We start from the raw sequence: 127,254 nt of genomic DNA on the forward strand, positions 1-127,254 counted from the left end.
ACACAATGGATGGACCTAACCTCCCCTTCAGTCCCATTGCCCCAAATCTGTCGTTTTGCTTGAGAAAATGAAGGGAAAGCAAATAAGAGTCATAAAGCGCTACCAAGATTTTTCTTCAAGAGCTCTATGAGATTTGGATCTTTGCCCCAGGAGAGAAGAAAATCTCTCCTCAGCCACCCAGTACCAGGGACCTGCTAGCCTGTATTCAACCAAATGGCAGCAGTGACCTGATATATGCCGAATGAAAGAAGAGATACAGGAACAGGTTCAAATCCCAAGCCACTCCATGGAACACACAAAGCAAATTATTTATTTGGCTGGTAGAGGAGCAGGTAGGAACTGTGCCCTGACACAGAAAGAGAGACAGATTTTGGGGTCTGACATACCATTTGGGCCCCAGCCATGCGTAAGGGGTGGATGCAATCCCTGCAGTCTGTTGGGAACATCCCCTTTGTGTTTCTCAAACCAGGGGTTATACCGGGAGCACAGGGAGCAACGCACACAATGGCAGGCTCTTCTCTGAGCATCTTGCAGTCCTTAAGAAACTACCAAACCCTTGAGCTCTGACCTCCAGCATGTTCCCCATGCAGGAACGGGGGTGGATTGTCAGGGTGGGGAGGAAGAAGGGTTCAGTGGGATGATGGGAATGGGCTGTTGAGAGAAAAATGACAAATATGTCTTCACCTAAATTTCATCTAAAATTACAAATATTACCACACATTCAAATACCTGAAAAGTGGCAGCGAACTTTATGGTTTTATGTCTTTAGTTTCTTCTGGAACCACATTTTCATGGCTCTCCCTAGAATTAATCATATCCATTTTGTCTCTGATGGACATTTTTGTCTTTTATGGGCAAAATATTTCACTGAAATATAAATTTCATTTACAGAAGTTTTTTTGCACTGCCTGCATGCCTCTGGGCAACAAGCAATCTCCTGAGACTCACCACATCTAACTTCCAACGGTCTAAAACTTCAGTGTCCAGTCCAAACCAGTTGTCCAGGCTCCCTGTCCAGTCAGTGGAGAGAGACAGATGCCTCCAGATGGCTCACATTATAATGTAGGTGGGTAGGAAAGGTGAAACGAGACATCTTTTAGCAGTGCCTACATCTCGACTGACTAAGGAGGGAGCCTGGACAGCTGCCTTAAGGGAGGCAATTCTTATTCCAACCTTCTACTGGACAAGCAGAGCTGGTGAGATGAATCCCATCCAGTGGGAATTCAGTATGGGAGGAGAAAGCAATCATTTTGCACCAGTTCAGGGGACCAGACTTCATCATTATCACCTACTGAGCAAAAGCAGTGAGATTTGTTGGTGTTCCTATAAAAAGAAGAAAAACTAGTGCATATGCTCATGAGTGCACCCAAAACCGGTGCATCAAAGGCAGGTTTTCCCAAAGCCTCACTGCAAATTTAGAATGCAAGTCAACTCGAAAGGTCTTCCAGTAGGAGCTGCTGTCTAGCTTACCTTTGAAAGAATCCCTTCCTAAACTATCATGTATAATTGCCAGCACATGAGACATTTAGCAAAGGATGTTGCCCAGGACAAGCTGCAGAAATCCTAGATTGTGTTTCTGAGTAAAGCAGACATCAGTGATCAAGCACAGCCCTTGCTCGTATTTAGCTGCTATTAGTTTGTCCGCATGACTGACCTTCAGCTGCCTGTTTCTAGGTGGGTCCAGCGCTGTTTCCAACCCCCATGCTAAGCTCTGTACAAGCCCAATGTGAAGAGAAAAGCAAGTATTTAAGTGGAGCGGTGACTGGTCAGGTGTAACTGTGAAGGGTTTGTATGCGATTCTGAAGTGCTAATATAACTGGCATTAGTGTTTCCAACTGGTGTGTTGCAGCCCCAGGAGAGCCAGGAAAGGCAATCTCTCTGCTCTGATCTGCATGTCCTCTCCACTCAAGTGGTCGCTGTTAACCTGCAGAGGGTGCAACTCTTCATACAGTTCTTATAAAAAACAGGAATGAGTTCCGGTACTTTTTCTTTCAAATAGACCTGTCAACCCAAAAAGGTACAACTGTACTCATTTAGATGGTCCTCTGCATTTAGATGTAAGCTGTTTAGTGACAATATAAGGGAGTGAATAATCTCTGCCAATATTTAATGATAAAATTGTTGCAGCATGCTAATCAAACAGTTTTCCCTTTGGAGGAACATTTCTATGAGGTACAAAAAGGAGTTAATGACAGCCACACAGAGCTAGGGCAGGCAATAATGTGATTTTGTTGCAAGTTTTCTTCCTACCAGTCTTGCTGTAGTGGAAAATACTACATAATGTGTGTGAGGGAGCTGGTGAGTGGGAAAAAAACGACCATGCTTTTCTTAATCTTACATAGACCTAGCTTTAGAAAGGATGCCAGAAGTCGGATAGAAGTCAGTATGCAAGCAGTCAAGCTAGAAGGGCAGGCTCACTAGGGAGCCAGCATTATCAGTTTTGGCTTGTGAGCTGCTAAGCACTTACTAAAAGCTCTCCCTAGAAATGAACACAGAGCATCTATTTCTTTCTCTTTAAGGGAAGAGTGCTTTCGTTAGAAGCCTAGTTTCCCATTCCTTAAACATATGCATGCCACCCAGCGCAGTGCCATGGTCAGGAGCTCCAAACCTTTCTACTATGTCTGACCTGGGATGCTGATGGAGGAAGGAGCAACTGATTATAACTGCAGTTACACTCATTTTTCTCTGCGCTCAACCCCCACGAAACACCACGGAAAGCACTAAAGTAGTGATTTCTGCCGAGTTTTGAATGCTGTTGATATCTTGCTAAACTTTGTAATGGATGGGAGGAGGTGAGGCCATGTTATCAGTGCCATTTGCACACCACGCTTAACTGTGGTTGGGGCTGCAGGGCTAACGCAATGGGAGGGCTGACATAAGAGAAGGCAGATGTTATATCCTTTTTTTATTAGATGAATAAGTGTTTCTTGTTAAAAGCAAAGAGAACACTTGAAAACCCCTCTTTGAGGATAGTTCATAGCAAGAAAGAAGCCAGTTAGCAGGAGGGTTGCTACATGCTGAGCACCTTTGAAAATCAGGCCATGTATTAAGAAGTTTAAATATAGATCTAGGAGCCTAACTTTCAGCAAGTGTATTGAAAAAAAAAAACCATACACACAACCTTGGCTTGCTTTTCTTTTAAAGAGAGATCAGCATGTCCCTAGAGAACTCTGCGAATCCCCACGTCTCCCAAACAGCCATCAGCTGCCCAGCTGGGAACAGGTGAGCTACCCTCTGCATCCCAGCAGCTTGGCTTCTTAAAGAGTGAGGGGCTAAGCCTGTCCTGGTGTAAGTCATCATAGCTCTCCCTTCCCTCGCCCCTGCAACTCTTGCTTGATGAATGGTCAACCCCTGTACCACAAGTTTTGCCTCAGGTGGTCCCCACTCTCGCTTACAATAGTTTTTGTCCCACAGGGACTGTGGTTGCAAAGTTGCTGAACACCGGAGCCAGGGAGAGGGTGATCACAGAGGGGACAAGTTGTGGAGGTGACATTTCTAGTTTTCTATCTAAAAATAAATCTTTGCCCCACTGTTTTTAAGGCACAGTCCTCTGTTTTATTGCTGGCCTTTGGGATTCTTTTTCCACTCCAACATCTCCTTCCTCCCTATTTTAGAGGGATGGGGCGACTTTTATTTCCTGGCTTATAGCAATCCACAGTCAGATTTACTATTCAGCTGTATACTGGAAAAGTTAAATATCCACTCTCCTCATACAAAGGCTGATATTTATTTTATCTAAAGAATTTATATAATACCAACAGTCTGCCTTGGTGCAGCCAAAGAGGCTTAAAAAATTACTAGCAATCCCTTTTTTCCACCTCAGAGCCCACATCCTAAGCACTGAACAAATCCCATCAGTGTTTAGGGCACATAACATCATTGTTGTCAAATCAATGGTGAATTTACGTGCTGTTAATCCTTGGCATTTATTCAAACAAGCTCAGCAAGTTTTAGCAGCACAATGCATTTTATGTTTTCATCAATGGATTTACATAGGGAATGAGAGATGCTCTTTGCTTCCCAGTCTGCAGCGGCACGCCCAGAGAGTGGGAGATGCGAAGAGAGCGTCTAGCATGCCCAGAGAGCGGGAGAACGGGAACAGGAGCAGGTTTGGAAATTTACAGCTGCTAAGCAATGATGCTTCTCCCCATCTGTAGATCTCAGGGCACTTTCTAGAGGAGGTAAGTATCATCATGGTGACTGGGAACAAGTAAAATGACTTCTCACCCAGAAAGGCAGAGGTACAGTTTGAGCCCTTTTCACTCCCCTTGTCTTTTCTGTGAATAAAACCACCTCTCTTGCAACTCCACAGAGCTTGCTGCTGAGAGTCCCTCTGCCTTGCAACCAGATCTCATCTCCGTGAGCTTTCCATGGCCCCTCTTCCTGCAGTATCAAATATTCCCTTTGCTCTGGAAATTACACCCATTTTTTTCAGACCAGAGAATTTGAGAGTGTAGGGTTGTTTTGCAACATGATGTTTACTCATCTAAAGCAAATAATTATGCTAAGTGATGTAACAGTTTGAGGAATTAAAACCTTGACTATTTTTCAGAGGAAAGGAGAAATTATGTCCATTGTTTTTTTGGTATGAACCTCTACCAACTAACTAACTAATTAACTAAACAAGATATATCTTCAGATCGAGAACTCTTTTTTTTAAAAAAAAAAAAAAATCAAAACTTGCTATACGGTTCTTTGATTTTATAAAATAATTTTGTTTCTTCCAGTACTCTTGACAGTTTAGATGTGAGTTATTTCTGCATATTTCTGCATGGTCAACATGAACATTCTTGCATTGAGCAGATCATCTTACAGAGCCTATAGCAGAGCCATCCTATAGATTTTTTTCTCGAAAGGATCAATACCCAACCTTTGCACTGGGAAGGTATGGCATACAGGGACGAGCAGGGGTATCACAGGGAATGCTCTACCACGGATATTCACTCGACAAATAGGCAATGTGGAAGGCTTGGGAAGCAGATGAGACTAAGGGCAGTGTCTGGAGAGGGGGATAAAAGAGATTGTAGGAGGGGTTAGCCAGGAAGAAAAGTAGCTTTAGCTGCTGGTCCAGGGAAAGAGGGAAAATGAGCAGATGAAGCTGATGTAATGGGGAAGGAGAGGCAGGAGGAGGAGGTCTGGAGGACCACTGGAAGAAGACTGGAAGAGAAGAGATGATATCATGGAAGGAGGGTGGTCTGAGCAGGACAAACCAGTCCATAAAGGGCGTTCTGCAAACCCTGCAGCCACTTGGTAATACTGCAGTGAATCACACAGTCCTGGTTTGAGTCCACCTCTCACTGACTGAGCAGGGCTTGGAGGGAAAACACTAGAAACCAAAGCATGAATTGTTAAACCACCCAGGAAAGCTCTAAAAATTGCCTCATCACAGATGATGCTGCAGCAAACTCCTCACGTGCAGGTCTGAGAGTAGATGTAACCTGCACTGGGAATTAAGCTGTTTGTCCGTGCTAGAGGGACCATGGAGACTGACTCACAGAGAAGACGGGAGGTGGGCAGGTGTCAGATCTAAAAGGGACACTGATGAAAGTGCGTTTCGGCAGGCAAGTCATGTTATTTATTCAGGTTAGAGAGTGAGAGGCATTGAGAGACCTGTTGGTACTACAGAGGCTGAAACCAACACGATTCTCCACCAGGTACTGTGTGTACACAGGCTACCTGTATAATTAGGTTATTTAAACTAGATAACTTACTGCGATTGCACAATACAAACAGCATCCAGCTTCCACTGCAGGGAGCACGTCCTTTACCAGGCAACCACCGGGGTCAACCTCTCTGAACCTCCACCGGGTTCAGAAGTACCTGTGCCGCACCATAGGACCTGCAAATCTCCCTGTGCTGAGGAGAAACACAAAATAATCACAGCTTTCATCTGCCTTTCATCCAGCAGCCTAACCGAGAGCAAAAAAGCTAACTCTTGATGGGGTAACGATCCCCATTCCTTACGCCTGGATGCCAGACGAGTCTGTTACGGTGGCAGCGGTCTGGTGACTTGGAGAATTTATTTTTACAGTAGGTCGGTGATGGGAACCTTAGGAAAAAACATCACTTGGCAGAGAAACACCCTAATGAACCGTTTGCCTAAGCTGTTCCCAAATCCTCTTGCTGGGTTTATGTGCACTCATGTGAGGATGAGCATTAGTATGAGAGTGATGGAGGTGAGCGGCAAAAAGATTAGCGCGATAGGCTGGCGAACAAAATGCTGAGACCGGCTCTGCGTGCGTCACTGTGTGCACGCACTAACGACGCCAAGGTCCGCTATCAGCAGTTCTTCTCAGCTGTTACGCGCTGCAGGTTTATGGCTGCTTTGCATCACCGGAGGAGGGGAAGGAGTTGGTATGAGCCAGCGATCCCCTTGATGTCTCTTACGATCTTGCAAAGTAAATAGAGCACACAGGCCGGGGACTGGAGCATACTCCTGGGGAGAAGACCGCAAACTAAGGGATAATCAAGCTGAAGAGTTTCACATTTCGCAGACTTTAACCCATAGGAAAGCGTTACACTCAGGCACAGCAGATGGCAAGAGACTTCAGATAGTTGATGCAACACCAACAACCATGGCTCTGCTGTGTATAATTAAGGTTAAATGATAAAGATCATGGCAGCATCTCCAGTCTAAAACAACCCCTCTTTTCCCTTTCTTTTTTTTTTCTCTCCAGATGCTTTATGCATTTTGTCAAAAGGTCATAGGCGGGGGACCAAATATGGTGAGGGAAAACAAGCAAACAGAAAAATTCTCACTGCAGCTGTTGAGTAAAAGAAATAAAGGAATTTTGTATGTTACAGCTGGGAAGAGTGGTGCAGAGGAGGGGAGTTGCAGCTGCGGGTGCAAGAACAGGAGGGAAATTTAGAGCAATCATTTTTAAATGCAGAGCCCCAAATCTAAACTCACAGCATGTAAACACAAAAGTCCTTGCATAACATTGCTCACTTATGAGGGTGACACAACGACCCGTAGATCACAGAGGAGCTTTTCAGTGACCCACTGAGGATGCTCTCAGTTATAAAGGTTTAAGTAATGCACTTTATGAGCAGCTGTGGATGTAGGAGAGCAGTTCTGGAGGCTTCTAATAGCATTCGGGCAGAAGAGCAAATAAAAATTTGCACTAAGTTCTGTTGCCCTCTGCTTGGTGTTCTTTCTCCACCTACTGCATGACAAGAGGAATGCTCTACAGCCTCACTGAGCTACCTGAGAGTGATCCTCTTGTAGTGCTACGCACTGTTTTGCCGCTGACTGAGTGCATCCAATCTTCCTTTCTCACTCCAAAGTCTTGTCCGGCTCTGCCCTCTGACTCCCCAGTTCTATTCACTGGGATACCTCTGTGTATTTCTGTGCTGCTGAGTGATTAAAATCTTCTGTCAATGCTGTTCAGTCTTCCTCTGGTCCTGTGTTGCTTTACAGTCCTGTTCCATGGTACCTAAAAAGGTTGTTACTTCTAAAGAGCTGCTTGCTCTTCACAACACCCCAGCAAAAAGCAGGCCATCATCCTCTGAAGGGCATGAAGTTTTGACTGCTTTTATGGCCCTGTTGTGGCCATCCTCTTTCAGTGTCCCAGCCTATGCTGGAAGCTGGCTCCCACCCCAGGGATGACCTGAGGGTAAGAGGGATGAGAGAAAGAGGGCAGACACTAAATCTTCCCTCTGGTAACAAAATGTTGTCATGGGGGCTCCATCAGCTCTGCTCCTGTCTAGGATGGGCAGTACTTCCCAGCTAGGAAGGTCTTATCTGCAAGGAGGCATTCAGACATTGGTACTAATTACCCTGGAAGGGGAAAAAGGGGAACCAGGCACGACTGCGTTGGCTATAGTACTGGACCTGCTTACTGCCTACTGTGCTCCCCCCAGAAGAAGTGTAAAGAAAGCATTCACAGAGGTCAAAAGGATGTTTCCTGATGGGAAAAGCATTCCCAAGAGCCTCATAACTCAGCCTGGCACACAGCACCCTTCCCCCTGCTCTTCCAACCCACACCGCTAACACCAGTCATCACGCCAGTCCCTCTGCACTCTGCTCCTCCTCTCTTGCACTACCTTCTTCTGGAATTTGGGGGTTTCTTTTTTTTTTTCTGAAGACAAGAGTTTTAAGAGGCTGCAGCTGTGAATGGGACAGTCCTTAGCCACTGTGCACTGCTGCGGCTGTGCCACTTCATTTCAACCCCCTGCCCTCATCCAGGGGACTAGATTAGCTTGACCTGCAAGGATCCAGCTTGGTTGAATAAGCAAACAATCAGCAAAGAGAATACCTGCTGTAATCAACAAAAGCATGAAAAAAGATTGGTGTGTATCTTTGAGAAAATGAAGACAGCCTTCCTAAAAACCGCTCCCCTCCCTTTGGTTGTCCCAGAGCCTGAGAATTTCAGGCCATGTAAGTAAAAGTGCAGCCCTTGTAATGCCACGTAATGAATGTCTTCATACAAAGCAGAGGAGATGTTGCCCTGAAAAAAACTGCCCTTCTTCAGTTAATGTTATTGCAAGGGTTTTGATGTGGCCGCTCCATGACTTACTGCAGTTGGCAAGTGCTTTTTATCTCCATAAACTGTAATGCAGGCAATTTTTCCAGTGTGTTCACAGCATATCAGAAGCAATGTGCAGTCTTCAGTTGAGATCACAATGTGCTCTACATCCATTTAGCATCTATTCCCATAGGTTTCCACACTGCCAAGCTGGCTTTTCCTTTACAAAGCACTTGGGCAAAACATGCACTAGGGTCTGAAAATTTGCACAGCCCTGGAAGGGACTGAGCAGGGTCGTTGCTACCAATCCCAGTCACATGTAAAAGACATTTTCAAACCTCTGAAAAGCACCAACACCCAAACTGCCTACAAGATGACCTGAGTTAGCCAGGAATCTTATCCATCCCATCAGCTTGCTCCATCAACATTATTCTCTACATCAGGGACAGATGTAGGTGCTTGTTTTCAAATGAGCTTAGCTTTCATTTTCACCCTTAAACCAGGATCTGATTTTCAAAGTGTTCACCTTCCAGCTCATTCTGGGCCACAGACAACTAGATTTTCCCAAGCAGCCCCCAGGCAATGTGCCATATTCTTCTAATACCTGGCCTATTCTTCTAATACCTTGCACAGATAGGGAAGAGGAGGGAAGCGGTGTTATCAGCCAAACAAAAGAAGGTGCAAAGGAAAGAGCTGAGGTGTCACAGGTGCTGCTGCCCAGTTTCACACCTCTTTAGCTTACTATCATCCAGACAACAGTAGTCTTTGGAAGTAAACACTGTTTTTAACTTGCCCCTGCATGCTTACTTCTCAAGCTGAGTACATTTTCCTGGTCCAAACAGCAAAGCTAAACCCTTCCAACTGCAAAGGGAAGCTTGACTCCAGAGCAAAGCCATGTTATGTGACCCTCAGTCTAAAGGCCCTATGTTGTACAAAATCCAGAGCTGAAATGTGTAGCTTGAGCCCTCCTCGGCTCTCCAAGCACGGCTGCTGTATCCACGGCCAGGGAGGCTCCTGTTCTCCCGCATGTGGCATCTCCTGACCTTCACACCAAGTCCTCCGCTAGCCCAGAAGTGGCACACACGCCCCGTGCTACATCCAGCATCATGCCTTTGCATTGAGGGGCAGAGACGGGAGGGGACCTCGCTGCAGCCCTTCAGCTCTTCGTTGCTGCACGGACTTCTGCTGTGTGCAGGCAAGGAGTGCGCTCCAGGGCAATGCCCCAGGGACTCGGTGCTGGAAGAGGGACTGGCACACCATCGGCCCCCTAATCAGAGAGCCATATTTGCAAGCCTGCTCCACCCCCACCCAGTGATACGTGCTGGAGATGGCGCTCTGTGCTCGACGGGTCGCAGTTAGCGACAGACTGAGGACGGGGAATCACCAGGAAAAATGAACTGAGCAGCAATTTCTTTTTCTTCCCCAACCTTTAGCTGGACTGTAGGAGTGCTCAGGACCAGACACACAGTATCTACCACATCAAAACAGCGTGAAGAATGACAGCTGTATGATTTGACCTTGTTAATCCAGCTATTTAGCAGAATGTGTAAGTCAACAGCAGTTGTTAATGAGCCTGCATCAGTATACCTGCTCGATAACCAAGCACTGCTAACAGGACATTTTTTGCAGCTGTGACTTTAAAACCACTTTTGGTCTAGAAACACAGTATAGCAAAATTCCCATGACATTCCAGTGAAGACAACTGCTTAGGAAAGCAGTTTATATGGGGAAAAAACCAAGCAGGCTCTTTTGTAGGCATTGGCATACTGATTAAAGTGCCACGGATCTTGCCTTAGGGTGCTCATTGTAGCTGCCAATTTGTTGAGAGAGACAAAGGGCAGAGAGAGCATATGTGGAAAAGTGCACAGAAACAGGCTTAGATGGGTATCTGCTGCCGGTCAGCCATTGCAAAGATGGAAGTGGTCCATTTTAATGACTGTTACAAAGGTAGACCAGCAATCCCTCTTCGTGTTGTGCAGATGCCTCCCTCAACATCCATTTCAAGGTGGCGAACTCCCCGATTACACACCACAAATGTCACTTGCTTCAAAAGAACTTTTTTCACACCGTTCTTTCAAAACTGTAGCAAGTGCATGCACTTCTTGGGCCAACAATTCAGCCATTTTCAAATACTTTCAAATGTCCCATGTCAGTTCAGGTTACAGCCCGCCACTTTCAACCTTTGGATAATAAACTCTTCCGTAGAGGTGTGTCAGGCCCACGGAGGAGTCCCAGGCAGAGCCAAGGAGTCAGGCGGAGCCTGGGAGACCCCTGTTGCAGGCTCCCTCCAATCTAAGAGCACCTTCAAGTATGAGCAGTAATTTTATCTCTTGTTAAGGAGAGTAAAGGAATACAATTCAGGCCTATTTTTTTGTGATAGACGAGACCTGGAAAATGACTGGGACCTGTGAGACCAGCTCATTGAGACGGCAATGCCATGGCTGGAAAGTCTCGTGATGGCTGCAGCGTGCTCCCGGCCCACCCTTGCAGTCTCTCGGAGATCAGGTGCCTGCAGGCTGGGAGCTGGGGGGGAGCGAGGCGTGGGTGGCTGAGGCGAGGGACCCCCAGGTCCCTTTGCAGCTGCCAGCCCACTGCCAGCAGCTGCCCGGGCTCCTCCGCTGGGTCCACAGGGAGGCTTTTAGCCGTTCAATCCAACAAGAGGCAATATGGGCTAGAGAAGTGAAATTGGCAGCATACATCTGAGCCTGATGAGTGCCAGGGGCTACAGGAAAGCTGTTCCAAGTGACAGGAGGTGCAATGGTAAAAAACCTTTCAGCAGCACTGGTGAAGGGACAGGGGAGGCTCTTTAATTTAGGATCAGCTAAATGCCTGAGTAGCCTCCTGCCAGTTGCTGAGCTACTGAGCTATGCTGTGGCTTCAGCTGCCCTGTCCTAGCAGAGCTCAGGGTCCCTCTTCATGACACTGTCACCTTCCAGCTCTCTCGCTACCTCATACCAACAAAGTTAGCAGAAACTAATGCTCCCGGTGGGGTTGTTTTAAACAGATTTTACTCTTGTGGGAAAATAGTTGTCTAGTATTACTCCAGTATTCAGTATTGCTCAGCTCTGAAAACTAACTCTAAAACGGAGCTCCTGAGAAACTCCCTTTGTCTTTTGCTAATCCAGATGAGGAAGGTAGGTCCTTTCCAGGACCCTGGTTGTGCTACACCCAAAGGACATTTCAACAGCCATCCAGTGTTGCGTAGGTTTCCTGCAGCAGATTTACACCCCTAATGTTATTTACTGAGCTAGTGTTATTTCAGCTAGAGCTGCTTTACAGTGCTAAAACTAGCACTGCAAATACTATCGATCTTGGCCCTTGCTTTGAAAAAAAAACAGTTCTGCTGGATGTCGTGAAAGTGAACATTTATTTCTTGCTAAGCTCCAGGGAAATGCTTTAAGATAGCAAATAATTTAGCAGTAACAATACTGTCCTTTTTTTCTAAGCCTTATCAGTTCCTTAGTCAGGTGGTAGCAAAGAAGTCTGTTGTTGCAGTTACTGCCCTGAAATTAAGGGCTAAAACAACAACGAGAAGAATTCACACGAGGCAACACAGCTCTTCAGCTGCGTCAAAGCCAGCAGCTTTGATGCTTGTGCTTTCACAGGACTAACTAAACAGATCGATTAGATCTGCATCAGCCATTCTGCAAGTCATAATTCGAAAATAATATTTTCACAGGATTTGAGCTTCTTGCTTTGAAAATAAGCAGCTTGGCTTTGGGTAAAATTTTCCAAGGCACCTATGTGATGCAGAGAACAGAGCCTGATTCCAGCATGGGTCAGCAAACCCGTGGCAGCTTACCTGGCCTCTGAAGGGCAACAGCAGCAGTGGAGAAATGATAGCTTGGGCTTGGGCTTGGGCTTCACCTCACGCTACCCGCAGAGCCTGCTTGCTGGCAGGTTTCTACTGCAATTGCTTTTGCAGAGTGAATCTCCTCCTTGGCCTCTTTACCTGTGGCAACTAAGGCTCTCTGACAAAGGCCAGAAATGCAGTCCCACGTGCAGGTTTATCTGCTGTCCATGTTATGTACCTGTGCGTTCACACTGCACAGGGACAGCCTGACCGGGGCTGGCCCCCACCTCTTGCCCATCTTGGGGAACGATTTGTGTGAAGGCAGGATGAGCACAGCACCCCACAATGCGGACACCTGGACAGTGCAGCTGTGCAGGGCAGAGCAAACCCCTGTGAGCTGAGCAAAACCCGGTGGCAAAACCGCAGCCTCCCTTGCCCAGCTCTGGCCCCCTGGGGAAGTGAGAGGGGTTGCAAGCAGGCTCCATTGCAGCCCACTGGCCTCCAGAGGGGCTGTCTGCTGCCACAGGACTCTGCAGGGAGCCGGGAAAGCAGAGCTCACATGCCACAGCCTCCTTAGGCCAGGTGCACCGCAGAAGGCAAGGGGCTCCTGTTTTCCTCCCATGAGCTCCTGAGGCATCACGTACCCATCCCCTCTCATGGCCTCCCTGCAACCGTCCTGCTCCTCTCTCTGCACCAGGAGTCTCCCCAGAAATGTCACCTCACAACTCCAGCTGGTCTGGTAACCCTTTCCTAAGTGCTCCCATGCCAGTATAAGGACAGGCAGCCTTTCCCAAGTTATACCCCCCGCTCCCCCAAAGCGGATCCCACATCGAAGTGCCCTCACAGGCATCTTCTGTACCCCCAAGATCTCCACGCCTCCCAAATGATACGTCAGGCTCCCCTAACATCACCCAGCATCTATGTACTCAGGTAAGCGCAGGCGGCACAACCCATGGCGCCTTGTTTCACAGGCCAGCAGAGAGCTCCCCCGTGGAGAGCACATTGCCGGGGGCTCCCTGCTGCTCAGAGAGGGTCCCCGGGGAGGACAGGGCAGCAGCACCCGTGCGGCAGCCACATCAGGGAGAGGCCACGCTGCAGAAAAGGGAAAGGCAGACTCCAAAGGAGCGAACTGCATGCTTAACGTGCCAATACTGGGGCAGCTCTGGTCTCCTGCCCAGGCTGCTGGGGCTCACAGGAGGGGAACCGGGGCCCACCACGTTGTTGAAGTGACTCTCCTGCTTCTGGAGCACAGGGATCACTTGCCACCCGGCGCTGGGCCTTGCGACGTGCTCTGCTGGCCTCCTGACGCCCATCCCAAGCGCCTCATGCTGTCAGCAGGGTCACCGTGGGAAACACTGCCCTGGATTACGTCCAGCTCAATTTCTGCCAACGATTTGTAGCAATGCGTTGGGTGAGCCCTTCTAGCTGAAGGCCACCGGAGGGAGCCCCAGCAAAGCAAATGAAGGCTCACAGGAGCTTCTGCATCCATCATTTAGAGCAGTGGCTTTCACCCGGTCATCCCCAGGCCCTTTGGCGTCAGGGGATTATTTCGTGGGGGGGGTCATGGAAAGCAAACCGAGAACGGCACGTCTGCTGTCAGGAGGTGCCCATCACTGCACGTCAGTCTGCTTCTTTACTGGACCACAGGGCATGGTGATGCAGAAAAGCTCTAGAGCCCCCACTGAGTACGTGTGCCACAAGGTAATGGGAACACTCTGTTCACCTGCGCTTCTTACCCACATCTGGCCCAGGAGAACTCCTGACAGATTTGGTAGGAGGTTTGCCTGACACAAGGAAGCAGCAAGAAGCTTGTTGTAGGTGTACTGTGCCTTGCCTTTCTGTAGGCTGTTATGACTGGGTTCTTTTCCTAAACAAAACATCTTCTGTAAATGTATTTCAGGATAAATCTGGCACGTTCCCTTTTTTGTGAACGTGGAGCTGTGAGCAGAGTTCAACTGCAGACAGCAAAGGGAATGTGCAGGAAGTTCCCCCCCACCTACAACAGCTTGCTCTGATATTCCTGCTCCAGTTCACTGGCAGAAATACCTGCTATTTTTAGGTCTAATATTTGCTGATAAAAAAGCTCCACTGTAAGGGTACAGTCCCATGACAGGCTTGAGCTGAACAACTTTGCTGCTACAGAAAGGGAGAAACCTTACGCTCTGTCTTCCTCCTTCTACCCTGCTTTCCCTCCCGCCTTGTGCTCCCATCTGTGCAATGCAGCCTCATTTCCCCATGCAAATTCTGATTGCAAGATAAAATGATTCAGCTTATTAACCCAGCCATTTGAGCAAGTTCAATCCACTTACCATGCATTTAAGCAAGTATGCAGGTGGAACAAAATAAGCACTGGGAGGGATGGAGGGAAACCTGCCCCTTACACCGTGGCTGAGCTAATGTTAGCTAAGCTCCTGCTGTATCAGGAAACCATAACCAAATGAAGCCAGCTGGAGCCAGGCTGAAAACAAACAAAATGATGCAATAGGGACAGCAGATCTGCAAGCTGCTTTCGGGAGGACAGCATATGCAAAGAACTCGCATGGGCTCAAGGGGCACCTAGACAAGTCCTTGGAGGAGAGATATAATAAGGGGTACTAAACTGATGAACCACTAAAGGCTCAGGAGGTTCCCTGAGCTGAAAAACGTTGGAGGCTGGGAGCATACCTGGGGAGACAGGGCAGCTTATTTATGCATACCCTGCTCTTCCTCTCTCTCAGAGATATGCCTTTTCTTTCGCCAGGCACACACCCACCCACGAGCTATCTGCTGCCTCCTGCCAGAAGGCACCGCGTCCTCCTCCAGACAGGGAAGGGATTCTCAACGTTTCCAATGCAGACTGACCCATCCCTCCTGATAACCACGCAGCCACAGAAGAGCCTGCACCAGCCTGTGCGCCACCACCACGCTGTGACAGCTGCCGGCAGGAGGACCTGCAGATGTTTCACCGCTGCCTGCTGGCACCTCTGTGCACGCAGTCACCCGCACTGAGCTGGAAGCAGCCTCTGAACACGTGTGAATCAGTCCCCGTAGCCTTATCAGCAAGCTCCTGCTGCAACACCCAGCGCCTCACCCCGGGGGACTGCTTCCAACTGCCAGGCCGCTGGGAGGGCCCCGGTGCTCCAGCCAAGGCCAGATCGGACAACTGTTGGGTTGGCCTCCCCACCACAAAACACAGCAGTGTGACTGTCGGGGGTCCCTCCAAATTTGCCAAGGTTTCCACCAAACTCTCCTTTCGCTGCCTTGCTGTCCTGTCAGTCCTCTGACTGCCGCAAAGTACCTGGGGGCAGCAAGCAAGGAATACCTGGAGAAGTTTTCCAAGAGTACTCAGAGGGGTCCAGAGAGATCAGCTTTTCCCACAAAATGCTCTATCCATACTGCCCAGGACAGCACAGAGAGGAATGTCCCTCAAAGGAGCAACTGGATTTGCTCATCAGATGGACTTTGATTACCTTCCAGTCAATCCTTTTGGCCCTTGGGGCATGCGACAGGGGCGAGGTAGATCATGGACAGTCCTGGGGCAGCACTTCACAAGGCTGAGAAAAGAAGTCTGAGACAGGAGAGCCAGGATTACACTCACAGGGACAGGCACTGAGAGTGGAAGAAAAAAGGCTTTTCTCCTCCTTTTTCTGGGGAACAACAGGGATGCCATCCCCCCACAGGCTAGCACACATCATGAACAAAACTTGAATCCCTGCCTAGCAAGGAGGGCTAGAGGGCTATGGCAAAAGAAAACAAGGAGAAATCAAGTAATTTGCCCCCAAATAAGGAGAGTGTAAACAATGGGGTGCAAAAAATCAAGCCTCAAAAAGTGGTCCTGGAGGAGCCAGAAGTGAGGCTGCAGCCTCGGGCACTGGGCATGCCTGCATGCTGAGGTCTCCCTCTTGGCATGAATGAGGGGGGGCCACAAACACACCAGTGCCCACCACTGCATGCAAAATGTTCCCCCTTCTGCCCCCCGGCCCGTGGGACCAGGTCTGCGCCCCTTGCCGGGGTGCTTCACTCTCTCTGCCAGCTGAGAGGTCCCACCACTTTGTGTGCAAGCGAGGAGACGGAGTGAGTGCAGCGTGAGTGTGGAGAGATGCCTTCACACCGCCATTTGGAGGTGGAGGGGCTGGATGTGAGACCTCCCTCCCTGTGAGCCTGGGCTTGGTGAACCTTCTGTTGGAACCACCAAGGCTGTTCCTAAATTCTCATCCTGACTCCAAACGTCTCCTGTCCATCTTGCTGTTGGGAAAATTACCCGATTTCTATGCCTCCTCTGTAAAGGGGGGAGGATGGCATTTTTGTCTAGCTGGTAAGCTCCTCTGGGCAGGGAGAGAGGGTCCTTTATATAAAGGAACCAGCAAATGAGGATCTTGACCTCAGACCGCACAGCAGCTTGCCAGACCAAAGTGCTAAACACAAGATCAAATAATGCGTTGAACTTAAAAATCCTGCAGCTTTATTAATTTTCCTGTTTTTCAATTGTAAGGCACTCTCTAAGAGCAACAGTTAACAAATCAGCAGTGCTCCTAATCACGGCTTGGATCTCAAAAACTCTCCAAGGAAAAGTTTCCATAAGACACCCAAGTCTCTCATCCATGCTCTGCAGTCTCTGCACCATTGCTTCTCCAATACTGTTCTTCGGCTCAGTATTTCCTCTCCTCTTCCTTGCCATTCATCCTACCTACCCCACTGACTGCCCCTCAGACCAGACTAGTGAAATTTACCCTAACCCACAGCATCAAAGCAATGCCCTTCCACCACTGATGGTGATTAGCACTCAGCTGTGAGTGACCTGGAGGACTCAGAGAGGGTCCGTCCCCACACGCTCCGTGGCACGGTCCCTCATGCCCGCGTATGTGGCCCCAACGCGTGAAACAAAGCCACGGCTGGTTTGCACCAGACACGCTCCTCCCCCAGACCCATATGGCAACTATGCCTACGAAGACCTCACCCTTCTCGTGCTGTGCTGTGCAGCGTTCATTGGCGTTGCTATAGTTAAGGATCTTTGATAAGATCTGCTTATATAACCATGGTGATTAGCAAAGTATAGGCATGGAAGTAGATTAGATGAGATTACTAGCTACAGCTCTGTTCTAATGTACACGAGTTGCCTTCTCCGATTAATTTTTTGATGTTACATCTTGAATTGATTCTCTTTCCTCACACCTGTGCCTTGTTCCAAGAGCCGTCAAGCAGAGAGCTGGTAAAATTGTTCAAAGGGCTTGCTGGCTGTGGGTTACTCATTATCCCTACATACGCACTTTTAGCAAAATCCCTTTAACCTGAGAAACCAAGTCCTGTGCACTGGCCTGGAACTCCAGTACCTCTTTAATTAACACAGAGTTCTGGACACTGGCAAGAAGAAGGTGCTGTTTTCCCGTGAATGCATTAAGTGCTTTATGTACTGACCCCCGGGATGTGTTTCTGTGTTTGTTTTAATCTCTTTTTTCTATATCTAAGCATTGCAGCCTTTTGTTTCACAACCATTTTTTCTTCCCCTTTCCTCCTTGCTCTGCCTCTCTTAAAACCGGCTGCTTCCTTACTGCCTTATTTTTTTTTCCCCACCTCTTTATCTCCAAAGCAAATCTGGGTGGCACCATTTTCTCCTCACCATGTGTTAGTTGGTGTCCATTGATGACACTGGGCTTAAGAAGGCAGGCCAAAACAGAGGTGGGTTTGTGGCAGCATTTCACCCATTAGATCTAAGCAGGTTGGGGGCAGGGAGTAACCTGCAGTAAGTCACTAACCCGAACAACCCCATAGCAGTGCAGAGTATGTGGAAAGCCAGGGAACGCATCCAAGCTGTGTTTCCCTCTCCCAAGTCCTGCAAAAGTCCTTGTTTGGATTTGGGCAAAATAAAATATGCAATAACGAGTAGTTACATGGACTTCTGCCTTTGATTCCTGCTTTTCTCTGGAGGCCCTTTCCTTCATGTTTCCTTCACTTTTCCGGCTCCTGTCCTCCCTCCCACCTTTCTATCTGTGCTGTCAACATTAACTTCAAAGGGTCTTCTTCCCTCTCCTTCTCTTCTCACACTCCCTAGTTTATGTCCCAGATCCCCTTCTTTCTTCTAAGTGTGGCCCTGTATGCCAGGTGAAGCCACTTGAGGAAACTGAGAATATGGTTGCTAAGAAGGAGCCTTTTATCCTAACTGTGATGCATCCACGCGATGTTGCCTGCGGTGTCCGTAGGCTCTGTCCACGCCGCTGCTGCCCTTCCGTTAGGCAGATGCACTGCCGCATCTCTTTCCTCCAACAACGGTTCGGCTACATTGACGCGAGGGGAAGACATCCCACTTCTCAGATAATCAGTTGCAATACTGCTAACACCTCTAACGCAGATGAAATTCCGGCTCTTTGACACCGGATTAATTACAAGCTCATTGACATCTCATGAACTCACACACGAGAAGACATTTTGTTTCATGTCTCGATTCATTCTTAGATACCTACAGAAGGAAGAAACATGTGAAAAGACTGGCTGCTATTACTATGCAAAGCACAGATACCCTCCCCCTGACACACCACGGGTACCGTGCAGGCGCAGCACCCTCCCGCTCTGGCGTGTTGCGGTGCCGGTCTTGTCAGCACGTGCACGGCCAGGCTGAGCACAGGAGGGAAATGGGACGCCGAAAGAGGCAGAGGGTTATAAAGTTCTGGTGGGGATGGACTCCGCTGTCCCCAGTCTAAGGGGCACCCCTGGTACAGAGGACTGCTGAGAAAATGAAGAGCAAGATAGGAGTGGGTTTATTTTCAATAGTGCCATGACATGTAAGGCATAGTCCTGGTTCTAGCACTACTGTCTCACAAGACCGAGAAAAGATATTACAAGTCAAGCACTCTCTACCCAGCCAACCACTACCAGCGCTGCACCGATTCCACAAGCCACAAAGCAGAACTCCATGCAATTTTCTCTTTCAGCTTGTAGTCTTAATGATTTATTTTAGGTATCTACTTTTGCTGGAGGCCTCATAAGATTTCTGCTTGTCAGGTATAAAAGGCGTATTTCCAACATGGGAGCAGCTGTTTCATTTTGTTTTCTAATAGCATCTCCAGGTCAAGTTACTTGTCTGTGAAACATGGATCCCAGGGTCAGCAGGCTTCAGCCCAACAACTGACTTACAGAGTGTCTAAGTTAAAACCATGCTCTGGAAAATGTTTCTTGCTCTCAGCAGCACACCACACACCATAAGCTAAAGCAAAGGGAAATCTAAAGCGAATGGGGTCTTTACAAGATAAGGAGTGAGAATCCAGTGCATTTCAAATAGTGAAAACAGATTTTAATTCCTTGGGAAAAACATATCTCAACATATTTTAGCTGAAGGCTTTAACAAAAACATTAAAGCAAAAATCAATGCCATTTTGTTCTGCTTATTATGTAAAGCATATACTCTGTGAACACACATTACAGGCTGCTTTCAGCGATGAATGAAAACCACCAGGAACTTCTACTTCGTCAGAGCTCACTGCAGGCCACAGCAGCTTTAGTTCCCTTGACGACTGGGGCTCGGTCAAGACTCACAGCAGGTTCCCATCAGGTGACTGAGCTGATGTAGCAGCAGGCTGCTGTTGAAAGGGGCTGTCCCGCTCTTTCATCACCCTCGCTCCAAGCTACAGCTGCAGCAGTCCCGATCTTCCCTCATGCTAGCTCTGGCACTGCTGAACTGCTCAGTGAGCCAGTTCCGTTCACTACGTGAGCAGGAAATCACTCTTTCATTTGCAGGGTTTGGCGTCTGCTGGTTTAGCGAGTTTAAACTGCAGTGGTAAGCCTAGGTGGGAGGCAGACCAACAGTGAGCAACTGAGGCAAAGAAAGTACATCCTCTAACACACGAGCCTTACTGGGCACATACGCTGCAAGGCGAAGCTAAGCAGCAGTACCTGTTCTCCGGTAACAAGATCTTCGCAGGCTTTGCCAGGGATTTCTGCTTCTAGCACCTGGATCACAATTGTGAATTCGAAGGGAAGTTGGGGAGTGCAGGAGGAAGGAGCGAAGGGAAGTTCATCTGTCTGTACGTGGCAGAAGTTCTAGGAGAAAGCTTTTGTCATCTCAGTAAGGAGCAGTGGAGAGCAGGTGAGCTTTACATCCCAAGAGTACGTACAGAAAGAAGATGGCAGGACATACAGTGGTGCCAAGAGGACTGTCCTTGTCCTGTGATGGGTCACATTGTCTTTGAATCAGCTCAAACCATCTGAAGAATTCCAGGGGGTGACATCGAAAGCAACTAGACTCCCTTCATTGGGTGTAACTATTGTCAAAGTAGTGAAACGTTACTAAAATTACCATCCCATTTTTAAAGTAGATGCATTTTAAAAAACTTTTGGAGTCAGACAGAAAAACATTCAGCTTACTTCCTCAGAACTGGACTTGCTGTTAAGTTTCAAATGTAGTGTGCTAGGGCACAATGCAGTGAGCACTTGTGCCTGCAAATAGTCCTATTGTCAGCAGAACTGCTACCTTGGACTTCCCGAGGGCAGACGTTGGCCTGTTCAGGAGCCTGGTTGACTGAGTCCCTTGGGAGGCAGTCCTGAAGAGCAGAGGAGTCCAGGAAGGCTGGACATTCTTCAAGAAGGAAATCTTGAAGGCACAGGAGCAGGCCATCCCCATGTGCCGGAATACAAGCCGTCAGGGGAGAAGACCGGCGTGGCTGAACAGAGAGCTTTGGCTGGAACTCAGGGAAAAAAGGAGAGTTTATGACCTTTGGAAGAAGGGGCAGGCCACTCAGGAGGACTACAAGGATGTCATGAGGTTATGCTGGGAGAAAATTAGAAGGGCCAAAGCCCAGCTGGAACTTAATCTGGCTACTGCTGTAAAAGACAATAAAAAGTGTTTCTACAAATACATTAGCAACAAAAGGAGGGCTAAGAGAATCTGTGCGGGGGGAAACATAGTGACAAAGGACGAGGAGAAGGCTGAGGTACTTAATGCCTTCTTTGCCTCAGTCTTTAATAGTCAGACCAGTTGTTCTCGGGGTACCCAGCCCCCTGAGCTGGAAGACAGGGAGAGGGAGCAGAATGAAGCCCCCGTAATCCAAGGGGAAATGGTCAGCGACCTGATACACCACATAGACACAGACAAGTCTACGGGGCCGGATGGGATCCACCCAAGGGTACTGAGGGAGCTGGCAGAGGTCCTCACTGAGCCACTTTTTCCATCATTTACCAGCAGTCCTGGCTAACCGGGGGGGTCCCAGTCGACTGGAGGTTAGCAAATGTGACGCCCATCTACAAGAAGGGCTAGAAGGAGGATCCAGGGAACTACAGGCCTGTCAGCCTGGCCTCGGTGCTGGGGAAGGTTATGGAGCAGATCATCCTGAGTGCCATCACGTGGCACGTATGGGACAACCAGGGGATCAGGCCCAGTCAGCAGGGGTTTATGAAAGGCAGGTCCTGCTTGACCAACCTGATCTCCTTCTATGACAAGGTGACAGGGGATGAGAGAAAGGCTGTGGATGTTGTCTACCTGGACTTTAGTAAAGCATTTTACACCATTTCCCACAGCGTTCTCCTGGAGAAACTGGCTGCTCGTGGCTTGGACAGCGTACTCTTTGCTGGGTAAAAAACTGGCTGGATGGCCGGGCCCAAAGAGTTGTGGTGAATGGAGTTAAACCCAGTTGGCGGCCGGTCACGAGTGGTGTTCCCCAGGGCTCAGTGTTGGGGCCAGTTCTGTTTAATACCTTTACCAATGATCTGGACGAGGGGATGGAGTGCACCCTCAGTTAAGTTTGCAGATGACACCAAGTTGGGTGGAAGTGTCAATCTGCTGGAGGGTAGGAAGGCCCTGCAGAGTGATCTGGCCAAGTGTTTGAGGTTCAACAAGGCCAAGTGCCAGGTCCTGCCCTTGGGTCACAACAACCCCATGCAACACTACAGGCTTGGGGAGGAGTGGCTGGAGAGCTCCCTGGCGGAAAAGGACCTGGGGGTGTTGGTTGACAGCCGGCTGAACGTGAGCCAGCAGTGTGCCCAGGTGGCCAAGAAGGCCAATGGCATCCTGGCTTGTATCAGAAATAACCTGGCCAGCAGGACCAGGGAGGTGATAGTGCCCCTGTACTCGGCACTGGTGAGGCCACACCTTGAGTACTGTGTTCAGTTTTGGGCCCCTCACTACAAGAAGGACATCGAGGTGCTGGAGCGTGTCCAGAGAAGGGCAACGAAGCTGGTGAAGGGTCTGGAGCACAAGTCTTATGAGGAGCTGCTGAGGGAGCTGGGGTTGTTTAGCCTGGAGAAGAGGAGGCTGAGGGGAGACCTTATTGCTCTCTACAGCTACCTGAAAGGAGGCTGTAGCGAGGTGGGGGTCGGTCTCTTCTCCCTAGTAACGAGTGATAGGATGAGAGGAAACGGCCTCAAGTTGTGCCAGGGGAAGTTTAGGTTGGATATTAGAAAAAACTTCTTCACCAAAAGGGCAGTCAGGCACTGGAACAGGCTGCCCAGGGAAGTGGTTGAGTCCCCATCCCTGGAGGTATTTAAAAGATGGGTAGAGGTGGTGCTTGAGGACATGGTTTAGTGGTGGACTTGGCAGTGCTAGGTTAACGGTTGGACTTGATGATCTCAAAGGCCTTTTCCAACCTAAATGGTTCTGTGATTCTATGATTCTGTGACTACTACTGGGGCTGTGAACACTATGTGAAATAAAGCCTATTTGTAAATGTTTCAGGGAATTCCAAAATATCTAAGAGACAAATTTTACTTGTAATACACTGAGTGCTCAGTCTTTGTTTTCTGCACTGACAAAATGAGCAAGTTCACTTTCCTGCAATGATTTTCAGACTGGAACACCACTTTTGTTGCAAATGCTGATCAGGCTGTATAGTACCAGAGTACCATGTACATTACTATTCCAGTTCAAAAATTTCAATTCGCTTGGTTCAAATTTGCAGCTTTTGGCCCGTAATTCCATGAAACTTCCCAGAATGACCAGAAAGAATTTGGTCCTACCCTCCACTCTGCTTTTAATTAAAATGCACATTTTTCTTAGCGGTTCATCCAACTTTTATTTAGACTCCTTCAGAACCTGCACCTTCCTGCTTTTAGTGCAATTACTTTATTCCAACACTTGATGTCACGATAACAAAGGTCTAATTCGGATTTCTTGTCAGTGTCCTTTGTACCAATGACTAATTGCAGTAAGACCCTTTAGCTTCTAAGCAGCACCCTTATCTTCTCTATAATCGTATAAGCTTCTGTTAATGCTGTGCCCCAGCAAGCCCTTCTTTTGTGTCTGCCTTCAGTCATTTTTTTTTCAGACTGCCATGTTTTGAGTAGCCACGTGCTCCAATATAGAATCATAGAATCATTAAGGTTGGAAAAGACCCTTAAGATCATCAAGTCCAACCGTTAACCTAGCACTGCCAAGTCCACCACTAAACCATGTCGTCGAGCGCCACGTCTACCCGTCTTGTAAATACCTCCAGGGATGGAGACTCAACCACTTCCCTGGGCAGCCTGTTCCAGTGCCTGACTGCCCTTTCAGTGAAGAAGTTTTTCCTAATATCCAACCTAAGCTTAACCTGGCGCAGCTTGAGGCCCTCTCATCCTATCGCCTGTCACAGGGAGAAGAGACCGACCATCCATCAGAGGCCTGTCCATTTCCTCAAACCGCTGGCTAAACTGGCTTTCTTCTGCTCTGAGCTTACTCTGGCAACATTGAGATTGGTTCAGAAGTTCAGGCACAACACCCTTATGACCACAGAAAACTGCAGAACGGGAGAAGGGCGTAATTCGGAAACTTGGGCGTACATCTGGACATGGAGGCACGGTGTGCTTCAGTAATTCCCCCAGTTGAACCACTGGCAGAGCACAACGTGCACGACGACTTATGCAACACTCCCGGCGAGATACGGGCACCAGAGAGGCCCCCAGTGCCCACAGGGCGGTCTCCATTCCGCCACAGGCCGCTTCGTCGCTGGCGAATCACCACCCCCCGGGCTCCTGCGGCGAGGAGCACCGCTCTTCCCCCCGCTCCGGCGGAGGCACGGCTGCAGCCCTGGGGGCCACCGGACACCGGCCCGGGGCGGGGAAAGGGAGGCGGCCGGGTCCCCCCAGCCACAGCGCGGCGGCCCCGCCGCCCCCCCTGCGCATGCGCGGCAACGGCACCGCGTGGCGCGAGCGGGGCCCGCGGCGGTGGAGGAGGGGCGGCCCCCGCCGCTCCCCCAATGAGGGGCGGGCGGCCCGCGCGCATGCGCACAGAGCCCCCCCCGCCCGGCGGCGGGGCCCGGTAGAAGTGTTTCCGGCGCGGCGGCTGTGACGCGCGCGGTCGGCGCCGGGCTGTCCGGCGGGCGGGCGGTGGGAGATGGCGGAGTATCTGGCCTCCATCTTCGGAACAGAGAAGGACAAGTGAGTGGCCCATCCCCCCTCCCCGCGCCGCTCCCCGCCGCTCCGGCGCCCCGGGGGGGAGGTCGAGGGAGGCCGGAGGCCGGTGGCGGGTTCCGCGGGGCGCGGGGACGCGCAGCGTCCGCCTGGGCGGCCTGTACCGGTGGTGGCGGTCAGCCCCCCCCTTCCCTTCCTCCCGCTTTCCCCGCGGCGCGGCCCGGCCCGTTTCTTCCACTCCCGCCTTAGGGGCCTGCGGCGTCCCCGCCACCGGGGGTTCCTCCGCCCCCCCCCCCCCCGCCGCGCGCTGGAATGTGGCGGCGCGCGGCCGCGGAGGGAAGAGGAAGCGAGGCGGGCGCGCGCTCCCTCCCCGTTCCCTCCCCCCTCCGCTGGGGCTCGCGGCGCGGCGGCATTCTTCCCCTCCCCCCCCTCCGCTGGAGCGCGCGTGCGCGCGCGCCGCCAGGGACAGGGCGGGAGGGGGCGCGCGCGCCCCCCCCTTTTTCGCCGCGTGGGGCCTGCGCGTGCCCGCGCCGCGCGCCGCCGGCCCCGCCCATGCGCTTCCCTCTCCCCTCCCGGGCTGGGCTGGGTCTGTTCTCCTCGGGGACTTCCTCCCCCTCCCCCCCCGTCCCTCCCCCCCTCCCGCCGGCCGCCATGCGGGTGTGCCCGCGCCTCGTGGCGCCTTGCCGTCCCCCGCCTCCTCCCCGCCCCCCCCCCCCCCCCCCCGGCGGCTGCGCCTCTCCGGCGGCGGGCGGGAGCGGCCGGGGCCGCTGGGTGCCGGGCTTCCCGCCGCCTCCCGCCAGAAAGGGCCGCCTCTTCCCCTTTTGTTCGTGTGTCTGCGCCTCGCAGCAGCCCGAGAGCTTCCGCTCTGCTGCAAGGACAGCGACTGGTTATTTCTCCCCCCTCCCCAGGGTGCGGAGGATTTCCCCGACTGCTGCATCCTGATCCTCAGGCTTCTGCCTGCAGCCTTCCACGCGTCGGGAGCGCCTCTAGTTTCTCTGGTTGTTGGAAGCATACTTACAAAACCCTCCTAACGAAAATTTGGTCACCGTCGGCCTGACCAAACCAACGTGTTTTTCCACTCGTAAAAATGAAAGGGGGCATCGATGTGCTGCTGGACTAAATTACTCTTGTCAGCCTCTGGCCGCGAGGCTTCTGTTTTCCTTCTGCTCTGTAGTGCTACATGCCAGTTCCAATTCGCTCGTCTGTCAGAAAAGCAGTATCGGCAGCCTCTCTTGAGCTCTGTTACTGCGGCGTCCTTTCTGATGTAATGCATTACAGTGTAACAGTATTAGCATATGCCCGTACAGCAGGCATGAAATTCCTGTACCGGTCTTATTTTCTATGCAAAAAGCAAGCAGAACTCTCCAGAAAGTGTTGAAGTTGAAGGCACTGTTGGAAATTTTATAGTTAGATATCTTTTTTGTTTCAGGATAGAGTTCAGAAAAGACAGTAAGTATATTGTAATGCTAAGTATGTATTGTCAAAAACGTAATGAAGAGTAAGCATGTTGCAATTTTACAGTAGAATGTTTTGCTAGAGATCAGATATGCTTTAGTACTTTAATATTTCTCCCTTCCGTGAGTTGATGTTGCTTACACAGGATTGTGGAAAGAATTGGTGTTAACTGTGAGCACGGGAATAATAATCTTTCTTCCAGGAGAGTTTTTATATTTCACTTACACATATATAGCCTATAATAGTTTTCTTGCCCTTCAGAATTTTGCATTCAGTTTTCCCAGTCAAGGTAACTAAACTCCTTATGGTTTTCTTTCATCATTCCATGTGAATTACACTTATATGTGAGAGTTTTACTGGCATTCCTAAACTAGCGTAGTTTTGAAGGTGTCATTAGCTGACAGTTAATTCAAGAAAAGCTTGTGGTTTAAAAAAAATATAAATAAATGCTTCCTTTTAAAATTATTAACTACATTCATGGAAATGGCTTAATTAAACGAATTTATTTTGCTTATGTGTATTCTCTCTGTAACATGATTTTTCTCTATCTGAATTATTTCAAATACTGTGTTGGCAGCAGTCTGAGTTACTGTCAGAGTATAACTTTAAACAGGTGGTTTATAAAACATTAGGTAGGTGCAACTATATAGGCTTTAAAGCAGATTATATTGCCTAGTCTAGGGGGTTGCATGAACTGAGACACAACCATATAGCTCGTAGTGTAACTTTTCAGACTGTTTTTCACCTTATTTCCCATTACCCAGTGAAACCGATACAAAGACAAGAATGGAGAACCAGAAGGGTAAAACAGTAGTGATCGCTTCTGTCTGTGGTGGTGTCATGAATGCACTTTGGGTTTGAGTAGCAAGGGAAATTGATTAGATGACGTGCTGTAAATTAGGGGTAAAGAGGAATGAATATGAGCAGGTTTGCTGTAATGCTTTCCTATAGCATTTTGATTTTTTTTTTTTTCCTGTGTTACTTCTCCACATGAAGATAAAGGCATTTAGGGCATATGTTCTATAGGAATTGCATATTAATGTCTTTCTATTCCAATATGTAACTACTTTGATTTTTTTACTTGCAGAGTCAACTGTTCATTTTATTTCAAAATCGGAGCTTGTCGTCATGGAGACAGATGTTCTCGGTTGCACAACAAACCAACATTTAGCCAGGTTTGTTTTCCCTTTGTTTTCTTTCTTGTGGAAGTATATTCTTGCTTCTTTAAAACGTAGATTCTCAGATACAAGTGAATAATTCCTGAGCTCCAGATTAACTAGTTCACTTTTGGCCCCAGTTTATATGGGTTTTTGCTTTTTTGGGGGTATTCCATTTACTTCTCCCAGCATTTCTAATTATCTCCTGTCACCCTTAATGGCTGCAGGAAGCGATGCTGTTGTAAGCTTGCCTGTAGTAGAGACCAACCAGTGCTAACTTTCAGGTGAGTGTGCCTTCTCAGTGGTGTTTAGGCACTTAAACCATCCCAGATTTTTTTTTAATCACAAACAATGGCAGCATATTCCACCTATCTCAAAGGTGTGAACTTAAGTCCTTTATGCATATAATCGAATAGAAGAAAACTAATTAATAAGTAAAAGCAACTCTTCTGTCGTTATATTTGCTCTCTGACCCAGGCTCTTAAGTTTCGTGAGTAACTTGCATACTTGCTTTGAATGTGAAAGAGGTGTTTCTTGAAAACAACTTGCCTGGTTGCTGAGGGTGTATACGTCAGTTGACTTGACGGATTATTTAATCTGTGGCTGTGAATATTGTTAGAGACGTGATGTGTGACTGCATGCCTGCCCAAAAAAAAAAAAAAAAGGTGCAGTGGGTGATAGAGTTTTTATTATGTAGTTTTCAGAAGTTACGTTCCTGGAGAACTGTATGCTTTGTCTTTTTCTATCACTGCTGATTGTCAAGGTATACAGGTAAATAGATTTCTTTGGGAGTATCGTATATGATAAGTAGTGCCTATGGAAGTTGTTGCATCATCAGCAGTTTTACCTACAAAGGTAAAGTTTACATAGCAGTGGAGTCCTCTGCAAGTTCATTTTAGCTGACTTGGAGCAGGATTGATCAGAATGGTGGACTGGTGTTGGCTTGGGGAGAATTAGGGAGGCAAGTACTACCCACCTGATGGGAGTTCAGAGGGATGGTGCTCATGAAGTTAGGCTTTGTGAGTGCATGAGTGGGCAGGGTAGCTCTAGGGGGGACTGTCTAGGTTTCTGATCGATAGGGACCGCTGCTGGTACGTCATCTACAGAAACACGTTTCCACTTCTGGGAATTTAATAATTTTTAATGTAAATATTGTATCTCAAAAAGAATATTGTCAATTTTCAAAACTACTCCATGTTGCTGACCTATATGGAGAGCGTGCTGAAATGTGATTGGTTATTCAGAGACCTGAATTTAGGTCATTGGCTACTAGAAAATATTTCTAAATTAAACAACTTTCACAGTAGCTGTCTTTAAGTTAAAAACAAAACAAAACAAAAAACACCAAAACCAAAAAACCCAAACTACTTCCCCCCCCCCCCCCCCCCCCCCCGAAAAACTGTGTGTGCAACAGTGGTTTCCTCTGTCAGTGCAGTCTTTAGCTTTGCTTTAGAAACTGCCATTAGCAATGCCAGCTGAGGTGGGTCAGCAGGGCATGTCAGATTCATCCAGTGGTGTCTGGGAGTGCTACAGCATCGCACCTGGTGGACATGCTGTGTTGTAACATCCCAAATGTACCTGGCAGATGTGTAGGCTTCACTACAGAAATCTTTATTTGTATGCGGATTGATAATCAGCTGTGATAGAAAATAGAAGAACAGATATCTTACTAATGGGAAGTTACTGGCACAATATTTTTATCTTGCGTTGCTATTGCTGGTGCAGCTACTTTATAGAAGAGCTGTGTTAGGAAAGGTCGTGCAATCCAGGGTGATCAAATTACCGCCAATCAGCAGAAACACTGTAACTATATGCATGTTTCTGGCTCTCTCCAATTGTAGGCTAAAACATAGTTATTTTAAACCTGGGCCATGGAATCACAAAGCTTTGGTTGGTATGACCATATCTGTTATAAAACAAGTGTGTGATTTTAAATGTGATGTTACAGATTTTTTTACGTGTTAAGTGGGCAGCATATGTAGGTATGACATTGCTGGTCCTGTGACTTCTTTAAGCTCTGAATTCCTACTGTGACTAATAATAATGTGTAAGCTAAAATTATTTGGGGATTGCAATTCATACTAACTAACATTGAGCTTGTATTTTAAGTAATCAAATCTCAATTTTTGAGCTGCTTACAGTGATATGGACGTTTGGAATTTTTTTGTAATATTAGTTTACTAACTTAAACATGGTTTGTTTTTTCAGACAACTTGATTTTAAGAAGAACGGTACAAATGTAAGGTTTCAAGTCTGCCTGGGCTAATTCTTCAAGTAAAAAGCAGAAGGGCTAAAAGGATATTGTCCTTATTTGAAGGATCGGAAACATGTGAACCTATGATGCTATTATATTATTTAAACAGAAATTCCACCAAGAAATTCCTGATGCACAAAATGAGATGTAGCTCTTGCCTAAAAACCGTACTGTCTGGTGTAACATTTTAGACTCTGTGGCATTATGTATTATATGCTGTGCACATAACACTACTTTTTCCCCTACACTTACAATAATGAATCTGGTCTCTAAAGCTAGGCATCTCCATAATATCATGTAGTTCGACGTTTTAGGTTACTGTGCCTCACAACTCCCATATTGAGGATAGCTGTTGAGACAAATGCAGCTCTTTCTTGGTGGTTAATTAAAACTGTTTTCATAATATGATGGTCTGGATGCAATTTTGGAAGATATTCTGCAAATACAAAAGGAAGTCTTAAGAATAAAATATTACTTTTAGCTGTTTGCAAACAAGTTGTCTCTTTGCAATTGTCTATTATATGCACAGCAGCCAGTAGAATTCCCCTTTTTATTTTTTTTCCCCGCAGACCATCTTGATTCAAAACATCTATCGTAACCCCCAAAACAGTGCACAGACGGCTGACGGCTCACACTGTAAGTCCCACAGTTGGAGAAATTTTTTTAAAGAATGGTGTTAAAGAGCCCACTCCTAATTATGAGAAAATAATGTTGGCTTCTGAGCTGCTGACATAAAGCTGTTGCAAACAGGACAAGTGACGGAACTCTTCTTGCGCATAGATCAAGAACTTGTCAAATGTGTGCAATTCAGAATGCAGAATTGACTGCATAAATTGGACTTGATGCAGATCCTTGTTTGCACTGCAAAGTGAAACTTGATTGCTTAGTAACACTGCATTCTTTTTAAAGGGTTAAACTGCAGACATTTCTCAAATTCTTGATTTAACAAAAAAAAAAAAAATAGGTATATATGTGATGTACGGTAAGTGTCCCAAAACTGTGGGTTTTCTTTCATCTTAACTTTTTTAGGAAAATGGAGATTTCATGTTATGCTGTAATTATTGTATTACTTCCTCGAATGGGGTTTTGCTACTAAGAAACCATTCAGTAAAACCAAATTCAAACAAATTATTATGCTTGTAATTTGAATACCATGTTTGGATGCCATCTATTACATATCTGCCTGAAATCATGCAAAACCCCTCTATGGTAATATTGGTGAATAAAACTTTAAAAAATACAATAATGGAGTATCATGAGATCTCTATTACTTTACAGTGTTAGGTTGGTTCAGAAAGGTCACCAGATAAGTGAAAGTTCTCCTTCTTGGGAGAGAATAACCACCTCTCTTTCAGCACAGACTCGGCTAAAGCGACCCTAAAGGAAACCGGTTTCTTGTTAAAATTATTTTCCATAATATAAAGTTGTTGCGTTTTGTATTTCAGACCATTGCCCTCTTGAACATTTACCGTAACCCTCAAAACTCTTCCCAGTCTGCTGACGGTTTGCGCTGTAAGTTCATACAAGTTCCTTCACTGGTTCCCTGGGCTTGATTGTCAGAGCTCAGTGTCGACTTAAGCTGGTCTGCCATTTTAGTTTAACAGATCAAACTGACCACATTTCATTAAATGTGTCCAAAACAAACACACACAAAAAAACCCAAAACCTTTTTTGTCCCACTCACCTTCCTCCCTGCTCCCAAAACCATGAGGGGAATCTGAATACCATCTGTTAAATCAAAAAGGGTTGAAATTGTACTTCCCCTGTAAAGCAGTCTTGGTTGCACTGCTTTCTTCCCTCCGCCTTTTTCCCTGCTAGTTGCCTGCATCCTAGGAATGCTTTTCTGTGTGTTTTATGCTATCCATTAGGTTCCACTGTCTAAAAGAGCAGGGCAATGACACGTTGACTTCATCCCGAACAAATTTCCTGCTCTGTAAATGTTAAGAGAACTTGAATTTGGAACTTTTCAGACTCCATGCAGAAATCTGTCCTAGGTTTAATGCAGCTTCCATGTAGAGTCTACTTTGGAAGAACAGACTTTGACTGACAAACGCTTCCCTTCTGGCAGCTGTCCTTTTTGGATAGGTGCATGCCTAAAATTCCTTCCATGCTTTGAAAATTCAAATTACAAAACCAAGTTGCATATTTGCTTAGGAAAATATATCTTTAAAAGTACTTTTGAGGAGGGGAAGGCATTTGGGTATGGTCATGAACTAATTTAATGACTCCTCATGAGGTAGGAATGGGCATAAGTAAGCATACCTACTGTGAGACTGGCAGAGGTTAATGACCAGGATTGTTGATCTGCGATTACTGATTGAATCATCAATATTAGAATAAGATTTAAAAAAAAAAAAAAAAAAAAAAGTTTTAGGACCAAAAAGGATCGGTGTTATTTTCTAACTAATATTTCTTGTTGAAGTGAATATTGACTGTGTGGTAATAAAGCTTTGTTTGGCTATTCCTTTTTTTTGACTGTTGGATTATAGACTAGTTCAGATTAGTTACCAGCATTTGATTAGACATGCTTTGTGAAATCAGCCACTAACTTAAAAGTCAACACCGTCTCTTCTGCTTCTAAAAGTAATAATGATCCAATTAAGTAATTTGAGTTTTTTGTCACACAATCAAGCTAGATACATAACAAGCTATGTAAGTTTGTGTAGATGCTTAAAGAGTTCTATTGGTTTGTAGGCTTTCTTATTGCAGATGCTTAGTAGTTAATGCTGTTTCAGTAAACCAAAAAATGTACAGTTGGGTATTTCCACTCTGTCCCTAAATTCTCAATGCGCTGGTAACTAATTTGCACAGAGCTACAGCAGTGTGGTCTGTGGAGCTGTTTAGCTTTTACAGCTGCAAGAGTCTCGAACAGATTCTCTAGTGTTCTAAATGCTGGTATCCAACTCTAGTTTGTCGTGGCAAGCGGGTAGCTATTTAACAGAGCCTCACTGTACCTTCTCTGGTAGAGCTGGAGCTCTGTTATCAGTAGGTTTGCTGAAACTCCTGGCTCCCTGTTTTTTCGATATTTGTCCCGACTTAAGTACTGCATGTATTTTAAAATGGATAACTTGGGTAGCTATTTAATGCTTTTGTTGTTGTTGCTTAACTGTCTTCCTTTCTATTGCCGTCGTAGAGGATTAACCTTAGTTTTGAACAGTAGTAGTTTTCCTGAGTATTTTAATTAGTGATTGGGCTTCTCAAGGTTCAGATACCGGTAGCCCTGGAATATGAATGTTTGCAAAGCCTGTGCATATGTATGCTTCCCACTTTAGAAGGACATTCAAGTAGTCATTAACTAACTGTTGCTTATGATCTCCTAATTTGACAATGGAATCTCCTTATAAGTTTTTAGCACTTGTCCATCTGGTAAAAAGTAGTTATTCCCAGTGTGGCTCACAGAGCCCCTGTCTGATATCTTTTAAAAAAAAAAAAAAATCCTTAGGTATTAGTAAGCTGTTATCAGTGGTGTTGGCAGAACCTTGGGAATATAGTTAAGTATTAAACTGTCTAGAAATACTGGTTTAATGTTTGATATTCCTTAATTTGCTATATAACCGTGGGGAAGAAGAAAGTTCTTAAAAGCAAACGTGTTTCAAATGCAGAAACATTGTTAGCCTAAACTATATAAGAGATGCCCCTTAGCCTTCTTCAGGAGGTGAGCTGGGTGAAAGAAAAGTGATTACAGTTCCAGAGAGTGTGGCTGGTTAATATTAGAGCCTTTGAAGAAAAACGTAAAGTTTGTCCAAATGGTAATATTAGCCAAAAAATGGCTGAGCCCAAAGCATCTCTGTTTTTCATAGCAGCTTGAAGTGAATAAACTCAGCTTTGTTGGCTCAGCTTCTCGTCTTTCACGTTCTGTGAACTAAAACAGTAGTGTTTGTAATTTAAAGGCTAGAATATTTTTCTAGCATAAAATGCAGGGTTCATTTTAAAACTGCTCCGCTTGATCTTAATAAACCACTTAACTGCTGAAGAGCTAATACATTAGGCTTTAATGTATACAGCTTAATGTAGTTTAAAATGCTGTAGACTGAATAAATAAATGAAATACATTTTTATATTCTTAATGCTTTGAAAAATCAGCCAAACTTATGTTGTTTTTTATAGCAGCAGGCAAGCAGCGCTCATTTGTAAAGTCCAGCTTGGAGCATGAAAATAATCTAACCTGAATATATGGCTGGCTTGTCTTGCACTAAAGGGTGTTCTGCAGGACTACAAAAAAATTAAGCGATATTCAAAATTAAACTAGAAAATTGCTCCCTGTTGCAAAGCATTATGGTACCCTTCTTTGAGGGCACTGAGAAAAGCATGTCATTTTGATAACTATTTTAAGCAAATTTTAAAAAAAAAAATCTGGGCTATGTTACATTGTGAACTTTCAAATTCTAGTGTATATGCTGAAGAGGTGGACATGTTAAAATGAAATTCTGCCTTTAGGAAGAGGAATGCTACATTGTAATCATGCTTGAAAATATGCAAATGTAACAAAGCACTTGCCTTCTGTTTAGGTAAAATTGTTGGTAGGTAGAGGGTGGGACTGTACATTAAATTTAAGTAATATTTCAAAGTAATTCCTTTCCCCTTCCTTTAAACTTGTGGCATACAAGTTTGGCTCTGATTAAAACCGGTTTTGATTTGATCATGTCAATGTAATGTTTTGACATATACTTTGGGGACTCAAAGCTCTTCACACACATACTTATTTTTAATATTCCTATTAGTTAGCTCCATGCTATATGGTGTCTCTTATGCTCCAGACGGCCTCTCTAGATTGTTTTGTAGTATGATCAAAATCTCTTCTTCCTTATTTATAGGCTCTAATCGATATGACTCTTGATTTTTACAGGTGCTGTGAGCGATGTTGAGATGCAGGAACATTATGATGAATTCTTTGAGGTATGTAAAAGATGTAAAAATGCATTAAAGTGTTCGTGGATTTGTTGACACAAATGAGTTAGATGGATTCATTGTATAGCACAATTAGATGGATTCAGAGAAAAGCGCTCATTTCCTCAGGTGTTTGTATACAACTTAGAACTTTCAGGGCTAAATATTTCCTGTTATAACCTTTGGTTAGTTTGGCTTTAACTTTACTGTTTATAATAGACTTTGTTTAAAAATCAGCAACTGTAGCATTTTGATTCCATAATCCCCTTCTTTCCTGTAAATTTAAAACATACTGAATTATTTGTATAGAAGCAAGTTAAGTAAAAATATAGCATCAAGGCTTATATGTAGTGTTTTCAGTGCATTGTGTGTATTCTGTAAATACTGTCTGCGTAATGTCTTCCATAGCTTTTTATTGTATCCTGTTAGTGCTGTACTTACAGATGGACACAGTACAGGCAAGCAAGTACGAATTTTAAAATCAGAAATGTAAAAAAAAGGTTTTCTTGTTTTGCCTTTTTTTTTTTTAAGGAAGGCCTTTTGTACTTACGAACAGCTAAATGCAGTACTTCTGTACTTATGACAAATGTGCTGCAAACTTTTAATTGGTTGCTTTGTGCTTAGGAGGTCTTCACAGAAATGGAAGAAAAATATGGTGAAGTTGAGGAGATGAACGTTTGTGATAACCTTGGAGATCATCTAGTTGGAAATGTATACGTAAAGGTAGGATAAAGAGAGACACATTTATATAATCAATAGGGGTGGTATTTATTGATTTATAATTTTAAAAGCTACTGTATGCTTGTAGTTTTTGCAAGAGTAGCTCTTCAGGATATAAGCTCCTCTCCAGCCTCACAGTATAAAGTAGAAAGAGTGAAAATGTGAATGAAATCTGAAAGAAATTTTAAGAGATTATGAGAAACTTTCTTGATGGTGAAAATCCGTGTCATTTTCATAAAGATTAAGTTTGGTTGGTTTTTTTTGTTTTGTTTTGTTTTTTACATTGTTATAAACACTGTCACCACTGCTGGACTGTTTAGTTTGCCAGGATTAGTCTGGGGTCTGTCTTCACATCACACTGCCTTTTAAGCACTTAATTTATGAGCAGAGGTTTATTTGCAACAGGTGTGTTTATTTTCTGACTTCCCAGTTAAACAAAATGTCTTGTAACCAAGTTATATTTGGCAGTAGCTGGGTGGTTTAAGGTGTGAACTGGAGCACTTAGGTTTAGCTCTTAAAAGCCATTGGTATCTCTTGAACACGGAGTACAGAGTTGTCACCTGCAGAAATTTTATGGTGTGTATACAGTGTCGAGGATGTGTGAGAGAGTTTGAATATTACTGTACTTTCCCTTAACTGGAAAGTATTTTCATGCCTAAAATTCTCAGCTGTGTAGGTCATAATCAGAAATAAAAGTTGTTTTTAAACTTTGCAAGTGCTTAGCTGTGAGAAGGAATTTCAAATTTAAGCTTTACATGCCTTGTAAAACAGGATCAGATTTTTGTAAATTCTAATTTAAATGAACGAGAGCTTCAGCTCATGCAGATTTCTCTTAAATGTAATGGATTTTTTTCAAACATTTGGAGCGTTAGTGTTCCAGAAAGTACTCTTAAGCATTCTTTTTGTTTACACTTGTATTAAGAAAACACTATCTTCTATCATATCGTTTAATACAAGCCACAAAACTTGAAAGGCCAAATAGAACATAATTAAGAGAAAATAATAATGTCTTTAGCTCTGAGTCCTGATTAATGAAAAGCTAGCATCTTTACCCTTGATTTGACGGACCGTCCCAAGAACTCTGAAGTAGCTTCTAGTTTGATTACTAGTCTTAAGCCTTGGATATCGCACAACTGATTTGATAGGAATCTTCGATCTACTCCTGTTACTTCTCTATAACATGAGAAAATGTTAATTTTGCTTTTAGTTTCGGCGTGAAGAAGATGCGGAAAAGGCTGTGATTGACCTGAACAATCGCTGGTTTAATGGACAGCCCATTCATGCTGAGCTTTCACCTGTGACTGACTTCAGAGAGGCCTGTTGCCGTCAATATGAAATGGGGTAAAAAGTGACTTGCTGTTTGCCTATGACAGTATCTGTGAAATTCTTGCACAAACAGGGTGGTTGCTTGGGTGTGGCTTTTACGTGTAACTTGAGTGTAGGAAGAAAGCCACTTCAGGGAATGTTAATATGGAGGACCTACAGTCAACCTCTTGACTTTTGCCATCTTTTTTTAGGATTTTGATCTAGGAGTGGGTCAATGTCAGTAAATGATGCTTGCAATTTACTGGTCTTAATGTTAGAGGTGATTAACTTCTGGATGGCTAGAGGTCCATTAGGGCTTAGGGCAAACAGATACAGTGTAGAGCTGGGAGTTTCAACTGTGTCTTGAATTCTGTTTCAGAGAGTGTACACGAGGAGGTTTCTGCAACTTTATGCATTTGAAGCCTATTTCTCGAGAGTTAAGACGCGAGTTGTATGGGCGTCGTCGTAAAAAGTAAGTTTGCTTTTAAACGTGATTAAAACAGGTAAATTAAGGATCAGTTGCTGAAAATTCTGAAGGCAAACCTTTAAGCTTGTCCTTTTTTCTTTTTTTCCTCCTAATGCAGTTCTGACACATACTAATGAAAGGGCATCAAGTAAAGCTAGCAAGGGGCCAGTTTAGAACAAAGGAATAGCTCTTTCTTTAAAAAAAAAAAGTTAGGCTGCTTCTGGCTCTGTGGTGCTGTGGATGCTGAAGGTTGATGTGGCTTTAAGAGAAGGCAGGGTTCAAGGAGAAGAATATTCACTGAGTTACTAAGTACATAGGACCTACCTGTGGTTCAAATCTCCAAACTGCGAACTGTTACAGGCAGACGTTATTTGGGAGAAGTATTGCTTTATGCCTCTTCTCTATTTTATTGTCTTCTACGTGTATTTGCTCGTGGCCTTTGTTAGAAGCAGGCTACTTGGCTATTGGGCATTTTGGCAGGATCAGATTGGCCACTTCCAGCATTATGCACAATCAAGCATATCTACAGATTATATTCAATACCCAACCTTACTTGTTTTTAACAGTTAATGGTGAACTTTCCTAGCTCGTATTTGTTCCTTAGTGTTAGTAACAGATGATCACTCTGTTGAGCTCACTTTTTATTAACGCTGGTCTCACAATGTGGCCTTTCTTGGTAAGAATTCTCAGTAGGGCAAAGGAATAGTAATTTTGCTTAATGGCAAAAAAAAGATTGTGATAAATACATTTTATTATTTATTTATTTATTTATTTATTAAGGTACCTTGTAGAAAGGCTTATACTACTGCTGTTACTATGATACCTGTCTTGTGGATTGTTCACTTTGAGCTGGATTCAATCTGCTTGCTTTTAGGACCTTGCTATTTAGGATAGGCATATAAAATTGTTGAGCTTCCTTTTATATAGAGCACAACTTTGTAGGTTTCTTTCAATCACAGAAGGAGCCTGGGATTGTGAACATGTTTTTTCCTATAAATGTCTCTAATTGGCAGTGTCCTAGAATTTGAGGATGAATTTAACTTTGGCAAATGTAGATTGTGTTGCTTGGGCACACGTATTTGTGCCTAAGTACTTTCCTAAAATATCCCAATTAATATTAATTTAAACTTAAATGTAAGCTTTTAAGATGTTTGATTTATGAAAAAGACAAAATATGCACTTGTCTTAGCCTTTTGGTCAGTTTCATGAATCTGAATCTGGATCTCTTGGTGTCGTGGTTTAACCCCAGCGAGCAACTAAGCACCACGCAGCCGCTTGCTCTCTCCTCCCACAGTGAGATGGGGGAGAGAATTGGAAGAGTAAAAGTGAGAAAACTTGTCTGTTGAGATAAAGACAGTTTAATAGGCAAAGCAAAACAAGGAATTCATTCACTACTTCCCATCGGCAGGCAGGTGTTCAGCCATCTCCAGGAAAGCAGGGCTCCATCATGTGTAACGGTTCCTTGGGAAGACAAACGCCATCACTCTGAATGTGTGTGTCCCTTCTTCTCCCCCCAGCTTTATACGCTGAGCATGACGTCATATGGTGTGGAATATCCCTTTGGTCAGCTGTCCCAGCTGTGTCCCCTCCCTATTTCTTGTGCACCCCCAGCCTACTTGCTGGTGGGGTGGTGTGAGAAGCAGACTCTGTGTAAGCGCTGCGCAGCAATAACGAAAACATCCCTGTATTATCAACACTGTTTTCAGCACAGATCCAAAACATAGCCCCGTACTAGCTGCTGTGAGGAAAACTAACTCTACTCCAGCCAAAACCAGCACACTCGGACTTAGTAAGGCTAATTAAAAGGTATCGCCTTTTATTGCAAGAAGGATCAGACTTGTCTGTTTGGCTTTGGAATATGATTGTTTTACCCATAGCCAAATTTCAGTTTGTGATAAAACAAAATAGCTGAATCCTCCATCCAATTTTGTCCTTATTGGACCTGTTTAAATTCTTTGTGCAGCTAAAGCTGTCATAGGGTAGCAGTAAGGCTTGATATAAAAAAAGTCAGTTCTTGTGTCAGTGGGGTTTCACGGGTAGGTTGTATAAACTAGACTGACCTGAAAGTAGTTCTACACAGAATGAAATACATCAAAGTTTTTTCGAGTACAAAAAAAGGAGGGTAAATCAGAACTTTTGAATAATAGGTTAATTTAGTAATTCTGGACAGCTCAGTGGATTGCAACAGTTATGTATGTGTTTCTGTCATACTAAAATTTGTCACCACACACTCTCCCACCCCAAAACATCTCGCCATGGAACAATATTCTGCAAACTTAAGACTTGTAGCATTCCTTTCTGTGAGCTTTTTAGTTCTGCTGTAATTTCTACACCTATTTAAAACTGTACTGTTTATGTGTTTTATAAAACTGACTTCTCTAAAATGCTTAAAAACATTCATACCACTCTTTTTCCTTGACAAGTGCCATATAAGTTATAAATCCATAGTAGCTGTGTTAGGAGTACATTCTGGGGTGTTCTAGCTTTCTTCCTTAATTTGAGTCAACCTCAGAGGCAGGGAAGATTATTTGCAAATGCTGATAGCTTAAGGGAGGGATGGTGGGGAGAGAAGGAAAAAAACAAAAACAAACAAACAAAAAAACAACAAAAAAGATAACTTAGTTGTAATTGCTAATTAATGCAGTTGCTTTAGTAGGAGTGGGCTTACGAACAGCTGTAGGCTTTTATTGTGTGTTGTTAAGAGCTATTCATAACTGCAAAAGCAGGCGTCCCCTTCTCTTGCTGCTTTAATTAACAGCTGTGTAACAGCGCATTCGGTTCCTCTACATGCCTTTCCTTAAGTTTTGCGCACCATTATAATGGATGACTGGCAGCGAACAGTTGAGTCTTCTAACAGTATGTGGTGACTCCTTGGTATTAAGTTTGTTCAGTTTGTAAATGCATGGTTTCACAGCCCGAGTGCCAATTTACTAACCCTTCTAATGCCACATTGTCTTTCTTCTCCCTTGTTACTGACATCCTTAAGTGTTCTACTGTGTGGTACTGCAAGTAAATTGCTGAATGCGATGAAACAATAAAATGTTCAAACTTTCTTTGAAGGCATAGATCCAGGTCGAGGTCCCGTGAACGTCGGTCTAGATCCAGAGATCGTGGTCGTGGAGGTGGTGGTGGTGGAGGAGGAGGACGTGAACGTGATAGGAGGCGGTCAAGAGATCGTGAAAGATCTGGTCGATTCTGAGCCATGCCATTTTTACTGTATGTCTGCTAGAAAGTGTTGTAGTTTGACCAAACAAGTTCATAATGAGATTTTTTTTAAAGATGGGCTTCTGAATAAAAACTTTGTAGTGATACAGTATTCTTTGTGTAACTTGTTTCTTGTGGGGGGAGTCTTTTTAACTGTCATTCCTCTATCTTGACAAATACCTGGATTAACTATGCCTGAGGGAAAGGTGGTAAATGTATTGGAGGAGCGCCAGTTTTGGTTTTGGTTTTTTTTTTTTATTCGGGTATAATTTGAACTGTTGATGAAAATGTGTGTGTATATAATATAAAATATTATATACATAGTAAAAATAATATACTGCTTAAGAAACAGTTACTCACATAAGTTTCCCTTTTCTGCTATGCTGTCTGCTTATTTAGGTTAGTTTAGGTACATTTAAAAGGAAGGCTGTGCAAAATGCATTTATTTACCAAGTAGAAACGCTTAGTTACAAAAATGTATGTTTGTTTGTTACCAGAAGTCTGTGCTCTGTCTATCAATGTGACTGTGGCATTTACAATAAATCCAATTTCTTGGTGTAAAATCTAAAGCCTATTTTCTAAGCACTCTGGAGTAGTTGAGTTGCTACTCCTGGCTGTGCCAGAGTTCATAGTTCAATTTGTTTTATGATTCTTGACTAAATTCCTTGTCTTTGGCTGGAAAGAAAGTTGCCTAGTACAGTGTGGAAAAAAAAGTAATATTTTTATTTCAATGATTCATAATAGGCAGGCAAGGTTTTTTAAAAAAAAAAAAACTCATGCTCCATGATACATAGGATCTACTGAAGGAAATGCAAGGTCCTAAATACAAGGACCAACTTAAGATTGATTTTTTTTTTTCACTCTATGTTCTCTTAGCTGTCATTTAATGAAAAGCATTTCATTAGTGTTCAAGGTCATAGGAAACTAATTGGATGCTAGTGGAAAATAATTTTTTTCCACCTTTACTCGCTTTCTGATAGTCTGAAGTGCGATAAAAGCTAATGGACAGATGGCAGTTTCTTCACAAACAAGGCATCTTTTTCTGTCTGAGTTTGAATTGCGCAATAGCCATATATCATAGGTTGTGTATCTCTTAAGGAGTTAAAGCTCTAATTGAAATGTTGCTGGAACATCTTGAGAGACAATTTGTACAATGGCTGATTTGCAGTTTAACTTCATGTCTGCTTTTATTCAACATGTAACATAGTAAGAAATTTTGGTCAGTGGTCATATTTCTGCAAGATACAACTTTATGTACATTTAGCTACGTAATACAATATAGCTTTCCAATGGGGAGAGAATTTACTAGTGCTTTTTTAGTTCTGAGTCAGATAACTTGCTAAATGATAAATCTGCTCCTTGATTATTATTAAAAAATAAATGAATAGAAAGGATATGGAAGCATTACATAGCCAGATTAACAAACCAGCTTCTCTCTGCCTCCAAAATAAGTATAAAACCATTTTGATCACTGGAACTTGGAGCTGGCAAACAAAATAATATTGAAAAATGAGCTTTTCGAAATGAATCTGCTTTGCCTCTTACAACTAAATTCTTGCAGCAATTCAGTTTGAATTTATTTTATTTGCACTGGATGGTTTGGCCAACCAGATTGTGGAACTTATTTTGCCAGTAGGGTTTTTAAAGAAATGTATCTCTCTATGTGAAGATGGCTTCACTGCTTATGTTTTGTTGCAAGTACCTAAATCAAATTATGCTTTCTTTTCACTGGAAGAAATTGAGCAGTGCCTGGCAATAAATGGCTGAACTGAAACCTGTGGTATTTCTGCTAGGCATTAGGAATTTAACATTGATAATTTAGTTCTTGCAGTTTACAGGATATTAATCTAGTTCCATCTCCTCTTCAGTGAAATTTAAGATTATTAGTGAGCTAATTTAAATCTCAAACTCAAAAAGGTGAAGATAGTCTTTCTGGTTTTTAAAACATACCTAGTATAATGTGGATAGTATTTAAAAAGGTTTAAGATCTTTTTTATACAGATTAATGACACAAGCTGATTTCCTCTATAAACAAGTTAATTTTAAACCAGTATAAATGCGTCCCTATAATAGCTTTCATCTGTTTATCTAAACCCTGTTAAACTGCAGGTATATTTTTGTGTGAACAGATAGCAGAAGATTGATTTCGCCCTCTCCCCCCAGTACAATTTTTCTTAAGAAAGCATTCTTGAATTCCACCAAATGCATGATTTTATGGTCTGATTGCACAGCTACCCAAAAATTAACTGGAATATGTCATAACGGGCACTGAAAGCAATGGATTTTACTAGATACTCGACGGAAAAAGCTTGTGCATTGATCACTACCTGACTCTCTAACGATTACCTAGTGCCAGCATTCAGCATATAAACTAAGCTCATGACATACCTTCAGTTAGGTTCACCTGTTAAGACTGTACTACCAGTAAAATTCACCAAACTTGGAATTTAAACTGAACAAATTTGATTCAACACTTAAACGTGGTGGTCCAAACTGCATTGGTTTACCAATACAAACGAAGTGGAAATCCTACCTCCCCCTTCTATTGTTGCTCACAATGTCCTAGAGTAATTTCGCCCCCACCCCCCACCCCGTCCTTCCCAAAGGTACCTGCTTCTCACAAATATGTCATTGTTGACTCTTCTGTTGAACAGTGGATCTTAATTTATGGAATTCCTTTACCTCAAATAAGTGACAGCATACAGTATTTTCTGAAGTCTGAGTCAATTAGGTTGAAACTGTTAATCCCAAGTGGCTTCCTCTTCTTTGTATTTGGCTCTTATTCTGTGAAAATGCTGCTTGTCCATGAATATGATGTATGTTGAGACTGTAAAACCAAATGGAGAAAACTTGTTCAAAATAAAGCCTTTTTTTTATAAGAATCTGACAAAAATTATCCCTTTCCTTTAGATGGGATGCTGCTCTTTAAATGACTAATGAGGACATAGACTGCAAGTTTCAAATTCTTGGTTCTTGTCTTGAGCTATTTTTTGAGTGATTCTTTGCCTTCTGTTTTTTCGAGCTGGTGGAGCATGACTTCAACTGAAAAAGAAAAACCAAAAAAACCCCACCTCTCCATATTTACTTGATGAAGTATCGAAAGAGTGCAACTGGGGTTTGGGAGTTGGTTTTATTTTCATTTTAAGTTGAAAATGGTTTTGGTTGAGAGATCCTACAAGTTTCTGTTGCGGTGGTCTGTACATAATAAGAAGGCTCATTTTTGATAGAAGGAGCGTGTTTGACTCAAGAAAGGAGTAACTGAGAGGGGTCATGGCTTTTTAAAGATGATTCTTCCTAGTGTTGCATCGCTCCAGCTGCAAAACTTCGGGTGTCAACAACCATGTCCGTCGCCACTGTCTTACTGTCTTTAATATATTGGAAATGAAGCCGTTTTCATAGCGGTTGAGGGGGGGATGTTAATCACGCTGTTCTCCAAACGCTTGTAACTGCCGATGCTGCTGCACCGACTGCCCCAAAACCCAGTCCTGTTCAGGAAAAGTCAGAGCTAAAACATGGAACCGAGTTGGTGTGTGCTCACTGCAGCTGGTAAGGAAGTCATGCCTAATAGGTAAGGCTGTCGTAGAAGAGAATATTTGTAGCTGTATTTGCCATTTATTGCACGGATGAAGCTGAGCTATACTACCGTAGCGCACAATTTTACCTTGGAGTGCATGAATTTCAATTTTGAAAAAATCAAAATTACAGCCAAATGTCTGTAGAATAAATCAATATAGCTTCATGTTGAATTGATACATGATGCATTCTAAAACTATGCACAAGTAGTTCTGGATTCATCCAATTAACCAATGTTACTTTTTTACAAATGTCTCCACTTTATTTTTCTTTTTTCAATATTCATTTTGTTAAATCCACACGTATGGAAAAATGGAGCGTGTCTCCTGAACGATGTGGACGATCCTTCCTTGTCAGCAATGTGCTCATCAGTCATAAACATCTAATCCCTTGTTAATGCATGTCATGTTTTATTTCTTATAAAATCGTAACCTTCAGCAAGAAGAACCACTAGTGAAAGGACAGGACACTGCTATCCTGTACCACGGTACTTCAGCGGCAGAACCACTTCAGAAGGTCCCCGTTTTCCTGCTGGGGGTTACTGCCAAAAAAGATGTTAATTCAATTGATCTAAAGTTTCAGCTGTAAATCGGATAGGTGGAATCAGGGTTGAATGATGGGAGCTAACAAACCAGATCTGCTGCCAGCAGACCAGCTCTGGGAGCCAGGGGCTTCCTTTCAACCTACGCGAAGTGGGAGAGGGAAGGGTGCGCTTTACCTCCTCTCTAACTGTTACAGCGCAAATGCCCGCTTCTTCGCAGTGCTCCGATAATCATCGGGTTCGGTGCTTTCTCCTAATTTCAGTTTTGGTGTTTGCTTTCTAACTAGATCGTTTTGACAGGACCAAAGGCAAGCTGCATGCATTCGTACGTCAGCAGAGCAGGAAGGTGGTAACTTCTGGTGAAGCGGTGGGATGCGAGCGGGGCTGAGGGCAGCCACTTCTCGGGTGAGCTGGAGCCCCGTAGCAACTTGTGTGAGTACGGTTGCCCCTTTGATCCGAGTATCTTAAAAATATTCAGCCGTCTGCCAGCTGTTCCCACTAGGAAGAGAAAATTAACATGATTCGGGTATTCCTTTGGGACAAACCCATGCACTTTTGACAAAAGTATGCAGAGCACTATTTTCTGGAGCACTGTGAAATCGGTGCTCTGTAGGCCGCTTCCAGCTCTCAATTTCCAAAGCTGATCTTTTAGTTATGTCCGGAGGAGAAAAAAAAAATGAATTGTTTCTGCTCTGGTTTCAGTGAGCCACAAGACAAAGTGGGGAGAAAGGTAGCAGATAGCAATCAGGCCAGTCTCCTTGCGTCTGTTTTTCACAGAAAAGCCTTTAGTCTACCAGGCTGTGCTTTTGCCAGCATCTGGCTTGATTTCAAGTCTTGCTGCCTATGCAACTGAATATTGGCCATGTTTCAGATCGTTCTCACTTTCTTCCTGGAGCTGTCTGGGATTGCGGCCAGGGGGAGGGAGGGAGCTGCTCCCACTGCAGCCTGTGTACCAGCCTGCCTCCTGGGCCTGGGAGCTGTGGGAAGAGCCAGGGGGAGCAACCGCTCCTCCCTTTTCTACCCACCCATTTCCCTTGAAAGCTAATAACTGTTTGTGTCAAAGAGAAAGATGAGAGAGTTTCATGGATCAAAACAGTCCTGCATCTTCTATCATTTCCTCTTCCTTCCTCCTTCCTTTCTAGTGAACATGGAGGACGCTTCCTCTCTGCTTCCTCTGGTGTTGGTGGAGAAAAAAGTCCTGGAGCTGCAGGAGGAAGAGACTTGATAAAGGGACTCTGAGGCAGGACATGAAGAACTGATTTCTGGACAAAGCACAAGTGGAAAGTGAGCAGCCAGCCTTACTGACTTTGGGATCGCATGCAACATTAATTGTTGCATGGCTGGACTGGAGATGGGCAAGGGAAATTCCAAAGCCGAAGACAGGCTAAAATATGACCACATAATAGTCTCATTAATGTCTGGGCCAGTCTTTTCATTCTGGAGGGGTTTGACTCATGATGTTTGACCCTTTCATGTGACTGTGTTAACCACAACAAAGAGACATTTACTTGCCCTTCTTGCTCAGCCTCCAAGAAGGCGAGCCTTTGGTCTTTCGGACAGCTCTGTGATTCTCAAGCACACGTGGTGGCAGCTGTAACACTTTACAGAAAGACCATCTTCAGCAAAAGGAATAGATCTGTAGGTGAAGAGAGAGTAGCAGGGTGAATCATGTTCTAAGATAAAGCTACCTTGAATTGCTTTTCTCTGTATTGGTATCTTTTATAGATACAGAAGAAATTGCTGCTTGGATTTTCTACAGCAACAAGCTACTTTCTCGAGACGTTTCATTCTGGTAAGCCTTTTCGGTATCTCATGCTTTCATGCAAGGATTTCTGTTTTGTTTTTCAACTTTCTGCATGACCTTGAGCACCTTGTGGTAGTCAAGAATTACTCTGAGACAATTTGCACCGAGTGTCTTGAATTCACGTGCACCCAGTGTTATACATGGTAAAGCTCCATTCACAACAGTGCAGATGCAGCCTCTGTGACACTGAGCGGCTTCCCAGGCAAATACCTCATTTTCACATCCTCAGGCACCATCAGGAGTGTAATAATTACATCAGAGCATAATAACTATCCATTGCGTTGGTGCCACAAGGACTCACAGAGGTGAAGCCGATTCGGCTAGAACACAGCCCCTCACGAGGCTCGAGATGGCTGCTCCTTCTTCACGGGCAGCGCGCCGCCTGCCTCTGTGCCGGCAAGCGCACCAGCAGATGAGTGCCAAATTGTCGGCAACACAGGAGCTTACAGCAGAGAAAGCATTTAGGTGTTTTCCAGAGACATGCTTAGGGCCTGGCATCTTTTGGGATTAAACCCATTTCCTGGTTTGTGGCATAACAGCCGCTAGCGAGGTGAGCGGTGTGGGTTTGTTTCAGTGAGACACTGGTGCTTACTTTTTGTAGCGCCATTTGCAGCCTGCATCTCCCTGCCGGGGAATTCACCGGCTCTTCCCAGCGCACCGGCTGGGTTATTTCCGGGCTTTGACATGTGTCCTGGTTTCAGCAGGGATAGAGTTAGTTTTCTTCCTAGTAGCTCGTATAGTGCTGTGTTTTGGATTTAGGATGAGAATAATGTTGATAACACACTGATGTTGTAGTTGTTGCTAAGTAGTGTTTACACTAAATCAAGGACTTTCCAGCTTCCCATGCTCTGCCAGGTGCACAAGAAGCTGGGAGGGAGCACAGCCAGGACAGCTGACCCAGACTGGCCAAGGGGCTGTTCCATACTGTACGGCGTCGTGCTCAGTATATAAACTGGGGGAAGAAGAAGGAAGGGGGGTACATTCAGAGTGATGGCATTTGTCTACCCAAGTAACTGCTACGCGCGATGGAGCCCTGCTTTCCTGGGGATGGCTGAATGCCTGCCTGCCCATGGGAAGCAGGGAATGAATTCCTTGCTTTGCTTTGCTTGTGCACGCGGCTTTTGCTTTACCTATTAAACTGTATCTCAACCCACGAGTGTTCTCACTTTTACTCTTCCAATTCTCTCCCCCATCACAGGCTGCGTGGGGCTTAGTTCCTGGCTGGGGTTAAGCCACAACGACGAGACCTGGGGCGGCCTCGGCCTCTCCCCCGATGCCGCTCAGGGCAAGCCGGGACGGGGCTGCCATGCCGGTGGCCCATGGCCGGGCGCCCGGACGCAGCGCGACCCTGAGGCCTTTCCGGGGGTTCAGGAGCCTGGCTGCAGCCCCAGCCGTGAAGCTCGCCTGGCGGCACCGCCGCTGGAGCGGTGGTTTGGGGCCTGGTTCCCAGGTCAGACCGGGAACACCTGCAGCGCTGGGGAGCGACCGGCGCCTGCAGGCGCGCGGCTAAACGTCGCCTTGGAAGGCCGAGTCCTGAGCACGCCCCCTCCGGAGACCTCGCCCCGCGCTCCGCGAAGGCCATGCGGAGAAACCCGGCCCTTCCGCCCCCGGTCTCCGGCGTGGGCCCGGGCGGCGCCGGCCGCCCCCCGCCCCGCGGCCCGGCCCGGCCCCCCCACGCCTGCGGGCGGCAGCGCCCGGCGGCCGCGCTCCCGCTCCCCATTGGCTGCCTCTGACTCGCCGACGCCCCCGTGGCGGCCAATCGCCGCCCGCGCTCCCGCTCCCTCCCCGCGGAGGGCGGTGGGCGGGGCCGTGGGGCCGCGCGGGCTCTCTTTAACCCCCGCGCCCGGCCGGCCGCCGCCGCGCCTCTCTCTCCCCTTCCTCCTCCTCATCATCCTCCTCCTCCACCTCCACCTCGCCGGTGTGCCGCGCCGCGGGTGGGCGGGCGGCGGCCGTCGTGTTCTCCTGGGGAGCGCCCGGCTCGCCTGGGTGAGGTAGCGGCCGTAGCGGGAGGGGAGCGGCGGCACCGTGACGCTGGGGGCGGCTGCGTCTCCCTCGCCGCGCGTTGCATCATCCGCGCGCGGTGGGGGGGGAGGGAGGATGAGGCCGGCGGGGCCGCGCGGGGTCCGCCGCGCCGCGCTTCGCCTCGGCGGGGGCGGCCGTTAAATGGCCGCTGTGGCGCGTGTTTCCTTTTTATTTTTTATTAAGAGCGGAGCGGGCAGCTTCGGAGCTGTCCTGGGGAAGCGGAGCCCTGGAGCCAGCCCCGGCGCTGCCATGCCCGCGGGGAGGAGCGGGCCGCAGGCCCCGGGAGGGCACCGGCCGCCGGGGCGGCCGCCGGGGATGCTCTGGGCGGCCGGAGGGTGCCTGCGGGGTGCCCCCTCCGGGCGGGGAGCGGGGGGGAAGGTGGGCCTTCTGCCTCTTACGCAGGCTTGCAAGGCGACGCTGTTCCTTTTGTTTTTCTTTCTGGGGTTGGCACCAGCTCTTCAGCCGTTCTTGGCCTGTCATCTGTTGTTCTCATGGGTACCGGGGCAGTCTCTTATCAATGTTTTTTGGCAAGTTTGGCTAATGCAGTTGACTAAGAAGCTTCTTCTATTATGCTTTATTGTATACGTTGCCCTTCCCCTATTAGGAAGGGTCTGAACTTGGCTGAAACCTGTGAGACCTACTTCTATAGCAACGTTAGTAATGCTGCTGGCATATTGCTGAACTAGCCGTTACTTGAAAGACAAGCAATTCCTCTCCTGTTCCTGCTTGACTATCTAGTCTTCTGTATTTTTTTTTTAGTCCTTTGACCATGGAGGTTTTAGAATGCTGGGCCATGTTCCAGCAAAGTTACTGAGGCTGTTTGCCCTTTAAACAAGTCTGTTTGCCAAGTCGAGGCATGAAAACTCTGTGTTCTGCAAAACTTGTGCTGTGGAAAGGAGGGAAAACTCAGAGTATGGAGATACGTGAAATTGGGGGATTTTATGCCAGAGGAAGAAAGGTGTTTCCTGGAAAACTGAAACTTGCTCAGAACCTGGTATTTCTGAGCAGGAGAATGGCTGCAGTGAGATCACTACTGATGAAGTAAGGTTTAGGTGTTAGATTAGGTTCAGTACTTGGGGCGTTTGGACAGGTCATCCTTTCTGATACCGGTTGGTGGCTCTTTAGTATCCTATCGTGACCCTCCGTGCACGAGTTAACCAGCCTGCTTTCCCCAAGCCAGAGCGGTACTTCTAAAAATTGTGGTTGGTAGCCAGGGTCCTGGTGGGCCCGTGGCCTGGAGCGTGCACGCTGGCTCAGGTGCGTCACTAACCTGGCGCTGGCAGCAGAGCAGGCTGCCAGGACGGCTGGGATGGGCTGGCCTCTAGCTATTGGCAGGTGCCTGCTGTCTGCATGTGAGATCCATAGGAACTAGGCAGGCAGCAGGGTGTACCATGCCTATGGTTGCACTGTGGATGCCTGCCAAAAGCTCTCCAGCAGTAGCCAGAGTGGGTGGCAGCTGGTCTTTCCCACAAAACACGCATCAGCCAAAAAGTTGGCTTCCTGCCCAGGCAGTGGTGACCAAAGTTCCTCTGCCAGCCTTTATCAGAGGTCCATGGGCTAACAAAAGATGTGATGCCTTGTGGGGAGCAGGGGGCACCGTAATGCTGGGGAAGGGGAGCTGTGCTTCTACCTGTTTTATAGACCTGGTCAGAAATTGAGAGCAGAGCTTCAACTCCCTCTTTTTGTTGTGTTGGGCGACTTGCTTAATCTCTGTAATTCTTCCCTCCCTGTACTTGGTGAGCTTGGCAGGTCAAGAGCACTGTTCAGGCTGTAATGTTCATCTGTCTTTGTATGCTAAGGAGAGGGAACTAGAAGCAGGGAAAGAAATAATGAAAGCTGCTGACTGCAGCAGGTAAAAATGCAGATAAGGCATTTTCCGTCTTTTCTCTAATGCTGTTGTGCTCCTTGAAGACATCAGTGTTCACTCAGAAGACTTAACGGGTGAGTCCGGACAGGGTTGGAGTGAACTCAGGAAATGGATATGTCAGAAGCACCTGTGTTAGCGCTGCATGCACAGCTTCCTTTCTGGGGAAGGGAAGGCAGACTGAACACTTCCGTGTTTTTGCTGGCTGATCTCTAGCATAACAATTACCATCGTGGTGGAAGTTGCTTTGCTGTTGAAGTTTTAACATCTTTGCAGTGTTACAGAGGCATTAAAGAACTACTCATTTCCTGTCAGGAGGCTTATGAGTATGCCAGTCCAGCCTTGAAAGGAAGAGTGATCATTGAGAGGACACAGGTGTGCTCATCTCTTATCTGTTTTCCTCTAGGCAGCAGATGTTTCTCAAAGTATTTCTTGCTAGAGTCACAGACTTGTTAATTGATACCCCAGTTTCTTCGGGTCACTTGATGTCTCCTGACACAGAAGCGATGGCTGTAGCGATGTAGCTGCCTGCTACTGAGGAAGCAGCAGAGTGGAGCCAAAAAAAAAAAACCCACCGACAACAAAACCCACCCCACCCCCCCCCCCCAAAAAAAACCACAACAAAAAACGGATGGCTGACTGTCTCCTGATTCACTTATAGCTGTAGTGTTTCCAAATAGCTTCCAAAGGCTGGATGGGTACTGCTACATCTGGTAACCTGTAAAGATCCTAAAGCTCTCTAACACCCTGTGGTACTCAGAGGGAGAAGAACAATTGGTTTGTAGTGGTTTACTTGTTCACGGAGTAAAGTACTTGCTTAATGTCAAAGTTTCCCATTCTCAGGCTGCAGCATAATGGAATCCTGTGTCTCATCTCTTGCTGAGTTGTCAGCCCTTGGGGCATCTCTCTCTGATCCACCTCTTACACCTGTCTTTTAGACAGCTTCATTTCTGCTTCAGGCAAGACTCAAGTTAATGAGGTTCTTGCATACATGATACTCTCTAAATGTCTGCATTAGTGCTGATATCATATACTGTAAACAGCTTTAGAAACTGTAGCTCCTAACATAACTATGGAGTGAGTTCAACTCAGTCTGGCTGGGGATTAATTTAACTCGCTGGTCTTCAATCCTGTTCTGTAGGAGTTGAGAAATAGTTTAGGTCTTGGGTTCCCTGTGGAGATGGATCCAGAGATGTGAGCCTTGCCTCTGAGGCTTTCTGGATCTCGTACCTCTGCCTATGTCCCAATCCCCTTCATGACTTAAGTTTAAGTGGCTTTGTAAATTGTCTTTCAGATTTTTCTGCCTCGTGCCCTCTGCAGATATAATGGCAGAAGTTAGTCAGGCTTTTCTAGTTAGACTTTGCCCACACCCCCAGCTAGTTAAGGGAGTGTTCCCTTTTACAACAAACTTAAATTCAGGTCGACAGAATTTCTTTCCTGAAGATGGGCAACTCTTCCTGCAGCTTATGTCCCTTAGACTCTTCTGAGCAGCGTTCAGTTGCAGTTGGAGCAGCAGTCACCATTTTCCTGTCCTGTCTTCCCAGTCTGTGTTCGCAGGAGAAAGACTGAGAAGAGGCTCAGGCTAGTGAAAAAGTTGCTATTGTCCTCTGTTTTAATACTTTCTGCTCACCCCTTTTCCTTTGCCCCCAAAGATCTCTGCAGTAGAAAGACTCACCAGCTTCCTGTGGCCTGATTTGGGCCTGTAGGCAGGATCATAGGTCTTGGGCTGGAATTTGGATGTCCTAGACTGACCACCTCTGCCCCCCGTTTTGCTGAAGTTGCATCATCTAGGGCTGTAAGCACCCGCTGGATGTTCTGAGTGGTGTGTCAGGAAGCTCATCAGTAGCACTGAAGGAGCTCAGAGATCTGAGGTCTTCCTGTTGGTTCTGAATGTGACAAGTCACTCTTGGGCTCTTGATGTGTTTCTTAGGTATAACTGTAAGTCATTGCAGATGCTTTTATGTCTCCACTGAGTGCTGTAGTAAGAATTCCCCTTGGAGAGCAGTCAAGTCTGTCCTAGGATTTTGTCCTTCTCCAAAACCCAAAGATATTAGGCTGACCATAGCTGAGACTGATTCTCTGCTAGCATGATTAGCATTTGACTTTATAAATGTATATATGCATACCTATCTACTTTGGGCTGGGTGGGTGTGGGGTTATTTAAAATAATGCCTAATAGACTGATTTGAAGGGATTTATTGAACAGGAGCTTGTGTTCCTTCCAATGAATTACATTGCTTAAGGTTAGTATTTGGTGACAGGATTTCTGTTGGCAATGCTTGTGGTTAGTTTTTTCTCTCTCTCCTTGTTTTTGTTCAGAGTTCTAGCCCCATTATTGAAGCTTTGATCAAACATCAAAGTATTGCCATTCCTCTAAACACATGAGAGAATCTCACAGCTTAGTTGAAGGCAATAAATATAGCTTTTCCTCCATTTCTGCTGTTTCTAGTTCAAGAGGTGATGGATGTTGCTGTTAGTGGATTGTGGGTTTCTTTGCCTTACAATAGAGGAAATGAGATGGTATTGTCTTTCCGAATTCAGAAGAATCCTCCAAAAGGCAACTTTTGAACATTCATTTCTTTCCTGCTGTCAATACAAAGAACAAGCACTTATTTTTTGAAACCTCTGAAACCTTTACTGCAACAAATTTCTCTCCCTTTTTCCTCAATTTTTGAACTCTCTTGAAGGATACTGAGGACTGGTAATTTAAAGTCTGGTTTTGCACTATTTTTATGACAACCTAGAAGATGAACAAAATCTGCTGTAACCCCTTGCTGCTTTGTTCCTGCATGGTGAAATGGTTTGATCCTTTGGCAGCAAGGTGCCCTTATTAGGTGGACTTCGTAAATATTGTTGGTGTTACCTGCGAGCAGAGGCAGCCGGTGTCTATGTCCGGTATTGCATGCCAGCTGTCTGAAGGAGCATGTGGATGTGACTCATAGGAAGCCGTGAAACTTCTCCAGTGTTTTTTCTTTACTGAAAAAAGTGTCGATATTCTGAACTGTGAACCAGGCACCTTCTAGAAATAGAAATGAAGGCTGGGTTTCACTCTGGAATTAGAAGTAAGCTCTTTCCTGGTAACAAAGACTGGTTGGTGTTAGATTATGTATACTTATGGGATATTAGCTTTCTTGGACTGATGTCTCTCAGTCTAGTCCTGGTCAGTAGTCTAGGACAGGATGTAGTTCAGCTTGGCTCTTGGGCATGCATTAACCTAAATAAAGTAGAATGGCATCATTTTGGTGGCATGGAAGTCTTTGTATCCAGAAGGAGAATTACTTCAAGCCTTAGTCTGGAAAGTTGGTACTTTTTTCCCTAAAGGAGGGCAGTTTAAATGCCTTAGGCATTTTCTTCAAATCAGCATCTAAGAAAGGAATTGGTGTGCATACGGCAGTGCTTGTTAGTGGTGCATGTTAACTTGCAGGATCAAATGCTAACTGATACTGTGATTCAGATATTTTTTTTTCCAGTGTGTCACCAGACCATCAACTCTGCCTGGTCTAAGCTGTATCTGTTTTGTGTGCATTTGTCAGAAGGGGGAGGATGAGGCCAGGGACCCGTTCCAGGCCTAGCACAATTCAGTAATGGAAAGAGTTTGAATCTTACTGCAAAATGGTGATGAGAAAAACAAATATTAGGGGAAAAAACTCCACGCTTTCCAAGACTTCAGCCAGGTTTTTGTCTTCAATGGAAAGGAAGCAGGCAGGCTCTGTGAACAACTGGCTGGAGTAGGAGAAATGAACTTATTGCTTCCATTTTATATTTACTAATTTCTGAAACAAAAAGCCTGCTAGAAGGCTTCCTTGCTTCCTTGTGGTTGAAGTGTTTGCTCTGTGTGTTATATCCAGCATCACTATAGTTGTGCGTGCAACGCTAATTCAATTCGGGTAGAAACTTGTGAGATTTTGGTCTGCTCGAGGGTAGAAAGGCTTCTGAAAGTGTTTCTGTAAAAAGCCTTTTCCTAAGTTGTGTACAGGGTCTTTTGGTGATGACGCCATGAAGCCCTTTCACCCTTGGTGTCCCTAGAAGTATATATCCTGTGAACCGGAGTATTTTCTATTACTTTTTATGGCTTTCAAGCTTATGGAATTGCAGACAGTCCAACAGAGATGCTTTCTGCTTACTTTACTGGATCTAAGCTGTGGAGGGCAGGGCAGAGGAAAGATTAGGTAATGCGGGAAAAAGTGTCAGGAGACCCTCTACTGGTCTTGCACAATACCTCTGCTGCATGATTTCTTTTTTTTTTAATCCTGTTTGTACAAGTCATCTTCACTTTGTTCTGCAGCTTCTTTTTTCCCTGTGAAAGTGAGATGTGTGTGTTGTCCCCGCAAGAGACTGTTCCCTGATATTTTTTTTCCTAACTTACGTGATCTGCAGCTTTGAAGAGGATTCCGGTCTCGTGACCCACAGTACTTGGTCTCCTGAAGAAAGTCCAGTCTACTGTGCCATCACCTTCATCAAAGAATATGGAGAAGTTGGTATCAGAAAGGCCTGCTTCTGTGTCTAAGGTACTCATTGGTCTTTGGGGAATACTGTTTGCTTGTCTTTCTGTCACCAAAATTTGGGAAAGCCCTGTCTGTTTTCAGAGGGTTTTCTAGGTTTTTTGCTGGAATGCTGTGGAGGTAGGTGCTATTGAAACCAGTGGCCTTTCTGGAAGAGTTCTTCTGCATGAACACAAGTAGCAATGCAGAGTCTTTTGGCACCATTTTCTAATTAGTCACCAAGTAGTCTTACTCTGTTCCTCTCTGCTTGGAATGGGGAGGTTTTATTTCAGAGAGCTGTTTTTTGGTGTGGGAGGGGTGTCTCCCATGAAACTACTCCTGTTTTCTTGATATTTATGAAAGCTAGTGACAGTAAGCACATGCTTCAGTGTGTTTAAGTTATCTTCATGTAGGGCACTGTATTGAGCTTTTGCACTCTGCGTTGCTGTGCAAGATTCTTGTTTTGGTGATAAGGATTTGGCAGATCAAAATTATGCCGAAATGCTTTCCCATCTTCACAGTACTATGGAAACATCAACTGACTATTAAAATAGCCATTTGTTGTGACCTTTTTCATATAAGGGAAAAACAAGACTGGGACACTTGAGGGTGGGATTTGTCTGAGACATACTATGCTCTCTCCCCTAATACCTGGGTCTTTAGGCATAGTGACAGGATCTCTTGTAGTCAGTGGCAGAACCTGTTCTTGGGTGTTAAAAGCTACCTGTTGCCATTGCCCCTTTCAGTTTATAGGCAGTACTGCTCTCTTGAAAATTGCCACCAGGGTAGTTTCTGTTCAGGCTTCCCTCAGAAGAACTGCATGCTGAAACACTAGACTGGAAATAGATTATGTTGGTGAAGGGACAGAGACAAGAATAAGGACTTATTAGTAGCATGATTTTTAGCTATTGTAGGGGGGGCAATGATGTGAATGGGTGGTTTCCCATGGTGCAGAAGCTGAGTGACTTTGATAGTCTCAAAAGATGCTCTGACCTTGTTAGGCATACGAATCACTCTGTTTAGTAGTTTTTTTTTTTTTCCTCTCTTACCCCCCCCCGCCCCTTCCCCCAAGGATGAAATGCCTACACTTTCTTCCCAGGAGAAGCCAGCTACGAACTCATGCCCTCATGCACCTGGCAAATATTTTCTCCCTGATGGGATGGACAATGGGAACTGCAAGGCTAATGAGAAGGAAAGGGAGTGGATCCGCCCCGATACACCTAGCAAATGCACGTGGAAGCTTGGGAAGCCCCCCTCTGCCTCCCCGCATCGTCATACCACTCTGTAAGTATTATTTTTATTTGCTGACTTTCAATACAGCACTAATCCAGGTCACCCCAGAGCCACGTGGATTTAATGAAAGATGACTGATTTAAATTAATGCTGTTCAGCATATAGATATGCTGGTGCTTCCTAATTTCCATGTGTAAGCAAAGCTAAGAACCCAGATTTAAGCATACAAGGGGCCTTGCACCAAAGATGTGAAACTACATGGACTGTAACTAACTTATTTTAAGTAACCTGCCAAGCAGTTCCCTGACTAGATGAAAGATTGCACTGTTAATGCCTTTTGCTTGTAAAATAGCTGACTCTGAGCAGTGCTAAGCTACTTCATGCCAGGAGGAAGTGCAGAGCAGTTCATTCTTGCCTCAGCAGTTGGCTTGATGTCTGATTAATCCTTGTTTTGGATCAGGGACTTGATGTTTTGTGAATTTTTGTATCCAATGGACATTCTTTTAAACCAAAATATCCAAAATAACTAGCCTGATAAAGGGGAGAGAGAAAGCTGTTTGAAACAAAAAGCATCGGAAATGCTGTGTTGCTTTTGTGTGACCTGCCTGTGGCCCTTTCTGTATATACACTGACTTTTTTTGTATGTGTACCAGGCCAGAGCCTCTGAAAATCCTGCCAAGCATCCTGAATAAAGTTGGCGATACACCCTTGGTGCGAATCAACAAGATTGGGAAGCAGTATGGGCTCAAGTGTGAACTCTGTGAGTACTGCTGCAGGCAGAAAATCAAAATAAGAAACACTGTTTCAGAATCTTGGGTAGTCCTGCTTAGTAGTGTCATCTAACCTGGGCATAGGAGGAGTGCAGGTACGCTGCAATAAACAGTGAGAAAAATTCCTCTTTTTCTTTGGCAGATTTTCAGGTTTTTAGGATTTGGTCATCTAAAACATCTTTCAGTTTGTACCTCATGAGAACATTTCCTGCAGCTTTTCCATTTTTGTAGAAAAACTAAAACTTTTTTTCATAGAAAATAATTTTTTAATTTTAAAAAAGTTATATGAAGGTTTTTCACTGCTTCTCATATTCAGAGTATGCATCAGTGTGTGTAAAATGCAGATCTGCAGTTACCACTAAAGATCACTGAAAATGATGAAAGGGATGAAACTGTCAGTGAATGTTTTGTTTGTTTTTAAACCCAACCACACTGGAGATATCTGGAGGCTCTGATTAGAGTCCTGAAAGGTGCTGTTTAACACCGTTGAGGGGATTAATGCTGGGAGTACTGAAGTGAAAGCGTAGGCTGAACAAGGGGAGAAACTTCCAGTTTGATCAGAAACTCTTTGGCTGGAGAATATAGTAAGAAAGAGGCAAGGCGTGTTGGTAGAGTTCTCTTCCCCCATGCTATTGCACTGGAAGAGCCCTGGGGCTTTTTATACTAATGACTGGGTTGTAATAAGGAGCAAAGATGAAAGGAGAGGTCATATTTTCAGGAGAGTGACAGAGTATGAGTTCCTGGCTTCTGTGGCCAGCATCAAGTACCAAACTTTTGCTGTGTTGTGACCCACAACAGTGGAGATCTGTGAACTGAATCTCTGTCTCTGGTTTTGTAAAGTAGGGAAGTGAATTGGGCAGACACGTTAACAGAGTTACTCCTGCAGATATGTTAGGGACCAGCAGCCTCTTTAGCAAATGACTGCTGTTTAAGAACTCTGCTTGGTGTCTTTGTTTCCAGTGGCAAAATGTGAGTTCTTCAATGCTGGGGGCAGTGTGAAGGACCGTATCAGCCTGAGGATGGTGGAAGATGCTGAGAAGGCTGGGATCTTGAAGCCTGGGGACACGATCATAGAGCCAACCTCTGGAAACACAGGTAGGGGGTGGAGAGACCCTAGCAAAGTGTGGAGGGGAAAACACTGTGGTGGTTTTCCTGGAAGAGGCAGACTTGAGACTGGAGCGGGGAGGCTGCCTGTGCAAGGAAGAAAGGGGATCTCTTCCTGCCTGCATGGTGTAGGGAGCAGTGCCTCTTCCATCTCGCACAAGGAACAATTCTGCAGTGTCCTATACTGACCAGAACAGCTGGGAAGGAGGTCTGCTAAATTTGCAGGGTCTCTTTGCTTTAAAAGAAGTGTTAGGCCAGATTCACTAGGGTCTTTTGGTCCTTCTCAGGAATTAAAGTCTGACTGAAATTACTGGAAATCAAGCACCAAAAGACTGGTGTGAATCTGGATCTTCCCTTTCTGTCTGGGAAGCCCCATGGTCCTTGTTCCTACACTCTGTCAGGTGAGGTGGGCCTGGTTTGAGAAACAGCCTTTCCTGTGTGGTGCAGCTGAGGTGGGAGGTAAGTTGCATCCCTACGGCACTATCTGCTAACACAGCCCTTGCACACCCAGATTTTCAACAGATACCACTTGGGTCAGCATCTCTTCCTTGGAAGGCTGGAGGAAGGAACAGTCCCACTAGTGAGGGGCCAGGGCAGAGCATCTGATGATCCGAGCAGACTGGAGTTAACTCTGGGCTCCTGTGTCATGGCTGTTGTACTTCTGTTAAGCTGCTCTTCTGGTGGGGAGTAAACATACCCGGAATGTTCCCCCTTGAGCTAGTTAAATATAAAATATATTGCCTCCTCTGAGGAGGTTTCTGAGCTGAGGAAGTAGCTACAAGCTACTTCCCTGCCTGATGTGTTCTGGAGAGGTGTCTTGTCCTGTTCTTAAACTCTTTTTTTCCTGGGCATCCATGCACTGTTGCCTTCTGATAGACACAGGCCAGGCAGATCTTCCTGTTGTTCTTTTGATCCAGTCCAGCCTTTGTTAATGGAGGGACTGGGATGATGAGCTGATCTGTGAGCAGTTCCCCTGCTTTCAGCAGAAAACTGGGAAGTCATATCTGTTGCCGTTTGCTCAGCAGATGCTCTGTGGGGGGAGCAGTGCAACTGAAGCCCTTGCGACTGTGGCTATACTTCTTGCCTGAACAATGGCATGTAGTGGAAAATATCCATATATTGCATTCCTCCAGTATCTGAGGTCATACTATGACACCCTACTTTCTGGGTCAGTACCTGATAAATGGTTCCCCATGCCACAGAATTCAAAAGACAGAAAGAAGGCAGAACTGAAGGATATGCAGGACAGTTAGTTCAGAAAGCTGTTTGTTTGTTTTTTGGGTTTGTTTTTTTTTGTTTGTTTTTTGTTTTTTTTTTTTCATTTAAAAGCAAAGTCCAGGGCAGGCAGTAACCTGAGAGAACTGGCTTTTGCTCTAGGCTACTGCTCAGAGCTACTGAGTATGTTAAATGTGAGAGCTAATGTGTTACACTTTTGTCTTCTCTGCATCCCACTTCTCCCTCAGCCAAAGTCCTGATTTGGCATTTGCTGCATTTCCAGGTCAGTAGCAGAAAGTACAAAGTGTTAGAGTTCAGGTCTTAAAATGCTTTCTTCATCACAGACCATAAGGGAGAGTGCTGGATGGCTTCTCTTCAGTCTTTGGCCTTAGTGAGGCCTTTGCTGTCTTTTTTTATTTGGCATCCATATTTATCTATAATATACTGGGAAAGTTCCCCCCCCCCCCCCCCCCCCAAATATTTATTTACACACTACTTGAATTACTTGAGGTGTGAGTTATGCTTCTCTTACAGGAACGGTTAAAGATTTTTTTTTTTTTTTTTTTTTTTTTTTTTTTCTCTCTCACCCCTACGCAATCCAGCACCACATAGAAACAGAGACAGCTTTGAACAAGCAAGTCACTGTGTAGGGTAAACTGCCTGTGAGGCATTGTCCTATGCATGTGTTGGTATTGTGCCTGGTACCCAAAACAGCAGGGGAGGTGCCATGCAGCCCGACCTCAGACGCGTATCAACTAACTTGATCTGTTTAGCTTACCCAGCAGAGAGGTGATTTGATAATAGGTGTAAGCTTGTCTTCTATGGGGGAGGCACTCCTGAGCGTAGCTCTTCAGGTAGGCAGACAATGACAAGCTGGGAGGCAGAAATCAGGCTGGAGGTGCAGATTTTTAAAGTAGAAATGAGGTGTCTGTCTCTAACAGTCAAGGTACTTCACTGTGGTAGCAAGCTGACATAATACATTAGAACCTCAATCACACACAGCATCTAAATCATGTCTTTTTAGAAAGGACTTAGTTTTGGCACATTGCAAACTAGGGATTTAATGCAGAAGTAAGTCAATAGAGGCTCTAATACTCTTCTGATAGTATCAAAGTGATTGCTGTAGTCGTCTTTAGCTCGAAGCTCATTCCTTTCCCAAATTACTTCTGTAAAAATGAAGGGTGAGACAGGAGGAAGGTGGTGTGCATGTGGTAAAGCTATCAGTTTGCTCATGTCAAGTTTCCCCACCCTTGGCTAAACTTTTGTTGGCTGTGATTTTCAAAGAACTAGCAGCATCTGTAAATCCAATTCTCCTCAGTAGCCAGAAACATTCCCTTTGCCACCCTTCTGGAGACACTGTACTCGAGCCTCTGGTGAAAATCTGATTAAAGCCAGGGCATGCCAAAGCTAGCATTGTGGGTTTTGTTCTTTGTTGCTCCTCACTGTATGCTCTACGTGTCTTTGCTTGCTTCCAGGAATTGGGCTGGCCTTGGCTGCAGCAGTGAAGGGTTACCGCTGTATCATTGTGATGCCAGAGAAAATGAGTATGGAGAAGGTCAGATCTGCTTTTATTTTCAAGAATTAAAAAGTAAGCGTGTTTGTACTTGCAGAGTTCCTGGTGCAGATGAGTGCTGTGGCTTTAGCAACGAAGGTGTAGGCTCTTGGCCTCCAAGTCATTGGCCAGGCAGAACTCTGCTGAGGGCCTGTTGCTAGTGCCCAGAGAAATCCAGGCTGGCTAGCCATGGACAGCAATGTGTTTTAAACCCGTCACCACAGCATTGTCAGCTGGAAAACTGTCATAACTGTTTTAAATACAAATGTCAAGGGAACTTGGGATTTACTTAGCACATTGAAGTAACTACCTGCCCCTGGATTAGCTGTCGCTCACTGAGCAAAGGAGGACAAAGTGGGGCAATGCTGAAGCTTTGAATGTTCTTCTGTTCTGCAGTGGGCTGAGCAAGGCCATGAGGGAGCCTGCTGAGCTCCTCAGGTTACACTGATGGGTACTGGCAAGCATCCAAGTTGTGTCACCACAGCAACAAAGGGGAAGAAAAAGCCACCTGGGTAATGTCCACTGACCTTCACTGTGGAAAGCAAGCCCTGTCCTGGGCCCCACTGGCGTGGTGCTGCACCTGCAGCCAAAAGAAGAGATCCCCTGTGTTTCACAGTTGAGGCAACAAATCACTGTCAGCAAGACCACTTATCTCGGTTCAAACACTTCCAGTGTTCCAACTGAAAGGCAGCAGCACAAATGAGAACAATGTCCCCTGAAGGCAGATACCCATTACTTGCTCTTACCTGCTCTGGAGGGAGAGGTACCGCCTGGCCATTGCCATGTGCCACACAGCACCAAAGGCCTCCCCTCTGAAGGCAGGCCTTGCCTTGGCTCAGTAGCATAAACCTTCTTGCCCTTATAGCAGTTGAGTGGTAGTGCATAGGGCCCTGGAGGATCTCCTTTGCTGCCTGTGTCCAAAGGAGGAGGCAAATATACATAGTTTGCACTTAAATATAAAATACTGGGCTGTAGCACTGTTGGACGGCACAGTGTACGTGACTGGCATGAGAGGAGATGGCGTTTTGCCTGAATGAGCCTTCTCGATATGTAGTAATAGTCCCTACAGGCCTGAATGCCTAGAATAGAAACAGGAATTTGACATCTAGCTCCCAAGTAAAGCTTAGTTGAGACCAAATTACATTAAGGATTTGGACCCATGGCTCAGTGATGCTGTGAGGCTGGAGTGTAGGAGAACTGCTAAGGAGGCTATTGCAGACCAGGTAAAAGGGAAGACATTTTCTTTCCCCTTCATCTCAATGAAGTCTCTGTGCTGGGAGAGCAGTTTTGGGTTTTGTGACCACCTTTATTTACTACAGGTGGATGTCCTGAGAGCTCTGGGTGCTGAGATTGTGAGGACCCCAACTACTGCCAGGTTTGATTCTCCTGAATCTCACGTGGGAGTAGCATGGAGACTGAAAAATGAAATCCCCAACGCGCATATACTAGACCAGGTAAGAGTCAAAGTGTCAGAGTTGCAGGCATAGCGTGGGAGGAGGTATTGCAGCCTTGTTCCTTAGTGTTCTTGGTTGACTGTTCAACAGCTTAGGTGTCTGGAGGAAAAGATGTCCCAGGCCTGGAGCTGTGGTTGAGCCATCCCCATGCTGTAGGGTAGCAAGCTTTTATAGTCACTAGAGGGCAGCAACGAGCCGATGATTGCAGTAACTGCAACACATGGGTGGCTTTTCCCCTGAATTGGCAGTCCTGAGTGGAAAAATACATGTACAAGGGTCATGTTCTTAAAAGAAACTGTCCCACAGACAGGGCAGATCGTGGCATTGGAGGGTGCTGGCACCTTATAACTACTCTTAAATTAGGTCACTTAGGAGGTTGTACCTTCCCTTGGGCATTCTGCTTAGGTCCAGATAACAAGGAAACAGTCTGGAAAGTGTATATGTAGCTGTTGTGGGCTTGGACAATGTTTGTCATGTTCTCAAAATGCCTCACAATGTGAATTTTATTGTCTTTCTAGTCTACTTAATGGCTCTTCTGTCTTTCAATATAGTACCGTAATGCCAGCAACCCCCTGGCGCACTATGACACCACAGCTGAAGAGATCCTGCAGCAGTGCGAAGGTATGTTTGCTGTACTACTAACCCTTTCTTCAATGAGTCCCCAGTATTCTCTTATTGTTAGGTATTTGGAGAATGGGACCTGAAGTGGTTGAGAAATGCATGGATTTTCATACAGCAAATCCCATGTATATGCTGTGTGTCATTAGAGAATTATTTTTCAGTAGTCATAGTAATTTTTTTTATTTTTCCCCCTATTAAAGAGGGGTGCCTATTAGAGGGGTGCTTTTAGAAACCTTTAGAGGGTTTTTAGATTCCTCTGCTTGTGACCAGGTGGAGAAAGCACTCATGCTTAAGTTATCTTTTTTTAAAAAAAAAAAAAAAAAAAAAAGAAAAAAAAGAAAAAGCCATAGCTAGGGTGGTATGAAAGAATAGCATCGCTTTCTCTGATCACAAATACAGAATCATAGAATCACATAATCGTTTGGGTTGGAAAAGACCTTTAAGATCATCAAGTCCAACTGTTAACCTAGCACTGCCAAGTCCACCACTAAACCATGTCCCTAAGCACCACATCTACCCGTCTTTTAAATACCTCCAGGGATGGAGACTCAACCACTTCCCTGGGCAGCCTGTTCCAGCACCTGACCAGCCTTTTGTGAAGAAATTTTTCCTAATATACAATCTAAACCTGCCCTGGCGCAACTTGAGGCCATGTCCTCTTGTCCTATCACTTGTTACTTGGGAGAAGAGACCAACCCCCACCTCGCTACAGCCTCCTTTCAGGTAGTTGTAGAGAGCAATAAGGTCTCCTCTCAGCCTCCTCTTCTCCAGGCTAAACAACCCCAGCTCCCTCAGCCGCTCCCCATAAGACTTGTGCTCTAGACCCTTCACCAGCTTCGTTGCCCTTCTCTGGAGACGTTCCAGCACCTCAATGTCCTTCTTGTAGTGAGGGGCCCAAAACTGAACACAGTACTCAAGGTGCGGCCTCACCAGTGCCGAGTACAGGGGGACGATCGCTTCCCTAGTCCTGCTGGCCACACTGTCCCTGATACAAGTCAGGATGCCATTGGCCTTCTTGGCTACCTGGGCACACTGCTGGCTCATGTTCAGCCGGCTGTTGACCAACACCCCCAGGTCCTTTTCCGCTGGGCAGCTCTCCAGCCACTCCTCCCCAAGCCTGTGGCGTTGCATGGGGTTGTTGTGACCCAAGTGCAGGACCCAGCACTTAAGTATTTTTACATTCTGAGACCAAATACTCCATCACACTGGAAGCTGCTTCACTTAGGAGTCCTGAGGAGCACAAACTGCTCTGTGCTGCAGTTGTCACCAGTAAGACCTGTTTAACTCTGCAGCGATTGTTTTCATGTTAGCTCTGGGCAGCCAGGTTGGAGTACCAGAAGTGACTGAGCTGTGGCAGCAGAGAGCTTTAGCTGGGCTAGCTCACCCAGCGGAGGAGTTGGTTTGAGAGCTATTGGAGGCATTCAGTGTAATGCTGCAGCCTACCATGTAGGCATTTGCCGTAGGTGGTAGAAGGAAGTCTTATAGGAGGCTACTGACCCACCTTATAAAACAGTACAGTTTCTGATGAGACCCTCTAATAAGAAAACCAGCTATTAAATTCCTTCTCATTAAGGTGAGGACCATGTGAAGGGTTCTCCTCCCTACGCACCCCCCCCACCCCCTGCCCAAAGTAACTAGCTGTTGAGAAGATTTTGCTTGTCTTTCTGTGGCAAACTTTCTTTAAGTTTGAGTTAAAACGAGTATACTTTAACAAACTGCCATCCCACAAACTGAGAGTCTGGATGAGTTCTAGCTTTAGGCTTCTTGTTTGTATTTACTTTTCCTCATAGGCCAGTCACTGTTCAGTTATTACTGAGCTTATACCCCTGCTTGGCAGGGTGTTATTCTTTTGACTGATAAGCGTTTGAATTGGTGTGTGTATTTTTTATTAACAAAGCTATCGTGTGGATGCACCACGGAAACTGTAGGGCGTGACAGAAGAATGAACTGTCATACCTGCACTCACTCTGAGTGCTCATGACCAAAACAGTATTTTTCACATGAAAATGAGAGAGTAGTTGTGTTAACAGTTGTCTCAATGGGTACCTATCCCATGCTCTTGGCGCTCATTCAGTAAATTAACTAATGATAATGGGCTGCTCATTCGAAGTTGAAGAATGAATTATCTACATCAGCAAATACAGTAACAGGAAAACTACAGGTGTCAAAGGTATGGGCCACCTCCAGCCCTGTCCAGAGTACCACAAATTGGTACGTTGCTGGGCCACTGGATGGACATTGCAAAACCATTGTTGAAGTAAATGGGCATTGAGCAAGGTGGTCTCAAGGTAGGTCTCGTAACACAGCTCTTGGGAAGCAAAGAGCCTTATCTTGTCCATTTTTGTTAAAGAAAGTCCATACTTAGGTTTAAATGGGTTTTTAGCCCCTCATTCTGGGGGAGATTTCACAACTGCCTTCTAACCCTTACCTTTAAACAGGAAAAATAGACATGCTGGTGGCTACGGCTGGCACAGGAGGTACTATCACTGGCATCTCCAGAAAACTAAAGGAGAAGTGTCCAGGTTGCAAAGTAAGTGGCAAGCCTAAAGCATTTCTCTTTAGCGGGGTGAGCCTCAAACTGCTCCACTTGGCACATCCCATTCCTTGCAAGCCTGCCCTGAGTCTCTATGGGAAGCTCTTGGATGTTCTCAGTTAGAAGGTAGTTCCAGGCAGCAAAGAAAGCTTTTCAGACTGTCTGAAATCATCATGCTGTGGTCTCAGTGGTGACCAGGGTTCAGGTTTGGCTCAGCAGATGAAAACTGGCCCTCAGATCCCTTCATGGGGTGTCTGAGAAACTTCCTTCTCTGGTGTGTACTGCAGCCTTCTGTTTCTTCTCTGACTGTGCCTTCGCTAACTTGTCTGGAGCTGCTGAGTTTTTACCAAGTGAAATTTTCTCTGCACACACCAACCTGTGTGCTGTGTTAGATTTCCTCACAGAAGTTGGTATCGTGTTTCAATCGTGAATATTTTCCTACATAGGCAGGGAGTGGTAAACAAAATAAAACTTGTCTGCTTACACTTGGCACAAAACGTATGGGCTGTAATGATGCCTGGCGTGTGAATGAGGACAATCTTGTCTCGGGGAAACCCTGTCTTCTGTTTAAACCAAGCAAAACCCATGTAGAACAAGTGGTGCCCCTCACTTAGTGTCCACAGCCTGAGAAGACAGGATGGGTTGCCAAGGGGCCAGAAGCAGCAAAGCATTTTGCTCACAGGGGAGGTGAATGTTGCCAGGAAAAAATGAATAGGAGCCTCGGTTGCTGTTAGCTTGACCGTGTGTGCAGCCAGTGTGACACCAACAGCTGTAATGAGGCCAGCGCTCATGAGTAAATAGCTGTGTCCTCAAAACCAGTGTGTCATGGTAGCCAAAGTGGAAACTGCTTCTCCAGATTATAGGTGTTGATCCTGAAGGCTCCATCCTTGCTACACCAGAAGAACTGAACAAGACTGATAAGACAATGTATGAAGTGGAAGGAATTGGATATGATTTTGTCCCCACAGTGTTGGATAGATCTGTAAGTCATGCTTCTCGGTTTACTGCCCTTTGCCCTCTGTTGGGATGCAGAAGTGAGGTGAAAGGTGGAGGGAAAACTTGGGGAGGTATTTCTTTGAGCTGAAAGGGGAGGGCTAGCAGACAGAACTATTCCTGTTCTTTCCATCAGCAAAAGTAGTCCTTGGAAGGCTTCTGCACTGGCCACGTCTGTTTTACAATGGTAGGTGGAGATGCTGGGAGCAGATAACATTTTCCTAGAACACAGTATTTCTTTTTTGATTGGCTGGTTGTTGTTTGGTTTGGTTTTGTTTTGTTGTTTTTTTTAAAAAAAAAAAAAAAAAAAAACCAAACACACAACCAAAAAAACCCAAACAGAAAACCCAAACCAAAACAAACCAAAAATGAAACAAAAAAACAACAAAGCACCCAATGCCTCCTGGCCAAAACTGGTATGACTGTGTCCTGAGCAGAGCCTGTGTCCCTGGAAGCCCTCCAAGAGGGGAGGAAACTGTTTGATGCTCTCTGTGGCTGTCTCAAAACAGCCTGTTCTCACAACAAGGTTTCAATAAGGAGCCTGTTGTGCTGTGATCATCTTACCTTGGCAAAAAAATCCCACTTGGCATTTGGAGGATTGAAACCCAGGCACACGGCTCAGTAGGGCAGCCGTTACCTCAAAGAGCGTGGGTTGAATTCACACTAGTTGTATAGCTCCCCTAGCCCTTCTCGTTTAAATAGACCCTTATTTCTGTCTTCCTGCCCCTTCCCAGGCAGTGGACCAGTGGTACAAGAGCAATGATGAGGAGTCGTTTGCTTACGCACGCATGCTGATCCGAGAGGAAGGACTGCTGTGTGGTAAGAGCAGATGCAAATCCTTTTTCTCTGAATAATACGTGGGAGGCTGAAGCCTTGTGCAGGTCAGGGAGACCTCCTTCCACTTCAGAAGCTGTCTCCCTCACCCTGGGCTCCTCTACTGTTTCTCCTCCTCACTTTCATTCTTTCTCATTTCACTTATGGTTTGACAGTTTTGCCTCTGATCTGCATTTTGGCAGGTGGCAGCTCAGGCAGTGCCATGTCTGTAGCTGTGAAGGCTGCCAAAGAGCTGAAGGAAGGTCAGCGCTGTGTTGTTATCCTCCCTGACTCTATCAGGAACTACATGTAAGAACCTGCTTCTTTTCTCCCTGGGAAAAGGATGAGGCAGTCCCTCAGACCTCCTTACAGCAACGGCGAGTTGAATACCTATTTCTTATAGCACCCAGTTACCAAAGCAAGGAATGTGGGGCACAACTGAGGTATCTAGAAAGGGTCTGACATGGAGTAGAAAGGAGCTTAGCCCTCTGAAAGCTGAGTTCCTCCTTGTGTCTGACTTCAGAATGTAACCATCACTAATTAGCATCTTTCACAGGAAAATACTTGCTTTCACTGTTTTATTTATTGGGGACCGCTGGTATTATCCCATACCTGGAAGGGTGCCTGTAAGGCTGTCCGCTCTCTCTGCCTGTGTCCACAGCAGAACACAGCAGTACTGTAGCAGCAGCCAGTGTTGGCGTGAGTTTACAGGTGGAAGTGTGAGAGCTTTGAGCTGTGCTGAGAAGTTGTTTCTCTCCTACCACACTGAAACATATCCAAACCCATGATGTTTTTAGCTGTGTTTTGTGACTTCTGTTGCATCCAGCAAAATATTAGATGAGTAGAAACTGCAGACAGACCTTGCCTGAGTACTTCTCCATTCCAGGCTGCGTCTCTATCGTATTGCACGGGACTGATGTAGTTGAAGCTTTGTTTCCTATGGGATTTCTTTTTCTTCCTATGAGTATTTCTTCTCAATGTCCCTGGCTGGTAAGCTTGCATGGCAAATGGCAGTATATTTTCAGTTACGCTTTAGCTGTTAGTGGTAGTGAGCTGTAAACAGATGCCTCTGTGTGCTATTTGGTTTGCTGTCAGATGTTTGGCCTGGTAATGAGCTTTTCATTTCCTGATGCTTTGCAGGTCCAAGTTCTTGAGCGACAAATGGATGATTCAGAAAGGGTTCATGAAAGAAGAAGATCTTGTCAAAAAACCTTGGTAAGCATGTCAGATCCATTTGGGTTTTCATAAGTCTATTCAATTGTCTTTACGGCAGTTGCTAATCTAAAACTCTGTCGTGATTTAACCCCAGCCAGCAACTAAGCACCACGCAGCCGCTCGCTCACTCCCCCGTGGGTTGAGATAAGAACAGTTTAATAATTGAAGTAAAATAAATTAGAACAGTTAAATAGGCAAAGCAAAAACCGTGCACGCAAACAAAGCAAAACAAGGAATTCATTCACTACTTCCCATCGGCAGGCAGGTGTTCAGCCATCCCCAGGAAAGCAGGGCTCCATCAGGCATAACGGTTAGCTGGGGAGACAAAGGCCATCACGCCCAATGTCCCCCACTTCCTTCTTCCCCCAGCTTATATACTGAGCATGACGTCGTATGGTATAGAATAGCCCTTGGGCCAGCCTGGGTCAGCACCACCCCCTGCCCCCCCCCCCCCCCCCCCCCCCCAGCTGTCTGTGCCCCCTCCCAGCTTCTTGTGCACCCGGCAGGGCAGGGGAAGCTGGAAAGTCCTTGACCAGTGTGAGCGCCCCTTAGCACCTATTTAGCAACAGCTGAGCACTACTTAGCAAGAACCAAAGCATCAGTGTATCATCGACATTGTTCTCATCCTAAACCCAAAACACAGCCCCATACCGGCTACCCAGACGAAAATTAACTCTATCCCAGCTGAAACCAGGACAAACTCGTTTCAATTTGCAGTGCTTCCTTTGATTTAGCTAATCTTTCATGCTATTGTGTTGATGTATAATTGTAGCTATTAATCAAATCTGCTTAAATTAGTTGATTTCCTTCTTTGAGCTGCATAGCAGCAGAAGAAAACTTGCTACTTCATGATTTTTTTTTTCCATGAAAAGGGTTGTATTTGAAATGAAAAAGTAGCATCTAAAGAACCCTTCCAAGATCAGAGTTCTTGAGTGCAAAGCACTGCAAATCTACACAGGTGGAGGGGGATCTTCTCTTAATTGCTACCTGTAATGATTGTAAATACAGCTAGCTCTTTCAGTATGAGCCCAAAATTTTCTGTGTAAGATAAATGATGAAACTAGGGAGGTTAGTACTCTCCACTAACTATCTGTAATCCTAGAAAGTAGATGAAATGAGGAAAAGAGTTTCGGTCTTCAAGACTTCTCACACTTCAGTGACTTTATGATATTGAGAAGAAAACTTGAAAGCCTCAAAGCTTTACTGACTCTGGCTGAATCCTGACTCTTCTTTGCAGCCTTTTGTCATTCCTGTAGTGTCGAAGGCCACTATACATGAGCAACTGGTTCTGTTCTCTCTGTAAGACTTTTTTTTTTTTTTTTTTTTTTTTTTTTTTTTTTTTTTTATTTCATGCGCAGGTGGTGGAACATCAGTGTTCAGGAACTAAGCCTCTCTGCTCCCCTGACTGTGCTTCCAACTGTTACCTGTGCAAAGACTGTTGAAATTCTCCGGGAGAAGGGATTCGACCAGGTACCAGTTGTTGATGAATCTGGGTATGTCCACATATATCACTATTCATCCATATGTATCGCTTCCTTCACCAGCTCCCAAGGGATGTCTTTAAAGACTTACTAGAAGTATAATATCCTCTCACTCATCTTTCTTCAGTTATAGGAACACTAACTAATGATTATTATGATATACTTACTCAGTGTGTCTCTGCAGGATAATTTCATTGTTTTTTATAATAGCCGTTTAACTTAACAAAGCAAAAATTCATATTTAAAACAAAAACCCCAAACCTACCCATCTCTACCACAGCTGTCACCCCGTTTCTTTAGAACACTGCATTATAGTGCCATGTTGTAGTGACCCCTATAAACCAGGGTGTCCCCAGCAAGCTGGTATGCCTTATTACCTCACAGGTCTCCTGTAGGACAGGCTGAATAATGAAGAGTTGCTCAGTTACTCTCCAGTTACAGTGCTAACTCAGGGGATTAATTGTTGCAGGTCCTTGCAACATCCTTGCAAGGAGAAGGGGAATGAGCAAAACTGAGGCGAGCATGTCTCTGGCCCTGTCACACCTTTGAAAAGGACAGATAAGGGTGTAAAACAATGAAGTCGTCCTTTTCAAAACCTCTCTCAGATTGCAAGAAGCTCTCCAGTTGCAAAAACTAGAGATACAAAGAGCCTGATGCTCAGAAGGGCCAGGCACCCACAGCACCTGCTGACTTCTGTGTGAGTCTCCGAAACTTCTGAGAACTGGACTCTGTCTCCTGCAGAGACACAGAATCCAAGTATAACGTCAATAACATTGCTTTATACCATGAAGCAGTTGAACGGACTTCTCCAGGCTGGCTAAGAGTGGAGGCTTTTAACTACAGGAACACCCGAGGCTTTTGTGTTGTTTAACCCTATCTTCTTTCTCTCCTTCCCCAGGGTGATTTTGGGCATGGTTACTCTGGGTAACATGCTTTCTTCACTGCTTGCTGGAAAAGTTCAGCCTTCTGATGAAGTCAGCAAAGTAATCTACAAGCAATTTAAACAGGTAAGCAGGTGTATTCTACAACTGCTAGTTCTCTGGTTTAAAGTACTGCTGTAGGTGTCCTAACACTACAGTGGCATCAAGTTGGGTAAGGTTTACCTGGGACCGTATAGAGCAGCTGTTACTGAGCACAGACGTGCTCTAAACTCTGTTCTAGGTCACTCAATAGCTCCCAGGTTTGTGTTGTGGCTTTATATTGTGCTGTTCCATTACCTCAATGGGCTTTCTTCCAGCGTGCTTGTCCTTTCCTCCTTCCCCCAAAACGCTGGTGCAAATCTGGGCAATGTAACTATCTAGGGGAAGAGACAAGAAGATGTTGAAACAGCTCTTCTAAATAATTTTGGATCTGCTAAAAACAAGCAACTGTTTGCCTTTTGTATCAGATGCCTTGCTGAAACAGGGGGATGGCTGCTGAAAACTGATGTCGTCAAGAGATGTGAATTTTGATGTTAGCCAGTTTCACCGGTCCATCCAATGTGGTGTGCCAAGATACCACAACTTCCCAGCTGTATGGGTGCTCTTTGACAATATACAAGTATTGTTGCTGTTGCTTTGCTTCTCTTGCAGGAAAAGGATTTTGTTTTTAACATGAAATGCTTGACCTAGTTTTCACCAGGCTTTTAGTTTCAAGACTGTCTTGTAGTAGATGAGGTGCTATGTTCCGGAAGTATGTGTAATGTTTTCATTCAGTCTACAAACTACCAGGTCTCGGAGGTTGAGAAAGGATGCTAGTTCTTTATGGAGAAATGTAAATATATTTTTTTCCTTCCCAGACAGATAATCAAGCATCAGGTGGAAATGTGGTGCGTAACGCTTAGTTCATGTTCTCCCTCACTTGGACACCTTAAGAGTTTCTGGGGCTGGTGGTGTGCAATCATTTCCATAGCTACACTGGTGTTAGCTGTAGTAGCCAATTCTCTGCGATTCTGAGGTTGTGGCTTTTTTCCATGGGCAGCTTGAAGTTTCTCATGCTTCTTCAGTAAAGAACAGCTTAACCGTTTCTTTTCCCTTTAGTTCTGACTTTTTTTTCTTGGTGGAGGATGGAAGGGGAGTGACACAAAAGTGGTGGTATTGCTAGCATGCTAACTAAAAGCATTGTTCATTGGTTGTTTTCCATTTGAATTAATTATTTAATGGAGAAACATGGTTAAATGCACATAACCTCAGAAGTATTGTGGATTTTGATTTTCTTACCATTTTAGTCAAGCTTATTTGGCTTGTTTACTGGTGAAATTGGGAAAATGGATCATCTGTGTCACTGAAATGACTTAGGATGTCCTACAGCTAGGATCTGTACCACAGCATGCATCACTAAGAGGTTGGCTTAGCCAGTGACTACCAAGGCAAAGCTATCTTTTGGCAACACAGGAAGCTTTCTTCGATACAAGTGCCACAATTATTTTGTGGTGATCTCTTAGAATGGAGGAGTAATGGTTATAGCTTTTTTTTAAAGTCTCCAGTAGGATAGTACTCTAGGGCTTTGAAACACTAGTCACAGGATAATTTGCCAATCCAAAAAAGTGCTGTGTGTTAGTGGAGAGGAGGGCCGTTCTTGTGGAATCAGATGTTAGTTCCAGTGGTTTGGGGTCTCTCTGCCCCTTCTTCCCCAAAGGATCTTTGCATCAACTACTAACATCTGTTAGGTGTGGTGCAGACACGGCCTTAGCAGACTTCTTGTCTGCCTTTACCAGAAAAAAGGGCTGGGGCATGGTCTCTGATACTTTCTTCTTACTATACCTAGTGTTTAATTGTTAGCCTGTTCCCTGGTGTGATTTTCATTAGTGTCCTAAACCATGTAGCACTCTGCTAAACAACACAAGGCCTGGTGTCCCCGAGCAGGTGGACTGGCCCTGGTGGACCAGAGCCTACTTCTGGGGAAGGAGAGAATTTAGAATTTAAGTCCATGAGCAGTGCTCTGTCACTTGTCCTTAGAGCCAAACAAGCAGTCCCAGTCATGTATAGTGTAGTAGCATGTGCATAGGCTAATTGCCTTAAAGACTTAGTAGGTTTAAAAAAAAAAAAAAAAAACCTAAACGTGGAAAAACTCGTTGGCAAAATTTTTAGGGAGCTTGAATGAGCAGTAGTGAGACAGCTAAAAACTCCATGGGAGTTCTGTTAAATTTCCTTTAAGCATTTCAAAACACGTTTATGTCTTCATAGTTGTCCCAGTGCTGCCTGTGAGCTGCTTGTCCTGGTCATCTTTAGCCTACCCAGTCCCTGAAAACAGGGCTATTGATTATACACAATGAGATGGCAAGGGGCTCTACCCCTTCAGTGAGCTTTGAACTTCGGTTCAAAAGTTAGGCTTTGCACGTACATTTGCACAAAACTGGTTGTCAGTGGTGGTGACCGATAGTTGACTCGATGTGGCAGCAGGTCCCGATTTCCCCCCACCCCTTGTCTGGCCCACAAGTTTAAGGACTGATGCTTCAGTATGCACTATAGCCTACTGGTCCCTTAAACACAGGCTGCTGGGAATCCTTTTGATCTCTTTGAACTCACAGTATGGAGATGAGAGCTCTGTGTTCCAGTGCAGCCCAACGGTTCATGCTGTGGCATTTATTCCTCAGTCACAAGCTGAGCTCACTGCAGGATAAAGGCTTTTTTAATCTACAGTGCAAGACTTTGCTGTAAATTCCTTTAATCACCTTTAATGAACGTATGTCAGATGGTGGGTGCTGCTGTTACCTGGGGAGAGTCACCTGGGTAATAGACCTGTTGCCGCTGCTTAATATGTTAAAGCATGTAGGAAGAAGTTCTATGCATTCTTTCAAATGGTTCCAGCAGGTGATTAGCTAAGTGTTTCAGAAGGATCTGTATTCTTTCTGCAGAGTCAACACAGGGTGCTTTCTTGTTTAGTCTTAGCAAAGTTGAACTTCACTAAAAATGAATTCTTAATTCTCAGTTCCTTGAGTTGCACTTGAATACAGTGTTAGCTGAGCAATCTTCACCCTTGGTTTTGTTTTGGGCTTCTTTGGGCTTTTCTCTTCCTTGCTGCCTTTGCAGATCGTATTCACGTCCACAATGATTTGCAGCCTGATTCATTCACTTTTTCCTAGTCTTGCTAGAGTAAAATCACCAAGTATAATGAGTTTTATGGTAACTTCTTTTGTTAGACACACGGAACACTTGACCTTCTTCCGTCATTAACATTTTTCAGATATTCAGTATGTTCAGTATAGTCATTATATTTACATATTCAGAATGAATAACTTCATGCAGTGCTTCATTTTTTTTTGTTGTTCTGTTTTCTTGGAAATTAGAAACAAAGAAAACTGATCTTTTAAGTTGGCCTTGATTTGTTAGTGTTTTACAATACTTCAGATGGGAGCAGTATATAAATGCTGATGTATTGTTTTTAATACTGCATGAAGTATATGGGGATTATTGATCACTAAACATAAAAGGACTCTTTTATTTAAGTTTTGTAACTCTCTCCTCAGATTAACCTGAAAGACAACTTGGGGAAACTCTCTCATATCCTGGAAATAGACCACTTTGCTCTAGTGGTTCATGAACAAATTCAATGTGAGTATGATGTACTGTAAGAGGTAATCTTTGAGTGTTAACAAGAAGCAAGTACAAGTGTGAGTGTGTAAACAAGTTCTGAAGAAGCCAAATCTTTCTGTGTATGAAACTATGTGCTACTAACACTTAGTAAGACACCAGCACTGTAATTCTTGTGGAGTAAATCTTAAATCCATTAATAACCTCACATACTGTAACGTACCCGCTTTTGGAGCAAGTTACTGCTCAGAACTGAGTGCCTGAATCTAGTCCACTGTACAGTGGCTTTGTTAGTAGCAGTACGCCAGTGATTAAGCTCCTGCAGTATAACTGACCTTTGCTTCTTCCTACTCCTGTCATACAACTTCCAGCAGTTCCATCACAGTGAGTGTCCCAGGTTAACTACACTTCAATTTTTTGCCTTTTTAAAGCAAAAGCTTTATTACAACTTCATAAAGTTTAGTAAGATCTAGAGGTCAACACTGACATCTGCATCTCAAGACAGCTTAATATTTCTTTTTCCTGTTTATTTTGTTTAAACTAACTTACTCTGCTTCACTTGATGTTTTTTCTCCAAACTCTACTTTTCATCTTTCTCAAAATTCTTGACACTGCCTTCTTTATGAACTGGAGATGACTAAACAAATCTTAAAAGCTAGGGTATATCGCTGTTACATGTGAATAATATTTTTCCTGTTTTATCATCCTTATAGCAGGCAACTTGCAAAATTACAAACACTGAGAAACTAGACTAAAACCAATATTAAGACTCACCAGATAAATTTATCTGACAGCTATCTATCTCAGTTATAACTGTAAATGAAGAATAGTCATCAAATCTGGGCTTGTTCCTGATAATGTCCATAAGGATGTGCTCTTGACTGACTATTTATAAACCTAGAATCTCACTGGAAGCTTGCAATAGAACAAAGATTGAGTAAATGAAAAGTCCAGGACAATCCAGCTGGCTGAACAAACGGGGTATATAAGTAGGCTAAATGTCTCAATGCAGCCAGACTTTAGGAATGGGGAACTTAGACCATAGATAAAGGGACAGAGGTGACTTGGCCACTTGGTTCCCAGGTCAAAGGCTTATGCTCACAGTGAAAAATCACTTGAACCTGTGCTCTCAATGCAGCAATGGTTACATAGAATCATAGAATCGTTTAGGTTGGAAAAGACCCTTAAGATCATCAAGTCCAACCGTTAACCTATCACTGCCAAGTCCACCACTAAACCATGTCCTCAAGCACCACATCTACCTGTCTTTTAAATACCTCCAGGGATGGAGACTCAACCGCTTCCCTGGGCAGCCTGCTCCAGTGCCTGACTGCCCTTTCAGTGAGGAAATTTTTCCTAATATCCAACCTAAACCTCCCCTGGTGCAACTTGATGGTTAATAAGTTTTTTGGATATAAATGAGAAAATGTTGTATTGTGATTTTTATACTAATTCTGTATTTGACAGTGGTGTAGGAAGATGGTAGTGTTGCATGTCCTCCTCTAGTGGCCCCTAGTTCAAACAGGATAATATCAGCTTGCAGTTGCTTCAAGTAGAGCCACAGAAACTAATGAATGAGGAAAATACGCTTTTTAACAGAGGATTTGGTTTGAATTTTTATGTTGTCATGGTTTAACCTCAGTCGGCCACTAAGCACCACACCCCTGCTCACTCACCCTCTCCCCTGGTGGGATGGGGGAGAGAATCGGGGGGGAAAAACAGTAAACCATCTGGGTTGAGATAAAGACAGTTTAATAGGATAGCAGAGGAAGAGAAAATAATAATTATGATAAAAGAATATACAAACCAAGTGATGCACAGTGCAATTGCTCACCACCTGCTGACTGATGCCCAGCCCGTCCCCAAGCAGCGATCGCTGCCTCCCAGCCAACTCCCCCGGTTTATATACTGAGCACGACGCCGTACGGTATGGAATGGCCCTTTGGCCAGTCTGGGTCAGCTGTCCTGGCTGTGTTCCCTCCCAGCTTCTTGTGCACCGGGCAGAGCATGGGAAGCTGCAAAGTCCTTGATTTAGTGTAAGCACTGCTCAGCAACAACTACAACAGCAGTGTGTTATCAACGTTATTCTCATACTAAATCCGAACCACAGCACTATACCAGCTACTAGGAAGAAAATTAACTCTATCCCAGCTGAAACTAGGACACATGTCAAGAAAAATAAATCTGATGAACCCTTATCCTTCCTTCCATAATGTTTCGGTTTCTATATCCCTTTCATTGAGGAGCCTTTCTGAAATGAGAATTCTTGTCACTCCCATGTGGCTGTTGGTCAAGATGCCATTTGGGTTCCCCCTCAATGTACAAGGGTCATCAGTGATAATCAGCTCCTCCAACAGGCCCTGACACATGGAGCTGGGATGGCTCGGCACCTACCTTTACAAACAGTGCCATTAAAACCAAGTGGGATGGTGTGGTTTTGTACATCCTAAAGCCAGAATCCCCTCTTTCTTTCTGTGTAGATCACACTGATGGTTCCTCCAGTAAGCGGCAAATGGTGTTTGGCATCGTTACAGCCATCGACCTGCTTAACTTTGTGACTGCACGAGAACGGGAAAGAAAGCCCAACTAAAGTCAAGCAGCAATGTGGAGCCTCTTCAACAACATTTTGCAATCTCCAACAAAGAATCAGGTTTATTTCTTGGGTAGAATGGTCTGTCCTTAGGGTGTTTGGTTTTGGTTTTTTTTAAACTGAAAATAAGCAGTTCGCTATCCTCGTGTCAGCTATACAGCCAGTGCATTTTGCTGTATTGCACAGCTTCTAGGGACTTGTTTCTTAATCAGGGTACACAATATTTCTTATCAAGACAATTTATTTTTTTACCTACCTATATATATGTAAAAATATTGCCTAAATTAACTGGTATGTTCCTTACTTGTTATGTCTAAAGTCTTGCTTTCCAAAACATTATTTCAGATTCATAAAATGTGTTGAAATAAAGAGTTACTGAAGCAGAGGCCCAAGAGAGCTCTGGAAAGTTTTGGAATTTTTTTTTTTTTTTTTTTTTTTTTTTTTTTTTTTTTTTTTTTGTGCAAGGGTGTTAAGTTAGATAATATCTGTGTGGAGACAAAAATGGGACTGGGGCATGGAGAGAAGAAAGGGGGGGGTCCATTTTGGAGAGATCAGTGTAAAACAGGAGGAAATCCTGAGGGCTGGAGTTGAGGCTTGCTTCAACGAGCTGCTATGAGGAAAAAAATTGACTTGAGTGGAAGCCTGACAGTGAAGTGACAAACATACACTAGTGACTTTGCTCTACACGGTGCACCAGCTTTCACTGTGAAGACAGACCTTTCTTTTTTTTTCCAATTGTACCCTAATAAGTAAGCACAAGTGAAAAGATTAAAAGGTAAGATCAAGCTTCTTGCCTGAAGGTTTTTGAAAATCACGCTGTTTCATCTAGTACCTTCCCCTTACCTCCCTGCCCTCGTATTTGTCTTAAAGTATTTCTTTTTATGCCTGTTTTAGAAGAGCCAAAGGTAATCTGTCAAGAGCTGTAAACTCTTTCAAGTCCTGTTCAAGTACTCCTACACTGTAGCACCTTATTCCAGGAGAAAAATCCTACTACTGATTGAATTCACTGTAGCCAAGCTTGGAAGTAACTGGCAAACATGGTGTGGAGTGGTACTGTCAAGAGTACACAGGAGTACTGTGCAGTAGGTGCATGCAGCTACAACTTTTCACTACTTCTGTAACTCTGGATTAATTAACTCTGATAATTCTTCAGTGATGTTTGACTTGCGTAGCCGTGGCAGGGTTTGGCACTAGCAGCCCTATCTGTACACTGCTGTGCTCGGGCTACCAGCTGCTGTAGTGGTAATGATGAGTGGAATCACTCTGGTTACAGGAGAAAAGTAGCTGTTCTTCATCTTCATAAAGACTGCTGTTATCTTCTGACTGGCCTTTTGCCAAGAATAAAGTTTTTGATCAGAAAGAGTGATGCTTTTCTTAGCTTGTCTCTCTTTCCACTGAAGTAGAAAAATACTATTTAGGCTGGGGCTATAGCTGGTAGGATAGCAAAGTTGGTGGTTTGTTGTTTTGGTTTTGTTTTTTGTTTTTTGTTTTTTTTTTTTTAAAAAGCTGAGGGGAGTTGTGAGTCAGCTAGGGGTTATTTAAAAATCGCAATTACTACCTCCTGTATATAGATTTCTTTCAACCTTACGGGCCTCCCTGTGGCAATGGAATTTGCTGTACATTGTGGAAGTGTGTGCTCAAAGGAGAGAGGTGGTGGAAGCCGCCCTGTCCTACGTCAGTGCTGAGCAAAGAACATCAAGCAGAGCCTTTGCAGTTGTCCCGTGGGTGATGCTGGCCTGAAGGAGGGAGGCAAGAGTTCAAAGCCAAAGAAGTGACACCAGTGACAGTGTCTGCCTGCCAGCAGTGTGACAGCCTGGTTTGTTTTCTAGCTGCTTCTCTCTCACCTTAAATTTGTGAATGTTAAGAACTTTGTTGTAATAATAGAAAGCCTCAGACTGATTTCTGGTAACTCTTTAATGCCATGCTGGTGAATGCTAAGTTTATTCTGCCCTTGTTCAGTTTATTTCCTTAGACATTGGCTGTCCCTTCAGATTAGGGCTATTACTGAAGTAACATGACCCATACTTACCTTAAACTATGGTTTAGCCATTAAATTCATACACTTCTTTAAGATTTAAGACTTTCCCTAAGGCTCTGGAATAAACTACTATAAACCCCAGCTTGGGTGCTTTGACTAGTGGTTAGCTGAACTAATATGAGTATCAGATGCGTGTACCTGTGTGTTAAAGACACTGTATTTAAATCTGGATTAGCTTTTCTAGGCTGAACAGCTCTGTCTTACCTCTGTTGCTGCTTGGCAGAGCTTAATAACTCATCTTTCAAACTGTATTTTTTCGCTGCTTCCTAAGGGGTCATAAATAACTTAGCATAGATAAGGGCACGGTCTTTGATCTTAGCACTTTTAACATCCTTTATGTTTCTCAATGTAGAGAGAGTCTGTGAATGGTCAGTTGTATCCCTTGAGACATTAGTATTTCAGCCACACTTCTAAACTCATTTCCCAATTATTTCAAATACTGTTGTCAGATATATTTTCATATCTATCCTTAATTCATAGGGAAGGCTCAGAGGGACTTATTTCTTTGATTACTTGTATTTTCACTGCATCTTTTGATTCCCACACTTGTGAAAGTAGCATCTAGTGAAGCACACAGGGTCTAACTGAAGTGTTTGCTGCAATCGTAGCTGTCTCTGCTGCTAAATTTTGGCATTACTGTTGCTCTTGAAAATTTACCCTACTTGCTTTTATCTGATTTTTTTCCCCATTTTCCATCTGACCTTCACTAATGGTGGCGGGGAGGGGTGGGTTTAAGTATTTGGGATTTTTTCCTTTTTTTTTTTTTGTGCCTGTAAAAGCTCCATGTCCTAGCCTAACTGAATTCAGCAAGAAATGTGAGAAAGAGATTCCCAAAGTTGCTTTTCAGAACAGCAGTACAGGAGAGAAGTTAAGAGTTGAGGCAGCAGAAGGTTAATGGTAGCTTTACCTGTGACACAGAGTAAAGTGTAAAGATTTTAATTTGCTTTTAAGGGCAGGAGCTGTTCCCTCTTCTACACTGGCACAAGGAGGAAACGGTGGCCACCAGCCACTCTTATTCACAGTAGCAACCCTGTTTGACCCGAGGAATCAGGGAAATAGATGGAGTTGCTGAAGGACTGAAAAACTTTCCAGAGCTCTCTCCTGTAGCAAAGAGAAGGAGACAGGGAATCCAGCCAAGCTGAAGTTTCTCTGATGCAAAGGCTTATGAGCGTGATGCTTTTTTGCATGTGTGTGAATGCTGTTACTAGCCTCGTCCTGGTTAGTAGTGGTAGGGCTGGATTAATGCTTGACTGACCTCTCTGTGTCAAATACTGTGAGGACCAAGAAAGACATCACAGTTTGTTTGTTTGTTTGGTCTTTAACCTGAAGTTCAAGTCCAGAGCTTGAACAGAACTGTATTTTTTTTCTGAAGTGGGTGCCTGCATCTTCTGTTTACCTGTGCTGGTTATGCAAGTGCTAACTAAGCCTGAAAACTATTTTGCACATGGATACTTATGTCAACAATTTATGCTGAATTTGTTTGTCACTGTAAGAGAATATCAGTCCTTTTGGTCTAATGTTGGCACTTCAAAAATACTTTTATTTTCTCACCTGAAGAAAATTATCCGGTACAATCCGTATAATATTTTGCAAGCAGTTATCGGGCGATGACTTAAAGATCATTTTGAAGTCATTTCATTCAATATTACTTCCCACTTCTTCCACAAGCTGTGGCTGACTCCAGAACTCTGTCTAGCTGAGGTTCCTCTAAGCAGCCAGACCAGTCTCATCTGCCCACCAAGCTCCTCGCTAAATGCTTTCTGGAAACGTCTGCTTGCCGTTATGAATTTCACACAACACGCTCGCTGTCAGGAGTTGCCGAGCATTGGCACTGTCATCCAACAGCCTTTCTTACTGCGTAGTGTCAACATGCTACCATGACAAAGGGAAGACTTCTTATGTTTTAAGGAGCTGTGAAAAATCAATACTATGCTCTGTATTTGTTGCACAAATGTACAATATAAAGAGTTCAATAAAAGCTGTTTGATTGCAGAATCACTCTGGGTTTTTTAATGGCCGCTCAAGTTGAAAGTGTATTAGGCTGTAGACTGTGAGAAATTTATGTTGGCTGCAGGAGACCTTTCGCTTTCAGTGTATGGACTGCAATGCTCCACAGTTCTTCTCTTCTGTCCCCAGGTTGCTGCTGGTATGGCAGGATCGTCGGCGAGCCAGCCCCCGGTCTGTTTCTCGTGGCTGGCTTTAGTACAATCCCCGTGTTTCCGTGCAGGGTAGGAAAGGAAGGATGTGGAGCTAGGGCTCAGATGCCTCTGTTGGAAGTTCCTACAGCAAGAGGAACAACTGTGCCGTCAGTTGGATAGATGTTTCTGAATACATGCAAGGGGCATGGGCCAGCCTGTGCTTCTGTGAGAAGGCAATGACTTTTGGGAACTATGGTGAAGTGATAACGTTAAAAGGTGCATGAATTCAAGTGAGGGGCATGGGCGGTGTTCTGTGGATAAGGAGCAGCTAGGAGAAACCAAAGGGGCTGGCTGTGTTATTTTGGAACTACGTGTTTGTGCTGCTGCTCAGCGTCTTGGTCGATGGCTCAAGTTAAACCACGATGAAGGTGGTTTATGTCTGCTAGGCAACTGAACAAACCCCTCAGCCCTTGGTTTTTTGGTCCCCATTTCCTTATGCGGTCAGTCCTTGCTCAGCCTCGTCCAAATAGCTTAGGACCCCGTCAGCCAGTCTCACTGGGACGTTGTTCCATCTCGCAGGGGCACGGGGAAAGGCCGGCGGGTGGAGAGGGGCAGGGGGGCTTCCTCTGCCTGCCCCGGGTGCCGGGGCCAGTCCCGCGGGCGTGCGGCACCAACTCCTCGCTGGCTCGCCGGCCTGCATGCCGGGTTTTCTTGTAGGGGCACGGTTCATCTGCCTCCTCACGCACGCGGAGTGCTCTGTCCTCAGCTTTATCTTCTTGCTCCTGATCCAGTGAGCTCTCCAGCAGCATGAGGTGACTGACACAGCAAGCAAACGGTACGCTAAACTTTCTTTACCTTACACATCCATTTCACGTGATTTGCTGTCATTGCCGGCAGCAATTGCAGATCATTGCTTTACCTTTTACCTTTACTCAGAGTCAAAAAGGATCCTGATATCGCAGTCTGATAGGCAGAAGGCCGACGTCACTCCCGGCTCACCTGTGCAAGGAAAGCGTTTCAGCAGAAAGGCCAAAGGCCAACCAGGCACGGAGAGCAGCAGGCAGCACGCGGGATCAAGTTCCACCTGCCAGCAGGCTGAAGGCATGCCTGCCCCAGCCGTGGCCTCTGCTCCGTGCTGCGGCTCCTGCAGCCAGGCCACGGCCGCAGTCCCAAACAGGGAGCTCAACCAGCTCAAAAATACCCTAGCAAAGTAGATCAGGGGCGGTTTTAGCCAGTGCAGCTACTGAGGGAAACATCCAGGGCTCCTCGGCGTGCCCCGAGGGTGCCCTGTTAGCAGCAGCCCCCGCCCCGGGTTTGAGTGTTGTGTGCAGGTGACGGCGCACACCCTGTTTTTGCAGGAGGAGGCAAGACCTTTCCCGACCGCTGCGGCACTCCCTAATGGCACCGCTAGGGCTGACCTGACCCCAGCTGCAGAGGTGCCCCTCCTCATGGGTCACCAACACAGGGAAAATTACTGGGTGCAATCTGCTGTACTGGCTCTGGAGATAAACGGAGGACTTCAGTCCAGAAAGCTGCTTTCCAAAAGCAATAAATTCCCTTTGGAAAAAACCACTAACCCTCACTTGTGTTGCTGATGGAAGTGCCACGGCCTTTTGCCACTGCAAGGTAAAGGCAGATGTGTTTGAGCTTTGCTCATGAGATATTCCCGAAGGCATTCTTTATTTATATGGGCTTATCGGAAGCGGAGCGTTGGAGAGAGAACCGGCCGTGTGCAGGCATGTGGATGCACAGCCCCTGCCAGGGCACCAGGAGCCCGGCCTGCACCAGGGTGCTGGCCTCGCTTGCCGCAGGGTTAAACGCAGGCAGCGGGGATGCTCTGCGTGCGTGTGGGTCCCGCAGAGCCCGGGCCTCTCCTGCAGTCCCTGCCGAAGCTGTGCTGCGGCCGTGCCCGTGCCCAGCCCTGCAGCCAGCCATCCGTGCTGCCATCTTGCCTGCCAGGGCCCCGGCTTGGCCTCAAAGCTGCCCTAGCTCTGCATGGTGACTGCGTTGCAGACCGCATCCAGCTGAAATGCAGCTTTTCCCCCACACCACATTACCTCATCAGTGAAATCAGTTTTCTGGTTTGTTTTTCTAGGTGTCCGTAGTGGAGAGCGCACTGTATGATAGGGATGGCTGGAAGGTGGGTGGGAGGGACGACTGCAGGCAAGGGTTGCTCAGCTGGGTACAGCTGTTGCATCGAACAGCGGCTCCTGCAAATCTGGACCGTCCCCGTGCCTTCCTCAAGGTCGGGGGGAACGATGGAGGAGAGCCACGTGTCACGGCTATGGCCAACCACTGCTTTCTTCAGTGCCAAACACCGAGAGCCACCCCGTGGCTGTAGTGCTGGAGGATGGCGAGCGAGGGGAGAGCCTGCAGGACCTGACCCGTGGTGTGGCAGTGAGAACAGCCAACTCACCTGCAGCCACCCGTGCACCCCGGCCTTAGTCTTAAGAAAAAATCTACCCCTATTTAGGGGAAAAGCCAAGTGCTGTTTACACTGCAGGTTGCACTGCTTTTGCAGTAGCTAAAGACACGCCATAGCTTCTTCAGACAAGTGCACCTTCTTCTTTCACACCTGCCAACTCTCAGGCTTTGAAAAGTTGCTGCCTCATCTGCTGGTAACCAGCTGGATTTGTACGCCCAAACGAACAGGGTGAGCGACCTGCACGCACCGACCGCCCCCTTATTCCCTGCATAGCGTGGTATGTAACAGATACTCCATGTCCAGGGCGAAACGGGAGTGAAGGCAATGTGCTGATTCACAGTGAGACCGTCGCCTTTTGCACCCATCAGGATATGGGAATGCGCTGATCGGCCCCCTGGGGCAGGCACAGCGGGTCTGACCTGCGAAGGGTGGGAAACCCAGCGTGTTTGGAGCTGCTCGTGCCTTGGGTTCCTTCCAGTGTCCTCCTAAGAGAAGCTAGCAGATCTGCTCTCCCCGCCGCTGTCTCTGCAGCATAGCTCTCCCTACAGCCACCAGCAGCAGATGCACCACCAAAGGAGGCACAGCAGATGCGTTGAAAACATCCGTGGGTTGTACAAGCAAATGCTGACCTCTCCTGAAACAGGTGGGTGCGAATGGCTTCTTCAACGCAGTAACAAAAATGTAACTTTTCTAACCCATTTCGGCCTTGGACTGTGACAGGCTCGGGCTAGTGCACCCTACACTGACTACCTCGCTCCGTCATACAGAGCCCTGCCGAGGTGAAGTGAGCCACGAAACGCGGTGCTGCTCAGAAGTGGCAATGGGGTCTACCCATGAGCAATTAAATTCTTCATCTGTTTTTGGTAAGACTTAAGTTATGGGGAGGAGGACTTCATAAAATGCTTATTTTGGACAGATGGCACATGTCACGTGTCAACTGGAATAGTTTTGCACTAAAATGAGGGTTTTACACGAAGTGTGTTGAACTGGTAAAAAATATGTTTAACAGCAAGTCACATCTTCCTTTTTTGCCAGTTTGCCCACGTAATTCAGATGATAGCGAGTATTATCACCAGTATTCCAACTCACAGTCCCATTCAGCTTGACCAATAGCAGTTTTAACCTCATGTCCTCACAGCAAAATGGCTTCCGCTGATGGCCAAGGATAAGCCAAGAGCCAAGGAAAGCCCCTTCTGCCCTGAAGTATCTGCTGGGTCTTCCCAGAACATTGCTAACCCTTCTTCTCCTGACATCCTATCAAGCCCTACCATCAACTGCTTTGACAAAGCCATTTTGATTATTAAATTACATGGGAGGGAAAAACGTGTATTTCTTCCCGCTTGGTACAGCAGAATCAGGAACATTTTAAAACCGGATTGTCTCCTCTAGCAGAAAAATTCACCGGGGGGTGGCTCTGTGGTCACAGAAGATCTCTCCTCCCAAGCGCCCAGAAGCAAACCCCGAGTGCTGCGTCCCTTCCGACCCCGCCGAGATCAGTACTATGAAACTACCTCTGCAAAGAGTCTTTTTGATGATGCTTTAAAAGCGTAGGCCCTCTCCCCGTGCACGGGAATGAACTCCCCTGTCACACCTTCTTGTGAGAGCAAAGAGCCACCCCAGTGCCCTCAGCCGTCTGTGTCACTCCCTCTGCCTCCCTCTCTTTTTATGGCCGGCTGGCCGGTTCTCTCCCGTTGCGGCTTCCCAGCCTGAGGACGCTGCCGTGTAGTCAGCAGGATCCTGCGGGGTAAAAGCTGCAAGGTAACTGTTCCGATAAAGGACAGGGCGGTACAAGCCTGCTGTGGAATAAACAGCTGTGCGATGTGCTTTCCTGTGTTTTTTCCACTTAGTAACGCTTAAACACAAGCACCGCAGAACGGCAAGGTAAGATTAGGCACCCACGGGACACGTTTTCGTTATGTGCATGGGCTGTGAAGCGCCTGGTGTGCCTGTGTGGAGGGGAAGCATGGCAAGGGTGCCCGTGCAGACCCCAGCCAGCCCCCCGTGGACCAGCTCCTCCTCTGCTCTTAACCCAGGCACAGGCACAGAAGGAAAACCCATGTCAAAATGCCTGCCGTCCTCCCCGGCTGGGGGCAAAACCAGCTGCATGTGTGCCCCTGCGGCTGGTGATGCCGAACGGAGCCAGACCGCATAGCAGCTCTGGGGACGGTGGTGGTGGGCGAATTACCGGAGCATTCTGAGCAGATGTGGCTAACAGCTTTTACCTTGCCCCAGAAAAGGGGACATGGGGGGAAATTTTTTTTTTCTGTCCCCAAACTTGCCAGTTAGACCTTTTCTGAAGAAAATCTTTCATTAAAAAAAATATTTCTCTAAACAAAGTATTTTATTTCAAAATGATCTTCTGTCCCTCCAATACCCATCTAAATCTCGGTTTCCTTTTAGGTTGAAAAGATCACCATCTTTTGCAGTTTGGTCACTGAAGGGAAGAATCTTATTTTTCAACGTGGCTTCACTGTGAGCACACGCTGCTTCAGGAGGTTAGCCAGGAAGGGGTGGCTGGGTTATTCTGTAACTGCAATGCCCAGAAAACACAATTCTTGCCGGGGTTAGGGTTATTTGCAGCCTCTTTATGAGAGACCTGCATGCTCTGTGTCACATCAGATAGCCCACAAGATTTTTCTACAACAGATTACCTCTGGCAATGTTTTCCAGAGAGTTCATTTATTGCAAAAAGACCAAAGGTAATGTCATTCCTGGGCTAATACCTACAACAGTCATGTCTCTGAAAGGTTTAATTCCAAAATAAGCATTCCAATAAGCCTTATTCTTGCCTGATCGTCTGAATAGTGGTGAAGTTTCCTTCGCGACTGTGTTTTGGGGGAGCACGGCCCCAGCTCGGGCCAGGCGGCTCTGTGCGCTGCCCTGGCTGTGGGAAGGAGCAGGGAAAGGAGGGACCGAAATTCCCGTGGGCTTTTCCTCTTCCAGTAAAGCTGCACCCAGATAATTTCCTAATTGCCCAGCCGGTGCTTGGGGATCACCATGGAGCAGAAGCTGTTCGCTGCTTTCAGCTGATTTAATAGTAAAGCAGTTGCATGAGGAGCGGGAGCCAGCATGAGAAAAAAAGGTTTAGGGCTGGCGGTGGTGCGGAGACTAACCCTAGGTTCCCAGAGGACACAGAGAGTCCGTATCAGACACCACCTAACGTAATATGTCATTTCTTTCATTGCTTATGCCTGATTCAGCAAGGCAGATGCTGACACAGACGAGCCGGGTTTAAGCAGCCGGTTAAGTATGAGACACAAAATCAGATCAGAAATGAAATTCTAAAACCACCACAAAATTGCTGGGGGATGGGTTGAGAGCACATAAGCAAATTGCTTATCTTTTTTTTATACCCCAATCATTTACGCTCGGAGAGCAATCAGGTGCTGGGCATAATTAGGTGCGGGGCAGGACCCAATCAGCGTCCCTCCGCAGAGCGCTTACCGCCACTCATTGGTGTCCCCTGCCACCGGGCACATATAAACTCAGCGCTGGAGCGCAGTGAAGGCAGTCGGCTCATACACTGAAGGTGGTAAGTATGGCTTCTCTATTACCGAGCACGCTGCTTTTCTAATGGCAGACTGCATGGGAGCCATGCCTACTAACCAGGTAACTTCGTTGTCGTGGAGAGGCTTGAAAAGAGGAGGAATGTGGTAGCCTCTGCTTCTCAGCCTGTTCAAAGGTTGACGCTGATCTGGGGAGTGTCTGTGCTTTCAGCAGGATCTGAATAAATCTGAAAACTGGGGAGGGTCTGGCTTTATGCGACAAGGTCAGCCGGGCGGTGGAGAGGGTGGTCTGGAGGGCTTGTGCAGTCTCCATCCTCGGAGGTTTTCAAGACCCAAGAGGACAAAGCTGTGAGCAACCTGGGCTGAACTTAGTGCTGACCCAGGTTTGAGCAGGAGGCTGGACTGGGGACCTCCCGAGGTCCTTTCCAGCCTGGGTCGCTCCATGGTTCTGTTAATCTGATGTTGCATTTGTCTTGCTCAGTGACAGCGATACCATTTCTTTAAAATAAAGCAAGAAAACGACATTTTGCTTTGAATGGAGCAAGTTCGCATATAACTCTCTCTGCCCTGCTGAGTTCATCTTATTTTCCCTCAGTCTACTTAATGAGTGTCTTGATTTTCTTCCTTTTGAAGTTATCAGTGCAGTCTGATAACCTAATAATAGCAATCTCCTATCTGCAAAGTACTCTATAAACATTAGCCTATGCTCTTTGTCGTATATTTTCAGTAAGTGGCAGCAGCTGTACAATTGCATGTTAGCATGCCCGTGCCTAACGGTCTCTTGGCTTGCCTCCCAGCTCCAGTGGATATTTCCATTTATCCTTTGTCCAGTCTTGTGCCGTCTCAAGCTTCTCTATTTAGAAAAGAGTAATGAGGCCGTTGCAGGACCCGTCTGACGGTTGATCAGATGATAGCTGAAGCTTCGGGCGGGGGTTAGGAGGAGTATTGGGAGATAGGTAAGAGTTTTGGTAATCAAGAGAGGACGTATCTTCGCTTTGTGATGTAAGGTGGCTTAAAACTGCACTGGAGGCAGCGTGGGGAGATGTTTGCACTGGACGTTGCTCCTCTCAGCCATCCTTGGCTGCAGTCAGACTCTCCACGGTGGCCCCGTGCCCCTTTCTGCCCACGCTTCCCACCCAGCCTGCGTGTTCATGGGATGTGACTGCTGAGACTGTCAGCAGGGCAGCAGCATGCTGGTGGTGCGTCAAGGCCTCCGAAAGGTATGGGAAGGTCAGATTCTTCCCATCCTTTGGTACCATTTCAGGTTGTCTGCCATCTCACATAGACGGTATTGGGGTTCCTACACTTCAAGCAATTTTTAAGCTTACCTTCAGAACCACAGTGGTTTTAGACATATCTTAATTTAAATATGAATCCAGACCCTGGGCACAGCGATGCAGAGACTTTAGAGTGATTCGTAACTGGAAGGACATCTGTGCAGTCCTGTAGCACCATGCTAGGAATTAACCAGTCCTTGAGGAAATACATGAGAAATCCTCCAGCAGAGAGGAATGTAGATGCTGACCTAGTCAAGGGCCAGGTCTTGTTTCTTTGTTCTCCGGGCGTCTAGAAAATACATCTGTATACGCTTTGGGTGAGTGAACAAATGAAAACCCCATTCTTGCCATTTTTTAATATCAGATGTTAAGGGAACTGAACACAATGAGCAGAACGCAACCTTATTTTAGAAGGTGGAAAGCCAGTAATGTTCTTCCCTCCGTGAAATTGTCCTGTAGCAGCCATCTCGGCACAGCTTTGGGGCCGGGTTGGCTGCTCCTGGCAGGGGCGACGCTGGGGCCTCTGGCACTTCTTGGAGGTGGTGAGGGAGGTGCTTGGATGCTGCTGTTCCCAGGCGGATGCCCGAGGGGTGTCGGGGCACTCCTGAGCCCCCAGGGAGGTCATCCACCTTCACCCTGGGCTTGGCAGACAGCTGTCCCTGCAGCTGGAAGCATGGTGTTGGCTCCTCACATGCTGAGCTGAAACACGAAGTGGTTCTGCGACTGCTGCCCTAACGTGGGGGTGCGAACCCCAGCCTGGAGGGGGGCCGGTGGCACTGGGCCCTCTCTGCTGATCCCTGCAGCTCGATGTTGCTCCTGCAGCTCCACCGAGCTGCCCCATGGGGAAAGATGGGGCACAGGCAGCGTGCCCACGCAGCCAGGGCTGGAAGGGAGAGGGGGCTTGCGTGGGGCCGGCACCCATCAGGGCAGGGACCCACATGCCAGCAAAGAGGGAAAAGACCCGCAAAAGCAGCCCTAATAATTTCAGCCCCCTGCCTCTCCTCTCTTTCCACCCCACCGCAAAATGGTGGAGATGGGCATCACCAGAAAAAGAAAATACTTGTGAAACCTAGTTTGCCAACATTTTGGTTGGTAACTGGTGACCTCAGTTGTGAAAGCATGATAACCACCACTGCAGCTTATCTCTTCTTTACCCACAAGTGACTTTTGCTCCTTCCCAGTTAATTTATTAGGTAAACAAGGATTTGCTTGGGGACATACACTCAAGGCCAACACAAATCCTGGCTTGCAAGGAAATGAACATTTTTTTTTTTTCCTTTAATCCCTCCCAAGAAGCAACAGGTTTGGCAGTGGCAGGGAAGAGCGCCAGGAGGCAAAGTTTACCAGGAGAGTTTTTGTCAACTGTGGGGTCCAAGCCATTTTGGCATGACCGCCCTGCTCCCTCACGGTCTCTCACTGCTTTGTGGGGCCAGGGTCGCTGTCTCCAGAGGAGAAAAGGCAGCTCTGCGCCTGACGTGGAGGTGGCCCATGTCCCCTGCCTGCCATCCTGCTTCAAGCTTCGGTCATGGGGCCAGGAGGTGACACGAGATTGTGGGTCTCCATCTTCAGAGATGCCCAAGTGCCTCTGACTGAGCAGACAGCTTGGCTGCATGCCACGGGCCGTTTCAGCCCTCTGCTATGGCTAGAATAACGGTGTGGTGTATTTCTGTCTTTCAGGGACAGCCCAACACGCAGGGAGCGAACTGCAGCCCCATCTTCCCGGTCAGTGGGGAAACCACCAGGAAAGCAGGGCGCTGACCTCAGGCAGTCCCGCTGTGCTGCTTCAGAGAAGCTCCTGCCAAGTGGGTGAAGCGAGCAAGAGAGCAGAAGGAGGATGGCAGAAACGGTAATTAAGGCTGCCCTTGGGCTCACAGGTCGAGCCACAAATTAATGAGATAATCAGAACGCAGCCATAACAGCGCGCTGGCTGCTTGCCTGACTGTTGTGAGTCAGCTGGGCTTCGCAGGCACTGCAGGCAGCCCGGGTGTCGAGGAGGGGCAGAGCGGTGGCTTTATGGCCTGGGATGAAGATGATGCTCCGCAGACCTGTCAGCCTCCACTATCTGTGCTGCACGTGTTGGCTCCAGCATCCTCCTGTCAGCTGCCTGAATTCCCTCCCTGGGGCAGCAGCCAGAGTGGATTTCCCACATCCCCTCCCCTCCCCAGTGGCAGCAGGTCTGGTCCTTCTGCAGGCACTCGTCTGCATTTAGAAATGAGGTATTTCTTCTTTCTGTCACTGGTTTGGTTCTATCAAATTTCAAAATTACCTCTTTTTTCTCAATCTGAAGTTAAATGTAGAAGGAAGGTCCAACATCATGCTCGTGAGAATTTCTGCTACAATAAAGTTAATGAGAGCTTTACACTTGCTCTAATTGCAAAATGCACCACCACAGTAGTGTAGGAAGATAGGGCAGGGTATGCCACAACACGCAGGTTAATGCCAAATTTCATCATCAATCAAAGTAAGACATAGGTCTCTAACCATGACCCTACTGAGCTGCAAGGTCCCTTTATTCAACAAAGGCTGAATCAGGGCAAATTCATTCTGTCAACAAGCCAGAAAAGAAACTTCCAATTACCAAAATCATATGTCTTTTCTCCATGCAGCTGGTTTCCTTAGCACAAAAGGGAGGCTGATGAATTGCAGAGCGTCACGCCAGAGAGGGTGACACCAAAGCTCCATGTAACCCTTGTTTCTGCTGTTGGTCAGTAGTAGAAGCTGAGAATAAACTATAAAACCAGACGACTCCTTTTCTCTGTATATGCACCAGCAATACAGAGAAACCAGCACAGCAAACTACCATGTTCACAGAGTGCAGGTACCGTTAGGGCCAGTGTGTTTAAAAGCCACTAATGAACTTGACCTTTGCAAACTCGTTTAACCCTTTTCTGGTTCCACTTTTACCTGCTCTGCTCCTATAGTTGCTCCTGATAATTTCATTTTGCCTTATTATTTGATGCTGAGAAACAAAAAAGTGTTTCTCAGTCACCTTCTCCAGCTGCCCCAGGATTTACAGCCTGCTCTCACCACCAACCACCAGTCTCATTTCCAGTCCGATGAATCCTCCTCTATTTAAGCTGTTTTACTGCAGAACTTGCTCTATACCCCTGAGCACCTTTGCTGCCCTTCCCTGATGTTTTGTTTCTATCGATTATCTCTTCTCATTTTTAATACACTCCGATGCCAGAGTAGGGGTGTCCTCTGGCCCTTTGAGGCCCACTACCACAGTAGAAGTATTCTCAAATTATTGCTGGGTAGACTTATCTACAGTTTCTTCACCGCTAGGGTGAAAAATACTGCTCGTGACCAAATAATTAAATACAGAGCACCAAATTTTCTCATGGAGGGGATGCTTCAGTGTACATTAGAGCAGGGGAAGACTTACTGGAGATGGTGGACAGGTGATGGTTTACCGTGTATGTGGTTTGGTATGCCACTCCAGAAAGAGCAATTTGATGCATCCGTAGAACCAGGTTTCTGAAATGCCACGGTAGGGATTCCCCATGCAGGCTGGCCACCCTGCCTTCACACCCAAACATGGAAATCATTCCTTGCCTTCAACAACTATTACCCAGGTGCCTGCCTGCTTTTCCTCCCAGGTCACTGTGGGTCTCTATTTCCACAACACAGGAGCTGACCAAGACGTGCCAGCTCATGAACGGCAGTTGCGTGGGAAGTCAAGAAAGCAAAGACGACAGCACGTGGATTCTTCCCAGCTTGCCCAGTAAATGCACATGGACAGCTGCAATGCCTGCCACCCAGTCTCCACACTCCTGTATGCCCTTGTAAGTAATTCTTTCTTGCTGGTTATTTCAGTGTGCAGGAAGCTCAATATCTTTTTTCTGAAGATGAAGTACTGTTGTTACAGCAGGATGGTCATGACCAGAAGTCAGTAGTTTGACTATATGTTACACTGATGAAGGTTTATTTTCCAGAAGGCAAAACCCACCTAGTATCTCCTCTCCGGGAAGATCTTTCTCACTCCCTTTACTCTTGCAGAAAGATGTGGCTGGCTCAAGAATCAGCTCTGTGTTTTCCAGCACACATTTGAAAGCATCTGTTAGTTCGTGGCATCTCATTTTAGAAGAATTAAGAAGAAGATATTTCAGAGATAGATTTCAACCAGGGACTTGTACACTTCTGCAAAGTGGACTCTGTGAGGTCTGGTGTGGCGCATCGGGGAGATGCAGCAACGGCTCTCCTGGCTGTGGTGTAATGCACGCATACGCCCCAAAGCTGTTGCACCCATCCCGTTGTACAGCACAGTCAGTAACAGCTATCAGTCGAAGGGCTGCAGTTTGGCTGCCCTTGTTCATTCAAACAGTCAGAGGCTATGTGTAAGAAGATTTCTAAGTAATAGCAATGTCTTCACCGATGGCTAAGAGACCTTAATGAAAACAGATTACCAGGGCCTGGGCTTTTAAATAAGTAGGAAATGGCCCACGCAGAGGTTGCCCACTCTGCATAAGTGACCCGAGAGTGCAGTGCAAGGCGAAGCGATTGCTGCGAGTGGCTCTTGTCCTCACAGCAGCAGGTTTCCTCCCAGGGTGAGGTAAGTCTGCCAAAGTGCCCAGACTAGACTAGATGAGAGGTGCTTTAATGGCCCGGCACACCAGACCCAAACAAGCTATTAAAGATAAGGCTGTCCTATAAATGTCAGGGGAACTGCGGACACGTCCCTGCTGTGCCAAAGATGTAAAACATGAATTCAGCTCCAGCATGCAAGGAACTGGAGCCCGTGGGAGGTGCGGCACTGCTCTGCGTGGACGCCTGCCAGCCGGGAGCTGGCTGGGGGAGCTTTGTACAGCATGCCAGGCAGGACACAGCCAGAGCACAGCCACCAGCATGCGGGAAGCCCAAAACAGCCTCCAGGTCTGGCCTGTGAATGAGGACTGGGCTCCACAGCCTCAGAGCCGATCCAGTAAACTTGCATCCAGGCACTCACCCAGTGCAATCCCTGCAGCTAGCGGCTGAGGACAGGATCAGCTCTTCTCAGTCAAAATGTTTTTTTTTCTCAGTTATCATGCTGAAGAGGATAACATTCTTGGTTTCTAGCAAATTAGCATCAGGGTGCCACAGGGCCCATCCCACCCCCAGCCAGGAGGTGGGCAGCTGGGGGGGCACCAGGGCAGCCCCAGCCCCGGGCATCGGGCACCAGCCTGGGGACGGGGTCTGGCTTGAGGGGGCCCGTGCAGCGCCGCTGGGGCAGGGACTGAAACGTAACCCACTGTATAGCAGCGAAGAAAATACACTGGGACACATCACACCATTTCTTTTACTTTGCAGAAGTGCATGGAGGGCATTTGTTTGTTTTCCCTGTTCTGGGTAAACCACAGACAGCAACTGATGTAGCAAAAATCTCTGGTCTTTCTGAGATTCCCATGTGCAACCTGATTTAGTTTTGGGAGTTGAAGCAGAGGATGGGGGGGTGGGGAGAAGACAAGATATTATTTTAATTAAGAATATTAATTATTTAAATTTTTCCAAAGATACAGCGGCAGACTAGTTCTGATATCCCTTGAGCCAATTCTGACCATCTATAACCTCAGCAAGAATCACTTGGTTTGCCAGGACTGCTTTTCTCCTGGACATCTTATGGAGTAACATGCCATGAGCAAAAGCAGAAATCCTGGAGAAAAACCATCCTTGGCCACTGTGATCCTGAACTGATATCAGCAGCTGCAGGACCAGAGTGTCCCCACCACACCTTTAGGAGCACCAAAGGCATTTGCCACAGACGCTTGTATCCATAGACCTGCTGCCTTCAGGCCCATGCACAGAGGTCACGCAGCTGGGGAAGGAAGCTGACCATGCTTGTATTATTTTTGTAGTAAAATATGGTAGTGATTAGGAAAGGAATTTGATAAGAACTGCGGAAAATTTGTCCCAGAGTGAGAGAAAGGCTATTCTTTTTAGGGGATGGTAGCTGCTGGCAATGCAAAAGAGCAGTTCCAGTTTCTGGTTCCCACCTTTGCCCTCCTAGGAAGGCTCACCCCAGCATGCAAATTGCCACAAAGGATGAGGAGAAGGCTGAGGTACTTAATGCCTTCTTTGCCTCAGTCTTTAATAGTCAGAGTAGTTATCCTCAGGGTACCCAGCCCCCTGAGCTGGGAGATGGAGATGGGAAGCAGAATAAAGCCCCAACAATCCAACAGGTAACAGTTAGTGACCTGCTACTCCACCTGGATGCCCACAAGTCTATGGGGTCAGATGGGATCCACCCAAGGATACTGAGGGAGCTGGCGGAGGAGCTTGCCAAGCTACTTTCCATCATTTACCAGCAGTCCTGGCTAACCGGGGAGGTCCCAGTTGACTGGAGGTTAGCTAATGTGACACCCATCTACAAGAAGGGCTGGAAGGGAGGATCCAGGGAACTACAGGCCTGACAGCCTGACCTCGGTGCTGGGGAAGGTCATGGAGCAGATCATCTTGAGTGCCATCACATGGCATGTGTGGGACAATCCGGGCATCAGGCCCAGCCAGCATGGGTTCATGAAGGGAAGGTCCTGCTTGACCAACCTGATCTCCTTCTAGGACAAGGTGACCCGCTTAGTGGATGAGGAGAAGGCTGTGGATGTTGTCTACCTGGACTTTAGTAAGGCCTTTGACACTGTCTCCCACAGCATTCTTCTGGAGAAACTGACTACTCATAGCTTGGATAAGTGCACTCTCCACTGGATTAAAAACTGGCTGAATGGCCAAGCCCAGAGAGTGGTGGTGAATGGAGTCAAATCCAGTCGGCGGCCCGTCACAAGTGGTGTTCCCCAGGGCTCAGTATTGGGGCCAGTCCTGTTCAGTATCTTTATCAATGATCTGGACAAGGGGATGAAGTGCACCCTCAGTAAGTTTGTAGATGACACCAAGTTGGGTGGAAGTGTTGATCTGCTGGAGGGTAGGAAGGCTCTACAGAGGGATCTGAGCAGGCTGGATCGATGTGCCAGGGCCAACTGTATGAGGTTCAACAAGGCCAAGTGCTGGGTCCTGCACTTGGGTCACAACAACCCCATGCAATGCTACAGGCTTGGGGAGGAGTGGCTGGAGAGCTGCCTGGCAGAAAAGGACCTGGGGGTGTTGGTTGACAGCCAGCTGAATATGAGCCAGCAGTGTGCTCAGGTGGCCAAGAAGGCCAATGGCATCCTGGCTTGTATCAGAAATAGTGTGGCCAGCAGGACTAGGGAGGTGATAGTGCCCCTGTACTCAGCACTGGTGAGGCCGCACCTTGAGTACTGTGTTCAGTTTTGGGCCCCTCACTACAAGAAGGACATTGAGGTGCTGGAGCGTGTCCAGAGAAGGGCAACGAAGCTGGTGAAGGGTCTGGAGCACAAGTCTTATGGGGAGCGGCTGAGGGAGCTGGGGTTGTTTAGCCTGGAGAAGAGGAGGCTGAGGGGAGACCTTATTGCTCTCTACAGCTACCTGAAAGGAGGCTGTAGCGAGGTGGGGTTGGTCTCTTCTCCCAGGTAGCAAGCAACAGGATGAGAAGAAATGGCCTCAGTTGTGCCAGAGGAGATTTCGATTAGGAAAAATTTCGTCACGGAGAGAGTGGTTAAGCAGTAGAACAGGCTGCCCAGGGAAGTGGTGCAATCACAGTCCCTGGAAGTGTTCAAAAAACATGTGGATGTGGTGCTTAGGGACATGGTTTAGAGGTGGACCTGGCAGGTTAACGGTTGGACTCGATGATCTCAGAGGTCTTTTCCAACCTTAATGATTCTATGATTCTATGCAAGGCAGTGCAGGTTGCCTTCCCCTTCCTTGTCCCCTTGCCAGGCTCCACCACTGTAGACCCTGGAGCCGCCCAGCACCTTGCTGTGCCACATCACACCTTGCTGGAGTTCAAAAGGCATGGTAAGCATCTCATTTACCACAATTACTGGCTGAAGGTAAATAAATGGCCTTGCTTTCTTCTCTTGAGCTGACTTCATGCAATCTAGGCATGTAATGTAATATGCAGGTCACTCTCTTGAAAGCCAGGCTTTAGTTAAACACTGCCTAAAGGAGCTGGAGTCTCCTTGTGCTCAGCCCCACTGAAATCCTTGAGTGTTTCGGTGGCTTTTAGAGCAGATGGAAAATGGCTGCAGCTGTGGGGGAAGCTCATTTATTGAGTTATTGCCTCACATTTACCAGCACTCAATAGAGGTAACACTTTCCATGGAGGGAGAGGTAACAGCACACGTGTAATATTTCATAATTTCTGGGCTTGAGATGTAACGAGGCTGGCTCCTTTTGGTAGTAAAGACCTGCACTAAACCACTACCCCTGTATTCTTGCAAAGCAAGAAGTGTTTATATCACGCTTGCAAAACCCGGAGGGAGGTGTGTGTCTTTAAGTAAATCAGCATGTCATCCCTGCACCATATAGACTTTCTGTCAGCAGACAGCCATCTGCCTGGCTGTGATAGCCGGCAAGGATAACTTGGGTTCAAGGTTCAAAGGATGACAGTAGGCAGAAGCTGTGCAAAGGAGAGCTGAACAGCGAGGCAGTGGGGTTTTGTCACCCCACTCAGAAAGAAGCGTCCTGGCTATCAACCAGGGGCAATACGTTTGTGGCCCCAATAAACGCAGCCCTCGTGAATCTTTTCACTCAGTCTTTTAAAAAGTTCAAGGACATGAGTTCCCTGGCTGCATGGCAAGATGCATTTGGTTGCGTGTTGGGCAAACAAGTCTTTTCCATTCTGGTTGCAATTGCTGTGACATGGTTCTTGGCTTCTGCTGGAATCTGACAGAGACTAGCAAAACCGGGAGGCTGGATTGCGCTGATCCAGGAGCTCAGTTTAATTATTTGCTTAAAAAACTCCAGAGTCCCCTGTGCCTTGGGCCTTTCTGATGGCTTGGAGCCATTCTTGCAAGTCCTGGCCAGGCAAGCAACAGTTGACCCAGAGAGAGCTGAAAATGTGAAAAGCAGAGGTGGTGCTGGGTAGGACGGAGGAAAGAGGAGGAGCCTTGTATTGTGCATGGCCTTCTGGCTTTCTCACCCACTCTCTAAAATCCTAAGGCTTGTCAGCTCTTCTCACTTCACTTAGCTATAGGTCTGGCCTAGGGCTTTCCAGAACAAGACATTTCAGAACAGCCCTGAAAATTAATTACCTTCTTTTTTATGCAAAAGAATTAATAACTCATTGTAAGAGTGATGGAAAACTGTAACTAGCTCCTGTTGCCATTAATTGTCGATGGGGACTTTTTCTTTTGGAGTTGGGGTGTCTCTTGGTGGCCTTGCTAAACTTGCTGAAACCTCACTCAGATTTTATTTTGGTTCATGTTGCATAACAGTTGCTTCGATTTGACAGATTTCTTTTTTTTCTCCTGAATTATTTCAGGCCAGAAGAAACAAAAATCTTGCCCAACATCCTGAAGAAAATTGGCTGCACCCCAATGGTCCGAGTCAACAAGATTGGGAAGTCCTATGGGCTCAAGTGTGAGCTCTGTGAGTGTCCCCTTTCCACCAGGTTTTTCTGTACCACGAGGTGAGGGTGAGGGGCGGTGTTGGAGATGGGCTTCAGAAGAAGCTCTGCGGAGAGCAAGCACAGATGGGGAGGGCCAGATGTGGCACGTGTTGGGTACTCCCGCTTATTAGAATGACTACAGTCATTTCTCAGACCAAACAGGATGGTTTCAAGCTGCAATGAGCAGAGGGCTAATGGTAGTGGAGGCATCTCTCCTCCCAAATAATTGCAGCACAAGCTTGGAGCAGAGCTGGGCTGAATTTGAGGATGGGTGGATGACATCACGGCAACGGGCAGGGATGCTGCAGAACCCGGGATAGCGCGGCGTGCACGGGAGAGGCTGGCTGAGCCTTCCCGAAATGCGGTGGCTGGGATGGGGCGAAGGGCATGGCAGAGGGAGCAGCTCGGGCTGCGGGGGACACACGCCAGTGTGGCCCCTGGCTGCCAGGCAGAGCTCCCATGCAGGGGAGACTCTGCTCTGCCGTGGCATCATCTCCATCAGGTCAGCTGGAGCCGGGCCAGGCACTGCTGCATCACCGTCCCGGGGGCAGCGACAGCTTCCCTTGGGGACCTTCCCAAAATGCAGCCCTGGGCAGAGCAGCGGGGGCTGCAGACAGCTGGGTTCATCAGCGACATGTGTGCCAGGCCCCGGTGCTAAAAGCCAGGCCAAGGCGCTGGCTGTGGGGCCACGTTTTACAGCAGGACCCAAGTCCTTCCCCGAGGGGATGTTAGCATAGTGCTGGTGGTATCTCACGTAAGGGTTGGTTTTAGCCTGGTCCCCTACAGAAATAAGGATGATACAATTAGGCTGCCTCTGTGTATATGGACTTCTCAGTCTCCTTTCCTATAACTTTTAACCCTGTTTAATTAATTTCAGCCAAATTGGGCAGAAGGACAGTAAGATTCAGGCAGTAAGATCCATGAGCGTCATGTAGCTGGGTAGGAAGGAGAAACTTGATGAGTGCTCACACTCAATAAAAGGGCACAGCGGGACTTTGTAGTCCTATGTGGCAGCCGGGAATCCATCTGGTGGCCAGCCTCCGCTGGGCACATGGCCACATGGAGCATGCTGTGCTCTTCGACCAGATCCCTTCTCAGGATCTGGGATCCTCGGGCCCCTAACCCTGCAACCTCCATGTTGCACCACCTCTCGCTTCCCAGAATGAGACCTCAGGGGACGGCAGGGGACCGTGGAGCAGAGGTGGCAGAGGCGGGAGGACAGGTCTGAAATGTCTGCTCCCTCTCTGAAGCAGTCTGTCCCTTGGAGGATGTCTTGCTGGGGCAAACGCCTTACGGGAGCGGGAGGATTTGGTGCAAACAGCAACGGGGAAGGTGGGGAGACCCTGTTTGCTGGGATGGTGTCTCCCTCCCCTGGCACAGGAGGGGAAGGAGAGCAGGACAGGCAGAGCAGCTGCATGGTCCTCTCTGAGCTGCAGGGCAGCTTAGCAGGGCCTCTTACCAAGCAAATATATGAAAGCCTGCAGCACTGCCACGTCAAGGAAGCAGTTACAGCTGGACGCGATTACCTTGCAATCTCTGTGCCTCCAGGGATCTCTGAGTAGCTGAAGTTTTGGCACTTTGCATTACAAAATGTAATGATGAGCACAAGAATTTTTTCCCCTGTTGCTTTGGCTGCTCAGGTATCTGGTTGATTTGTCAGCCTGAAGTAGCTGTCTCTGCTAGGATGAAGTGAATGACACCCTGAAAGTACCCATTTTGCCCTGTTGTCCGTAAAACAGAGCTCAGTGCCATCAGTTCAGATGTAGATGCTCATCAAAACCTTGGTGGGAAGAGTCCTGCCCCGAGCGTTAGCAGCGTGGAGGGCCTGATTAGGAACAGAGGTATGCCTTGCAGTTTGAGTACACCTTGGAAAGTCTGTTAGTGGGGTTTTTTGGTAGTTCAGCAAAGAAAGCATAATTTTGGCTGACACTTGAAAGTGCCCTTTCTATTGTTTGTTTTTCTTTATGGCACCCCATTCAGGACTACAGATCATCCCTACAGAAGGGTACCTTTTTAGATACCTATTAATAACTGCCATACCCCAGGAAAGACCGTGAGACCTTGCTGTTAACCCTGACAGTGCCTTGCTCAGAGAAGACTCCTCAAGGCAGGGCAGCAAGGTGTATCGTACCTTCCACCTAGCAATCACTGTATGTCCAGTTGATTTTAAACCCATCCTGTACTTACCAGGCCTGCTCGCTGCCTTCAGGGTGCTGCAGGTAGACAAAACATCAGGAAAAGATGGACTACGGGCAGGTACGCTGATGGGTAATCCCATGACAAGCTGTGGCGCCCTGTAAGCAGATGGTGGATGCACTCTCCTGAGCAAAGGACCGTCCCGCAGGGGAGGAATGGGTGTCCTCAAATGACTGCAGTGAGGGCTGGGGGAGCAAGGAGCTGGTGCTCCCAGCTGCAGCTTGTCCCTGATGGAGCCTCCCCTTTCATTTTCAGTGGCAAAATGTGAGTACTTCAACGCGGGGGGCAGTGTGAAGGACCGCATCAGCCTGAGGATGGTGGAAGATGCTGAGAGAGCCGGGATTATAAAACCAGGAGACACGCTGATTGAACCCACTTCAGGAAACACAGGTGGGAAGGGCAGGGATGCTCCCTTCGCCAGGGTACCAGGCAGGGTGGCATCTCTGAGGGGCTGCGGGAGGGGCAGGGATTTGAGGAGCTCTTGCAGTTACAAGGTCAGCTTGGGGCCCCACGGCTCTGGCTCTGTCCTCGCCTCAGCTTCCCTCCTGGCGTCCGTGGGCAGGCCAGGGTGCTGAGATGACTTGTTGCTGAAATTCCCGAGGGCCTGCGAGGGTCTCATGCCTGTGCAGGCATGCGTGGCAGGTTACCTCACGGCAAGGCAAACAGCCTCTGGAGCTGGAGGACCTGGGGCAACCCCAGGTGTTTTCAGTCTGGGAAGCTCTTGAATATTCAGGTTCCCAGAGAGGGTTTTCCTGATGGGCTGGAAGATAAATAATCTTTTTTTTTTTCCTTGTCACTGTCATCCTGCTCAGGCCCTAGATTATGGTGGGGTATGAGATGAGGGGGGACAACACAGGAGCCTCCCCCTCCTGTTTCGCAGCCTGCACAGGACCATCAGTGCAAGTTTCCATGTGCGTTTGCTGCTGCCTGCACCAGTGTCCCCACCATGTCAGGGACGTGTGTGCATACTGTGCTTTCCTGCAAAAAGGCACAGCGGAGGTTGTTGAGGAGCTCTGGACAGAGTTGAGGCCATGTCCCTCACTGTGCTCCCCTCCGCTGCTGCAGTGCCACTGCCTCACTAGCCATGCAGAACAGGGCTCGTCTCTAGGAATTTTGCCCCTTACCAGCCTCTTTGCTGCAAGCTCCCCAGAGCCAGCCCCCCCTTTCCCCAGACACCCCCACGCACACAGGGGTGAGGGGACCTGCTTGCCCCCGGCACTGTTCCCCAGGTGGCTTCTGCTGGCGCCTTGGCCACCCGGGGCAGTCGGGTTGGCACCATGCTCCCTACAGCCTCTCTCAGGGACACGTGGCTCCAGCCTCACCTTCCTCCTCTAGCCGGGGAGCAGCTGGCTCCATCCATCACCCCCAGTGAAACTGGAGCAGAGGTCCCCTTCGCCTGCTTGCCACGGGGTGACATGTGCTGCTTTGTGTGTGTGTCCCCAACTGAGAGCGTTTGAGGGGGAGGGAAAGGCACTCCTGAAGCAAAACCACCTCTCTCCTGTGTTTCGGAAAACAAAGGAAGAGGCTTGAGCCTTGGTGAGGGGAGGAAAGCGCTCCCCAGCCTTGCCATTTGCTCTGTGCCATGCGAATAGACTCCTGCAAGCAAGAGGGATACTGCAGCTCGACTCGCCGGTGAGCACATCCTCCCGTGCTCCCTGGCACTGCCGGCACATCCCGAGAGGCTCACGGAGGATGCCCTCACCTGTAGCTCGTCGGTGAACAATTCTAGGTTACGTTCGCTGGCGGGAGAGAGGAATGTAGGAAGCAATGTTTGTCCGTCGGCCTTGCCAAATGCTGTTGTCAACCAACTCCCTTTCCTCCCCACCACCTAGGAATCGGGCTGGCACTCGTAGCTGCAGTGAAAGGCTACCGCTGCATCATTGTCTTGCCGGAGAAAATGAGCATGGAAAAGGTCAGAGCTCTGCACGGTATTACCCCGCAGCCAGGGAACATCTCCTTCCCTGTCTCTCTCTGCCTCTCCCTTTCTAGAGACGGAGTGCCCTCTCCTTTAAAGGGTAACGAGCCTTGCCGCACACACTGACATAGCTTTGTAGTTATTCAGGAGATTTCCTCTTGATGAAAAAAAAGCACGCTGTGATGGCCTGGCTGATTATCTAGCGTCAGCAGAGCAGCTGGGGTCATGTGTTAGCCGAACACGGTGCGGGGCTGCAGAGGAACGGAGCAATATCTGCTGGCTGCAAGGGCAAGGGCTGGATGGAGCGGAGGAGAGGGAGGCGGGGGGCTGGGGCTCGGCTGTCGGTCCTACTGACTTCCCCTCTGACATCTGACCTGTGACTTGGTCTCTCCGTGTCTCTATGGTTTTCTTTAACCTGGAAACACTTATGGTTGTCTGAGCTGTTTTCTTGAGATGGTGGAAGTCAAGTCACTTGCACAAGAGCTGACGATCAGGTAAAACTGCCGTCCCGGAGACGGCAGAAATCTCCGCCTTTGGGAGCCAAAAGTCTCACAAACTGCTCAGCTGATCTCATGCCAGTGAAGCCAGATCTGGACCCTGACTTGGCTCAAAACTGAGCCCTTCTCCAAAGCGCCACCCTCATTTCAACCTAAATCTCACTTAAGCTCAGTCTGGATCAGATGCCACCTCCAGCTGCCATGGGCTTCATCTCTAGGCACCCCGACACTCACCCACCCTTTTCTTTTGATCCCCTCTCCTCCCGACGGCTGCATCTCCCATTGGATTAATACCCTAGGGCTGATTTGTAGTTTCTCTTTCGTCGTGGTTGGTGAGGGGAGAGAAGGGACTTGGGGCAAAGACAGCTTTAAGACCTCCTCCTTGCATGCAGGGGCTCAGACCACAGCACATAGGAGATGCTGCTCCCTACCCCGGTTTCCTCTGCCCCTTTCCCCAGGCACCAAGGAGCAGCACAGTGTTACCTACCTCTGCCGTGTCCCCAGCCTGCCCTCCGAGCAGGGCAGGGCACGAGGCCAGGCTTGAATCCATGTGCCAGCTTCAGGCAGGAGGCCCTGGGTGCCAGGAGGATGTCAGAGATAGTATAACCGAGAATCGGACATTGTATCTCCAAATGCTAAATGTCTCCCACATGCAAAGCTCCTCTGGCATCTGATGCTGCCATGAGCCCGCAGGTTCAGATTACCATCGCTACGTGGGATCGGTTGCGTTACAACTACTCTCTTCCCTCCCAAAGGTTGATATTCTGAAGGCGCTGGGTGTTGAAATTGTGCGGACCCCGTGCACCCGCTTCGATGCCCCAGAGTCTAACATTCGCGTTGCCTGGAAGCTGAAAAGTGAAATCCCAAACTCTCACATCCTGGACCAGGTAAACGCCGTTCCGCCACCCACTCGCTTTCCAAACACGGTTTATAGCGTGTGCTCCAAGTCTGCCTGTGTTTGGGGGCTTTGCTCACACTGGCAACGGAGGCAGATTTCGTCAGTGTTTTATGGCGTTTGAAACTTAATCGCTCCTCTGCAAAGCACGGGGTGGCAGAAACAAAGTAAGGGACACTTCCAAACCCGTAATACCCATGCCAAAGCCCGATGTGCGTGAGGCTGGGTTTTCTTGCACACTTGGAAGACTCCTCAAATTACTTCAGATTTAACTTTGACCTGAAACAATGACTTTTTATGCCTGGCTAGCAGCCTCTCTTCTGCCTCAGAAATAAGCCTCAGGTTGTGAAGGGCAAACACCGTTGATTCACACCAGTGGTTCCTGCAGCACTGGGTCTTGTACGGGAGGGCACTTCTTCCTCTGGTCCGACCCCGCTGCGGGAAGGGATCCCTATAGTGGGCAGGGAGCTCCTATAGTGCAGAAAAGACAGGGAAGACATAGTTTTCCTTCCTGTTAACAAAAAGGGAGCTCAATATCTGAATATGCTTTTCAGAAGCAGCCTGGTCTACGGGTGTGAACACGGGGCTGCACACATTTCAGTGCTGTACCTGTGTACTCCCTGTGGTAAATCCCTCTGTACAGGTAGGACAACTACTCTCGCCCATGTTTCCCAGCCACCTAACTTGCTGCACTGCCAGCCACAAATGCCCCTAAATGACAAAGCAGCTCCCAAAATTATATATATGATACTTGAAAGAAGTTTTCTAATATCACATTTGAAGAGGGATTTTTTTTGTTTGTTTTCTCAGCTTTTTAGTATTGTGGGGCTGTATTTTCAATTTTCTCAAGATAACAGAAAAGGCTAAAAATGTTTCTGTCTAAGCAATAGCTAAAATACTGAGGAGCTCTCCTGCGTCCAGCAGCTAGGGGTTTAACAAAACTGCCAGATCCCATAAAACCTGGCAATGCAGCATGTGGGACAGCCTCACCATCCCCACACCAAATAGGCACCAAGTGCCAGAGAGTGAGTGTTTGTGGGCACGTTTAACCTTCCAGTGTGGACAAATCCCAAGTGTCCTTAGAAACCTGCCCCGAAGTGACAACCAGGAGGAATACCTGTGACCTGGCCTGGCCGGGTGGCAGTGCACCCCTTGCCAGGGAGTGGAGGGGACAGTTGCAGACTCTGCGTAAAGCTCGTCAGGAGCTATTGCTAGTTTGGTATTTGACCTATGCTTCACACAGTAACTCATGCTGTTCTCTGTTGAAATAAACAGTACCGAAATCCAAGCAACCCCCTGGCTCATTACGACACCACAGCTGAGGAGATCCTGGAGCAGTGTGAAGGTACCGGCTGTGCTGTTGTTTCTACGTGCTGAGGATGTGCAGAGGGCTATAGCCCTCTCTGAGAGGCTTATTTTACATCATTTATTGAGCTAAATGTATAGAAATGGCCAAAAGGGCCTCTGTAGATGAAGGTACCCTTGATAATATTGACACGCAGAGTGTAGCAACTTCACATAATCCACTCCAGATCCACCTGAGCCTGCAGGGCTTCCCTGCTATGGCCTCCTATTTCAAAAGTCAGAGGGAGGAGACCAGAGGCTTAACAAATTCAGGCTGTACCCAGGGAGGAAGAGCCCATCTCTCGATGGCAACAACATCTCTGCAGCCTGTCAGCTGAGAGCACAAGATGGCCCAAGAGGCCTCCCTGGGGAATACAAGTCCATCAGGGCATGGCAGGCTGACCCAGCACACTCATTTGCAAATCAAAATAGACTGACACTTCACAGACTAATGACATTTGATGTGACAGCTGGGGGAGGATAAAGGATTATCCCAGTCCATGTCTGTGCAGATAGAAGTGAAATTTATTGCCAGTACTGGGAGCACTGCAAAATGTAGAAAAGGCTTGAAGGTTTTAACTGGAAAGCTGTTATCATAACAGCAAAGCAGTTGGGTGGCAACAGGAACAAGAAAGTCCCAGCCTTCCCTCCACTACAACATTTAGATTTGCTCCTACTGGCTGCCAGCAGTGATAAGATAAATCCCTTTTTCCCGGTGCAGTTGCAGCATAGGGCTCTGAAGGCCTGACTCTGACTCTGCTCCTACCAGTCCTAAATCAGCATAATTTCACTGATGCCAGTGGGGCTACATCTGACCAATGTGGGTGCCAGGGCAGAGCTCTGCCATCTCTCCACTGCGGTTGCTAACACTAGCTGAAAAGCAGTGCCTGTTATTGATATTGTGCTGTTATTCACATGCTTGCTTTGCTTCGATGTGGTGCAGTTTGAAAGGGCTGGAAGCGCTAGGATCCTCCCTCCCCCTTAAGCCAGTAGGTGCCAAAGACACAGAAATCATGGAGACCACTACGAGATCTAGAGGTCACCTTCAGCCCCCTGTGCTGAGGCAGGATCAGCTCTGCTCAGATCCTGCAAGCTCATCTGAGCTTCTCCACAGGACCACGTTTTGGCCGCTAGCATCCTTTCCGCACACGGTGTTCTAGGAGCCGAGGGAGACGGGCTCTGCATCTGCGCAGGGCCCTGAATAAAGGGGAGACTGTGCCGGAGGCCATGCTGAGTCCCTGAAAGCCTCTCTCTTCCCTGACCTGCAGGCAAGGTCGACATGGTGGTGATGGGGTCCGGCACAGGAGGCACTGTCACTGGCGTCGCCAGGAAGCTGAAGGAGAAGTGCCCGGAGTGCAAGGTAAGCTGGGAGGCAGGGCTGCCCACGGGGAGTCCTGGCCCCTCTGGGTTTTCCTGCTTGTGCTTTTGATCAAGCCTAACCCCACGGCTCACTGAGCTAGCAGTTGTTGTCTCCACCTGTTTGTTTTTTTCACAGCGAGCTTGGCTTTTGTTGGAAGCAATTTGGTGTTAGGCTCAGCTTGACCTAGATCCATCCCAGTGCCTCAGACGTCAAAGGCTCCACAGCCCCATTACTGATCCCATCCTGCCCGGTGCCCTGCCCTTTGCAGGACACTGTCAGACGTCCCCTGCAGAAGTGGTTGGCCCAGCTGACGGCATTACTGCTCCTGCTCCTGGTTAACCTGCCTGCTGAAAGTTTCTGCCCCGGCAGCTCCGTGCGGAGGGGGCAGACTGTGCAAGTGCTTCTCATGTGACATTGCAAAAGCCTCCATGCTCTATGGTTGACACCAGTCATAGATGCTCGCTCTGCAGAGCCTGTGCTTCAAGGCGGACTGGGGTCTTGACAGTTACTGCCTCCCCGGTGTAGCTGGCGTGCGAGCGATCCCTGATCCACCAGGGGCAAATTGAGATGGTGTGGACCCAGCCACTGAGGGACCTGGGCATGAGATAACGTCGCTGACTGCTTGAAGCTGCATGTGGAGCAGTGTCACCATCCCTTCTTAAGCTGAGTGTTGAGAGAGGCAACCTCAGCCCAGACGTAAAGCTATAAGCAACCAGGGAGGTACCACTGTCAGCCAGCACAGCTAGATCCAGAAAGGATGTCTGTAGCCAGGGGTTTCCACAGGTTTGAGGTAGCTGGCTGGCTTTGCGCTGGAGCAGATTAAGGAGCACTCACGCTATTCTAAGGGTTGAGCTTTGGAAGTAGCAGGCTCTGCCAAAGGGGTGATGACAAACACCTTGAGAGTGATAACATTTTAAGCCACCAGTCACTTCTGCAGCAGCTGAACACTACCTAGGATCTATTTAAAAAGCCAGTGGGAAACAGCACCCTTTTATCCTGGAAACTCTCCATGCTGCCAGTGGATAGGAAGATTAATGAATATCATGGGAAGGAAAACATTGCTGATAAGGGCGTGGGTATTTTTTCCTTTGAGTTGTGTGTTTGACTATTTCTGAACTCCTTTTGTGGTTTAACAAAACTTCCTTCCCTCAAAGATCATTGGCGTAGATCCCGATGGCTCCATCGTCGCTCTGCCCAGTGAGATGAACAAGACGAACACCACAACCATCGAAGTGGAGGGCATTGGGCATGACTTTATCCCTACTGTCCTTGACAGATCAGTAAGTAGCTGTGTCATGAAAGGCCGCTGTCTGATCCTTGGCTTTGCACCCAGCCTACTCCCAAGTTCAGAGGTAGGCAGCTCTGGCACCCGGCTGTGGCCCAGCCCTAAGGCGACTTGTGTACCTTCCCAGTGCAGAACAAGCTGCTGTGGGGGGACTGGGACCCCAGCGCTAAAGCATCTCTCTGAGTAAATCTGATTATAACTGACCTTCAAGGAGAAGGCAAATACAGGGGCAAACAAGAAATATGCCACAGTACCAGCCACCTCAGCTCAGCCTCACTAATGTTCAGAGCGTGCCTCTTTCTTGTACTGCGATCACACAGAAGAGGTCAGTGCTGAGGCTGCTCTTCATCACGCTAGTGTTTCCTGAGCCTTTGCTGTTGTAGGCAGAAACGCTGCACCATTTATGGGCTGGAAGACAAGATCCAGGCTATGTAAAACAACAGATCATGAACCTCATACAGCTTCTTGTCAAGTTTCTTCTTCGTGTATCAGTTGCCACCAGGCACAGAGCTTTAAAGCCCTAAGTCAAGCTGCCTGTGCTCCCCCTGCCTCATTCGTAGAAAGGTCCCCCACAGCCTCCGAGCCCAGATTCTTTCTGTTTCCAGGTGTTGCGGTAACTACATCTCTGCTGTCTGCACATGGCTTTAGAGTTTTGACCTGCAGTAACCCAAAACTCTTTTTGTAGTTGAATCTGGTTTTGCCTGATAAAATCTTGACCATTAATGTAGCCTAGCCCAGGACATCATGAACACCATATCCTGACTCTGGACCTCTCAGACATCCCTAACTCTCCAAGGAAAAGGTGCTGGCTGGAAAGGCTAGAGTAGGTGCCTGCAAGCAAGGACACACGCTCTGGACTGAGGATGCCCTAACAAATGCATATGTTTTCAACAAGTGTGAAAAGCAGCTCAAAGCTGCCAGATGTTGTAGGCATCAGCACCACGGCATGCCTCACAGGCTTGGGGCAGCCTGAAATAACACTTCCAGTAACCAACCTTCTTGCTTTCTCTTCAGGTGGTTGATCAGTGGTATAAATGCAACGACAGAGACTCGTTCCTCATGTCTCGCAGGCTGATTAGAGAGGAGGGATTATTGTGCGGTAAGTACCAATGACAACAGTTGCTTCTCTTAAATTTTTTGAACCTCATCCTTTTGGGACCAAAATGCTTCGAGGTAGGTGCTCTCTGCATTTTGTGTCTGCTAGGTTAACAGGGCTGAATGGCCGAACCCTAAACTGGTGTGTAGGTCACTGTAGACTTCAGAGGTGTGGGAGTGAGTCTGTGGTCTGGGATCTGACTCATCAGCCACAATAATTATAGAAGCAATAACTCTCCTCTTACCGGAGCACTTTTGCACATGGAACTGGATCTTCAGGCCTAACTCTGTGCGGTGTAGTATTACACGAGATGAAGAGAGGATTAATGGGACTCGTGGCAGGACAAGCAGGCTAAAACTGTCGCTCTGCTAACAACTCTGCGAGGCTGTACTCTGTCGTTGAATGGTTGCCACACTAGAGGTGCCAGGTTTGGACCAGGAAAGTTTGAAAGTAAAGAAAGTGTAAGATGTTCTTACTGAGTATTTCTCCCTGTGCCAACGAGCTGTAAGTGATCCATCCCACCAGCTTTCCAAAATGAACAACTGCCCTCAGACAAACCCTGCCTGTACTCTAAGAGTCTCTACACAGCATCAGTGTTTTTCAGCCTTCCCTGCCACTGAGCAGATAGCTATAGGTTTGCGTCCAGGACCAGACAATATGTAGGCTTTTAGTTTCAGCTGATAAAAGTCCTGAGTGCTCACATCCAAGGAGTTTTGAAAAAGATCAGGCCATTTGTAATGAAATGCTTAAATGTTGATTTAACCTAGCAGGCACAGTCACTGTGTTTCAACAGAAACCACTTGCTGAACTCAACTATAATTTGTGAATAGCTTCATGTTCCCTGAACTGCATTTTTCAGGGCCTTTGCTCATTTGTTTGAAAAATGTGACCCAGTGCTAATTAACCTGCTGTAAAATACGTGCTGCCTTGAATGCAGTGTGTAATTGGCACACAGATAGTGGAATGTGTTTGACTTCCAGTACTCGAACTACCGGTGGAAGAATTGCCTCTGTAAAGCAGGGACCTGCTTTCCCTACGTGCAGCAAACCACATGCGTGCACACAGACACAGGGAGCATTTAGGTCTTCCCATCACGTTGGCCTGGTATTCCAAGCATGAATGTAATGTTTATGGTTTTTTCAGTCTTTACAATGCATTTAAAGCCAATCTTTGATTGCCAAATATGTCGGCCAGAAGCTCTAGATTTGGCATGGTCTTCTCCTCACCCAAAGGAAAAGTGTGGCATGGGCAGCAGTGGTATGAATGGCCTCGTATTGAACCTTTCAGCCTTTGGCCTGCCCTCAGAGTCATCACAAGATGTGGTTCATGACGTTCATAAGGTGGCTCTTATATTGCCTCATAAGCCCATTGCCAAGAGCCACCGTATGAACACATCCCTTCAGTCCCTACCTCTTCCTGACCCTAAAACCTACTGTGGGGCCGATTGTCCTCCCACTCCCAGTGTCTTCAGCTGCCCTGGTGTATGAGGTGCCACCTCTGCTACCGCTTGGTCTCAGTGACCCTGGTAGCATTAGGCAGGGCAGCACTGTGCCCCGCGCACCACGACTGTGGCCCTGCACCCTGGGCAGCCCCAATGCTTGTCTCTCTTTTCTTGGTACCCATCCAGGTGGCAGCTCGGGCAGTGCCATGTCCATCGCTGTGCAGGCTGCCAAGGACCTGAAGGAAGGTCAGCGCTGCGTCGTCATCCTGCCCGACTCCGTCAGGAACTACATGTGAGTTTCTCGCTTCCTCGCCTGCTTTTTGGCAGTGGAGTAGGAGCTCCCATAGCCTTCTCCCCACCCTGTCTGCATATGGCCCAGTCTGGGGCCATGGGGCCCTTCGGTGACATGAACTTAGCGCTGCTGAGCCCAGGTGGTGTGGGTTGCTGGAGAGCCACCCCGGTAAGTCTGATAGCATGGCACTCGGAGTGAGCCCAGAGCTGGGAGTCTCCCTCGAGCAGCTCACAGAAAAAAAAAAAAAAACAACAAAATCAACAGAGAGAAATAGCATACTGCTGTGGCAAGCACCAGGGACTGGGTGTTGGGACACTTGGGTTGTATTTCTTCTTGTCACTGACTTACTGCACGGACAGGAATCAGTCAAGCTACAGTTTTTGAACTTGCATGCCTAAAGTTAGGAAGGCAAATAGCTGGCATGCTTCTAAGAGTTACTGAGCACCCGCAGCTCCCGTTGACCTTAAAAGGGGCTAAGAGCAGCCAGCTGCAAAAATCATGGGAGCCCTGGGGCAGTGCTGCGGTCTAGTGCATGAAACAAAGCACGACTTCTTCTGGAAAGCTCACAGACTCGCTCTTTGTTGGTGATTTCTAGGTCCAAATTTTTGAATGATAAGTGGATGATAAAAAATGGTTTCCTAAATGACGTCCAGGAGCACAAGCCTTGGTAAGACAACTTCCGCCGGTATAAACAGTGCTAAGGGAATCAGCTTTCCAAGTCTGGAAATTATTATCTTCAAAGGAAAGTATTATCTTTTAGTATTTAGAAAAAATGCAGTTAAGTCTGGATCCTGCTGGGGAGGCTGTAACGTCAGCTCCTCTCTTTTGACTGGTTAGGTATCCCCATTCTCCAATCAAAGTCTATAAAGGAGCCATTTCTGTCTCAAAGTTGCTGATCCCCTCCCATGTGGCAGTCATTATCCAAACCACCTAAACTCTGCCGAGCAGAACGGCTGAGGTGGACATCTAGCTCCACTCAAAACCTCCTCTCTCTACTCCACAGCCAATGTTCAAAGGAACATTGGGCTGGAAGGGAGATGGGTCCCTCCTGTAGCAAGCACCCTTTCAAACAGCTCTGGAGGTCTTTTCAGGCAGAGACCCATAAATTTTCACTTTCCAGAGCTGCAGGCCAGAAAAGATGACTAGCTCAGTTGTCTCTTGTACACCATGGGGAAAGAAACCCCACAAGGCAGGGAATCACAGACAAGCTGCTGATGCCAGTTGACATGTGGCTGGGCAAATGCTGGTTGTTTAGAAAGCGTCTAACCTCACTTTAAAGACAGCAGGTGATGTCACCTGCTCCTTTGGGTTACTATAACCAAAGGTTATTGCAAAATATTTCCTAAAAACTTAATACATTTCTAAGGACTCTCATGCCTGGTTAGAATTGCTCTTGGCCCCTCCAGTCTCTACCATTTCCCTGACTTTTCTGCAAGGACAAAGGGCTGAGATGAGTTGGGAGTTGCCCGTTGTCCCCAGCAAACAAGCATAGCTTGTCCCTCATAAGTCACAGGAGCATCTCTGCCAGTCTATCTCCTGGAAGAGCTGCAAATGCTGCATTTTGAGGACCAAGGATACAAACCAAAGAAGTAAAACTGGTAGGCTTCCACTCATGAGCTTGAAGTGAAGACCTCAGTAGCTTCCTTGGATTCGGGACAGCTCAGCACCTTGCCAACTGCTGGCCTCAGCCCTGCCTCTGGAGTTGTATGAACACCAGGCATAGGCAAAGCTTGGCTTCAACAAGACCTGGCCATGGTGGACTTGTAGTGTTACTGCTTTGGGATAGGAGTGGGGTGAGCTTCGCAGGCAGGCAGAATATATCCATATGGTTGTTCTCATCTCTACTGGCCTTGCCTCCCTGAGCAAGGCCCACAGCCGCACAGCGGAGAGTAACAGCTTGGTGCTGCCATTTGTCTTTCAACAGGTGGTGGAACATCAAGGTGCAGAAACTGAATCTCTCAGCCCCTCTCATTCTCCTCCCAGAAGTCAGCTGTCAAAAGGCAATTGAGATCCTCCAGGAGAAGGGATACGACCAAGCTCCTGTTGTTGCTGAATCAGGGTAACTATTTTTACTCATGACAGAGATGGCCATTCACATGGAAAAGCAGCCATGATGAAACTAAAGAGAAAGTTCCATTTACTGATCCAGTGACGGGGCTCTTGTGTTGGATTCTGTGACACATATTTTTAAAATATCATCTGCCTCCTTGTGAAGATTCATCAAGAAAACTCCCTGTAAATGAGCTAGTTAAAGTGAAAGCCACATCCAGCGCCCACCAGACTCAGCAGAGGCTGAATCAGTGCACAGGCGAGGGGAGGCCAGAGGAGAGGTGAGGGCTGGGTGGGAAACCCACACAAAAAAGCAACTGGAGAGCCCACAAGTTTTCCTTCTCCCAGCTGCTAAGTCCTGGATGGCAGTACAGACTTTAACTACTGTTAAACCAACAGCCTGGTGAGGACAAGGATCTTCTTGTCCTGTTCAGATGAGGAGAAAGCTGGTGCCTCCTGCTGATGGCAGCAGCAATTTAGTCACTGACTTCAAGGGGAGCAGTTCAGCCCCTACATAAAACATGTGCCTAACCTCAGGTCTGACCTTTTGGAAAACTCCCTATTCCCTTACAGACTTATTTTGGGAATGGTGACCCTCAGCAACACCCTCACCTCGGTGCTGGCTGGAAAAGCACAGTTCTCAGACCCCGTTACGAAGGTCATCTACGACCAGTTCTCAAAGGTACCGCTAAGGCTGTGGCTGGTGTCAACCTCTGTCCAGGATGGGGAGAGGTGCACTACCATCCTGAGGTGTGAAAGGAGCTGGGAGAAGAGGTCAATGAAAAGGCAGAGTGATGAAGGTAGAAAGAGGTGGGGAGGGTGATGGAGATGAGAGTAAGGACAGGCACCTACAAAAATGCTGCTGAGCCTGTGGGGTTCTGACATGGGAGCTTTCATACCAGGAGCAAAGCACATGAATGTCCACCCCCAATCTTACACTGTCAGAGGATTTCGTCCAGCTGGGAGATCAGCATCCTCTGAAATCAGAGCCCAGCTGTTGCCAGGGCTCAGCAGGGCTGGGGCAACAGCCACGGGCTCTGACGGGACACAGGGCAGGTCCTGTGGGTGTGCAGGGGAGGGTTGCCTGGGTCAGATGGCCATCAGTGGCCCAGAGGTAAATGGTCCAGAGTGAGACAAATGGATGGTGTTTTAGGGGAGCTGGAGCCATCACCTCATGCTGGCCCATGGAGGCCCTTTGGGCTGGGGAGAGACAGCACTGTATTTCAGCTACAGCAAAACCAGGTTTGCAGGTTGCCTGCACCCCCTCCCATGTCCCCAAAACAGTGCGGGTGGGTGAGGCGCACCCGATCCCGGTCCAGCTGGGTGCCACCCTGCCCACTCACGGCTATAGTCAGAGGCAGGAGTCAGGCTCCGCACCACTGTTCTTTAAACATGAAGTGAAACGTAAAACATCTCTTTTTGTCCTGTTTAGATTGGCCTGGAGGACAGCCTCGGGAAGCTTTCCTGCATCCTGGAGAATGACCATTTTGCTATCGTCGTACACCAGCAAATGCAGTGTAGGTATCTGCAGGCATGCTGTACAGGCTTTGCACAAATGTTTGAGAGGGGAGAGGGAAATTCTCTACTGATCTTGGTAGGTATCAGCCCAGCTGCTCCACATGTGCAGCCCCTGAGCCTTTGCAGGACGGATTTCTGCCCCATGGCTCTGCAAAGCCCTGGAACTGCCAACTATTCACCCATTTCCTTTCCTGATACCACAGGGATGAGGGGAGGGGGGAAGCCTTAACCACATGATCCTGGGACCAGCACAAGGTAAAACTTAGGTGGAATTCAGGCATGTACGTGCAAGGGAACAAACTACACAGTCTGCATCCCACTGCTTAAGGACCTTCTGCTATGCATGCCCAGAGGCTGTGCCATCTTCTCTGAACACCACTCTTCCCACTTGCCACCCCTGGAGGTGCAGCCAAGAGATGTCCGTATGCCTGTGTGCCCTGAGAGGGCTGGGTAAATTGATATGCTAAGGGCCTCTCACACTGGGTGCTATCAGACACCCACCCTGGACGTCCAGGGTAAGTTGAGAAAGCTGAAAACAAATATGTTGGACCGTGAGCAAACCCTTGTGGCAGGGGCACATGAGTTGGGAGTCAGGAGGCACAATGCACGCTGATGCGTGCAGCCTGAGGCATCCATGTGTGAGCCTTACTTGGACCATGGCTGGGTATAGGGATGCTCTGAGAATTCAGGAGCACCATTGGATTAGTCCAATAATTTGGAGCAGCTTTGGTTTATTCTCAAACCACTGTACAGCCACCCCCTCCCCAGTGAAGCAAGCAGGCTCAGTAGCGTCACGTGCAGTAAGACCACGTTAGCATGAGGGTTGCTGACACAACGATAGCAGCAGGGATCACACCTTGTTGCTCCTCTGACTGAAACACGTACAGTGGCAGGTGCTGTTCTGCAAATCTGACCTAACACACCTTTCCAGTAAAATTATACCATAAAACTTCTAGAAGTACAAATTTGGCCTTATCTCAAGGGAGATGCTTTGTTTAAAATGTTAGCAACATGAAAAAGCAGTCAGAAGACCCATGTTTAGGTCTTCTAAATTAGAGCTGAAGGGTGTAATTATGCTGATTTGATGGGATTACACACTGAATGTGCAAAGCATTCCCGTGGTGAGCAACACACGATATTGTGCTGTATCGACTGCCGGCAAAGGGCTGCCTGCTGAACTCGGAGCCTCCGAAACCCACTGTGCACAAACACCCCAACCCCTCTGCTTGTGTCTCTGTGGCCTGCCGCCCTGAAGCCCCATCAGCTCTAAAGCTGGCTTGCAAGTCCAACCGTGTTCCCACAAAACATTGCAAACCAAAGTCTCTCATTCACAACTGCCTTTGATGCACATTTCCAATTCTGTCACCAAAAATAATGTTAGGCAGAATTTCCTTTCTCAGCTATGTTGTCATAAAATGACGAAAATCTATTTTGTGTCACATTTTGATATAAATTGAATGGTATCTGCAAGTTAAACGGTACCCACCAAAAAATATCAGCCAGCTGTATATGCAGTGCCTCTTGCTCTGGTTTTTAAACGACACCCATTTTCTTTTCCAGAGCTGCTGTTTTAATGCTGTCACAGCTACCCCTTATTTATTACTTTCTTCCCACACCTTCGGAGCTTGCATTTTATCTTGTGTTTGGACTCTGGTGGCTAGTTTTAGTTTTATTTAAGAAAACATTTATCAGATAGTTAAAGCAATTGTTGCAATGCTGTTTTATTAATGGTGGTGTGGGACGTTATGAGAACAGAGCAGAAAGTGTCTCACTGCTGCTCTTAAAGAGTCTGATTTGTTTGGCCTGAAAAGTTTTGTGGTGATAGAAGCAGGACTGGAACGGAGGCTGGGTAAAAACAACTGGGAAATTAAGTTTCCTGCTCTGGTAAAGGGTGCATTATTTGCAGCTAAAACCTCCCTGACGTGATCCCAGTAACTTGACCGAGGCTGCGTTGGTCATTGCTGTTGAGGCACAGCAGAGACAGCTGCTGTCCCTGTTAAGGTTTTCTCTTAATAAACAAATAACAGCCTCTGCACAGCTGTGGGGTTTTTTTTTCTTCTTCTTCTTTTTTCCACTAAACTGGAATTTTCTCTGCTCACAGTCAATGGAAATGGCAGTTCCTTCATGAAGCAGATGGTGTTTGGTGTGGTCACAGCGATGGACCTCCTCACCTTCGTCAGCAGAAACGACAAGAAGTAGCACAGCAGCTTGGCTGCACCCACCTCCGCTCCTCCGGCAGGGCCAGCTGCTCCCCCCGAGCCTGAACCACCCGGCCGAGGGTGCTTTCTGGTCTAATCCAGCTGATGATAATTTCTCAAAATGACTAGGTGAAAATTGTAATGTAATAACCATTTGTCCGCTAAATGCCACCCAGAATATCACTAAAGAGAAGATAACTAAAGAAATTGCGTTTAATAGCCATGTGTGGTTACACGGAGCTTCCCAGGGCTGGAGAGGTAACGTGGCAGGAAGGGGATGCTTTTTATTGCCCAGATTTTAGCAGGTGGGGGTTTTGGTGTGTTTGCTAGCAGTAGGTATCTATGCACTGCCGCTGTCACAGCTGCTGCGAGTCACCCTGGTCCCACGGGGGCTGGAGCCTGTCTCCACCATGAGAAGCTCCAGCCTTCGTTGAGGGCTGGGGGCAAGCCACAGCACAGCTGCACCCTCCTGCTCCTCTCCACCCCTCGCAGGGAGGGCTGCAGGCACCCCCCAGGAGACCCTCCTTCTCACCCCCGGCTCCGTTTAGGGGCCAAGGAGGCAGCTTCTGCCGCCCCTCCCCAGGGGCGAGTGGGAGAGACAGGGCCCCAGCGGAGCGACGAGGAGGGGAGTGGGTGGGACATGGCACCCTGGCAGGCGAAAGGTGGGGAGCGGGGCAGGCACGGGCCGGGGGGACGGGAGGGGATAGCTGAGGGCTGTGATGGGTAGGGGGTACAAGGTGCTGGACTGGTGGGGAATGATGGCTCCTGTAGCAGCAACCGGCCTTTGGAAAGCACCTTCCTCACATTTGGGGGAGCTGGTGGCACCGAGCGTCTCGCGCACGGTCCCGCAGGAGGGGGCAGCGAACCGAAACCGTTCAAGAAGTAAAGACTCATTCTCATGCTATAGTAACTGGGAGAGGGGATACAGCTGCATCCCCATGTCCCGTAACAGCCATCTCATGAATACGCATCCCGAGAGCTCGTTATCCAGGGGTAGAGGCGAAGGAGAGGCTGATCTTAATTTTGCTGTCAGAGTATCATGTTCCAGGAACTGATACTGAAGGTCAGAAGAGCCATGTTGCATGGCTGCAAAAAACATAGATGAAAGCAAATACGAAAGGAGGGCTGTGGGACCAAACCAAAGCACTGTTGAAACCCGGTTTGGGGGAGTTGCTCCCAAAACATGTAAGAGCTCTGCAGTCTTTCCATATGTCTCGGGAGCTGCTCCAAGGGGACAACAACCAATTCTGATTTTGGCTAGTCCATACCTTCAATCTAATCTAGTTTGTACAAGACTTTTATTAAATTATAGAATGCTGAAGTATTTATATTTAGGAAGAGTGTCTCTGCTGTCTTTTGTTTCCTGAGTGACACATGCTTGAAGACGACCTTCTGCGAGTTTTTGCTTGAGTAACAACCATATTTGTCCAGAAAAAGTAAAAAATTATTAGATCAGCCTCATTGTATAGCATTTATTTTAGCAACTCAGTTGCAAACTGAAGGATATTAGTCCATGCATGTATTCCAAGCTCGCATGAATAAGTCTTAAAATGCCCCATAACTCCATGAAGTGCAGAACTGAGTCTGAATCTGGACACTTTGAAGCGTGGGATATGCCAGAGCCTTTCTGATGACCCTAAGTGTAATACGTCCTCCTGTGCAGCAAGCCTGGCTGCAAGAGAAGGAGGGGAGATTTGCCTCCGCCCAACAGCCAGGGGCATCTCTATCTTTGCAGGGAGCTCCCCTTCACTGGGGATTGGGACCCTCCCCTCCAGGCCCCGGGTCCTCCACCTCCTATGTGAGTACCCCAACGGGACGGCTCTTGTCCCAAAAGCAGCTCATGAGTTTTAAGGTCAGGTGTGAGATGACGCCTTGGGCTGCTCCAGAGACATGGGCACCTTGGAGGGGGTGACCTGCCTGTGCCTAGAGACTGCTGCCACCTGGCCCCAGAACAAGCCCCGCTATGTGCACATGGACATAAGTCCCTGCATGCTGGGCAGGCCTCTCCCAGGGGGTTAGGGAAGCTTTAAGGTGCCTGGGCCGCACCAGAGAGCTTTGCAGCAGGAATGAGAGCTCCAGGCTGCTGCTGCCTGTGTGCAACAAGAGCTTAAGGCAGTTCTGCTTTTGGTCTAGCAGTACCAAGGCTGTGGGGGACAAGCAATGCTCATGGGCTGTCCTCTCAGAAATTGCGTATGTTTATGCCAAAGGTGTTCCATTACTGTGAGTCTGAACAGAAACAAAAACAGTATTTGACACGTTTCAACTGAATGTTTGCTTGCAGAGCAGGCTGCTGCCCGGCGCGCTGAGTGTGCAGCGTGCGGGGCTGTGCGCTCACCTGGGCATGCAAAATGTGGCAGCCCTGAAAAAACAACCAGCTGAAAATTCACGTGACGGGCTAACAGCATGTAATGATAGCCCAGGCTTCTGTCGCTCTGAACCTGTTTGCAGTCCACACCACCCTTACAGCTTAGCCCAAGCCCCAGCGCTCCCAGCAGCAGCAGCAGCAGCAGCGGAGCTGCGGGGCAGTGGCTGCCAGCTGCAGGCAGGCTGCGGGACAGACAGCTGCACTTCAGTGGAGGTGAACTAACTGCTGAATAGTCACCACGAATATTTACAACAGCTTCTGTATGTTAACTATGAGTGTGGGAACTAACCAAGTTGGACACAAGCTCCGGACGTTTCGGGATTGCTCCACCTGGGCTGGAGCCAGCCTCGACGAGATGCTCCCAAGGCCCCCGGTGCCTGCTCCCAGCAGGCACATCCCATGGTGGCATTTCCCTGGCTAGGGATGTCAGCGTTGCATCTGCTGGAGTTTGCCACAGACTGTGACCCTGAGGATGCAAACGCAGCCCACAGCACGCACCAGGGCAGACCGCTGCCCCACCGGCACCCCGGAGTGCTGGGTTGCACGTACGGGGTGCTAAGAGGGACCGGCTGCTGCTATCCTGCCCGCTGTGACTCTGGGGTGGAAAAGGCCTCAGCAAGCAGGGGAGGAGGTTTCACTTGCCTTGCCAGCAGAAATCCCTGCAGGACCTGTAAAGACATGCCCTTACACAGCGTCAGTGGCAGCAGCGGGATCAAGAGCCGAGCGTTGCACCCGCAGCCCGCTGTCCCTTCTCCCCACATCCCCAAGGCTGCCCTCCAGCAGTGACAACCCCAGGGGCCCCACATATCTACCAGAGGAGTGGGGATTTTCAGGCTTAAGGAGACGTGAGAGGGCAGCGGGAGGAGGGTGAGGGCCAGGCAGTGTGGTGCCCAGCTCCGGTGCAGGAGCAGGGCCCTGGTCCTGCATCACCAGCCCACACTCTTCTCCAAACACCTCCTGCTCCGAGGGGTGTGCGTGGGTGTGTATGGGGGGCTGTGTGCTCCCAAAACCGTTGCTGCTCTCCACAGTCCCACCTGCTGTGAGATGTACCTGCTCTTCATCCCATTGCTCTGCAGTGTTGGGGGACACGTTTCCAACAAGCTCATTAGTACATCAGGCTAAGACGTTTTCACACCAGAGAGCAAATGGCCCTGGGGAAGCTTGGGCTGCCCGCACCGGTCAGGGCACATGGGTTGTGCCCACATGTGAAACCCATGTAAACCTCCTCCACTGGGACACGTGGCCTTGGCTCCCTGCAGCTTAATCCAGAAGAAAAGAGCCATGCAGGGCCTAAGTGCTTTAAATGGTGCGTGTCAAGCGTGCGGCATGGGAGGGCTGCTCTGCCCAGGGAAGCTGCAGGGAGACAGGGATAAAACAGGTGCCCCAAGAAGGTCCATGCCCACCTCTGGCTCCTGAGGGGGGGCATCGCAGCGCTGGAGCTGGCTACCTTCCACCTGTGCTGCCTCGCTAGAGCTTTTAAATAATTTTCCTTTCCCTCTGGACACCGGGATCTGTGCCTCTGGCAGCCTGTGAAGCACAGGGGGATGCTGACTCTTCAGAAACCCTGGCTGAAGTCTGCAAAGAGGGGCGTGGGGAGAGATGACAGACCTGCAGACAGCTGGGAGATGCCAGATTAGTCTGCAGTCAGACGGACTCAACCAACACCACTAGCAAGATAAGCATCTTGCTGGCCCTGCCCAGCCACCTTTTGTGTTAGGGAGGCTTCCCCGCCTCCCTCATCTCCCCCACCAGTGTTTCATCATGGAGCCACCACCGGCAGCACATAAATAGAGGGCCCGGGCAGGCTGCGGGGCGAAGACTGGAGACTCGGCTCAGGGTCCTGCACCGCGCCCCAGCGCCCGTCCCGCCTGGCCGGACACCCTGCAGGTAACCAGCGTCGCGCGGTGCCTTGCGGCACGGCCGCCGCCGGGACCCGCGGGGACCTGGCGCAGGGCAGGAGGGGAGCCCCTCGGCCAGCCCGCAGCCTGGTTTTCCAAAACTAAGGGGGAAGATGAACATTTTCACCAGGAAAAGTGGCCTGGCTTGAGCAGGAGGCTGTTTCTGCTGCAGCTGCCTGATGACAAACTCGATGTTGTGGTTTTGCTGGAAATCAGCTCTGTTGAAGAAGCCTGATTTCATTGCTAGGTGGGGTCAGAGGTTTTGGCGGTGAATGGGACTGCCGGGGTTGGACAGAGGTTCAGGTGCGCAAAACCTTTGACTTAATGGTGTCCGACGGCGGTGGCTTTCTCTGTCTGCGTGTGAAGCCCAGAGGAGCTGGGAGCCGGGCGGCTGAAGCCGGGAGCAGCCAGGAGGGAGCTCTCGGTGTGGGGCTGCGGAAGGGAGATCCTCGCCAAGCGGCAGCCTTTCCATGGGGAGTGGGTCTGGGCTCTGTGCTGCTCGGCACAGCAATCAGTCTGCTGGGAACAATGATAAAGTAACTGGTAGATTAAAATGTGTGAATGAAATGAAGGGGCAGAACAGTAACTAACAGCAAGGATGAAGCAGTTACCAGTAACTTAAACAGGCAAAAGTTTGCTTTAAAAACAGGAAAGCTTTAAAGTCTTTCTTTTTTCAAATTGAAAATGGATGGAGTTCATGCTTTGAAGTTTTTTCTTTATAGTTACACAATTTAGAACTATTTTTCTTTAAAGAAATGTTAAGAAGTAATTGCAAGTAGTTGCATGTCTGCAAGAGTAGGAAATCGGGGCTATGAAATGCACAGCATGAAGGTAATGATATAATTGTAATCAAAGGTGGCATTGGGGCAACCGGAGAAGACACTCAACCTGGAAGGACCCAGTGCAGGAGGGAAGCAAGTATTTTTAATACAGCAGGACGTAAGGTCACTCAAACAGGGGGACGGGATCCAAAGGTGCGGGCTGCACTTAAGGAAACTTGGCATTGCTAGGTTAATGGTTGGACTTGATGATCTTAAAGGTCTTTTCCAACCTAAATGATTCTATGATTCTGTGAAATGCTGGGTCTTGAAAAGCTGGCAGCCTGAAAAAAGGGTCCTCAACCTTAAAATAAAGAAGGGAGCCAGCACGAGCTGCCAGGCGGTGCTGCGCCTCCTAGGAGGGGTAAGCGGAGGAGGAGGGAGCCAGCACAGGGAGGGGATTTCGTGCCTGTGAACGGCTCTCTGCTTGAAAATGGGCTGGCCAAAAAACTGAAGAAGGCAAGGGGCAGAGTCACACAGGAGTGCCCGACATTGGAAACATCTTCCTTACGAAGCAAAGGCTTCACAAGTTGAAACAAGGACGAGGTGACCCCCTTGGCTTCCCATGGGGGAGTGAGGTGGCTGGAGAAGGCAGGCGTTGCTGCCAGGCGGTGAGCGGCACAGCGTGAGGGGCTGGGAGCTGACACCCAGACCTAGTCTGTGGAGGAGCAGGGTCCCAACGGCAGTGGTAGCCACAGGACGAGCCACCAAAGCAGACAGTGCTGCTTTGAGCCCTTCATGTGTCCATGCCCGAATGCCTCCCAGGAACAATTAGTCACCGAAACGTAAATTACTAGCATCAGTGAACAAGTGCCATTTGCTGGCCAGGGCAACCATGCCAAAACTCAGTGTGTTCTGTAACGTGGACTTTGCTAAGCCAGTGCCCACGTTGCAGCCATCTGAACACCTGGTGGGTGGAGGACACCTCGGTTGAACCAGGATGAGCTTTCAGGCATAAGACTTTTTGTTTTAGAGCAAACCATCCTGGTCCCAGCAAGCCGCAGATGACCAAAACTGCAGCGAACAGGCAGGCTGGGGAGAGGTGGCTGCCTACTTGCTTTAAACCTTGGGGGGGTTGAGACCTTGCAGGTTTGGTGTGCCCCTGTCCAGCGTGACGCCTGCGCCTATCTCCCCCTTTCTTTCCCCAGAAGCATGGCTCTCACCAGCGCCCTTCACCTGTCGCTCGCCTGCCTCCTGCTCTGCCGTGCAGCCCCGAAACCCATGTGCGACCCCAGCGCCTGCACCCCGTGCCCCGAGAGGGACGTGGAGGGGCTGACCACTGCCACCGCCAGGGACTGCTGCCCGCCCTGTCCCCCACCCTGCGTCTGCCCCCACTACCTGGAGAGCGACTGCGAGATGCAAGGCTTCGCCAGCGGCCGTGTCCCCAGCGGCCGCTCCTTCTACATCGACTTTGCCCGCAAGCTGTGCACCTGCCATCCCGGCGGGGACATCACCTGCGCCCCGCTGTGTCCCCGCCTGCCCCCCACCTGCCAGGCCGTGGGCAGCCCCGTGGCCGACGGCTGCCCCCGCTGCGTCTGCTACGACGAGGAGGAGATGGCGGTGCCCGCCGGCACCGTCACCTCCCGGGGCACCCAGATTTGCACCTGCCCCCCCCAGGGGGGCCGGCTGCAGTGCAGTGGCGGCGAGAGCAAGGAGTGAACCTGTCCTCTCTGCCGCCCGAGGGCGGGAGGACAGGAGAGCCTCTCTGGCAGCAGAAGGCTTTCTGCACCTTGGGGCATCCTCGCTGAAAAGTGTTAAATGCTTCAAACTGTCCTAGAGGACTTGGCGATGGATACGGCTGTGCCACAGAGCGCTAGAGAGATGCCGCATTTTGTGTCATTTATATGCCAGAGCAAAGCGTCTGTAGCGGGTGAGCTTGCTTTGTTGTAAGGTTTGTTCCATGGCGGTGGGCTATGAGAGGTTAGATTGCTGCTGGCGTGTAACTGAAACAATGCAGTTATTTATTTATTTGTAAGAGGACTGGGCTTTTGTATGTGTTTATGTTTATATAGTCTGTTTCTATAACTTGCTGGGTAAACTTCCTCCCGGGAGCCAGGTTTTTGCTTCCTGTAATTCCATCAAATTCGAAGTGGTGGGACCAAAATCAGAAGATTGGCTGACATCCCCTTCTCCAGGCTTTTCTTAAGGTTGGGGGAGTAGGTGGGATGGCACATGGCTGTGTTCTTAGGAGGAGGCAAACCCCTCTCGTGCCTCCATCCTCTGGAGCAAAGCCCTGAAGACCCACGTAAAGGATGTTGGCAGTCAAGGGTCAATCCTTCATGGCCACCTCGATGAAGCAGTTACCCAGGGCTGACCCTGTTGTCTGTCCCTGCTGTGTCCTGTTTCAGCAGGAATACCCCAAACTTTGTGTCAGTGACTGTGTCCTCCTCACTCGTGCTCTCCCCTTACAACTGCTGGAGACAGACATAGGATATGGCAGAACTGCATCTTTGGAATGCTTTGACGTATATAGAGATATACCTATATATATATATGTATAATAAAAAACACGGCTTCATTACATTAACAAGTGTTAATTTTGTTCCTTCAAGGGGTTGAATACAATCAATTTTACCAATAAACTTTTGAAAACTTTACTGATGAGCACATATACGCTTTCCTCATGCATTAGCTGGTGTTACTTGGGCCAGGCAAGCCTCTCCCCTGCCACCTTGGCCCTGGGTATACCTGGAAACCTTAAACGTGCCCCCTGGCTTTTCATATACCTCTTTACTGCTCTGTCTGATGCTGTTGGACTGCAAAAAAACAGTGAGCACATGAGATTCAGGTGAATCCAAAACAGTTGGAGGAAGCAGGAGAATTTGCTTTTCAGGATGAAATGAGGCCCCCGTCTGTCGGCACTGTCAGAGGCTGACTCTGCCCTGGGCTCCAGTGAGCCTCGGCCAGCGGCGTGAGAGCTCAGCACGTCTCAAAAACCGCTGCACCTCAAAGCTGGGCCTGGGGAATAAGGGCATCCGAGTGGCCGTGTTGTCCCCCTCCACACAGCCACCCCACCGATGGCCCTCGGCTGGTAGCTGCAGGGTGGGAGCAGGCTGGGACCCCCAACCCAGGCTTTTCCCGAGGCTGGAGAGCTCTCGGGGACTAACAGGGCCATGCTGGTTTGGGGCCTTGCACTGGGCAGTTTGGGAGCACATGAAGGGGACATGCTGGGGACATGAGGGGACGTGTTCTGTGTGGAGCCAGGGCAGCCGGGATACCTCCTTGCCCCAGTCCTGCACCAGCTGCTGCGGGGACGAGGAAGCAAGGGAGCGGGAGAGGAGAAGGATGCCTTTAATGGGGAAAACATCCCTCTCAGGTTCCCAGCCCACACCTGGCCAGCTCCCAGTCCCGTTGGGACGACCCTTGTGGCCATCACCCACCCCACAGAGCCGACATGCTCAGCAGTTTCGCCTCCTGCCTGTCTGATTTGCAGAACACTGCAGTAAACCTGAGGGCTGGTCTGGGTGAGGAAGAGCGCTCGTTGCAAACCGAGACGTGACGTGGCCTCGCAAAAGCCACCGCGCGCTCCCGCTCAGCGTGGAAAACCACAGGAGGCACCGAGTTGAGTCGTCTTTGGGCAGTCAGCAATTTCTGCAGCGCTTGCTTTGCAGTTCAGAGCTGAGAAGCTCGTCACTCGCGACAAGTAACAAGGTTAGGAAACAACACCTCTTACTTTCCCCTGCTTTCCTGAGGTGGGTGTTATTAGAGAAGGTAGACGGCAACTCCGGATGTAAACTGGCATCGAGCCTGCGATAGCGAACACTCAGCTCTTCCACCACGGATATTATTGCAGCTGAGCTGTGGGGAGGGGGTCAGAAAGGCCCTGCCCGAGCAGCGAGGGTGCCCACGCCTCCGTGTGCCCCGGGTCCAGCCGGCTGCCAGGGCTCCCCAGCTCCCGCACAAGCTGGGCCCCCGGCCTCATGCACATCCCTGCCCTGTTCCCAGGGGACGTGTTTCTGTCACGGGGAAAGGGGCTTTACCCAGCGTCCCTTCCCCCTCCGCTCTTCTCCATTTGGTTGAAAAAAATTTCTTAGTTTTTAATAAGGTTAAAGCTCACTGTCACCTTACAGATCAGACACCAACATGAACGAAGCAGGGAGAAAGCAGCTCCCGTCTCATCTGTTGTGGGGTGGGGGAAAACAGCACCTGCACCAACCATACTTGACATCTGAGCATCCCGTGCTGCTGTTGAAGCCAGCGGCGCAAGAAATTCCTCCCATTATAGGTTTTAATTACATGCTGTCCAGGTATTTCCAAATAGCTGAATAAATTCACGTCCTGTATACGCTTGCAAGGTGTGAGCATTTTATTCCATGGGGTCAGCTCTCTTTTGCGTCTGCCAAGCATTTAAGGAAATCAGAACGGGTTTGCAAGTGTAGTGATCGGTTTTGCAAGTGTAGTGATTGTTCGGAGGGAGTCACCGGCGATTTGGGCAGACTCCTTGTCACCGGCGATTTGGGCAGACTCCTTGTCACCGGCGATTTGGGCAGACTCCTTGTCGCCTGGGGAGGGTGGTGGTCGGCTGAGGCTGTTTATTCTTTGTCACGCATCTTATCTGTCCCACCACTTCTCCCCCTTGCGTGACTGATAACCTTTGAACAGGAGAGAATGACCGACAGATGGCAGTCCCTGAATAATATTGGGTTTGTGTGAATGCTCTTTATACAGGGTCAGCATAGGAACAATGAGGAGTTATTCTTCAAACATCTGTGCAAAAAGTCCCCGCCGGCTCTTTTGCAAGCTGCTGGTTGGAGGTGGTGAACAGTTTCTTTGCTCTGCCACCATCTCCAATTTGAGGATAGCTTGCATCTCCAGCCTCTGCCTGGATGTCTGGCAGGATCCCTGTCTACATTTCATCACATCGAAATAAGGAGCTCCATTGTTGCTTTTTTCATGAACAGCACCAGCACAGGGAGAAAAGAAAAGAAAAAAAAAAAAACCTGTTCAAAGACAACGCACCGTTCAGTTGTGAGGATTTATTCACTTAAGTTTAACTTCTTGGGTTTTAGCATGCTTTATTTGAACGGGTGTTGCCCTGGACTCTCCAATATTAATCACCCGTGTGCTTGTCTACAGTTTGGACACAATATTGCTGGTATTGTTATTTATATTTTTCCAGGTCAGATTTTCCCCATGGTCCGGACATCGGCATAGTTTTGTGGCTACCCATTTGCATGGTCACTGTAAATCACAGTACATCACTGTAAATCACTTGCATCACAGCCAGGCACGCGTTTCCAAGTGAGGAGCCGCACATGTTTCTTAAGTGCAAAGCAGTATACGAACTCTTGTGCATCCCTAAACTAGCCCTGAAAATTGAGTCAGAAGCTGAAATTTGCAACTCCTAAAACGAACTCATTTTACATACAGCGCAATCAAGTCTGGGGGAGGTGGGGGGGGTTGTTTGTGTTCTTCAGTGTCCCAAACTTTGTAAAAGAAGATCATTACTGCTGCTTAGTTATTTGTGGAACTGACAGGGCCTTTCTTCATTGTATTATTGATTTAATCATTGATTTAAATAGAACCATGTTTTGGGCATTAGTCCCTTTAACATGCCCTCTCAGTTTCTGCCTCATGAGGCTGTAAAATATTAGGGTAGAATATTCATGAGCGAAAGCCCCTTAGGAGGTGTCCTTTCGGCACAACTATACCCAGTGCCCAGGAGTTTAAGTGTTTGCCCAAGTCCTCCTCCTTTCCCGACAGCCTGCCAGAAGAAGTGCATTCCTTCTGGGCGGTTCACCAAACAGCTTTAGCATCCCTGCTGCTCCGCTCCCCCAGCCTGCATCTGTAAAGCCCAGCTTTAGGGGGATGGCCATCTGTGATTTTGTCTAGGTATTACGCTCTTAAATTATCAGAAATCCTGATCCTGTGGCAGGTTCTGTGCTCGTGATTTGTGATCAGGATGTGAGCAATGTGAGAGAGGTTTCCTAGAGAATCCCCTAATTTAACCAAACCATACCCGCTCCGTCTTGGTAATGGACTGACTACATCGCCCTAGAAATACTTTTTCTTTAAAATTTGGGGGCAGGGAGAGAGGTAAAATTTGACACTATGTTGTGAATGCGTTCCTTATAGGAAATGTTAGGCGTGTACAGTTGCCCTGACGTGCCTGCTGCCGTGGCAATGATGCCACACGCTAACCAGCAAACGGCACATGGATGAGAACCAAACTCGCACGCACAAATGCGGTTGGGTCAACAGAAAAAGAAAAGTATTATAAAGTGAAAGTTGACCTACACCAGGACATTGAGCTGAAGCAGATTTTTTCAATGCGACTTTTTCCCGTATGCCTTTGGTTCAGTATCACAGTGAAACATCATGGAGGTATTTTAGAAAAAACTGCGAACAACATTGCGTGGTAATGAGCGACACCCCAGTTGTTAGATGCTCTCTGCGTTACAAATAACAGCCGTTCCTTCTTCCACGTGGGACCAAGAATGTGGGTTTGGCATTTGAAACAGATGTCTTCTGGGAAGAGCAGAGGAGCTGACGCTTGGGTTCTCTCAGTGAAAATTACAGAGCAGCAAGCAAGGGCTGCACAAGAGGAGGGAGTCACTGGCCAGGGGCTTCAGGGCAAACTCAATCTATGCACACTTGATGCAGTAGATATTTTGCTTCTGAAATTTAAAACAGAAATGGATTTTTCTGACCATTCATTAAGTGTCATTTCTTTAAATTAAGGATTTGCATTATTTATTAGGGAAGGTTTTTGCATGTTTCCCCCAGATGTGCATATTTTGTGATGCAGAGTATTAAAATATGCATTTCTATGCCTACGACCTTTTACTGGAGCAAACACAAACATTATAAAAAAAAGCATGTATGTGACAAAAACGACACACATTCATTTGGGAAAATAACGTACAAATTGTTTTAGGCCTAAAGTGATTTAGCTTTAAC

General features: G+C 47.4%; 3 protein-coding genes across 5 annotated transcripts; all 3 read left to right on the forward strand.

The window, feature by feature from the left end:
* The first annotated feature begins 24,489 nt into the window (after window positions 1-24,489).
* U2AF1 (U2 small nuclear RNA auxiliary factor 1) lies at window positions 24,490-42,879 on the forward strand. Its single transcript, XM_082304130.1, is given in 12 exon segments — window positions 24,490-24,576; window positions 25,458-25,882; window positions 25,884-25,998; window positions 27,092-27,179; window positions 27,389-27,445; window positions 29,370-29,400; window positions 29,985-30,051; window positions 34,262-34,311; window positions 34,927-35,025; window positions 36,230-36,363; window positions 36,707-36,799; window positions 39,854-42,879. Coding segments are annotated over 11 exon segments (1,026 nt in total). The 5' UTR covers window positions 24,490-24,576; window positions 25,458-25,729; the 3' UTR covers window positions 39,993-42,879.
* Window positions 42,880-43,196: 317 nt separating this feature from the next.
* Window positions 43,197-76,765, forward strand: LOC309586745 (cystathionine beta-synthase-like). Of its 3 annotated transcripts, none has more exons than XM_082304127.1 (20): window positions 43,197-43,543; window positions 44,412-44,543; window positions 45,254-45,395; window positions 45,837-45,903; window positions 54,179-54,309; window positions 55,355-55,566; window positions 56,169-56,275; window positions 57,246-57,380; window positions 60,080-60,159; window positions 61,476-61,610; window positions 62,162-62,231; window positions 64,670-64,761; window positions 65,621-65,746; window positions 66,492-66,576; window positions 66,774-66,879; window positions 67,711-67,785; window positions 69,144-69,278; window positions 70,165-70,273; window positions 73,714-73,798; window positions 76,258-76,765. In XM_082304127.1, exons 5-20 carry the CDS (start codon window positions 54,268-54,270, stop codon window positions 76,365-76,367), a joined length of 1,704 nt encoding a protein of 567 aa, XP_082160253.1. In that variant the 5' UTR covers window positions 43,197-43,543; window positions 44,412-44,543; window positions 45,254-45,395; window positions 45,837-45,903; window positions 54,179-54,267; the 3' UTR covers window positions 76,368-76,765. The 3 variants fall into 3 exon arrangements, with proteins under 3 accessions (XP_082160253.1, XP_082160255.1, XP_082160254.1); XM_082304129.1 differs by having other exon boundaries at window positions 55,382-55,566; XM_082304128.1 differs by lacking the exons at window positions 43,197-43,543; window positions 44,412-44,543; window positions 45,254-45,395; window positions 45,837-45,903 and adding an exon at window positions 47,804-47,901.
* Window positions 76,766-101,182: 24,417 nt separating this feature from the next.
* Window positions 101,183-115,274, forward strand: LOC309603877 (cystathionine beta-synthase-like; the record flags this gene model as incomplete). Its single annotated transcript, XM_082337694.1, has 12 exons — window positions 101,183-101,295; window positions 102,551-102,682; window positions 103,966-104,035; window positions 105,303-105,394; window positions 106,549-106,674; window positions 107,694-107,778; window positions 109,403-109,508; window positions 110,104-110,175; window positions 111,433-111,567; window positions 112,131-112,239; window positions 112,990-113,074; window positions 115,177-115,274. The coding sequence occupies exons 1-12, from the start codon at window positions 101,281-101,283 to the stop codon at window positions 115,272-115,274; spliced, it is 1,125 nt and encodes a 374-aa protein (XP_082193820.1). The 5' UTR covers window positions 101,183-101,280.
* Between the last annotated feature and the right edge of the window lie 11,980 nt (window positions 115,275-127,254).

This window comes from Platalea leucorodia (assembly GCF_965183815.1).
Source record: "Platalea leucorodia genome assembly, chromosome: 2".
NCBI lineage: Eukaryota > Metazoa > Chordata > Aves > Pelecaniformes > Threskiornithidae > Platalea > Platalea leucorodia.

Excerpts from the sequence above, each read along its gene's own strand:
- LOC309586745 (XM_082304127.1), top strand. The coding sequence starts at position 54,268 with ATGGAGAAGTTGGTATCAGAAAGGCCTGCTTCTGTGTCTAAG. Across the intron at positions 65,747-66,491 it reads CCACAGTGTTGGATAGATCT|GCAGTGGACCAGTGGTACAA; the intron begins GTAAGTCATGCT and ends GCCCCTTCCCAG. Across the intron at positions 66,577-66,773 it reads AGAGGAAGGACTGCTGTGTG|GTGGCAGCTCAGGCAGTGCC; the intron begins GTAAGAGCAGAT and ends GCATTTTGGCAG.